A 122,498-nucleotide genomic window follows, 5' to 3' on the forward strand; every position below is an offset into this window, starting at 1 on the left:
TTTTGACTTTTAGGAGGCTGCCTTCCCCTGCCCTCCCCCTCACGCGTCAGCCTTTTGTGCAGGAAGCAGGGGAGAGTCACTTCGTTGCTGTGGTTTGCAAAAGCGCAACCGAGGCAGCAAGAAAATGCACAGATCAGTGTTGCGGGGGTGACATTTCACCCCCACCCCCACAAGATTTAAGAGCAGAAAAAGCAACGTATTTATAGAATTTATGAGATCTCCATCCTGATAAGGGGAGGTGGGGAGTGAAAAGACAGCAGGAATAATAACGGAATGAAAGATTCACTCTTTCCACTGCTGTCAAGTGTTTTGACGTGTAAAAGCGCGATCAAGTCTATATTCTGCTTGAAAGAGAGTCTTTAAAAAAGTCTTTGGCAAACTCCAACCCAGCGTGGTTGTGTGGCACAAGTGAAAGCTGGCAACGGTTTGTACTTTGCTGGTGGCTGGTGGTGGAGGGAAAGCAAATTCTGTACCGAGCAGCAGTTTCTTGATTTGTTACTAAGGACTAGAGACTTAAATTCAGCTGAGGATCTCAAGATGGTACTTGACCTGGGGACGAATTATGGGCAGAAGACTTGAAAGGTGAGGCCCTTAAGGCGGTATACGCTCGCAAAACAGGCACGGAGAACGCAGAAGTAGCCGTAAGAAGCGGAATGTCATGTCGTTCTCCAGGATTGTGGAAAATTAGTGCTACAAACGCTCATTAACAAAACTGCATGTATCTCGCCTGTTAGTAAGACAATTACTCAAGGATCTGCAATCCAGACTTCCAGATCTCATGGCCGATCCCAGATGGGTAACTGAAAAGGTGAGGGAGGATTTAAAAGGGAATTTTTTTTTTTTTGCTCTACTGAGTACATAAATACTGTTTTTGACTATGTGGGCTGCAACACAGCAGGAGCAGCCTTTTAAAAAGAGGGCGTTTTCAACATCACCCCCCCATCTGCTTATCAGAGAATAGGAGGCCCAGGAAGCAATTAAATCTGAAATCATTTGGAGTCCGTTCCTTTCTCCGCTGTCCCGAAAAGGGATCGTCTCTCAGCACAGACCTACTCAAATTTCGGATTAGGTGGGTTTATTAACAAATGCCTGCAGAGCGTAAGAAAATGAGAATTTTTTATTTATTTATTTCCTCCGGCAACGTATATAAACCCTAGGCAGAAAATTAATGCTACACGTCAATCTTCGGTCTCCAAGTCTGCAAGACAACGAAGGGAGAAAGAAAACAAACTTGAGAATTACGGAATATCGGCAGCCGGAAGACGGAGCAGGGAAATGCTTTCAAGCTCATCTCGGAGACAACTTCAGACAAATCCTGGACGTCGCCCCCAATTCTGCCCTCCTTCCCCCCCCCCAATTGCAATATAGGGGAGATCACCCTCCCTGGCAGGGCTGCTGTTTGGGAGGACTGGGGTGCAAAAAACTTGAAACAGAAAAAAAAATATATTGTCAACTTCAGCCGTTGGAGCTGGTCCCAGGTGATCATGAGGACTAGAAACGAAACATCCTAGATGCTCACCAGTTTTGTCGTACTCCACATGCTTGAGGAAGAGTCCGTCCGGGGGTGCTATGGTGTTTGGGGGATAAGCCATCAAGTCCCGGGCTGCTAGGAGTTCTTGGATGTGGTGCGGTTGTAGCCGGGACTGGCCCACGGCTACCAGTGCCCCGACCATCCGCCTCACCTGGAAACGAGAAGGGTTGAAAACGCCAAGAATTCCAGAATCGGCACAACAATTGGGGCAAAATTGGGGATTGGAAACATGGAATTGGGAGGGTCCATCAGAAGCCATTTAGTCTGACCCCCACCCCGAGAAATAGCCATTTGATAGACGGAAAAGCCAACTTGGTTTATCTCAAATCCTCCTTTATCGGGAAACAAATTTTTCCTGAATCTTCACCCCAAGTCTATACTGGATCCCAGTTTATCCCCTCTTCAACGAGACTTCGCTTCTTGGGAGAGTAACACAGGTAGTCCTTGACTTAACAACTGTTCGTTTAGTGATCATTCAAAGTTTCAACTGCACCAAATAAAGTGACTTATGACTGTTTTTCACAGTTAACGACCATTGGGGATTGCGCGTGCATGCATGGAGGGGGGGCGCATTGCTTTCTGGGTGCTGGTGAAAGCACGCGCACAATTTTTGGCACAGGAGCCCAAAAAGGTTAGCCACCACCGTCCTACGCTAAGCAGCCCTAAGACCTTCCTCCCTGTTTGCGGCCCACAGGTCGTCTGCGGCCTGTTTAACAGAGCACAGAAAGCCCTGGTTTGCCTAAGGAGGCTGTGCAGTGTGAAAACACACCCCTCTGGCTCCTTTCCCTTCAGCTTACAAAGCACCACAACACGGCCACAAGCGAAGCGGTGACCCACCCACCCCAGATTCCCCCAAAGCTCCCAAGGCAGCCTTCCCCGCAGGGGCGTTGTGAAGGAAAAAGGTGCGCCAAGCGGCCTTCAACCCAACCCAAGGTCAGCTCAGTCAGTGGTGGGGATTCAAAAACTGGTTTGGTGGCTGTGCTTTGCGCGTGTGCGTACGCTTTGCATGCGCGTGCCAAACGCCCATTTTGCGCAGGCACCAGAGGTATTGCAATTCACCTCCTGCAAGCCTGCACTCTCCCGGTCACTTCAGCTGCTGCGCTTCAAAAGCTGCGCTTTAGCAGAGGCCAAAGGTGAGTATGGGACCCGAGGACAATCGCTTTGATCTCCGCTACTCATCGCCGCTACCTGGCTCAGTAGAACCGGGCCGCACCGTAGAATAGCCACCACTGGGCTCAGGGCTTTGGGGGAAAAAGCAGCTCAGCCAAGGAGGGCGAGGCTGCTACTCACCCGGGTCCCCTGGCGTCATTTCAACCAGCCGCCAAAGCTCAGCTCTTGCAGGTTGCAAACGGCCTCGTTGCCGCCCACTCGCCATTGAGGGAGGCAGTCGAGACCCAGGAGCGTTTTGGCAGCTGGTTGCGGAGCTATTTTCAAGCAAGCAGCAAGACTGTGTGTGTGTGTGTGTGTGGTGGGAATTGAAACTCCTGAAGGCTTTTTTCTTTTGTTTTTACTTTTTAGTTTTGCATGTACCGTCTGAAAACAGGCAGGCACTGCCAGCGGTGAGAGCCGCCGCCTCCTCTCCTTGTGGCTTAACTAAATTGTAGGCGCATGCTTCCATGAGAGCCAGCCTCCACTACCTCCCTCGCCTCTGAATCATCCACAGTGTGATTCATTTATTCTACCTAAGCATGCCTGGGGCGGGGGTCTGTCGAGAGGCACCCATCCGTATTCGCGGTGGGCTGTTTGCCAGATGGCCTCATGTGGGCCCCAAGCAAAACTCAGGGGCAAAATCCTGAGCCTGAAACTTCGTGGCGAAACCCTCATTTTGCGCTTAGGCCGATCCGGGATGTCAGCCTCTTGAAATCAGGTCGAAGGAGAGCCAGGGGGAGCTACTCTGGGGTGGGGTTCCCCCCCCCACATCTCTCCTCCCCAGGGGGGCAGGCTGTTTGCCCCACCCTGAGACGGCTGTGTTCACGCTGGATGAGGGGAGAATTTATGTTCCTGTCCCACCCCAAACATCGGGTGCAAAGGGGCCTCCAGCCGAACCTGTGCCATAGATGGGTGCATATAGAATAGAGTGGAATAGAATAGAATTCTTTATTTGTCGAGTGTGATTGGACACACAAGGAATTTGTCTTGGTGCAAATGCTCTCAGTGCACATAAAAGAAAAGATAACATTTGTCAAGAATCATCAGGTACAACACTTAGTGATAGTCATAGGGTACAATAAGCAATCAAAGTCTACTAGGAAACAGTCGATATGTGTGTTTCTCCTTCACTCTGGTGCTCCTCAGCCGTTCCCAAGGCCCTTTGGCTTCTCCCCTCCTCCTCCTCTCCCTCTTTCCCCCTCTCTGGGGTGGGCAGGTTGATAAACCCCCATAGTTCTAGGTCACCCCACTTAGACTTCTAGACCATCATGAGAAGATCTGCAGGTCCAGCTCTTTGGGGCAGATGGGAAGGTTGGAAACTTGGTTTGGCAGAGTGGGTCTCCCACAGAAGAATGCAGAGGCAGACCAGAGGGTTTGGGGGGAGGGTCCCAACCCCCAAAGGACCCCCCCCTTCCATGTGCTCAAGAAGTAACACCCTAGCCCATTTTAAGAGGGAATACAAGATTTTTCTTCTTGATCCTCCATCCCCATTTGAAACACTTTGGTTTATTTATCGCTTTACTTACTATTAAACTTGTATCCTATCCATCTCCATTTCCATTTCCTGGAGACGATCCATTAATTAGCACTGATGATTAATTAGCACCCAGCTGCCTTTTTGTGCCCCTTCCTCTCTCCGTTGAGGTTGGATTGACACCCCCTGTCTTCCTTCCTTCTCCAGGAGGTGAGAGGGCCGTGCCCCAACGGAGCCACCACCATCGGAAAGGAAACCGCTGCCTCGGGCAGAGTTGCAACGGCTGGCAAGAGGAGAAGAGGACGTGGTGGAAGACTTGGATTTTTCCGATGGAGACTGATGGATGGACAGATTTTTTGGGGGTGTAACTGGACAGCTGTTGCCACTTGTGGAGGGCCGAGGAAGGGGCTGCATTGTTCCAGCTGGCCCTGAAGCCCAGTTGATGCACTGGAGGGAAATGCCAGAAAATTTTATCCTCCAGCAGGGGAGGTTAAAAAGACCACAATGGGTGCAAAAAAAACCCCTGCCTCTTTAGAATAATAATAATGGAGGTTCTTAACACCATTTCAAAACAAAACCTTCTTAAAAAAATAAATAAAAAGCCAGGCCAGCCTTCAATGCTGCCCCTTCCTCTTCTGGAGGCCAATCCCACCCACCCAGCGCTGGAGATGCAGAGATGGAAGACCAACGTGCCACCACATTTTGTGGCTTGGCTCTTGTCCTGCCAAGTGACCTTATTTAAAACTCTTGGGACCAAACAACAGCAGGAAGAGTTGGACTGGCAGCACAATGCATGCTTTGAATCCCCCACTCCCCCCAATTCCCCCATTTCGATTTCTGTACGGGAAGGGATCGTGTGTGTCGGTTCTCGGCTTGTAAAAACAGCCTCTTGTGCATTTCTTTCGGAGGCCTGGATCACTCTGCACCGAAGCCGCAGCGGGCAAAACGGCCAGATCCCGATGGAGAAACGTTCTTCCCTGCGGCTTTTACTGCATTGTGACCCACGCACGCCTTTCTTGGCCCCCCTGGGTGGTGCCCACCAGGAACTGAGACCCCCCAACACACACACACTTGTTGCTTGAGGTCACCAGACAGATCAGGTCTAGAATAAGGAGTTAGTCTTATTGTTGGTCGTGAGTGGATAAGGAGTTAATAAGTCTTATTGTTGGTAGTGAGTAGATCCCCAATGTAGCCAGGATCTCTGTAATTTAAAGGGAGTCTTTTAAGTCGTATGCTTGGCTAAAGAACCATGTTTGGTGGTTTATGGAGATAGGCTTGAGGCCCAAGAGCCCTTAAGTGGTAAATTTAAGTGGTAAGCTTTAAGCTGTGGCTGGTAGGGTCAAGGAATCGTGGCTGTTGTTGTCAGCCTTTGCCTTGGGTAAGGACCACGAGGATTTATCTGGTAGGATTGTGTAGACTGAGTTCAGATGCTAGGACAGAGTTGAGGTGTCAGAAGAACTAAGATCAGCATTTCTCAATCTTAAAGTGAAGGTGTGTGGACTGCAAATCCCCGAATTCTCCAGCCAGTCGGTTTGGGGAATTGTGGGGGTTGATATCCACACATCTTGCTAAGGCCGAGGTCTCCAAACCTAGCAACTTTAAGACTTGTGGATTCCAACTCCCAGATTCTGGGAGTTGAAGTCCACAAATCTTAAAGTTGCCAAGTTTGAGGACCCGTATGCTAAGGGATGGGAAACCTTGATCTAGGAGGGTCATGTATACCACCACCCCCAGCCCCCAAGAAGGTCTGGACTTGAACTCTTGCTTTCAGAAAGCCAATTGGCTTTTGGAAGGCTGGACTTTAACTCCCAGAATTCTGCAGGAGGATTTAAGAATTGTGGGAGCTGTAATCCATCAGTTTGAAGATGCAACTTTCAAAGGGAGGGTTTTCAGCTCCCAGAATCCTTAGCAATGGTGGCCAGAGAAGCTTAAGATGTCCCATTTTCCCCCAAGACACCAGATGGCTGCAATTCAGTTTCCATCTTTCTCCATCCCGTGGATTGGAGAATTTTGGAAACTGAAATTCATCGTTCTTTGGAAGCTCACTTGGTGGAGGCTCCCCAATTCTTCTGAATTCTGTGTTGAGGACAGTTCACCACCCCACAGGGCAGAATCCTATCTCCATAGGATGCCCTATATAGTAGGGTAGTCTTGAAAACACTAGAAATTGAGGTCCTCTCCTGACCCCCAAGCACCAGATTGGCTGCTATTCAATCTCTGGTGTTCTCCAGCACACGGACTGGAGAATTCTGGGAATTGAAGTTCACCAAACTGGGAAGATGGGAGTCCCATGTTCTCAAGGTGGATTTCCCTTAAAAATCCCCAGAGCTCAGCAACAGGGTTGTAGCATTAAGTTAATGCCCCAAAATCCAGATGGAAAGTCAACAGGTGCGCTCCAGACTTCTCCAGCTGATTTTCTATATTCTGGGAACTTAAATACAAGTTTTTTTTGATTGAACTTAAGTCCCCAGAATGCTTAGCAAAGTCACTGGAGAATTGTAGGAAATTGAGTCCATCCATTGGGGGGGGCGGGATGTTGGGTGTTCTGGGGATGTGTCTTTTCTCCCAGAGCTTTCTGTACATTAGGAATTAGGAGGCTGGGGGGGTCCACATAACAGCATAGAATTGAGGCTCCCCAGGATTCAGGGGTCTGAGGCTACAGAATTCTGGGAATTGAGGTTTCTTGACTTAATCTTTCCCCAATGGGTGCGCCTCAAACTCTTGAGGTCTTCCCTTGTTTTAGGGTCTCCGGGGGTTCTCGGCCTTGGCAAACTTAAGGCGGGTGGGCTTCAGCTCCAGTTAGAAGCCTGCATGACTTAAACTTGTCAAAGTTGAAAACTTTTTATGATGCAGGGTCTTAGTTCTGATTCATTGGGTGTCATGCAGGGTCCCTCCCCCCAATCTTCCCAGCACCTAGGCAGGTGAGCCAGAAAACCCAGGTGAGTCAAGTCTGCAGTTCCTCCCCTTGTTCTAAGCAGGTGTGCACAATTTATTCCAAATCTTGGAATTGAATTTCAAATAATATATGTGCATGCCTACTTAGAGCAATGGGTGCACAGAGAACATCTCTGTGCATGGTGGGTCACCCTCAGGAGGGTGGGGGAGAAAGGCCGGGAGCAGCCATGGCATCAGGGGGGCTGGCAGGGAGGCCCTAGGAAGGCCTGGGGCATCCAAGCCCCCCAGGGCAGCCCTGGGCACCCCCAGAGCCTCTCTTGCCAGCTGCTCTTGTGCCACGGTTGAAGCGGAGGGTTGGTGGGGGCTGGGGGAGGCCGAGAGGGGGGGCTGGGGTGCAGGGGGGGCTGGGCAGAGAGCGGCTGCCCCATGTCCTGGGCTCTCAGGGTGGCAGTTTGGCCACTCCAAGCCGAGGGACACTGGGTGACCGTTCTCTGGCCCATCCCACCCACCCCATGTCCCATGGGCCTCCCTCAGCCCCCATCAATGCCTTTGGCTTCAATCCTGGCCCAAAAGGGGCCTGGGGGGGACAAGGGGGGTCCTGGGAGGAGGGGGGAGCACATAGCCCCCCGTCTTTCCAGGACCTCCCTCCCCTGGGCCCCTTTAAGCCAGGACTGACGCCAAAGGCAGGGGGGTGATGGGGGGGGGCAGGGAGGGGATAGGGGAGGGGGTTGGGGTGGGGGGCTCAGGGGAGGGGTGGGTGGGCTGGGGATCAGAGGGGGTGTATTGCTTGTTTTTTTTGAACTTTAATAAAGTTTGTCTCTTCTGCCATCCTGGGTGTTTCATTCCCCACCTACACCCCTCCCCCCTCCCCTTCCCCCCTCCATTTCCCTCCCTCCTCTGGCCCCTCCCATCTGTGGCCCCAAGGGGGAGGACCAGGGAGGGGCAGACCCTGGGTGCCCCCCCAGGTCTACTGGGCTGAGAGGCCCCTCCCCATCTTCCCAGGGCTTTCCTCTTCCCTCCCCTCCTCCCCCAGGAGGGCTGCTGGAGGAGCTGGGCAAGGCAGGCCCTGGAAGGAGGTCAGAGGCCGGCTGGGGAGGGGCTCCTTGCCCCCCTCCTCTCCTCTTCCCAGCCCCCTTGGTGCCATGCTGGCAGAGACTCAGCAGGGAAAGGGAGGCCCAGAGAGGTGGGGGGGGATTGGCAGGCTCTCCCCGGCTTTTCAGGGGAGGCCTTTGCCCCTGGCCTGCCAATCTCCCCACCCTCCAGCCCAGGACCTCCCATTCCCCCATTGCCTGGCACCAGGGGAGCTGGGAAGGGAGAGGAGGGGCCTTGGCAAGGAGCCCCTCCTCCCCAGCCAGCCTCCAACATCCCCCAAGAGCCTTCCTCTCCCCACCTCCACTTAGCCCCCAGCAGCCCTCCTGGGGAAGGGGGGGGGAGGAGGAAGAGGTGACGGCCCTGGGAAGATGGCAGGGGCCACCCCAACCCTGCAGACCTGGAAGGGGGGCACCCAGGGCCTGCCCCTCCCTACCTCGGTCCCCCCCTTGAGGCCAAAGATGGGGGGGGCAAGAGGAGGGAGGGAAATGCAGGCGCTGGGAAGACGGGGGGCTGCAGGCAGGCCGGCTCTTGGGGGGCTCTTGCCAACCCACTCTGGCTAAGGCCTGCCTGCCCCCCCATCTTCCCAGCACCTGTGCCCTCTACTTACCTGTCCTTACCTGTTCTCACCTGTCCTCGTTGTCCTCGTCGCCATCTGGTGGTTCCCACAACTGGTCGCACTTCTATTTCATACTTACCCCTTTGCTCTAAGGTGGCTGATGAGGCCAGGCTGGACTCCCAACTCCCAGAATTCCCCAGCCAGCATGCTATGCTATGCTATTTCTATCCCAACCTTCCAGATGGCCGTGGAGTGGAGACAGCTGGCTACTTAAGCCTCCTTTGGACTTTCCCGGGACTAAGAGGCTGCTCTCTCTCCTGCCTTTGCCACCAGAAGGGGCCTTTGGCACTTCAAATTCATTTTAAAATTTCAAAGTTAAGAGGCTGCCTCTCATATCACAGAAAGGCGACTTCCTCTCGGGACGAGAGGCAAAATGGTGAAAAAGAGCATGTAAACATATAGTGTCTAGTTGGAAAAAAATTATCCCTACCTGTTTGTACAGGAAGGATCGGCTTACAAACTCTAGTTCCCAAAACTTCAGGTTGCTGGGGGTGGAAAAAAAACACAACGGGCACAAAGGCAACATTAAAATCTAGATAGAAAGACGCTGATTTACTATCTATTTGTTAATTTTCTGTGTTGCCCATCCTCTCTACAAGGTGACTCCTTTTCCGTCCTTCCCTGGATCAGTGCAGGTTATCTGCTCAGGAATAGATCCTCTGTGGACAGAAGCAATCTACCTCTCAATGCAAGGAGGAAGAATAATCTGGAATTTAAGCCAAAGCCTCTATAAAATTGGGAAGAGGTGGTTGGATTCAGGAGATGGCAAGTCTGCCTGTCTTTTCACCTGTCAAGGAGTCTGCATTTATCTACAGACTGGGACTTCCTGGTCAAAACCAGGAAATCTTCTCCTTTTCCTTTCCTTTTCCCTCTCCAGACGGGACTAACGGAGAATTGTAGTTCTTGCAACCATGGGTTTCCTTTCTGGAGCAAACTGAAAACTTGCTGGGCTGGGATCCAGTCTCAAACCTGCTTCATAAATGTTTTACTAAGGCAGGGGAGAGATTTCAGGAAATGGCCTCTGAAATAACCTTCAGGTCTAGGAACCTGATTCCTTTTTAAGGCCCCCCTCCGTTTTTCATCATTTCAGCCACAGGCCAAAAGGGGGATTTTTGTTACACAATTCGGAAACGGGTGTGTGAACATGTAAGTTATAATTATGTACCAATGTTGTAATCCGGAATCATGTTGCTCACATGAAGAGATATGTAAAAAAACCAAAAATGAAAAGCTTTTATTAAAAAGAAAAAAGAAACATATGTGTGTGTGCGTGTGTGTGAAATCTTATCTTCTGCCTCAGTTTACCTCCTCGAACTCTTCCCTAACACCATTTTTAAAAATGCTTTTCGGACCGACTCGAACCTCGGCCGGAGCCCCTTCGACTGCAGCAACCACCAGCAAAACATTCCCACCCAAAATTCCCCTTCAAGGTCGTGGTGGGTTAATCCATAAGGGCTAAGAGGACACCCCGTGTAGAGGGGCAGTCTACCTGGGACTGCCCTGCTGCTGCTGATGCTGTTGGTTTGCCTTAACGGCGCGGAGCCGGCATTAGAAGAAACTTCGGTTAGATGATGATTTCATTCCCTGCTGACAATTTCTGAGCAGAGGCCGGGCAAAAATGTCCGTGGGTGGAGATGCCTCACCAGAGATAAACTGCCAACCCCGGAGAGAGCGAGAGAGAGATGGATCCAGGTAGGAAAAACTCCCTCTTGAAAACTCGTGGATCCAACCACGAGGACTTTTTCTTCCCGGATCACGTGGAAATGCCTCCCTCAATCACCAGGTGTCCCTCCTCCCACCACCTGTCAGGCTGAAGCAGCCCTGAAGGGAAGCTATAACCACCATGCAAATTCAAATCCATCCTTCCTCCTCCTCCTCCTCCTCCTGCATTCAGATGGCTTCCAGGTTTTTGGAATCCAGCCCTTAGGGTGGGACAAGCGGGGCCCCACCGGGAAAGAAAGCCCTCTGTTTAAAGTAAGACCTGACTTGGCCTGCTCGCGCAAAGGTGAGTTGCTTCAGGGTTGCAGGAACTGTACCCTCTTCCTGCAGGTAGAAAGCCAGCTCAACTCGCATTCGTCTTCCCAACAATAGCAATACCGATAGCACTTAAGACTTATATACCGCTTCACGGGGCTTTTAACAGCCCTCTCTAAGCAGTTTTACAGAGTCAGCCTCTGGCCCACAACCATCTGGGTCCTCGTTTGACCCACCTCGGAAGGACGGAAGGCTGAGTCATCCTTGAGCCTGGTGGGATTCGAACTGCCAAATTGTAGGCAGCTGGTAGTCAGCAGAAGTGGCCTGCAGTACTGCACTCTCACCACTGCACCACCAAAGCTCCAACAAGCTAGCTTTCTCTGTGCAGAGATGGAATCCTCTTTCATGGCTTTTGTGTGTGTGTGTGTGTGTTTGTGTGTGTGTTTGTATGTGTGTTTGTGTGTGTGTGTGTGTGTGTGTGTGTGTGTCTTGTGGCCCTGCCCACTCCTTACCAAACTCCTCCCACCACAAGCCCAGTCCGAAACAGTCACAAGACACCCGCTTTGGAGAACCACCCCAAGTCTTCGCCTTTCGGAAGCCACTCCGACGGACAAGTTTCTAGTCCTTAGGTTGGCAGCGAAGTTGGCAAACCCTCTTTGGAGTGTGAACTTCCTGACCCTTGAGCTTCAGGAAAATAGAAGAGGGTGTGGCTTTCAGAACCACGGAGAGGTCTTGTACCTTTTCTCATCTCACACTATGGCTAAATCCTTAAAAAAAAAAAACCACAACTCAATTTCTTAGATGCAAATTGCTTAACGCCAAACACTCGAAGGAAGATTTCTTCTCCTTGGGAGACGGGTTCATTTGAGAACTTCCTGGTTTCCTTTTTGGTCCATATTCGTCTTCTCCTCTCGCCTCCCCCTTTCCTGCTCCCGGACACCCCCTTCAAGATTGACGCTTGTCAACCTGGGCATTTCAAAGCCATCTCTTAAAAGAAGCTTTTCGCCACTCACGCAAAACCTGGGTTACAAGCAATTGCTGCGTTCACACAAGAGGGAACACCCGGGCGGAATGCCTGTCAGGGGGAAAAAATGATGGGGAAAAAAGAGAGAAAAGTGCCAAATTGCAACTGCACAGATCCAGGCGGGCCTCACCTGTCCTTGCTGTGCTCGGAAAGGAAGCCCTGGGAAGGCCTCACCTCCACCCAGTTCAGTGTCTTGATGGGGCTTCTGGCTGACATCTCTGAGCTGGCTGAGCAGAAGGTAGAGAAGTCGTGGGTGCCCGCCAGGAAAGTGGCTGCTTCCTGCATGGCGGCCAAGTTCAGGTGGCTAAAACAGAAGGAGGAGGAGGAGGAGGAGGATGAGCCATCAAGCCCTTTCGGACTCCTAGCAACTGTCTGATGGTCCCTATCTTTCATCGGACACCTGTTTCATTGTACACCTGTTGTGCATTGGCGATACATGTTTGGTTTGATTTGATTTGAACTTGTCCTCTTAAGGTTTCAGAGAAGGAAAATGCGCTGCAAACCCCCCCCGCCACTTCAATTGATCTGTTTCAACTCCCGCCCTCAAAACGAGGCTATAGAGCCCTGCACACCAGAACAACTAGACACAAGGGGAGTTTTTTCCGCAAAAGCCATCACTCTGCAAAACAAATATTTCCCTCAACACTGTCCAACCATTTACTACGTCTGCATTACTATAACTATTACCTTCTCATCTCTCCTTATCGCCTCTCCTCTCCCACTTGTGACTGTAGGACTGTAACCTTGTCGCTTGTATCCTTACGATTTATATTGACTGTTTCCTAGTATGGTTGGATTGCTACCCTATGACTATATTCTATTTACTATATTCCCTATGACTATCATCAAGTGTTGTACCTGATGATTCTTGACTCTTGGCAAATGTCTCTTTTCTTTTACGTGCACTGACAGCATTTGCACCGAGACAAATTCCTTGTGTGTCCAATCCCACTTGGCCAATAAAGAATTCTATTCTATTCTATTCTATTCAATGGCAGGCTGTTGGCTCCTTCAGCTGTTGAGACCATCACCTTTTCCCCATCAGCCTGGCCGAGGCTCGGAGAAAACTTGCTGAGCTGTCGAGATCTGACGATCCCCAAGCGAGAGACTCCGTGGCTCTTTCAAGTTACAGAACCAGCCACTCGTGGGAGAGGAAGCAGATTGCAGGCGCGTGTTCACGCACGTCCTGGCACATTCCTGTCACTGCATCATGTATGGGTGACCTGGTTACACTGTAGATGCCAGGGTCGTTTTCTCCAAGCCGGCTCTGAATGACTACTCAACCCAGATTGGTTGAAGATCTTTCAGGCCCAGCTGGGTCTTGTGTCTTCGACATTGTGGGCTCAAAAGTGGGGTGTGTGCAAGCAGGAAGCGGGGAACCCAGTGGCCGGATCCACAAACACAGGGGGGGGGGGGGTTCACCAACTTACCCGCGCCAGTTTGCCCAGCAGAGATCCTGTTCGAAGACTGGCAGGTCGGAATAGGTTGTGCAGCCTGTGGCCACGCGGTAGACGTAGGTCCTGGCCCGGGCCGAGAAGCGGGCGTGGAAGCTGTTGGAAACCCTACAGGCGCTCAGAACGCTTTGGGAAAGGAAAAGGGGAAGAGGAGGCAAATTGTAACAGATAGATAGATAGATCGATCTCCCTTCATTTTATGCACCCACCCACGACCCTCGGTCTCAGAGACAGACAGAGTTATCCAGTGAGTGTCCAGGACTGAGGTGTCAGGGTTCCAGCAATGCCTTGCATGTCGTCTGTAATGAATCCTTTGAAGTTTTTTGAAGTTTGGCTCGAGACTCATGATTTAATTAGGGCGATTGCTGGAATCCTGACAGCAAGCCAACTCTGGCCTAGGTCATTTACAGTCCCCTGTGACTCTGTTTCCCCCCCGCTCCCCCATGTGGTCCGTGGGTTTGCAGTGAATCGGACACGACTTTGCAACTAACAACAACAACAAACCCAATTTAAAGGGGAATTATTAACCAGTGGAAACGGCCTGCCTTCCACCTGCCTTGTGGGCATTCCACCCTGGAGGTTTTTCAGCAAGAGACCGGACATCCACTTGTCTGAAATGGCATAGGGCGTGTCGCTTAAGCAGGGGGTTGGACTAGAAGACCTCCAAGGCCCCTTCCAATTCTGTTATTTTAGGGCACATAATGTAGCCTTGCTTTTCAGGCCAAGGCACGGATCATTAGGCATTGTCAGAGAATCCTTCTGCAGGCTGGGCTTGTGGGGGGGCAGGAAAAGGGGAAGCGGAAAGATCTCAATGGAAAACAAGCTGGGTTGGCCTCCAAGCTGGGCTGGCAAACAAAGCAGAGATTAGGGGACAAAGCAGAGCTGGGGAGGGAAGGACAAGAGTGGGTGAGTGACCCTCAAACCCCTTTCCTCGTCTCTTGGCACAGGCCGGGGCCGAGGGGAAGGAGGGGTTGGTCCCACAAGGAGAGGGCAGCTTTTCAAACAGGCCTTTTGTTTAAAAAACCTCACACCAGAAAGAGGGGAGGGGAGGGGGAGAGAGAGAGAAGAGAAAAAGGCACATTGGCCGCGAGGGTGGAGACACAGATTTGATTCCATGTCGGTTCAGAGTTCAGGACACCAACTTGGAGGCTGAAACCAAGGAGAAGCCAGGAGGCCTGTGGGAAGAGGCGTCTTTTCGGTAGAGTGGGAACCAGTTCTCCCACCATGGCGCAGGCCACGGGGGCGAGAGGATCCACCTTTTCCTCCTCTTCCCCAAGGAGCTGAAGCCCGCCGGGAGGAGGAGGTGCGTGCCCCGAGATGGTGCCATGTTACGTGGGATGTCATAACAAGCGGAGGGAGATCGCCAAGGGAGAACGATCTGGCCGCGGGATCCACTCTGTGGTTTTACTCCCAGGGCCACTGGAAGAACGGCCCCATGGGGACGGATTGACTAAAACAAGCGCTAGAGCCACGGTTTTTAGGAGTCGGCAGGGACCCGGGAGGTCCACTAGTCCCACCCGCTGAGTTAATTCCATTCAGGCCCTACAGGCGAGCAGAGATTGGAAGTTCAGGTCTCTGGGTTTGCTCCCCGGCCACCAAAGAGATGATTAAACCTGTCATGCCCCTGTTCTGAGGGGGAGGTCGAACAGCTGACAGGGAGTGGGAGTGTGGCTCTGGTGGCTATGGAGGAAACTGGGGAAGGGCACAGTCCGGCTGGGCATTCAGAGGAAGACCCAGGCCCAACCTCTCTGCATTCCTAGGGCACACAGGGAGGAACAGAGAAGGGAGCAACGTGGGTTACGGGGGAGGAAAAGGCCCTGATTCCCTTCATTAGCTACAGCTGGGAAAACAGTGTGAATTTCTTTGTTTGTCAAGTCTTATCTGGGTTCTGGCGTCCTCCCAACTGTGTTTGTTTCGTTATCTTTTGACGTCTTCAATCCCACCCTGTCTCATTAGTTGCTGCAGTGTAGTTTGTGTTGGTTTTTGTTTATAATCTATATGTACTTTGGGTCCGGACTGAATTTCTTCCCTTTCAAAACTGTTCTTGGGAGAGTTTTTTTTTCTCCAGCCGATGATAACTGGACATTGGGGGCCAAGTTGGAGGAATGAAAGGGACTTTACCTACTTTTGTGACTTTGTGGCTTTTGTGCCACGCCCCTTGGGGTCATCACCAAACCCACATTTTTTTCTGGCAACGTAAGAAAACTCACCGGATGGGCTCGGAACCGAGATGCTTGTTGAGCACCTGGACAAGAACCTCTTCAGAGAAGTGGGGCTGCCCCTCCTTCCTCTGGAGGTCAAGATGGGCCGTGTTGCAGAGGGCGTGCACCCCAGCATCTGTGCGGCTGGAGACGACAAATTTGACCGGCTCAGTTGCTCTGAGATTTTCTGCAGCCTTCTGAGAAATCGGGGGAAAAAACAGACCCTCAGATTTGGGTATTTTTTAAAAGATATTTACACATTTATAGCTGGAAAAGCTGGAGGAGAAACACACGAATTTTGTTTTATACAGTCTGGTTGTCTGGAAAATGTTTTTTATTTTTATTTTTTAACTTAGGTGACCAAGTGCAAAGAGCCAGTTGCAAATCCTCCCCCTTTTAAGGACGTGGCAAGTTAAGGGGGTCGGAGAAAAATTGGGGAAGCTCTCACAGATGGGGGAGAGAGGGAAAGGAAGGGGAACAGGATCCAGTAGGATCTGGTTGCAGATAATCATTCCCAAGCCCAGCCGATTTATTATTATTTTTTCCCTTCAGCTCTCCTGCATTTCCTTCCCTTTGTTTCTCCAAAGAGCTGAGCCTCTCCTGAGCATCTGTCCTGATGTTTTTTGATTGCCTGAGAAGAAATTCTTGGCCCCGGCACAGACTTTGCGGGGGGGACGCCAGGAAAAAGATGTCTTTAAGCAGAGATCTCTTCTGGATAGCTTTTGTTGCAAAAAAATAAAAATAAAATAAAAATAAAAAAGTGGGGCGGGTGGAAGTGAAAAATCCAAGCCAGGGAGGTAGACACCCCCTTCTCCCATATCCCAGCCAGGCACAGTAAAAAAAAAAAAAAGATGAAAAGCAACATACACAATTCAGCCATGCTGGTTTCTTTTGGGAAAGCTCCAGATTTGGGGAATCGCCCTCGGGGAGAGCCGCCAGCCCAATTTTGCCATTTCCCTCTCCTTTCGTTTGGGTAATAAAACCGCTCCGGCGGCTGTTTCTTTCTCAACGGTGGTTTAGCCCCGGAATGGAGGGGATCTCTTTTGGAGGGGAACCACACCCAGCTACCCAGGTTGATCTCTTAAAAAGATGCCCACAGGGGTGGACCAGGTCCCTAGTTGGGAGCCCAAACCAGCCAGAAGGAGCCCAACAGCGCAGGGGCCAAAGCCAAGCTAAGCTCCAACTCAAGGTAGGTGATGGCTTTGGGCCAGAGGTGATAAATTCAGTTGGTTCTGACCGGTTCTGGAGAACCAGTAGCGGAAATTTTATGTAGTTCAGAGAACCAGCAAATCCCACCTGTCTGGCCCCACCAATCTGCCTCCCATCAAGTCCCAGCTGATCGGCTGGGTCTTCTTTGGTTGCCCCGCACAGGAGAACGGAGCTGGAAAGCAGGTCAGTAGGGGATTTTTGCAGGGTCCTTCCCCTGCCACACCCACCGAACCGTAAGTAAAACAAATTTGAATCCCCCCACGGCTTTGGGCCTTTCTCTTCTAGGCGTGGAAAAGCCGAGCCCCTCTCCTGAAAGCAAATGGGGGGGACACCCCCGCCACACACACCTTCCCACCCCGGATGGTGGATCAATCCTAAGCCAGTTCCTTACCTCGAGGTGATTTTCCACACCAACTGCTGGCATGCTGGGGGGCAGAGCCTTCACACCACTGCAGGGGGAGAGAGAGAAAAAAAAAACGACAACAGTGAAACTCACTTTCTTTCACAGCGGGGTCAACGCAACACCTGCTGGGTTCCAACAGGTGCCTTGAAAAGACGAGAGGGAACCCCAATCTCGGTTTGTTCTTCACCACTTTTTCTTTCTCTCACGGTTTCCCTGCCCAGCAGTCTCAAATGGATTCCCAGCAGAGAAATTCTGTACGTCCTTCCTGGCTATCTAGAATTCCTTTATTTATTTTTCCTCTGAACCTTTTTTTTTTCCTTGGCCTGTTTGCCCCTCGGCCAGTTGTCCTTCAACTACGTGCCCAGGTGTGCTCATCCCTGGCACACCCCAAAGGAACAGAGAGAGAGAGAGACATGGCACAACTAGTAACGGTGGCAATTCTTGAACCCAATACCCACAGCATCGTACTCTTTCCTACTGGTCCCAGCTGAGCAGGCCCATCCCCGCAAAATTAACTTGTTCAGCTGCCTTAGCACCTCTGGATGTTCCTGTTATTCCAACAGCGGCTTCTCTTCCCCACTTTTTAAAGCATAATACAGATAATTACGGTAATAATTACTATTCCCCATTCACTCTCTCCTTTTAGTCTGGAAGTTTAAAGCAAGCAACGGTTCTGAAGGCAAAGAACCAAAATATATCCACTCGGGGTAGGTTAAAAGAAGAATATTTTTTTTTTTTGCTAAGAATGAGTGGCACGGGCTTTTGTGTGAAGTAATTGCCTTTTTAATAATAAAATGCCTAACAAGATTAAAAAGCAAATGAAAATATTAAAGTGGCAGGTGCAGACACAAATCCTTATATGAATAACAGCTGTCACTGACATGCTAAATTCCAATTATTTGAATTCTTCCTGCCATCACTCAACCTGGCAAATTTCTCGCTGTCTAAGAACATCCCCCCCTCACCCACCCCCCATTCTGCTCTGGGAGCCCTGTGGTTTTGTGAAAGACTAAGAGCAAAAATAAATAAATAAATTACTTGAACCCAGCCGTTTTTCAATCCCGAGAGCGATGCCTCTCTATGGGATTCAGAGGAATATTTAAAAAAAAAAAAATCTAACGAGTTCTTTGGCCTAAAAAAGTTGGGAAAAACCTCTTGTCCTGGCTAACAAATTACCTTGACTGTCAAAACTTGGGAGGGGGAAGTGGGGGGGAATGGGATAATCCTCCCTTATTCTCCCAAATGGCTGAGTTTATCTATATTGTACCCCAACAAAGGACTTCTGAAGCAAGAGTCGCATGTCACAAAGGCTCGGCTGGGTTCCAACAATATGGAAATGTGATATATTTCCCCATCTCACTTGCGATGGCTACTTCAAGCCTTGTGGTTCTTGAAAGATGAGCCTCTGGGGACCTGGATGACTTTCCCCACTCCTGTCTTATTAAAAAGTTCAAACTATGTTGTTTCTCTCCTGAGTGGAGCAGAATAACAAGAGTTGGAAGGGACCTTGGAGGTCTTCTAGTCCAACCCCCTGCTTAGGCAGGAAACCCTACATCATTTCAGACAAATGGCCGTCCAATCTCTTAAAAACTTCCATTGTTGGAGTACCCACTTAGTTCTAAGTTGCTTCTCTCCTTGATTAGTTTCCATCCGTCGCTTCTTGTCCTGCCTTCTGGCGCTTTGAAAATAGGCTGACCCCTTCTTCTCTATGGCAGCCCCTGAGCTATTGGAAGACTGCTATCGTGTCACCCGTGGTCCTTCTTTTCATTAGACTAGATATACCCAATTCCTGCAATTGTTCATCATATGTTTGAGCCTCCAGTCCCCTAATCCTCTTTGTTGCTCTTCTCTGCACTTTTTCTAGGGTCTCAACATCTATTTTATATTGTGGCGACCAAACGGGATGCAGTATTCCAAATGTGGCCTTACATGACAACACAGCGACAATAGAATAGAATAGAATAGAATAGAACAGAATAGAATAGAATATAGAAAGAGAATAGAATAGAATAGAATAGAATAGAATAGAATAGAATAGAATAGAATAGAATAGAATAGAATTCTTTATTGGCCAAGTGTGATTGGACACACAAGGAATTTGTCTTGGTGTTAAATACTCTCAGTATACATGAAAGAAAAGATACATTTGTCAGGAGTCCGAGAATCATAAGGTACGACACTTAATAATAATAGGCATAGCGTACAATAATAAGAAATAAGTTTCTTAGCAGGCAAAATGTCCCCTCATGGCAGACGGTGTGATTTTGATGGTGAATTTGTCTTTGTAGTTGAATTTCTAAGCTGAAAAACGGGAGAGTCAAACTCCCCCCGCCCGCCCCGCAAGACTCTTGTAGGAACGTATTCAGCCCTGAAGCAAACCCAAAGGAACGTAAACTTTTGAAAGAAATGTTTACATGGCACACTTGCCACAAACCAAGGCCTCTTTGTTGAAGCAAAGAATGAGAAAAGTGCAGGATTAAAGCCATTTTTTCCACCGATGGCCCTTTAAATCTGACTCTAGCGCAGTGTGCATGCAAATGGAAGGGACAAAGTGATCTAACCCTTCCAATTGGATTTGATTTGCTTCCTTAATAGGTATCACCGCTTCACTCTGTATCTGAGGGGAATGGGCCCTCTTGATCTCCCTTGCACATCATACTAAGGAGCAGTTTGCTGAAACAAATCACAATTTTACTAGAATAAATAACAGAATCTCTGCAAAAACAGAAGCCTTTGTTGAACGCACATTTCAACTATCATTTAAAATGCATGCATGCGTTTGAAATGATTTGCACTGTAATAAACATTTTTGACATCCCAAATAGTTGCTCCCCCTGCTTGTTGGGGCATCCACTAGAAAGGGTGAACTTGTTTCATATTTTCTTTCCAAATTCAAGCACCTTTCAGCCATTTGTCTTCCACAATGGGCTGAATCAAGAATGTCAAATCGACCCAAGGTTGTAACTTTTACTCGGAATGCAAAAGTAGAGGGGGGGGAAATTACATACCATTCCTTCAATTTAAGCAAAAATTCATTTACAACAACAAAAAACAAATAGCAGAATAGAATTGAAGAAGAGAAGCACACTTGGAGAGGAGCCCAGCGTGGGCCTGGTGGTTTCTCTCTGGCTAACACACACCATTAAGGGCACTTAATGCATTTGCAATGAAAAACTTCCATTTCTTGCCTCTGTCCTTCTGGGTCTAATCTCTCTTCAATGACCCAAGGACGTCAAACATGGTTTCCCTCCCTTGTGGGGTTTTCCCCCCTCTTCCCCTGAAGTTTTTTTTTAATTTACCTGCCCCCCTTTTTTTTAAAAGGCTGCAATTTGTATGCACGTTGTTCACCTTACCTATATTTGGCCCCGAAGTATTGGAAGAATATTAAGTAGCGAGTTTTGGCCGAGTTCATTGCAGCTTTGCACTCCCTCAAAAAGTAAAATTGCAATTTCGACTTGATAGTCGCACTTGCAAAAAACTCATGCCCAGGGGTGGCAGAAGTGGCTCTGACCCAAGCAAAAGAAGTCTTGCTTCGCAAATTTAGAGGCTCGCCTCTAAAAATGCTTTTTTTTTGGCTTTAAAAGTGAATTATTAATGAAACCAGGCAAATTCTCCGCTCCCGCCTTTCCTCCTAATAGGACTTTTTTCGACGCTCTAGGCTCCAGGAGATAAAGGCCCCTTGCAGGGAGGTGTCTATCCGATTGCCTGCCAAGCTCGAATACATTATTAGCTCACGGGTCTTCAAACTTGGCAAGTTTAAGACTTGTGGACTTCAACTCCCATAATTCCTGAGCTAACATGGACTGGAGGAGGGATTCTGGGAGTTGGAATTTCCCACAAGCCTTAAAGCTGTCAAGTTGGAAGATCCCTGGGTTAGCTGGATCGTTTTCAAACATGATTATTTCTCTCGCGCGTTGAATTTTCCCCTCCTCCCCGGGTGCGATAATTGGATATTTCCCTGCCCTGACAGGCAGTCAGTCAGACGCCTAAATTCGGTCCTATTGGAAAAGATAGGGCGATTGCAAGGGGGCCTAAAGGGGGGAGACGTCGCGCCTTGATTGCAACCTTCGCCTTCTAAATGGAACTGCGGTCACAGGAGCGGGAGGGAGCCGGAGCTTTGGCCGAAGGGACTCGGGGAAAATTCTCAACCTCGCCGAAAAACGCCCAATTTCTTTTGTGCCAAAGCAAAAAAAAAAACAAACAAAAAAAAAAACAAATCTCACCAAGATCCATGCAAAGTGTGTGTGTGTGTGTCCTAGATTCAAACACCTCTGACCATGTGCAGAATTCTTTCTCTCGCTGGGAAATATTCCAAAGCCCAGAAACAACCTTGTTTTTTTTTTGTGGTTGAATTGAGACAAACGACCCTCATGATTTTACCCCTCTGATGGTTATTCAGATAGATCAGAGGCCTCCAAACTTGGCAAGTTTAAGACTTGTGGGAGGGACTTCATCTCCCAGAATTCCCGTGCTAACATGGCTGGAGGTGGGATTCTGGGAGTTGAAGTCCACCAGTTTTAAAGCTGTCGACTTTGGGGGGACCCCCGTTCTAAGACACCCTTCCTTAGTTCTAGGTTGCTTCTCTTCAGGGCCTTTAGAGAATAATTTGATGCCCCACTTCTTTGGGGCACCCCTTTAGATATAGAACAGAATTTTTATTTAGCTTCCAGACCTCTAATCCTCTTTGTTGCTCTTCTCTGCACTCTTTCTAAGGCAGGGGGCTTCAAACTTGACAGCTTTCAGACTTGTGGGACTTCAACTCCCAGAATTCTTCCTCCAGTCCATGTTAGCTCAGGAATTCTGGGAGTTGAAGTCCCACAAGTCTTAAACTTGCCAAGTTTCAAGACTCTTGAGATAGGCTCTCTTTGGTAATGGAGGTTTCACTAAAGAATTTGGAGGAGTAACTGAATCCCCGACCTTCATAAACCACTCTCAAAGTTGAATCTATAACAAAAATGTGTGTTTTCTCTATTACTTATGAGGGGGGAAAAGGCCCTTTTTGAGTGACGCCAGAGGGAATGTATGTGTGGATAATGACTATATATATATATATAACGTTAACCATGGTTAGTTCAGGGTTTGTTCCGTTCCCCCCCCCCCTTCCAACTCTCCATTCTGTGAACAGGCCAAGAATAAATTCCTACATGGGCCGGCAATTCTTTTTGGCAACTCTGCTCCCAGACAGAAAAATGAAACAGAAACGAAACAAATAAACAGCAAGCCTCAAGGCTTGGCAACTGTCAGGCATGAGTGCTTCTAAAAAGACCACCCAATATGATCCCTACCACAGACGTCTGCCTCTGTGAAAATTTCGAGCTTTGGCTTAAAAAAATAAACAAATTTCCATCCCTTTTGATTGCAAAGATACCTTCTCCTGTGCAAGCAAGGATGCTTTGTTCCATTCTCTGGGCTTGATGCGACTGATTTTGGCTCTTCGAGAGCAAGGGTCTTCAAACTTGGCAAGTTTAAGACTGGAGGACTTCAACTCCCAGAATTCCTGAGCTAACATAACTGGAAGAGGAATTCTGGGAGTTGAAGTCCACAAGTTTTAAAGCTGTCAAGTTTGGAGACCCCTGTTCTAGAGGATCAAGGTGGAGAGTCCAGCTGGCCAACATCTGGAAGAAAAGTCAGAGAAAAGTTCAGCACTTCAATTTAAGGCCCGTAATAGAAGTAGCAAGGAGGTATTGGCGTGATCGGGTCTTTTCCCGTGTAAGATTCTTATCTATATATCTATATCTATATCTATATCTATATCTATATCTATATCTATCTATCTATCTATCTATCTATCTATCTATCTATCTATCTATCTATCTATCTATCTATCTATCCACACACACACATGCACACATACACACATTCATTCTTGGCACATGTAAGCCTGATTTTTATAAAGCCATCAATAATTTATATTTACTACGACTGACCTCCCAAATGCTGGGCTATGGTGACAAAAAGATTACCCCATGTTCACAGGTTTGTATGTCACTCAGGGCTCAGAGAAAAAGGTTCCCAAAGACTAAGGGTGAGGATTAAAAAGCACGCCCCCTGCTGCCTGTAGCTGTTTGAAGCCTCCCCTGTGCTAGAGTTGTCTGATCTGGGCCCAAACGCCCGTTGCAAACACTTGGAATGAAAGATGGTGTGGCCTCAGGGTCTCGTTCTAAATGTACCCCACGCCGCTCCTCACAAATCCGGAGGCCTCCAAGGAGGGAGGGTGTGTGTGAAAGATTTGCTCTTTGTCCAATGGCATGAAAGGCTCATAAAATCACAGTCTGTAAAAAGAGTCCCGACGTAGAAGCTTGGGAAGAAGAAGACCGGTGGGTCATATCCAAGTAAATTTTTGGAAGAATTTACACAAGGCAAATTCCCAGTATGTTTTCCAAACCTCCTTGCAATCACGAGGGCTAGAAACTTGGCTTGTTTATAAATGCCCGAAGGGAGTCCCTTGATTGTTCCGGCATGAGGCACTGTCCTGTTATTCCCCACCCACCCACCCTGGATTGATGAAGGAAAGGACAAATTTTAAGGCTAACAGATTAACAGAGTTGGGAGGGACCTGGTAGGTCATCTAGTCCAACCCCCTGCCCAAGCAGGAGACCCTACACCATTTCTGACAGATAGGAGTCCAATCTCTTCTTGAAGGTCTCAAGTGAAGGTACGTTTCTATTCAACAGCAGATTTCTGAAAATTCAGACGAGACAGACTGCCTAATATTTAAAGGCGGCGTCCATTCTTTATTCTTTATTTTTGGGGGGAGGTTTTTTCGTGAGCAGGTTCCTGCCAAAAAAGCACATAATAAAATCAGCAGCTTGTCCATTCCAAGGCTGTTTTCCAGCTGCAAATTACAAATCGGGAAGACCTTGGAAAGAGCCGCCATCTGTATGGGAAACGCCTTGTGTTTTTTTTTAAAAAAAGAGCGGTCCTCGAACCATTGAAGAGGAATTTGGAGAACAGGCTGGAGTTGGGCTCAATATTCTTGTCCCAGATGCTTTGTCTGGGCTGGATCTGGGGGCCTTTGCTGGGGTTGGGCCAAAATAATCCATGGGAAACTTTCTGAATTTGCAAAGCCCATATAAATGTCAAACGAACAATCCTCCTTTAATGTTCAACTCCTTGGATGAGCTCCGGGGAGGAGAGAGCCAATTAATTTTGGCTTGTTGGGGCCTCTGAAGTCCACTGTCTTTGTGGTGATTTATTTCCGGGATTAATTCGGGGACACCTTCTGAACAGCTGGTCACACAAGGATCCCGAGCGGTAAACTAGCAATTGCTCTGGGGTTCACCTACACAGGTAGTCTTCAAAGTACGACCACAACGGAGCCCAACATTTCCGTTGCTGAGTGAGACTTTCGTTAAGTGAGCTGTCATGCCCTTGTTGGAGTCTGATTCTGAGGGGGAGCAGGAGCAGCTGACGGGGAGTGGGAGTGGGGCTCCGGTGGCTGTGGGAGAAATGGGAGAAGGGCACAGTCCGGCTGGGCATTCAGAAGAAGACCCGGGGCCATCCCTTCTTCATCCTAGGGCAGGCAGGGAAGAACGGAGAAGGGACCAACATGGCTTATGGGAGAGAAGAAGGCCCTGATCCCTTTCATTAGTTGCAGCTGGGAGAACAGGATATAAGTGGGGCGTTTGCACAGAGCTCCTTGCTGGAAGCAAAGCGTGCATTATTTTTGTCGAGTCCCAACCATGGGTGGTGCGTTATCCTGTGGAAGTCTGTAATTTATCATCCTGGCCTGCCGTGTTAAATGCTTCAGTGTGGTTTGTGCTGGTTTTTTAAATTTCTAATTATCTTTACTTTGGGTTCGGACTGCATTTCTTTCCTTCGCAGACTGTTTTTGGAAGAGTTTGATCTCCAGCCGATGATAACAGGACATTGGGGGACAAGTTGGAGGCATTAAAGGGAATTTATTCTACTTTTGTGACTTTGTTATTTTTGTGTTATGCCCCAGGTCATCACACGAGCTTTGCCCCATTTTTACGACCGTTCTTGCCACAGTTGCAGAATGAATCACTGCAGGTTTTGAAGTTAGTAAACACGATTATTAAGCAAATCTGGCTTTTCCGCTGACTGGTCAGAAGGTTGCAAAGGGGGATCACTGCAGCCGTCAGAAATATGAGTCAGTGGCCAAGCATCTGAATTTTGACCAGGGGGATGCTTGCAACGCTTGTAAGTGTGTGAAAAACGGCTGTAAGTCACTTTTTTTTTTTTGTAACTTTGAACGCTAGCAAGTCGAGAACCACCCGGACTCAAACAGGACTCTAAAACCTCACCTAACCATGAATGTTAGCCAGTTTCACCTGTTGTGCTAAGCTGTGGCATGCGTATTTGTGGCCGATTGGAAAGCTGACCTCTAAACCTGCATGTCAGCAAAGATACTAGCTTACCCAGAGTGGCTTATAGGCAAAAGGGGTGCGGGTGGAGGGGCAGAATCCCAGTTTGTTCCCCAATTCAGAATCAGAATAGAGCTGGAAGGGACCTTGGAGGTCTTCTAGTCTAGCCTGTTGCTCGAGCAGGGGAGCCTGTACCATTTCAGACAGGTGACTGTCCAGTCTCTTCTTCAAAACCTCCAGTGATGGAACGTCGTCCATGATTTCTGGTGGCAAGCTGTTCCACTGGTTAATTGTCCTCACCGATAGGAAATATCTCCTTAATTCTAGGTTGCTTCTCTCTTTGGTTAAGTTTCTATGCATTGCTTCTTATCATCTTCTTATCATCACCTCCTCTCTGATGCTTTGGAAAATAAATTGACCCGCTCTTCTCTGTGGCAGCCCCTCAAATACTGGAATACCGAGATCGTGTCCCCCTTCTACCCAAATCCTCCAACCGTTTTCTTCGCCTGCTTTAGCCTCCAAGGCCTTTAATCCTCTTAAAGTTGCTCTTCTCTGCGTTTTCCTTTCCGAAGCTCCTCAACCTCTTTCTTTCTTTTTGGTCCTTTGGACCGATTTTACCCTTCCTCCCCCCCTCCGCCAGCTTGGAAGGCTTAGGGCTGTCCACCTCCTGGCTGCCATCTAGGGGAGGTGGAGATCTTTGCAACCCGGATCGGCGCCAGAGGTTCCCGGGGAAGAAGCGGGGCCGGGGTGGGGTGGGTTGGGGTTGGGGGGCTTGGATAATAAGGCGTCTCCCTCCCCTCCCCAGCCCAGCCCAGCCCTGGCCGCCCTTCGGGGGAGGGAGGGATGGGGGGGGGGAGAGCTGGGCGGCCCCGGGATGATCTGCGCAAAGGCGGAGGAGGAGGAGGGCTGGGCGTCGCTGGTAGCCGGAGTTGGCCGACGCTCCCTGGGGCTGCTGACAGCTCGGCTCCGCGGCTCTTCTCCTCCTGCCCACCTCCACCCTTCCACACACACACACACACACACACACACCCCAAAGCCAACCCTTCCCCGCCTTTCTTCCAGGCGGCCAAGCCGTGCGCCAAGGCGAGAGAGCGTGCGCGTTGCGCAGGGCGTCCCCGGGACCGGCTGGCTTCCTCGCTGGCTTCGCTGCAGCTCGTTGGGCGCGCGCGGTCGGAAGATGCTGCGCCTCCTCCCCGGCTTGTGAGCGGCCTCTCGCCCCGGTCTCTTTTCCCCCCCACCCCTTCCCGCCCCCCACCCCCCTTAACCCTCCCTTCCCCCGTCCCCTCTCGCTCCCTTCACCCCGACGGCCAAGATGACGGTGGAATTCGAGGAGTGCATTAAGGATTCGCCCCGATTCCGGTAAGGCGTCCTTGCAAAGCGGAGGGGGCGCCCGGGCGAGGGAGAGAGAGGCGTTTTGCCTCGCCTGCATCGTTTGGGGTGTTTTTTTTTTTGGGGAGAGAGACACGGAGGGTGGGAAGGGCTGCGGGTTCCACGCGCAACGCAACCCCCCCCCCCGTCCCTCCACGCGCGCCCGCGCTCGCCCCCGCCGCGCGCTCGCCCATTGTTAAGCTCCAGCCTCCTCCGCCGGCTTCGGTCCCGACCTGCCCGCCTCTGCAAGCCGCCGGGTTAAGCAGCCGCGCCAGGAGGAGGCGGAACGGGGCCGGTTCAAGAAGGGACTCTCCCCGTTTTGGCTGCCCCTAAAGGTGGCGGGGAGGAGGGCGAGGGGGGAGGAGAAGGGGTCCTTTAGGGCTGCTTCCCCTTCTCCCCCCATTGCTTCCTCGTGGGGGGTGGGGGAGAGGAAAGGAAGAGAGGCGGGAGGGGAGCCCCCCCCCCCCGTTGTCTTGCAACAGCCGAAGCCTTCTAATAGGTCGGTTTCCATCCATCCATCCATCAGAAGGGCCCTTGGAGGTCTTCTAGTCCAGTCCTGGGGAAGAGTCTTGGAGGCCCCATGAGATCTAGTCACCTGGCTGGCGTCTCTCTCTCTCTCTCTCTTTTTTGCAGAGGGGGGGGGCCCTTGCTGGCTTGATGGAGCTTGGTTACATTGGCTTTGCTGGAGGGGGTGGGGGGAGACAGAGAGAGTAGCATGGCATTGCAGGAGCCCCCAAGCCAGATGGACGGGGTGTGTGGGGGTGTCGTGGTGGAGGACCAGGGACCCTCCGTGTGTCTCTGCAGCTCTCTTGTCTGTCTGGCCGTGTGAGAACAAATAAAAAAGGAGCAGGGAGGGAAGATGGATGGTGCAGAAGCATCCCTCGAAAGCCAAGTTGGACCCTGTCCAGTGTGTGTGTGTGTGTGTGTGTGTGAGAGAGAGAGAGAGAGAATAGGGGGAGCAGCTACACACACCACTAGCTGCAGGTGGGTTTTGACCCTCTGCTCGGAGACCTGTGGTGGTGACTTAGCAGTCGGGAAGGAAAGGAAAGGAAAGGAAGGGAAGGGAAGAGAAGGAAGGAAGAGAAGGAAGGGAAGGGAAGGAGGGAGGGAGGAAGGAAGAAAGGGACTGCTGCAATCTCCCCCTCCCCTCCCTTGGTCACATCAAGGTCGTCCATGGCCACTCGTGCATGTATGTGTGTGTGTGTGCTAGAAGGGTGGAGGCTGGGAGGGCGATACAGAGAAGGGTTGGCTGCCATTTGTGATGCACATGGGCTGCTACACGGACAGGCCGGGATGCCTACGCTGGCTAAAAATACGCTTGAAGGGCAGGCGGGGTGGCGCAGGGAAGGGGAAGCTGGAAGCGGGGCGATGTGTGTCTGTGTGTGTGTGTGAAACGCTTGCTGGCGGACATGGAAGTGTGCTGCTAATGTATGTGTGTGTGTGTGAGGACCCAGTATCTATTATTTATTAGGCATTGATTGAAGCGTGACGTCTGCTCCGCTTTTCAGCCTGAAAAATTCCCAGAAAGGAAGGAAGAGGCCTTGGGATGACTCTGGGGAAAGACACAGCAGCAGCAGCAGCAGAATAGTGAGAGGATGGAAGAAGGGAGAGGGCAGAGGAAGTCCCCAGCCACCCATCTTGAGAAGGGAAGGGAAGGCCACTGGGTCACCTGAGAGCTGTAATTTGCAGTTCCTCCCCCCCCACACACAAACACACCTGTTAGTTTCCTCCAAAAACCAGAAAAGCAGAGAAACAAGTGGTATGTAGCCTCTGAGCATGATGCGCTGAAGGCTACTGGGCTGCCGCTCTCCAGGTGACTAGTTTCCTCTTTTTCTCTTGCTAGCATTTTTTTTGGGGGGGGGCCTCCCTGTTCTGGTGCAAGGTGATAAAAAGAGGTGGGTTTTTGTTTTGTTTTGTTCTGCTTCGGGCCCTGCCATCTGGATCAAATTTTGTTTTCTCTCGGCGGCGGTGGCTTCCCCTGCGATCCTCCGGGATTAAGATTAAATATTAAGCCCTGGAAGCTGACATTTGCTTATTTCAGGGTTTAGGCGCTTCTCTTTAGTACCTTGGAAAGGTACCGGATTAGGTAAGATTTGAACGCTCTTAATTCCTGGAGTCTGTCCATTGCCTCGGTTCCTTCAACAGTTGGGAAACAAGATATTTCTTTTCTCTCTCGTCCGTCCTCTGCTTGCATCATGAGCCCAAACGAGTTTTAGTTTCGTTTACTTTATTGCCATTGCCCCTCGTACAACAAAATCAAGCACCATCTTCAGTGCACATCATGACCATGAAAAGAAACACAAACACACATCCTTCGCACTCCACACATTGAACCGGAAAACCCCGACACCGCACCAACTCTGCACTATACAGCAGAATTCAACAGAGCTCCTGCCCTGGGATAGAAGCTGTTTTTCAGCCTATTTATCCTCGTTTTTATTATTCTGTACCGTCTGCCAGAGGGTAATAGTTCAAACAAAGGGTTCCCAGGATGAGATGGATCTTTAAGGATGTTTTGAACTTTCATAAGGCAGCGGGTGCTATAAAGCTCTTCCAAAGACGGGAGAGGGCAACCCATGGTCCTCTGGGCAATGACGTTAACCCTCTGGAGTGCTTTCCTATCTGCCACTGTGCAATTGGCAAACCATACAGAGGTTCAGTAAGTTAAGATACTCTCTCTGGTGCAGCGGTAGAAGGTCACCAGCAGTTTTTCATTCCGTTGTTGTTTTCTGAGAAGTTTCAAGTAGTATAATCTCTGCTGGGCCCTTTTGACCAGGGCTGCAATGTGGGCACCCCAGGTCGGGTCCTCTTTTGGGGTAACACCCAGAAACTTAAAACTGTCCACTTGCTCCCCTCGGTCTCCCTTGATAAGGAAGGGCTGGAGGTCTGATCTGTTCCTTCATAAGGAACAGTCTACCATAAGCTCCTTGGTCTTATTGGTGTTGAGGACCAAGTTGTTGTCTCCACACCACGAAAGCAACCGGTCCACCTTATCTCGGTAGGCAGACTCCTCTCCCCTGGATGAGAATTTCTAGAACAGGGCTGGGCAGTTATGGCCTCGTTACCACCAGTGGACTTCAACTCCCAGAATCCTGAGCCAGCCATTCCCGATGAGCCACTCAGGAATTCTGGAAGTTGAAGTCCACAAATCACAAAGAGGCCATTGTTGCCCACCGCTGTCCTGGATCATTACTTAAGGACAACTTGTCACTGACTGTCGCTGTCCATGGTACTTGGGGTAATCTCCTTTGGATCCCCAGAATTTGGAGGTGTCCCCCTTCTTTCTCTTCAGGTATGGCCAGCTTTCCCAGCCATATCTTACCAGGTGAGTTCGCAGAGGATGGTTTGAGTCTTGTGGGGGTTTTATTGATGTGTTCCAATCCTGTTTTTTCAATAAGGCCAGGACGAATTGAATTTGCATACTTCCACATATCCTGATCCATCCACGAGCTGGGATGCAGGCACAATTCTTTCCTAGCCTCACCTGGAGGCATATATATATATAGATATAGATATAGATATCCAAACCACTGGAGGCCTATCGCAAAGCGAAATGGTTGAATCTCACATTTGCAGTGTATGACTTGACTTCTTGCGGGTGTGCAAATATGCATTTCCTCCACGAGACAATGGTGGTTCGTCAGCTCTTGGGTGTCTCTGAAACAAGAGGTCTATTTGAGTGGCTTGGAGACTCTGTTTTGCTCTGTTGGTCTGGAACAGCAAGCCAAAAGGATGGGAGGGCTTGCCTAGGAAAAAACCGCGTTATACTTTTTGAGGGATTGGGGAATTTCTGAAAAGGAACCAAGAATTGGACAGAAGGCAACGTACCTGCTAGAAGATTGCACCGAAACTAACTTGACACAACTTGCTGCCGAGTGCAGTGTAGTTTCCCTTTCTGGTCACTTAGACATAGTCGTGCCTTGTCGCTTGTTCTTTTCCCCTTGATTGTTCAGTTCTCTGAATATTGGTTTGGGAAGTGTACTTTTGCAAGCATCCAACAACAACAAACAATACATAGGCCTGGATTGGGAAAACCACATTCCGTCGGGATTACCGAGGCGCTCTGCATGTAAGCGAAGAGACGCTGTTGGCCCTGATGAAATCTGGAGCTTTCGGAGGGGCGGGGGAATCCTCCCTCGGCCAGTCAGAGTGAGCAGGGCTGGGGAGTTGGTTTGCTAAAGCTTTTGGATCTTGCTTTAAGCCCCCACCCCCCACCCCGCCTTCTCTCTCCTTGGGAAAGGAAGTGTTCTGGCTGGGTATTTTTTTTTGTTTTGTTTTTTTGGCAGCTGACCTACTCAGAAACCAGAGATGCTGTTCTTACCTTGACCTTTGCACGTTGCTACCTTGGCTGTGGGGCTTGCCACGAGAGGCGAAGCAAAAAGGCTCTTTGCAAGGGCAAATCGGGGTGTCGTGGGGGGGGATGTAAAATAAGAGGTGTAAAAAAATCAAATAAATAAGAGAGCATTTGGAAAGATATCGTTGCATCGTGTTGCTTTTTGCATGCATTTGAAATTTGGAAGCGAGATTTACACGCGAGGGTGATGTGAAATGGGGGTGGGTGGGATTGGGGCTGAGTTTTGACCTTCCACCCCCCTTCCGACAACCGTTTAACCTGCCAGATCCGGGGTTGTGTTTCAGTTCTGTTACACAGAGGAGGGAGGAGGTGGGTGGACGAGGCTGGCAATGCATCCTTGGCCTTGGGCCAGATCGGTGACCTCACCGATCAGATAGCCTCCCCACACACCCCCTGTGGCCGTGACTCTTTGTGGTGGGACTCGGAGGCGGAGCTTAGGAGGCTTTGGGGCGTGTTTGTTTAACGCATCCGCTTGTGGGGTTGGGGGCGGGGGGCAGCCCTCTTTGTGGGATGTGAAAATCCCAGGCTCCCTGGTGTGTGCGGTGGCAGCTACCTGTAAGTTTGTGCCGAGCTGTCCGCAGTCATCTCTTGAGTTCAAAGGGCACGGCAGGGTTTGGAAGGGTCTGCTTGGAAATTGGGTGGGAGATCAACAGGAAAGCTCGGGGCAGACAGATTGGCCAGGAAGCGGAGAAGACACGCTAGGAAAAGGCAGGCAGGAAATGGCTGGGATGGGCATCCATAAAGCCACCCAAGAATTAAACTTGGCCCAAAGGGGACTTCATATTTATTAATGTTAAGGGTTGCCTGCAGGGTCCCAAGACAAATTCAGAATGGAAATCCGTTGCCTTGGTTCAAGATCTGCGGATCTTTCCACGCTGCATTTCAGGTTTTTGGATCAGATCGGGGCAAAATTGGGTTGTTAAATTATTGTTCCTTAAACTTTTCCAATGATGGAAGACTGAATAGTTGTTTTTTTTCTTCTTAAAAAATGTGGAATGCCTGCGGTTGTTCTTTTTTTAAAAAAAACCTGGGGGAGTAATCGGAATACTGAAAGAAAACATGTTTTAATGATGCTCTGCTTTTTCCTAGCCTTAATGCACCGATGATAAATTTCAATAGAATGAATAAGTGTGTGTGTGTGTGTGTGTGTGTGTGTGTGTGCGCGATGGCCTCATTTCTTCTTGCCGAGCTTGTCAGTTGTCCAAGGGATAGTGGGTTTTTTTTGCAGTTTATGGATCATTTGGCCTGTTGGAAAGTTGATTTAAATGTACTGTGTGTGTGAAAAGCTTTGCAAACTTAGAAATCGGCTGTTTTCCTTATGGAAACATGGCCTGGGAAGGGAGTGTATCCATGTTAGAGTAGAAGTTAATGTAATGTAGCAAGTCCTTGACTTATGACCACAGTTGAGCCGGAAAATACCTGTTGCTTAAGCGAGGGACGCATATAAAGTTAGTTTTGTCCCATTTTACGACCTTCCTTGCCACATTTGTTAAGTGAATCACTGCAGTTTGTAAGTTCTTTAAGTGAATCTGGCTTCCTTGTCAACCTTGTCGGAAGGTCACCAAAGGGGGTGACGTAACCCCGGGGACTCTGCAACTGTCATAAATATGAGTCGGTTGAATTCTGGCCAGGGGACCATGGAGCTGTTGCAACGGACAGAAGTGTGAAAAATGGTCTTCCTTTTTCCAGTGCCGTGGGTAACTGTGAACGGCCACTCAATGAACCGTCGTAACTTCGAGGACTACCTGTAATGATTTGCTTCCTGGATGCCGGGTGTCTGAGAAAAGGTTTTGGAGCCGAGACGCTGTGGAAGCATCCGTGGAGGGTGAAACTGCCAGCAGCTTGTAAAATACCCAGCCTCCTTTTTGAATTTTTTAAAAAAAACAGCCTTTCCAATGTTCCATTCTCTGTTTCTGGTTTCTCTGCAGATCATTTGCACTTCTTTGGGCAGATCTGGTACTTGGGAAAAAGCCCTCCCTGCAATGGTTGGAAATTTATTTGGAAATTTATTTGCAGGGCTTTATGTGTGTGGGCTTTTTTTTTTTTTTTTGGTCCTCCCTAAAATGGGCTGAACCGAAGCCCAAATGAAAATGTTTAGAATGAATAATGTTGTTGCTTTTTAAAAATTGGACAAAAATCAACGTTTGTCTTTAACTGTCCTGGGTGCCTGATTTACCCTTCGCTTCCTAAAGCATAGCTTTGAAGGAAAATGAGCTTTTGGGGGGGCTTTTAATTTAACTCTTTGGTAGAGTCGGAAATGGTTTGGACCCTTTCTTGTTCTCTCATTTGGTTCTGCAGTTTTGGCGGAAAGCTGCCCCTCCTTCACCAGGTTCCTTGCTTGGGAATCTGCCCCTTGTTTCCTCTGATCTTTTCACTGGGTTGGAAATTGATGTGCAGACCTGATGCCAACGGACTGATCTGAGCTCAGAAATCACATGGTTTGCTTTTGGGATGGTTTGCTTGCTGCAGAAAATCATGGGTTTGGAGAGATACCTCCCTTCCTTTCTTCCTCCCTCCCTCTTCCTTCTCTCCATTTTTCCTTCCTTCCTTCCTTCCTTCCTTCCTTCCTTCCTTCCTTCCTTCCTTCCTTCCTTCCTTCCTTCCTCTTCCATGACCTTCCTTATCTCCATTGTCTTTCCTTCCTTCCTTCCTTCCTTCCTTCCTTCCTTCCTTCCTTCCTTCCTTCCTTCCTTCCTTCCTTCCTTCCTTCCTTCCTCCCTTCCTTCCTTCAACACCGGCTGAGATTTGTGAGAGGCCCAGCTCTGTAAAATATCCAGCAGGTGGGTCAATCTGAAAATAAACAAATCAAAGTCCTATTTGCAATTCAGGACTTCTCTGCAGCATCCAGGTCTCCTTTCTCTCTCCTAATCCTCTTTCTTTTGCAAATCGGTTTTCAAAATGTGTATTAAAATGGGAACAACAACGGGGATTTGGTTAGCCGAGGGAAGGAGGCCCAACTCCTATAAGGACTGGGAATACACAAGGCATGGGAAGTAACATTTGTGGGGTTGGTCTGTTAGTAAAGACATGGGTTCCACAGCTACCTTGAGTGTAGATCTTGGCAGCAATAGATAAAAAAGGAAGAAGAGTGAACGAGTACTTAAGGGTGACAGGGATTGTAGTCTAGTCCAGCTGGGAGAACCAGGCTGGGAAAAGCTGGTGTTTTTGGGGAGGCATATAAAAGTGAATTTAATTCCATTTATTTTATTTTTTTTAAGAGAGAGAGAGAAAGAGAAAGAGAGAGAGAGAGAGAGAGAAAAGAATTGGCTTAAATCTGTGTTGATCCTACCCAGGTTCTCTTCCTGGTTGGTGCAACGTGGACCTTGTAGAGGCAAGTCTAATTTCAGGAAAACAAACCTAATTACCTGGAAAGACCTGTTTTGGAGAGCATTTTCCCCGCTTTGGTTCTGCTGGGTGCACTCGCCCAATCGGCACTCCTGGCGCAGGAGTCACGGCCCCTGACGTCAGCTGCCACGGAGCGGAGCGGCTGACTCAGTGTCACCTGTGATTGGGGGATGCCGCTCAGATCCACTTTAGGGAAAAGCAGGAGGAGGCGGATGTGTCCCCATCACACCAAGCCACCGCTCGCTTCGTGGCGGGCCGGTCCTGAAATCCATTCCTTTTTAAAAAGATACCCAGCGTTTTATGAGACTCTGGAAAGAATGCAGAGAAGAGCAGCCAGGATGATGAGGGGACTGGAGACTGAAACATATGACGAACGTATGTTTTTTATCGGTCAAGTGTGATTCGACACCCAAGGAATCTGTATCCTTTGATCAGGGCTTCTCTGTGGATGTTCAGCCTCACAGCTGGGTGTTTGTCAGAAGCATAGTGACAATCCAGCAGTCCTCCTGGACCAATGGCCCTTCCAACTGGGGTAGCCAAAAATGGCTGCCCAGTGAGCGAAATAGGGAGTTAGGGGCTTCTGGTTAGGAGGCTGAAGGTCAGGAGGCTGAAGGTCAGGAGGAAGGGGGACCCAGCTGTGTGGGATTGGCCAGAGTGAATTCTCAGCTGCCAATCCCTGCTTCTTTAGCTGGGCCTCGGAAACTCCTCCGAATTCCTGGCTGGGGGATTCTGGGAGTTGAAGTTTCCGAGTTGCATCGGTTGAGAAACGTCTCAGTGCAGACCCCAGAAAGCTGGACAGAAGTTACCATCTCCCTACAATCAGTTCTTTTGTTCTGGGTCATGAGGACTTGGACTTTCACTTCCATTTTAGAGACGTTTGCAGGGAAAAATGTTTCCGTAGCCTTTGTCCACGTTTTAAGTTTTTTGTTTTTTTTTTCCTGGAATTGAGCCAGGCTCAAAACTTAAGCCCTTTCTGTCAAAACCAATTGGATGGATTTAATTCTTGGGAAAATAAACACAAAAGCTGTCTGTCTGTCTGTGTACATTTGTTCCCTTCCTTTGGATCCCATTTTCAAGCTGTTCTGCTCAAAGAAAAGCAGTCAGTGCAAAAGGAAGGAGGATGAACAGCAAGTGGATTACGGTGGGTTGCCTGAATTCAGAGGTGGCAGCCCCAGGGGGAAACAATTGCTTGGCTGTGAAATAAGCACCCGGTTAGCTTAGCCTAAACAGATTTACGCAGTGTTGGCCTGTGAGATAATGTGCCTTCTTCACAGGTTTTCTGTAAGAAAGGATGCAGGTCTGGTGCTAATGGATAACCAAAAAGGCAAAACTGGGGAACTGTGAAGGAAGAAAAGAGAGAGTTGTTCTCAGTACTTTGTACATTGATTTAATTGTTATAATGCAACCTCAAAAAGAAGAGAAGAGGAGAGAAGGAGAGAAGGAAGGAAGGAAGGAAGGAAGGAAGGAAGGAAGGAAGGAAGGAAGGAAGGAAGGAAGGAAGGAAGGGGCTTGTTTCAGTATTGAACTTTATCAATTTTTCTCTGGGTCAGTGTTGGTATTGTGCAATGACAGCCTAAGGTTCCAGGTATTGTGTGAATCCAGAAAATGGGTTAATTCCTAGAACTAACCTAGAACTACTCGTCTCTGACAGATGGATGCTCCAACCCGACTCTCCAGGACAGTGAAAAGATTTCTAAAATAGTTTTTTTGTTTTTTTTTAAATCAACCCCGGCTGGGCTGATACATTGCTGTGGTTATAAACCACGGTTTGCAGTGAACTGGGTACCTATTTAGTCACGGGGTGTTTGAACCGCGTTCCATCGACTGCCTCGTGCATTCAAAGCTATGGCTTGTTTGTAAACATGGTTTACTTTAGGGGGATAATTTGCAGTCGGATGAATTCAGGGATGACAGGTTCCTAAAAAGGGAGTTTTGTGTTCGCACAGTGGAGGCTGACCAATCAATCACGTCTAGAGGCACTGTGTCGTGTGTGAACTGAACTTGTTTGCTAGTCCCCTGACGCTGTTTTCCTTCACCGGCAGCGGCTCTCTTCGGGCCTACGACAAGAAGCCATTCCCAAGCTCTTAATTTTAATATTCAGAGTCGGAGGAGTCGCCAGAGGATCGCCAGACAGTTTGACTTTGGCGGTGCCGGTTGGGAAGCTCTCGAAAGTCCTGGGGTTGCCGTTTGCTTTGACTCTTGCCTTGGAAAGCTGGAGGTTGTCCACCCAGAGAGCGATTCTAAAAGGCTCTTCCTCAAGTCCACAGTGGGCCCCTGAGGTCTCACCCAGGCCCCTGTGTTTGGGGGGGGGGGGGCTTCCGTGGAAATTTCTAGCCAAAGCAGACACAACACCTGCTTTGTTCTCCCTGGGAATCTCTGGGGCCGGCAGGAAGTGGCGGTGGGGGGGCTCGCTCCTCCACCATGGCCATATCGTAAGGGTGCATGAAATGGCCTTTTGTAAGAGGCTGGCTCTTCCTACAGGGCTGGCTGAATACCACAGCTGCCCCCAGTGGCTGGTGGTTTGTACGGGTGGTCCTCAAATTAGCCCCACGTTTCTTGTTGCCAAGTGAGGCACGCGCCCCGTTTTATGAGCTTCCTCGTTGCCATCGTTGTTAAGCGAATCGCTGCAGTTGGTGAAGTTGGTGAACGCGGCCGTTAGATGAATCTGGCTTCCCTGTGGACTTGTCCGAAGGTCGCAAAAAAGGGGCTCTCGTGCCCTTCCATAAATACGAAACAGTGGTCAGCGTTTGCCACCAATGAGATTGGCTAAAATGTACCCTAACATGAATCCGACATGCTGGATATGCAAACAGAACCAAGGTATCTTCTATCATATGTGGTGGTCATGCCCAGAAGCCCCACAAAAATGCTGGACTAAAATATGGAGTTGGATACAAGAAATGGTGGAAAAATCGAATAGAGTTTAAACTGGAGTTGCTTCTATTGGGAATAATTCAAGGGAAATACAGGGAAAAGATTAAATATATTATATTACATATATTGACAGCAACAAGAATAGTATGCGCACAATGCTGGAAACAAAATAATACGCCCTCAGAGGAATTAGGAATTCAGAAAATTATAGATTGTGCTGAAATGGATAAATTGACGTTAAAATTAAAAGACAAGAGTCGGAGTATTACCAAATTTGGGACAATTGGTATAAATGGTTGAAAATAGAAATAAGGATAACGGAGATAAGAAAATTATAGATAAATGTAGATAAATGTAGATATTTACACGAGATTGGTTTATAATAATGATGGCACAGTACTGTTACTATTCAGGTTAAAAATGTGTAAAAGATGAAAAAGAACAATAAAAAAACATTTCCAAAAACCCGAAAAAGTTGTCAAACCACGGAGGTGCTGCATCAGTTGTGGGGAAAACGATAACGACGCTTTTTTTCACGGCTGTTGTTAACTTTGAACGGTCGCTAAATGAAGTGTTATAAGTGTGTGCATTTTACAGCCCTCTGTCGGCCTTCTAGGGATCCCCAGAAGTAAAAACATCCCTTCGCGATATTCAGTTCTGCTCAGCTCGTGGACGGCGCTGCCATCCCAGAAAGGACCAGCAACAAGTGACAATGCTGGAGTGGGATTCACATTTATCAGAAAGGAGACTGAACCGGGGGGGGGGAAACCAGTGAGGAGAGGGGAGTCTGGGGTTGTGCTTTGTTGTGTTGACCCCCAACCCCCGGTTTTTCTCCACATACCACAACCGTCCTCAAAGGCTCCCCTTGTTTGCAACAGCCCCTCCAAGAAGCCCTGGGGGCTGAGGTGCCTTGGCACAGGCACCTCCATTCACTCCTCTCTTGCCACTCGCACGGCTCAATCGGCGTTTCGAAATTTCTTCACAGTATTTGGCTTTTTTTCCCACTCCGGCCACCGGCCACAAATTCCTTTTTGGGGGGTGGGGGGTGGGGGGAGAGAGCTGCTGATCAGCTCCGGGGATTGGATCATCTGGCCGGGTTGGGTGGGTGGGGAACTTGTGCGGTTGCCGAGTCTCCCGGGATGCCGCGTCTGACGGCCGCGGGAAAAGAGAGCGGCTGCTCCAGATATCTCCCGAAACCCCTCATTTCCACAACCTCTTTTGACAGCCCTCTGGTTCTCATGCGACCGTCCATCCGTCCATAGAACAAGCAATTCTTTCTCTTTCACCTCCCTCCCTCCTTCCCTTCCTTCTCTTTCTGCGTTTATAGTCGTTGTTAGTTGCGAAATTGCGTCTGACCCATCCTGACCCCATGGACAACATTCCTCCGGGCCTTCCTGTCCTCTACCATCCTCTGGAGTCCATTTAAACTCACGACAACCGCTTCAGCCCCCCTCCTTCTCTGCTGTCCCCTTCTTCTCCCCCATCGTTCCCAGCGTTAGGCTCTTCTCCAGCGAGTCCTTCCTTCTCACGAGGTGGCAGATAACAGATAATCTGAGTTGGAAGGGACTTTGTAGGTCATCTGGTCCAACCCCCTGCCCAAGCGGGAGACCCTACACCACTTCTGACAGATGGTAGTCCAATCTCTTCTTGAAAGCCTCCAGCGATGAAGCTCCCACAACTTCTGAGGGCAACTTCTGTTCCATGGGTTGATTGTTCTCCCTGTCAGAAAGTTTCTCCTTTTTTCCAGGTTGAATCTTTCCTTAATCAGTTTCCATCCATTATTCCTTGTCTGGCCTTGAGGTGCCTTAGAAAATAGCTGGACCCCTTCCTCCTCTCTGTGGCAGCCCCTCAAGTATTGGAAGGCTGCTCTCCTGTCTCCCCTGGTCCTTCTCTTCACTGGACTAGCCAGGCCCAGTTCCTGCAACCGTTCATCATATGTTTTAGTCTCCAGTCCCCTCATCATCCTGGTTGCTCTTCTCTGCCCTCTTTCTAGAGTCTCAACATCTTTTTTATAGTGTGGTGACCAAAACTGGATGCAGTACTCTAGGTGTGGCCTTACTAAGGCTTTACAGAGTGGTATTAGTGCCTCCCTTGATCTGGATTGTATCCCTCTGTTAATGCAATTTAGGATTGCATTGGCTTTTTTGGCTGCTGCTGGACATGGATGGCTCCTATTTAGCCGGTTGTCCACTAAGACGCCAAGATCCCTCTCCCAGTTACTGAAGAAAAGAGCTTTGGTCGAGTCCTTCCTATGAACCGAGTTAAAAGCCCAGACACACCATTTTGCTCTTTGCGAGGCGTCGTTGGATTCAGGGGGGGTGAATCTGCTGTTTGGCCTTGACGATTCAGGCCCCAACACCCATTTTTTCCAGCCCTGGCTGAGCTTGGCGTGGCTTAAAAGGTCTGAACCTTCTCAAAGCGGGTTTTGAAATTTTCCACCCTCCTCAAGGCTTTTGTATCTGAAGCCACAGGACGGGCATAATGACAGCTTTGAATGGGAAGGAGAACAGCCAAGGGGGGCGGGTGGAATTTTTTTTCCTTCCGTCCTCCATCCATCCTTTGCTTAGAAGTTTTAAAATAAAAAATATAGGGGTGGGGAGGTATGGCTCCAAAAACGATGCGCGTGGGCAAAGAAAGAGGGATGGTTTTTGCGTCCCATCACCTGTCTTCAGGAGAGAGAGGGAGGGACAGAGAGAGGGAAAGAGAGAGAGAGAGAGGCAGAAAGGGAGGGAGGGAGAAGGAAAGGAAAGGAGGAGAGAGAGAGAGAGAGAGAAAGGGAAGGAGGGAGAGGGAAAGAGAGAGAGAGAGAGAGAGAGAGAGAGAGAGAGAGGCAGAAAGGGAGGAGAGGGAGAAGGAAAGGAAAGGAGGAGAGAGAGAGAGAGAGAGAGAAAGGGAAGGAGGGAGAGGGAGGGACATAGAGAGGAAAGAGAGAGAGAGAGAGGCAGAAAGGGAGGGAGGGAGAAGGAAAGGAAAGGAGGAGAGAGAGAGAGAGAGAGAAAGGGAAGGAGGGAGAGGGAGGGACAGAGAGAGGGAAAGAGAGAGAGAGAGGCAGAAAGGGAGGGAGGGGGGAGAAGGAGAGGAAAGGAGGAGAGAGAGAGAAAGGGAAGGAGGGAGAGGGAGGGAAAGAGAGAGAGAGAGGCAGAAAGGGAGGGAGGGAGAAGGAGAGGAAAGGAGGAGAGAGAGAGAGAGAGAGAAAGGGAAGGAGGGAGAGGGAGGGACAGAGAGAGGGAAAGAGAGAGAGAGGGGCAGAAAGGGAGGGAGGGAGGGAGAAGGAGAGGGAAGGAGAGAGAGAGAGGAGGGACAGAGAGAGAGGAAAGAGAGAGAGAGAGAAAGAGAGGCAGAAAGGGAGGGAGGGAGAAGGAAAGGAAAGGAGGTGAGAGAGAGAGAGAAAGGGAGGGAGAAGGAGAGGAAAGGAGGAAAGAGAGAGAGAGAGAGAGGGGGCAGAAAGGGAGGGAGGAAGGGAGAAGGAGAGGAAAGGAGGAGAGAGAGAGAGAGAGAGGGAAGGAGGGGGAGGGAGGGAGGGAGGGGTGTGGGCTGAGTGGCTTGACCCACATACAGACTGGGCCATCCTCCTGGCCTTTCTTTGCCCTTCTCTTCAACTCGGCGAGGAAATCCCACCCCTTCTCTTCTTTTCAATGACCTGTCCTTGAATTTCCCAGGAATGAAATTTCAGGAGGTGGAAAAGGGGAGGTTGAGGTGGGGAAGGTCTCCCCGCCAATCTGTCGGGAGGAGGAGGGGGAGGGTTGATGGTGGTGGCGGTGGTGGTGGCGGCTGCCCGTCCTCTTGGGAACCAGCCTTGTTTTTCCAAATAGCTCTCGCTCTCTGGGATCCAGTCGTGACAGAACGGCCTTCGGGAAAAGGGGTTGTCCTTTGCGGGAATTCCCACAACAGTTCTGCCCTTTTTAAGGTTTTTAAGCAGGCCCACCGGCCAGCCTGCCCCTTTGCAGAGACCCCGTTCCATGTCTCCCCATGGGGTCTGCACCCACTCCCGCCTTAACGCTTAGCATTTGGGTTGCATTGTTAGGAATGGGAACAAATAATCTAGGTTTTAGATTGCAGAGAGAGAGGGAGAGAGGGAGGGAGGGAGGGAGAAGGAAAGGAGAGGAGGAGACAAAGAGGGAGAGAGAGAGGCAGAAAGGGAGGGAGGGAGAAGAAAAGGAGAGGAGGAGAGAAAGAGGGAGAGAGAGAGAGAGGGAGAAAGGGAGGGAGGGAGAAGGAAAGGAAAGGAGGAGAGAAAGAGGGAGAGGCAGAAAGGGTGGGAGGGAGAAGAAAAGGAGAAGAGAAGGAGGGAGTGAGGGAAAGAGAGAGAGACAGACAGTAAGGGAGGGAGAAGGAAAGGAGAGAAGAAGGAGAGAGAGAGGGAGAAAGGGAAGGAGGGAGAAGGAAAGGAGAGGAGAAGGAGAGAGGGGGGAGAAAAGGAGGGAGGGAGAAGGAAAAGTAAGGAGGAGAGAAAGAGGGAGAGAGAGAGCAGGAAGGGAGGGAGGGAGAAGGAAAGGAGAGGAGAAGGAGGGAAGGAAGGAGGGAGAGAGAAAGAGAGATTCTGGTGCTGCCTGCATCCCGCAGATGGGGCTTCACTTCTTTGCACGGCCCAGTTTCTGGCAGGCCACGGAACGGCTCCGATCCACGGACGGATCCCGGGTTTGGGGAAGGTCCCTGTGGCCTGGCTGCGTGAAACCGAGAGTTGCAAACCTTGGATCGGGTTGCCACAGGCGAGGAAATTTCTGTACAGAAAGGGGAATTGTTGGGAGGACACAGCTGTGAGTGTTAAAAAACACTGACAGTTCAGCTGGGGAGAAAAGAGACAGAAGGTTGTCTGGCAAAAGTTTGGGGGTGAGGGCGGGTGGGGGTGAGGGTGGAAAACCCTCCAGTGTTCCTGAGACAGAAAGCAGTGAGCCACTCGGATCCCGTAAGCTTGGGGGAAGAAAAAAAATTAAGGACGAGAGAGAGAGAGAGAAGGAAGACGAGGATCTGTCCCTTTGCCAAATGCTGCCTCTGCTGAGGACGGATGGTAGAGTGATGTGTAAGTCAATTGTTGCCCGGTTGATGAAGTCCAGCCGGGGGGGAACAATCTCCCGAGTGTGTGTATGTGTGTGTGTGTGTTTCAGAGTGTGTGTGTCTTTTGCCTGCGATTTGTGAGTCCCTGCCCGAAGACCAGAAACACCTGCAAACTCTCCGGCTGGGAACCGCTGGGCTTGGGAAGGGTTAAAAGGCGCTTCCGCCACGGCCTGGCTGGGTTTTTTTTTTGAGCCGATGCCAGCTGCTGGCACGGTTTATGAATGAGGCTGGGCACAAACTTCTGCCAAGGACCGGAGAGAAGGAAGTTGGCGTGGAAGCATCGAAAGGGCAGCTGTCGAAATCAATGGCCGGGGATCCTCTTCTCGGCCCCCCGCTTCCCCCCACACCCCCTGCTAAAATAAAAAGAGGGGTGGGCACCTCAGCCAGAAGGAACTGGCAAGGACTCCCCATCGCTGGAGCAAACGCCAGCTGCAAATAGCCCCACATGAGAAAAAGAAGAAGAAGGGGGAGAAGAAAGAAAGAAAGAATAGAATCGAATTCTTTATTGGCCAAGTGTGGAAGAAAGTTTTTCTCTTTTTTTTTTAGTTTTAGGAAGAATCTCAGCTAAAAAAAAAAAAAATCCCCGTGCCGCCTGGGGAATTCTGGGAGTTGAAGTCCACAAAAGTCTTAAAAAGTTGGCCAAGCGGGACGTCTCTCAGTCCCAACCAACCTTGCCGCTTCTCAATGAAGAGAGCAGCCGAAACTCTTTAATGGACCCTTCGCTCCTCCAAAGTCCCCCCAGTTTCTTTTGGCTTGGAAAAAAGTGCAACCTCTTCCCTCCCGTGTGACATTCCCCTCCGAACATTTTTTGGCAGGCTTCCCCCCCACACGTAGGCCTTGGCATAATTTAACGAAGGGGAAGGGGGGGATTCTGGAAAGGAAAGGAGATTTCCGGAGCGCAGCTGACTTTGTGTAAACAACTACCCTGTTTCAGGAGAAGGGGTGGGTTTTTTTTTTGTGGGATGGGGGTGAATATTTTAAGAATTGCTTCGGTTGTGTTGCTGCTGCACCAGGGTGATTTTAGCAACGGCCTTTTCTGGGCTATGATGGGAATTTAAAGCATTGCTATTTGAAGGGCATCTTGACAAGGCAGTTGGTTTTATTTATTTATTTTTTGAAAAGAGAGAGAGAGTTCTTTCCTCCTGCCCTTTCGATTCCAAACACTCTCCTCCCTGCTCAAGATTTTAGAAACTTAAAAAGCCCCAGTTAAAAAGAAAGCAAGCAAAGGGCAGGCGGGCCTGGAACACACACACACACACACACACACACACAAACACACAAACGCACACAGCATTCCATTTGAGTTTGAGTGGATTGGTAGATCATCAAGTCGAAGAGGAAGTTAGGAAGCATTAATCTTCATTGGCTGGTTTGTGTTTTGGGCTAGGGTGCAAATGGGGCTGGAGCTGCCGATCCAGTTCTGCAAAGGAACGATGGAGTCTGTCACCTGCACCGCTGTGACTGTCTGGTTTGGTTCTGCAACCCAACAGGACAGACACAGACTCCAGAGAGGAATTAGGACTGCGGAAAATAGCAATGGCTACCAACCTGCCTTCCGTGGAGGACTTGTGTCCTGCACAAGTCAAAAAGAGGGCTGTGAAAATATCTACAGACCCCTCACATCCCGGACATAAACTGTTTCAACTCCTTCCCTCAAAACGACGCTCTAGAGCCCTGCACACCAGAACAACTAGACACAAGGACAGTTTTTTCCCCGAACGCCATCCCTCTGCTAAACAAATTAATTCCCTCAACACTGTCCAACTATTTACAAAGTCTGCACTACTATTACTGTTAATCTTCTCATCACTCCTTATCACCTCCCCTCCCACTTGTGACTGCATGACTGTAACTTTGTGGCTTGTATCCTTATGATTTATATGCACAGTTTCCTGGTATGATTTGATTGCCAATTGCACCCTATGACTATCATTAAGTGTTGTACCTTATGACTCTTGATGAATGTATCTTTTCTTTTATGGACACTGAGAGCATTTGCACCAAGACAAATTCCTTGTGTGTCCAATCACACTTGGCCAATAAAGAATTCTCTTCTCTTCTCTTCTCTTCTCTTCTCTTCTCTTCTCTTCTCTTCTCTTCTCTTCTATTCTATTCTATTCTATTCTATTCTATTCTATTCTATCCTATGTACACTGAGAGCATTTGCACCAAGGCAAATTTCTTGTGTGTCCAATCACACTTGGCCAATAAAGAATTCTCTCTTCTTTCTTCTCTTCTCTTCTCTTCTCTTCTCTTCTCTCATTCCTCTCCCTCTTCTCTTCTCTTCTCTCTCCTTCTACCCCAGTCCATTCCACTCCACTCCACTCCACTCCACTCCATTCCACTCCATTTTATTGGTAAATTTGCAGCTCAGTTTGGACCTGCCCAGAAAAACAGGCAAGGCAAGAAAGAATGGATGGAAACTAACCAAGGATAGAAGCACCCTGGAATTAAGGGGAAACTTCCTAACAGGGATGACAATTAACCAGTGGAACTGCTTGCCACCAGAAGTTGTGGGTGCTTCGTCGCTGGAGGTTTTTTTTTTTTTTAAAAAAAAAGACTGGACATCCTGTTGTCTGAAATGGTATAGGATCTCCTGCCTGAGCAGGGGGTTGGACTAGAAGACCTCCAGGGTCCCTTCCAGCTCTTTCCTGAATGATTGATTGATTGATTGATTGAGGTTAATTCAGTCATCGGGTTTCATACAAACGCAGTCAAGGGTTGAAGTTCTCCATTACTTTTGATTGCAAGGTCAGTCAAAGGTTTTTCTAAAGACACTTTCATGAATCCGTGTCCACACACACACACACACACACACACACACACACTTTCTTCTATTGAACAAAGAGATGTCACAGCTACCTCATCCCATCAGTGTTGCAGCTCATTTACAAAGCGGTCTGTCTGCAGGTCCTGTCGTCCACAACTTAACGACCACAATTGAACCCAAAGTTTCTGTCGGCTAAATGAGGTGGTTGTCAAAAGTGAGTTTTGCCCCGTTTTATGTGACCTTCTGGGTCGCGGTTGTTTAGTGAATCGCTATGGTCCTTCAGTTAATAACACGGTCGTTAAGTGAATCTGGCTTCCCCATCGACTTTGGCTTATTGGGAGATCACAAAAGGGGAATCACATGACCCCGGAACCCTGCGACTGTCGTCATAAATACGAGCCAGTGTCCCAATTTTCATGACGTGTCCATATGGGGATGTTCCAACAGCTGCGTGAAAAAATGACCGTTAAGTCACTTTTTTTCAGTGCCGTCGTGACTTTGAATTTGTCACCCAAAGCAAGGTTGTAATTCGAGGACTCCCTTTACTCATAATATTGCAAGCCAATCTTTGTTCTGTCTTTTTTTTTCCTTTTTCTTTTTAATAACAACAGTTGAGATTCTCTGAAAATGAGGGCAATGCTCTGGAAATCTAGTTTAAATATTTGCCTTTCGCTTGGAATGTTTCAATCCCTGGATTTTTTTCTTTCTTTCTTTCTCTTCTTCTTCTTAGGCCAAAAATAACGGGGGGGGGGGGGCACCCTGGGTGGGAAGGATTGAGTTCCCCATTTTTCTCATGCGCCAAATGGGGGTCTGATCTCGGGGAGGTTTTGCTTACACACACGTGGAGGGAGAGAGGGTGATGGATTTGTCTATCTTGGCTGGAGGAAGAGAGCCACAATTAATTCTGGGTTGATCTGTTTTGTCTGCCTCGTCCTGCTGTATGTTCCCACCAGCCCGCAGGAAATGGAGTAATTCTGTTCCACGCTGGGGTGGCTGATGGGAAATAATCCCTGGCTTCATAATAATTAGGGAAGGCGTCATTATCCCATAATTTGGAAACAACTAGCTATTTGGAGATACGGATCTTTGAGCAACAGCTTATTGGAGCTATTGTGCAGTGATTCTTCAACCTTGGCAACTTTAAGATGTGTGAACTTCAATTCCCATAATGGATGGATGGATGGATGGATGGGTGGGTGGATGGAAGGAAGGAAGGAAGGAAGGAAGGAAGGAAGGAAGGAAGGAAGGAAGGATAAATGGAAGGAAGGATAAATGGAGGGTGGGTTTCTCAACTTAGCAACTTTAAGATGTGCGAACTTCAATTCCCATGATGGATGGATGGCAAAAAGGAAGGAAGAATAAATGGAGGGAAGGAAGGAAGTATAAATGGAAGAAAGGATAAATGGAGGAAGGGAGGGAGGGAGGGAGGAAGGAAGGAAGGAAGGAAGGAAGGAAGGAAGGAAGGAAGGAAGGAAGGAAGGAAGGAAGGAAGGAGCGAGCCTCTAGGATGGAGGCGCAAGGGAAGTATTGGGATGTGTGCCAAATTTTGCAGGTTTAGGTAAATTTTTCAAACCTTGCCCTCCTCCTTCTGCACAGTACACTGAAACATATTCCAATTGCACTAAATGAAATTGATTTTTCAATGAATGCTTACTATTACATTGCCTTTTGTGTATTGCCCTTATATAAACACCCCAAAGTTGTTGTTTTTTTAATTTCCAAGTCAGGATAATAGAAGAAGGATGCCTCACAAATGCAAAATTCCGGTTTCAACCGCCAGGGAGAAATCTTCTGGTTAGGTTCTCTCTCTCTCTTTCTCTCTCTCTCTCTCTCTCTCTCTCTCTCTCTCTCTCTCTCACACACACACACACATACACCCCGATGATTTGCAATTTTGACAGCCAGGTTTTTGGTTTTTTTTTACAATATATATATATATCTATCCCTGGCTGCTCCTGGCAGCCTCCGAAATCCCAACGCGGCGAGCTGGGTGCCACATTTGACATGCCACGCAAAATCTCAGAGCCTCTTGAGGGATGTGGGAGCAGATGCCAGCTGCGGTGGCCCGGCCTGGATCCCCTGAGCATGGAGACGGTTGCCATGGTGAAGGGTTGCCATGGTGCTGTTTTCTCACATGGGGAGAGAGAGAGAAGGAGGGAGGGAGGGAAGTGAAAGGATGCTACAAAGGTGGGGAAGAAGTTTTTTGCGAGTGTGGGAGGTGCGTGGAAGAAGAAGCAAGGTTGAATTTGTGTCGGGTTGAATTTGCGTTGGGTTCTTAGGGACTGCAAGAATTCCCCTCGGCGGATTAACCCCAAACTGCCCGGGTTTTCCAAAACATGCTTGAGAAGCACAAATGGGCTAACCTGAGGGTCGATCCATGTTCCTTGTCAGAATTACTTTATAATTTTAACTTCCTCGCTCATGGTGGGCTGTTCCAAGCGATGCGAAGCCAGCATTAAGCTGGAGATCAAAGCGGGAATAAATCCTGGAAAGATGTGCTTTGCTTTGAACCCGAGCAGAAGCGGAGAGTGGAATCTGTTGCATTCGGTGGTTTCCATTTGCTAAGAAATTAGAAATTCTTCAGAGGAGGAATGGAATGATTTTAACCTCACGGGTGGTCCTCGACTTGCAAGGGTTCGTGTAGTGACAGAAGTGACAACAGCCCTTGAAAAAGCAACTGGTGGCCATTTTTCACACTTAACGACCGTCGCAGCATACTCATGTTCACCTCCTCAAAATTCGGACACCTGCCCCATATTTATGACGGTCCCAGTGTTCCGCAGTCGTGCGGTCTCTCCTTTTTTTCACCTCCTGATGAGCAAAGTCGGTGGGGAAGCCAGATTGGCTTAACAACCTAACTTCACAACTGTACCGATTCACTTTTAACAACCATGGCAAGAATTGCCGTAAAAAGCGGCAAAACTCACCCTCATTAGAATAGGGACCAGACACAAAAATTACAGGGAGTCCTCAAGTTACAGCCACAATGGAGCCCAAATTTTCTCCTTATTTCCATAGTTGAATCTCTCCTTGGTCAGTTTCCATCCATTATTCCTTGTCTGGCCTTCAGGTGCTTTGGAGAATAGCTTGACCCCTTCCTCCTCTCTGGGGCAGCCCCTCAAATATTGGAAGGCCGCTGTCCTGTCTCCCCTGGTCCTTCTCTTCCCTAGACTAGCCAGGCCCAGTTCCTGCAACCGTTCTTCGTCTGTTTTAGCCTCCAGTCCCCTCATCATCCTGGTTGCTCTTCTCTGCACTCTTTCTAGAATCTCAACCTCTTTTTTATAGCGTGGTGACCAAAACTGGATGCAGTCCTCTAGGTGTGGCCTTACTAAGGCTTTACAGAGTGATATTAGTACCTCACTTGATCTTGAGTGTACCCCTCTGTTGATGCACTTAAGCATTTAAAAACCTCAATTTTTAAAGCTCTTGAGGTGAGAAAGGGGAAATGGTGTAGCCATTCTTATAGAGAAGAATCAACGCAGGGGGAGAAAAATGGATTCATGTCCACTTTTGGCCCCAAGAAGCAGAAAAAGCTACATTTCTAACGGTGAAGCTTGGTTGCTTGCTTAGCTGTTCCTTTCCTGCGTCTCAACTATTTTATACGCCTGATAACGCTGCAAAGCTTTCACCTCTAAATGGGAAGGTATCGCTTTAGTTCTTGCTTGATTTATGAGGTGCACACTGGTTAAGTTTAGTTTTGTGCCTTATGCTCACTTGTCTTCACTGCTTGGACTCTGCCCGCTTTCAAAGAGGGCATCCTTCCTGCCACTTATGAATTTCAGGCCAAGGCTGGGGGAAAAAAAAATTGTGCCCCTCTAATGAAGGCAGAGACGATGTTTTGCTCCGGTCCTTTGTGAGCTGGTGTGTGTGTGTGTGCGCGCGCGTGCGTTTGAAGTCATAAAGCACCGTGCTTTCATCCTTCGGCACAACGGGGCTGTGAAAAATTCTGCCGTGCTTGCAGAATAAATTATGCAAAAAAAAAGTTGCAAGAAAGACTTGTGCAGTTGGAAAAATGGTAGAGATGACTGGTCGGATTTGGTTTTACGCTGGGCTCGGTAGAGTTACAATCTAATCCTGATTATTTTATAGACCGGGGGGGGGGGGTGTCACTTTTCCATGCTGGCCAGGTGTGGGGGAGGAGGAGAGGAAGCCACAAATACGCCCTGTGATCCAACCAAACTCTCTTGTCGAGAACAATTGTGTTAGATGTGGTTACGACTCATTATTGGTCTGTTGGCCAAATGCCACCATGGCGGAGCTCACAAAGCAATTTAGCCAGTGTTAATGTGCTTGGCGTGTGCCATCCCGTGGGTGGGTGGGTGGGTGGGTAGGAGGGAACCCTTGGCAGGCCAAGAGGAAATTCACAGCCTCGCCCTCCTTCCTTCCCAGCCCTCACAAAACGGTTGGGTCTTGGAAGCGGTGAGGTTTATCTTTGGTTGGGTTTTCCATCGTTTGGCTGTGGTTTGTTGTTGTTCGTGTTTCTGCTCTGCTACCTCACTGAAGCTTTGGGGAGAGAGCTTTGGAACTGGATCCAGCTGACTGAGGTGAAGCCCACGCGGGGAAGAGATTGTGGAGGTGTGGCGGGGAAGGGAAATCCCTTCAAATCCCCAATGAAATGTCTCAAAACAGAGATTTCTCTTGAATGACTTGAAATACGTGAACGTTGGCAGGTAAAATAAGTGCAAGGACATCATGCGATGCCATTGTGCGAATTTCAGCACTGTCCGTCTTGTCGTCCTCTAAAAAGTCCCTTCCTTCCCATCCATCCCTTCCTTCCTTCCTCCCTTCCTTCCTTCCCATCCATCACTTCCTTCCTTCCTTCCTTCCTTCCCATCCATCACTTCCTTCCTTCCTTCCTTCCCATCCCTTCCTTCCTTCCTTCCTTCCTTCCCATCCATCCCTTCCTTCCTTTCTTCCTTCCTTCCTTCCTTCCTTCCCATCCATCACTTCCTTCCTTCCTTCCCATCCATCACATCGTTCCTTCCTTCCCCTCACATTTGCGCCTCTCTCTTCAGCCCGTGCAGCTGAGATAAAACCTTCACGGAAGCATCGCAGCCAAAGCAGACAGGGAAAAGATTTCCATGCGGAGCCCACGTGACTTCCAGGCCAGGAGAATAAAAATAGCGAGAAGGAATCAGCCCAGGAGAAACACGTTCATTATTGTATTTCAGAAAAAGCCAGGCCTTGCCAACAATACAGGCGGGGGGGCGGGGAGGAGGCTAAAAAAAGGAGCAGGCAGAGGCAGAATATATCTCTTTGGAGCCAGATTCAAGAAGGATGGATCGGGTGGGGTCCAGATTATGGCTCTTCACTGCCAGCGGACGGGGGGATAACTCCTCAAATAGGTTTCTGAAGGAAGGAAGGGAGGAAGGAAGGGAAGGAAGGAAGGAAGGAAGGAAGGAAGGAAGGAAGGAAGGAAGGAAGTGATGGATGGAAGGAAGGAAGGAAGGAAGGAAGGAAGGAAGGAAGGAAGGAAGGAAGGAAGGAAGGAAGGAAAGGAAGGAAGGAAGGAAGGAGGAGGAAGGAAGGAAGGAAGGAAGGAAGGAAGGAAGGAAGGAAGGAAGGAGAAAGGAAGGAAAGAAGGAAGGAAAGGAAGGAAGGAAGGAAGGAAGGAAGGAAGGAAGATGAACCAAACTAGAGGCAAATTATTTCAAACACCCACCCACCCCTGCTGCTTTCCAGGTGCTTCACTTCAAATGATCCCAGGTGGGCTCAAAAACTCATGAGAACTAAGTAGTCCTCGCCTTACGACCCCAATTGAGCCCATTGCTTCTGTTGCTAAGCGAGACGTTTCTGTTCAGCGAGTTTTACCCTGTTTTGCCAGTTTGTTATTATTCGTTGTTCGCCGTGGTTAAGTCTGCAAAGCCGTTGTTAAAATGAATCTGGTTTCCTCCCCCCCCCTTCCCCACTTTGCTGGTCACAAGGTTGCATGGCCCCAGCCGTCGTCGTAAATCTGAGTCAGTTTGCCAAGTGTCTGAATTTCGATGACATGACCATGGAGGAGGAACTCTACACCGGTTGTTAAGTGTGAAAAATGGTCGTAAGTCCCTGTTTTCAGTGCTGTTCTAACCCTGGGCAGTCACTAAATGAACTGTTGTAAGCCGAGGACTATATATGACATTCCAAAATCAAAAATGTCCGGCAGATAGAAATCTTCCTTTATCCCCTTGTAAGCTAGCGGGTATTTCTGCCCTGGTTTTGTGGGAAAGGGAGCTCAGGGCCGGCTGTCCTGCCTGGACCTCGTGGCTCCTACTTCTCTTGGGCACCTTCCAGTTCGCTTCCCTTGTTGAATGAAACCAGATCTCTCTCCTGTCTTATGTAATCCAGAATATGGTGATTAACAGCTTGGAAGTGTTTCCTCCTCCTCCTCCATTTCTTTTTCTTTTTCAATAGTTTTGGTGATGGTTTATTTTATTTATTGTTGTCTTGGAAGTTGGGCTTAAAAGTGTCTGGAAGGCAAGTTGTCCGGGTGTGAGGGTCTCTCTCTCTCTCTCTCCCCCTCCCCTTCTCTCTCCTCTCTCTCTCTCTCCCCCTCTCTCTCTTTCCCCCTCTCCCTTGCCCTCCTCTCTCCCCTCCCCTTCTCTCTCCTCTCTCTCCCCCTCTTCTCTCTCTCTTCCCCCTCTCTCTTGCCCTCCTCTCCCCCCTCTCTCTCCCTCTCCCCTCTCTCCCCTCTCTCTCCCCCTCTCCCTCCCTCTCCCCCCTCTCTCTCTTCCCCCTCTCCCTTGCCCTCCTCTCTCCCCCTCTCCCTCTCTCTCCTCTCTCTCCCCTCCCCCATCGCTCCCTCTCCCCCTCTCGCTCCTCTCTCTCCCCCTCTTCTCCCCCTCTTTCTCCCTCTCCCTCTCTCTCTCCCTCGCTCTCTCTCCCTCTCTCTCTCTCCCCTCTCCCCCTCCCCCCTTCTCCCTCTCCTCTCTCCTTGCTCCCTCTCCCTCTCTCCCTCTTTCTCTCCCTCCTCTCTCTCCTCTCTCCCCCCTCTCTCTCCCTCTCCCTCTCTCTCCCTCTCTCCTCTCCCCCCTCCCTCTCTCCTCTCTCTCCCCCTCTCTCTCTCTCTCCCCCCCCCCTCTCTCTCGAATTCTGGCGCCCTGTCGTGACTCCGGGGGCTGCTGCCAACTGGGCCGCAGAAATCAAGTGGCGACGCCTTGTGCCCTGATTCCTTCTCTGACGTTTGGAGGAGGAATTGCGGGCATCCGGCCCAAGCAGGCAGCAGGGTGCCAAAATCGATCTGGGTGTGAAAAAAAAACTCTCGGCTAGGCTGCCTGCTAGGTCTCAGGGAGCCAATCTGGGCCTGCTGCTGTGTTAGAAGACCCAGCCTCCGGGAGCCTAAATGGGTACCGAGCCGCAATGATAGACAGTGATGGGATTCAAATTTTTTTTTACTACCGGTTCTGTGGGCGTGGCTTGCTGGGCGTGGCAGGGGAAGGATACTCCAAAACCCCCATTCCCTCTCCACCCGACTAACCTGCTTTCCAGCTCCGTTCTCCTGTGCGGGACAACCAAAGGAGACTCCGCCGATCTGCTGGGACTCGATGGGAGGCAGAGAAGAGATGGGGTTGGCAGGGCCAGGCGGGGGTGGGATTGGCCGGTTCTCTGAATGACTCAAACTTTCTGCTACCAGTTCTCCACAACCGGTCAGAACCTCTTTTAGTAGATCACTTGGGAAGGGACCAGACGTCTTACCAGAATTCAAGATAAAGATCATTTCTGACTTTATGGTTTGCGGGGGTTCACGTGCAGACAATAAAGCATTTAGAAGCTTCCTTGAGGAGTCAGTGTCCAGGTTTTCTCGGGTGGCGTGGCTGTTTTTGACCTCAGTTGCTACCTCTGAATCTGCTAAGACAACAATTTCTCTCTGTAGTACGTCAGGACAATTGCGATCCCGGGATTCCGGAAAGCTCACGTCATGGACTATTTTTGACCGATAATGCGGCCAGGTCATGTTGTCACCTGGTTTCTTGAAAACGTCTTCCTTCGGGCGCTTGCTGCACCGTCTCTGGTGTTCCAGTCTGCTGTTCTACTTAAACGTAATCGTTCTTGGAAGCCTCCGCCAACTTTAATGAAAGGCATCTTCCCCAGCGTGCCAAAGCTTGCGAGGGGTTGGGGAAGAGGTCACGCAAACTCACGTGTTTCTTATCTCCCTGCGGATGCCGGGATAACGATGGCGGTCTCTGACTCACCTTCACGAGAGCTTCCAGGCGGCGTTCTTCTTGCCCCGGGGCCCCTGTTCATGTCGATGGGAATCGTAGAGTTCCCGGGTGCCAATCCGAACTGGCGTCTTCTCCTGAAGGAGTCCAGGTTCTTTCTTGTCGGCTTCGGCCCATCTCTCCTCGCATGGATCTTCGAGGTGCCGGTGGCTCACTTGGGATAACAAACTAGGATCCAAAGCTGGAGAGGTGGTTAGCTGAATCAGATGGGAAATGCATTCTTCTGCACGAGGTAGAATGAATCTTTGGGGGAATAATTGGGGGTGAGGTGTTTGGGAGGATTTTTTTCTGTTCGTGTGTGTGTGAGAGAGAGAGATGGGGGGGAGGGAGAGAAGGAGGGAGATGAGAAAGAGATATGCGGCTTCTTCCAAACCTGAATTCAGGTGGAGAATGCCAACAGAGATGACAGACATAGAACAGAGAGAGACACATAATGTTCTATGGAACAACTGCCTAATCCAGAGTTAGCTTATGTTCTCTCTCTGCTGGTTCAGAAAACAGATCTGTACCTACACAGTTTCAACTTCCAAGCATGAGAACATCAAACAGCAGAGAGAGAGAGAGAGAGACAGTCCCTGAATCCTAGTTTACTCCTTGCCCAATTGTCTTCTGGGGGATGGATGGAAGTTCTGGATTCTCACCACAAATGGCCCAGGAAGGGGCTCCGGGCGGCCCTTTTGTTGAACTGTGGACTTCAACTCAGGAATGATGTTGGCTCGGGAATTTGGGGAATTGAAGTCCGCAGGTCATCAAGGGCCATAATTGCCGACCCCTGGCCATAGCTCTTCCTACCGTGAGAGGTTTTCGTCTGCTTTGAATGCATCCTGCATTGTTCGGGCCACACAGCCCAAGAGGTTCCTTAGCTCTCCTGGGAAATTGAAATAGAAAGGGGGGAAAACTCTACCTGGGAAAAACGGGCAAATGGTTTGGCCGGCTGTAAAGCAAGGGGGTCTTCAAACTTGGCAAGTTTTTAAGACTTGCGGACTTCAACTCCCAGAATTCCCAAGCTAACATGACTGGAGGAGGAGGAGGAATTCTGGGAGTTGGAGTCCATAAGTCTTCAAGCTGTCAAGTTTGGAAGAGCCCCTGAATGAGAGACCTTCTAAGAAAGCCAACCCTTGGGACTCAAAAGAGACCCATCCGCAGTGATGGCCCATCTACTCAACGGTCCTCCCTGTTCTGCTGCAACAGATAGTATTTCTAGTTAAATTCCTGGTGTGTGTGTGTGTGCGTGTGTGTGAATAAATCCAGAAAAACTGATACAAACTTCTTGACTTGGTTTGGCCGGTTTGAGGGAAGGGAAGGAGCCTGCCCGCTTTTCAGCGGAGGGAATAATGCACTCAGCGAAGCGAGATGGAGTTTGCAGAGGAAGAATGGACGCTGAGAAGAAGAGCAAATAATCACAGGGTGGAAAGAACGGGCGGGCATGACGCCGGGATGCTTGGAAGGGAGCAAGCCAAGACATTTTCGCAGTCTCTCCCCCTCCAGCCCGCTTTTCTCTTCTGCATCACAAACCGCACAGTTAGGAACTGCAAACCCCTGGGATCTGGCCAGGCTGGTAGGTGGGTGGGTGGGTGGGTGGACAAGTTGGCCCCATGGTTTGCTGCACTTCCAGGAAACAGCTTAAAGGAACCATTGTCCTGTCCTGCCACCAGAATGAGCTCCAGAAGAAACATTTATTTTCTGTCTCTCTTCTCCCCCCTCTCCCAATCCCCCCCCCCCTCTCTCTTTTTGGCTCACCCCTACTTCCAGATTGACTACATTGTAAGTTCCGAATCTTGGCTTATTCATATATTTTTTTCCCCCCCTCTTGAGTGCCTGGCTGTATGTGCAGAGTTATGGGGCCGGGGGAGGGCGAGTTAGCCTGCTAACTTATGCTGGAGTTTATTCTGTACCCGTGTTTCTTGAAAAGCGATGTCTTCCAAACAGAGGGAAAACAGACCTTGACGCCATGCTGTCGAACTCTGAAGCCGTGGCTAAAGCTTTACTGTTGAGACAGTGTGAAATTTGTGCAGTGCAATGTGAAATGAACTTCGGATACAAAGTGGGAGGGATCGTGGAAAAGGAACTTCCTTCCTTCCTTCCCTTCTCTCTCCCCATTTTCCCAATCCCTTTCTCCTCCTAGTTGACTCAGTCTTGCATCCTTCCAAGGTTGGTAAAATGAGGGCTCAGATTGTTGGGGGAAAGAGACTGACTCTTGAAACTGCTTAGAGGGGGCTGTAAAGCACCGTGAAGTAGTATATAATTCTTAAGTACTATTCCTTCCTTCCTTCCTTCCTTCCTTCCTTCCTTCCTTCCTTCCTTCCTTCCTTCCTTCCTTCCTTCCTTCCTTCCTGTCTGTTAGAATGCAGGGTTGCAGGCTGACTCTGCCCACTGCCAGCAGTTTGATCCTGACCGACTGACTCCAGGTTGAACCTTCCATCCTTCCGGGGTCGATAAAACGAGGACCCAGATTGTTGGCGGAAAGAGGCTGACTCTGTAAACCGCTTAGAGAGGGGGCTGTAAAAGCACGCTGAAGCGGTATATAAGTCTATTAGATGCATTGAGGTCAGAGGACTGATGGGCAGGGATTGGCCTTTGTGCACCCTGCTTTCTGCACTTGAGGGTAGAGCTAGGTAGATGACCTCTAAAACCTCTCTCTCCCTGGGCCTAACTTACAAAACAAGCCTCCAAATCGACGGAGAAATAGTTCACCGGGATAAAAGCAATGAGATGAAGGTGCTAATTTAACAGTGGTTATCCGGCGACTCTCCGAATGATAATGTCATGTAGACTTCAGGCCAAAGGATGCTCCCATTCCTCTGCTCCCACCCTTTCTTTCTGCTGTTTTAAGTGTCACTTTCTCCTGGCTTAGCAATCGATGCTTCTGTCTGGGATGACAGGCTGGTGTTTTAATCTCCGTTTCCACACACCCTTTTTTTTTATTTATTTTTTTGCAGGGCGACCATAGATGAGGTAGAAACAGATGTTGTGGAGATAGAAGTCAAGCTTGATAAGGTAAGAAGGAAAAAAAGCTCTTCTCAAGAACCCCAAATCAGTTGGTTAATTAATCAGAATAGAGCTTGAAAGGGACCTTGGAGGTCTTCTAGTCGAGCCCCCTGCTCAAGCAGGAGAATCTATCCCATTTCAGTCCGGTCTCTTCTTAAAAACCTCCAGTGATGGAGCCCCCGCGATTTCTGAAGGCAAAACTATTCCAACTGGTTGATTGTCCTTCCTGTTAGGAAGTTTCTCCTAAATTGCAGGTTGCTTCCCTCCTGGATTAGTTTCCATCCATTGTTCCTTGTCCTGCCCTCTGGTGCGTTGGAGCCTCTTCTTTGTAGGAGCCCTTCCAATATTGGAATACTGCTATCATGTCTCCCCTAGCCCTTCTTTTCTCTAGACTGGCAAAAACCAAATCCTGCAGCCCTTCTTCATATGTTTTAGTCTCCAGGCCTTTAATCCTCTTAGTTGCTCTTCCCTGCACTTTTTCCAAAGTCTTTGACGTCTTATCTGTAATGTGGAGACCAAAACTGGATGCAGTATTCCAGGTGGGGTCTTTCTAAGGCTTTATAAATCCTTGCCCGTAAGCCTTGGCCAGCCAGAGGTGGGATCGTCCTAAACGTCGAAGACAGAAGGTTCAGGATGGGCTGCACGCAAATGATGTGCGTGGGCAGTCAGGAAACACTTATGCGCTTAAGTGCAAATTGTGTGCGTGTGTGCGTGTGGTTCTTCCAAATAGCACACCTCTGCCAAGCCTCTGTTTTTGGGTAGTGGGAGATGGAGGTGCCACAATTAGTGTGATGATCTAATTGCATTTCGGGGCTCCCACCTCCCAGCCTCAGAAGAGCTCCTGTTGCAAATAACACACACACGCACGCACGCACACACACAGCTTCGCTTTGCTTTTGGTCAAAACCGAACCGCCTTGCAGAAACTGCCACGTTGCAAGAAGGAACTTGCCTCCTCGCTCTTCCAGAGGCTGACTCCTCGGGAGCCTCCCTACTGCCCATCTGGCTGCCAGATGTGACCGGGAACTGCATCTGTTTGCTTTTGTTCCCTGGAATACGATGCAATAGTGCAGAGAAGGTTGCCAGCAACCTAGCCTTGCTTTGGCAGATGCTGGGAACCGAGCGAGAAGGGGGTCTATGCTCGTGTTTTAGTCCTCGTCTGGCCATCGCAAGTCCTTTTGTCTAAAAATCAAAACTTTCTGGAAGATTCCAAGCGCTGGGGTCTTTTTCCCCCGTAGTGGGATTGCAAATCTGCCTTTACCCCCAAAACACAGGATACAGCCCAATATAATTTCTGGTATATTTTGTCACTTATGCTCCAGGGGCGGTCACTAGAGGTTGAGAATTCAATTTCCTTTAGCAAGGGATTGTGGGAATTGTAGTCCAAACATCTGGAGTGCCGTACACAGGCATTGCCTGGGCAGTAAAGAATTTCAACCCCCATTCAGCTGCAAGCTTATCAAATTTATGTCAGGATTCCGGCATTTAACCCCAATTAAATCATGAGTCTCCAGTCAAATGTCCAAAACCTCAAAAGGATTTATTGGGAGGTAACATATCCGGCACTGCCTGGGTGTAGCCGACTCTGAGGCACATCATTCACGGTCACCCTTGACCCTAGTTTTTCCCTATCCTCTGGGTGTATCATAATTCATATTCTCCAATGCAACACATCCATAGCCAAGAGTCATCAGTCATGCTCTCCAGTTAGAATTTTGTGTGGCAGAAACTTCAGTCACCTAGTTACTATCTTTGAAAACTATTTATGGAATGCACTTTCAATTTCCAAGCTGCCGCACTGCTTCCCCCTCCCTTTCTGTTGGCAACTCTAAAAAGGCCATAGAAATATTTTATCAGTTGACATTCGGCTCCCCTCATTTCTTGAAGGTGACCTGTACAACACAAAAAGAAAACTAATTTATTGCAGGTATAGGACTTAGGGTTGCGAACTCCCCCAGGCTTGTTCAACTGATGTGGGAACCAAAGGCCAATGGGCTGGATGATGTCATCACCAGGTGATTTTCTTTCCTTTCTCAGCTGGTAAAGCTATGTAGCAATATGGTAGATGCCGGGAAAGCGTACATCATCACCAACAAACAGTTTGTCGGCGGCGTCCGAGATCTCTCCCAGCAGTGCAAGAAAGATGAAATGATCTCGGTAAGAAATGAGAACATGGACATTTTTGAGGGTGTACGAAATGCTGACCAAACTCAGCATGACTGAATTCAGACTTGCCTCTGCAGATTTGATGGTAGGTTGTCTTTCTCACGGACCAGGGTGTCGATTATTACTCTATATAAACAACAACGGAGTAAACTGAATGCTGGCTGGGGAATTCTGGGAGTTGAAGTCCAGACAACTCAAAAGTTTGTCAAGTTTGAAAAACGCAGCTCTGCCATTTCTGTCCTCCCAATCTCGCTGGTTTTTCTCTCTCGTTCCGAGGCAACTTTTGAATTTGGCAATACTGTGTTTGGAAGTGACAAAGCATCTCATTTTTAGCACAGAGAGACATTATTACATTGTGGTGTGTGTGTCTGTGTGTGTCTTTTTAAAGAAACTTTGGCCAAAAGTGTTCATGAAAACACATTCTTCTAATGTGAAATCACAGGAGTTAAGAGCCTTGAGATCACTTAAGATTTGCTGATCTTGCAAGATTTGGGATTTGGTTCCATTTTGTCTTTACTGGAGAATACAGGGATAGAAAAAGAGGCACAAGATGACAAATGGAAGATGGATGTTGAGATAGCCATAGAATAAAGATATTTTCCCGCTATTGTTTCGACTGTCTGAAAAAGGATGGAATAATGTTATCTTTTATCCCAGAGCAGGTTGAAATTGCTACCAAAAAAAAAAAGATATTTTGATTAAGTATTTTGAAAAAGGTCCTCAGGTTTCCAGTTCTTTTTAATGGCAGGACAGGTTTCTTAGAAGCAGAGGGAATAGATATATTGCAGGAGGGTTCAATTTTTAAGTTCAACAGTATAGCTGTACCCACTTACTGAATTTACTCATTTCCTGTGTTGGCACAATGCAGAGAAGACAGATGGATATTTTTGAAATGCTAAGCTACTAAAGATTAACTCTGGTTAGTGCAACCAAGGTTAGGGTAGTGGGTGAAAGCACCTGCTGGGTTAAATGTGTCATGTAAAAACAACATATGATTTTATATCTGAGGAACAGATTTGATGTTTGGATCGTATTTGGAATTGTTTGAACACCCCCACTGGCCAAAATGAAAATATTATTCGTGTTATTAGTAAGCCAGCAGTGACTTAATAAGCATATTGGAAGCTTCTGTTTGGGATGAATGTTAAAAATGTTCTAAATAAGGGCACCAAATCAGACCTGAGAATTGTAAGCAAAAAATAACAACGACAACCTCCCCTAAAAAAGGGTGGGGAACAATCCCACATAACCACTTCTAGCTCCATGCATTTTGGGCACAAAGAATAAATAGAAATGCAATGTTTGGCTTTCGTAACTCACAATTAAGCCACACACGCACGCACACGCAAACCCATCCACGGATTCCGCACGTAGCTAAAAATATCCGAGGCCTTGGATGTCTTAAGACATTGTGTTGTTTTCTAAAAAGGCAGAACGCGGAGCTGCTGGCGGCTCTGAACTAGGTCAGCGAGCATCCGTTATTTGGGAGAGGGGAGACGGGCATGGGGAAGAGATGGGCTGGTGGGGAGGTTTAGGACAACGGTTCAGGGGAGGCTGTGGGTTCAGGTGAAATAACACAATCTGTACGGAACAAGAATCTGCAGCAGAATCTGTTCCATCGTTTGATAGAGGGGACCGAGTATGTCAGAGAGGGAATAATGGGAGCTGTGCATCCAACAACCAACCTATGGCCTCTCTCAGCATTGATTTTTTGTGCCTGGACTGGCTGGGGATCAGTTCAGCACTGTCTTCCCCTTATGGCTTGCCAGAGGAGACCTCTTTGGAGAGGTTCAATCATCCAGGTCATGATTGTCCTAAAGGTGTCTTTATTTTTTTTTTTCCAAGAAGCAGCTGGACTTTCCACTTTTTTAGCCAATCTCATCGTACGCTGTTGTACTCTGGCAATAAAGGGAATAATAATAAGTTTTGCTTTGAAGAGGTTTCACTTCTCAGCCAAGCCGCTTCTTCAGCTCTGAAGTCCCAAGAAGCTCCTTGGATGAGAAGCGAAATGTCTTCAGAGAAAAACAAGAAAGACCAGTTGCCCCTGGGGGAAAAAAAAAAAAAAAGCACCTTTAGCACTGCCAGAAGAGACCTAATTTTTTTTTTTTTTCATATACTACAACAACTAGAAACCAAAGAGCCGGCTAGGCAATCTGACCTCGGGTTACAATCCATCAGTTCTACCAGAGATAGATGCAAATAATGGTCCTTTCTCTAGATATTTGATGCGTGGAATTAAACGCCCTTGTATTTCCTCCCCCCCCCCACCTTCTGCAGGAATGCTTGGATAAGTTTGGAGACAGCTTGCAGGAAATGGTCAACTATCACATGGTAAGTGGCATCCTTTCCCAAGTTGCTTTTCTGTGCAGATAAGTTCAATGGAGGTCCTTGAAGTCACAAAAACCACACCTGGATTAGGAGTTTCCAGCACCTTCCTAGCCAACCATGAGATAATTTGGAAGGTGGTGCGTAATAAGAGATTCCCTTTGAATCTCAAACCCTTTGAATACTATTCCATAGCCTTCTCTGATTGAATTGTTATGGGTCATGAAGCCAGGTGAGGACTCTTAATGACCAAATAAATAGGGGTTTTTTTTCCCCCCACCACCCCGGGAGAATCTGGTCCATCCACTCTCTTCCCTTCTCTAGAGATGAGATATTTCTATTTATAAGTTAGCATTTCTGCAATGTCAGGAAGCCGCTCCCTCTTGATGTCATGGGGCATGGTCCCCTTGATCAAAAGATACATCACTTTTTTATGGTCTAGGAAAGGGAGGGAGAGGGGAGGAAATCACATCTAACTTTGGAAAGGAAACCAAAAAACAAAACAACCCCCCCCCCCGCACAAAAGGAGCAAAGTGTGTTGCATCTTGAACCTGAAAAGAATATTTGTGTAACTCACCCATTAGTTCATCAGGGCAGGGCTCGATGGTGGTTCCATAGAAGCTGCTGACTTAGCCTCAGAGCCTGGCCAAAACTTTTGCTCGCGGCCGAACTCCAGACAGAGGGAGTGGATGGAAGGATTACGAGACGATGCTCCTCGCGGGAGGGCGGGGAAGAAGGAGAAGATCTTGCTCCCAGGAGGTTGCTACGTCTGAGCGGGGAGCGTTGTTATTTTTTTCCCCCTTGATGGATTGAAATCAGTCTCCAGAGACAGTCTGGGGGTCGGAGGGCAGGGAAGGGGCAGCCTGACATCCGCCACTGAGAGAAGAAGTGGGATGGCGAGGAAGGGGTTTCCTTCCCTCAAGTGGCTGCCGAGAGGGAAGGGAAATGCAAAGCAACGGGAGGCTTTTGGGAAAATAAAAATAAAAATGTCTGCAGGCCTGTTTCTGTGCTCGCTGTCCGTTTTCCTCTTCCCCCCCCCAGGAGGACTTCTGAGCATCTGTCATGGCAACAGTGGAGAGAAGCAGAATGCGGGGAAGGGAGAGTGGGGTATCGGTAGGCCGCAGGGCGTTATGTGGGGGCATGGGTGAGCGCAAGGGAAGCCAGGATATTTCTCTTGGAACTGGGGGGGTGGGGAAGCTGATGCAGGAGGCCCCTGCCTCCTCCTGCCTCGGGCCAAGGCCAGCCACGCGGAAGAACGAGTTCCGGTTGTCCCCCTTTGGAGATACTGGTCCAACAGCTTTCCTTGCAAGGCCCCTTGTAACAATCCCTGCGGATAGCTTTGCTTGCTTTGCAGCCTTGGGAATTTTAGCAGGGAAAAAAACAAAATCTGGCCACTGCGGTGAAAGGACAGGGCACAATTCTTCACACACACACACGCACCCCTTGTCCCTCGCTCGCTTAATTCCAGGAGGGGCCGAGGTGCTCTTAGAAGAGGTCGTAGGTTGACTTCAGCTTCGAAAACACTTCGTTTGATTAGCTTGGGTGGGGGCTCCTGCTTTTCCGGGGCTTGCCGGGAGGTTCTGCAGCTTGGACGTTCATTTTGCTCCTGGCAGCTCCTGGGATGAGGAAGGGGCTGGAAATGGAGAGAAGAGAAAGAGAGAGAGAGAAAAAAAGAGACCTTAGCAAGTCCGCTCTGATATTGTTGGGCCTAACATTGCCAAGATGGAACCCAAAGATTGATCGGATGGGGAATTCTGGGAATGGAAGCCCACAAATCTTAAGGTTGCCAAGGTTGGACGCCCCTGGTTTAGACAGTAAAGTGGGAACCTAAAAAGAAAGGTAAATGTTCCCCTGGCATATGCGTGCTATTCGTTTCCGGCTCTAGGGGGCGCTGCTCATTTCCGTTGCAAAGCCGAAGAGCCGGCGCTGTCCGAAGATGTCTCCGTGGTCATGTGGCCGGCAGGACTAAACGCCCGAAGGTTACCCTCCCACCAAAATGCTCCCTATTTTTCTACTTGCATTTTTTTTTTTAACATGCTTTCCAACGGCTCGGTTGGCAGAAGCTGGGACAAGTAACGGGAGCTCACTCCGTTACAGGGTGCTAGGGATTCGAACTGCCAGCTGCTGACCCTCCCAATTGACAAGCTCAGTGTCTTAGCCCCTGAGCCCACCGCGTCCCTAAAGTAGGAGTCTATGACCAGATTTTAACTCTGGCTTGAGGAGAAGGATAGCAGAAATATCTCTTTCTGCACTGTTGCTAAGAAAATCTTCCGCTGAGGGAAGATTGGTCATTTCTAGCTTTACGGGCTGTTGCAACCTTGGCAGTGAAGCAATGCTGCGTGAGACATCATCTCGGAAGCAAATTTATGCTTCTTGTTCGTCTTCTAAAGCTGAAATCACTAACGCTGGGGACACGCACTCCCAAAAGAATGTAAGAAACATAGCGGATGAACCATTACTTCTACAAAACAAAGAGGGGGGTTGGTTTTTGGTTTTTGTTTTGTAACAGAACAGCAAGCTTTCTAGTTAATTGGTTCCACTTTCAACACCCCCACCCCCACTAGAAAAAGGATATGTGATGCCACCCTGAAATGTTGGCACCCCCCAAGACTGGTTAGGTTGACTTTATACTTGGGCTGGTCTTGGAACAGAGACTTAATCCGAGAGGAAGATCTCCATCTAAAGTGACCAGTGATTCACATCCTGAAATCTTGGTGATTACTTTGGAGCTGGGTGGGCAGAAAAGAGGCAGACTTTCTGGAAACTTTTATTTTATACAATCAGCTCCAAGCCTATTTGGGAAGCCAAGAAAACGACTTGAGAAATTTAAAATCACGGTTTGTTGGTTGTTGTTTTTTTTTAAGGTGAAGCCAAGTTCTTTTTAAATATAAATATTTCATTCTTTTGCAGGGGGGATGAATTTTGCACCTCTCTGCAAATTGTCTCTAGGTCAGGGTTCTTCAAACTTGACAGCTTCAAGACTTGTGGGACATGCAACTCCCAGAATTCCTACTCCAGTCATGTTAGAACTCAGGAATTCTGGGAGTTGGATGTCCACAAGTCTTAAGCTTGCCAAGTTTGCTCTAGGTGATCTTATCAAAGTTTGGAAGATGATCTTTCAAATAGTTGTTCATGTAACTTTTATCTACACGATGGATGGGAAATAGGATTTTTTTTTTAAATCCCATCATTTTTCACAAACCACTTTTGTGAACTGCCCAAAACCTCCATTGAGCTGTCCCAGAACTGAGTTGAACCAAAGGACATCTTCACCCTACTTGCTAGTTTAAATCCTTCAACCTGGATACCATTCATTCCATTGTGGGATGTAGAGTTCCAACAAGTTGACTAAGAAGTCTAGGTTAACTGTGGTGTTCTGGTATTAAGTAGGAAAATGTCCTCAGTTTTATTTATTTATTTATTCCATGCCTAGTTGAACACTTGTGAACTTTTTCCAAGTCACCGTTTTCTTGAATTGTTGTCAAGTGCCGGGGAAATCAGGAGGTTCAAAGGAGTATAAATATTTATTGCACACTTAAGCTCTCTACAACTACTAACGGTCCAGGGAAATGAGTGGGAATTAAGAATAGAAAGGAATTCAAGGCGGGCTGGACTCAGATCTCTTGTGGGCACGCAGGGACTCATGACTAATGACGCATTTGGACCCTCCCTCCTGCTCAGCATGGTTGTCCACATCTGTCTTTGAATTAATTTAACATGGATCGTGTTCCAAGCTCCACCATTAAAACCCCTCAAAAATTGAGTTATTCTCTTGATTGAGAAGAATCCCAAGATGGACTTTGGTAGAAGGAACCGATTCTGAGTAAGAAGAAAGGACTGGGAATTAGTGTGTGGAAGCAACGGAAATTTTTGCCTGGCGTCAGCCCTCCCGTTTTGCTGCCTGAAGCTGATGGATTTGTTGAAATCAAGACCCGTAAACAACAACTTTCTGCCCTTTCGCAACATCTTCAGTCTGTTGCCAGTCTGTGGTCTTCAGCAGCTAAGATGGGAGCTATAGATGTGGCTGTAGGTGGGTTGGATCCTGGGCCTCGAATCCTCCAGAAATGCAGGCCAGTAGATTCTCAATTTGCTTAATCTCCATCTCAATCTAAGCATGGAGTCTTCTGGAGAGATCTCAGCCAACGTGGCTTGCCGGAAATCTTCATCCCTGGAAGTGAAAATGGACTTTCTCCTTTACGGTTGCTATGAACTACCTTGCAATCGTGTTATGCATCCCTGTGCTGTTGGAATCTTTGGGCACACACTTTGTGTATGGTTTTTCGTCTGCATCACCAGGGCAAAAAATAAATAAAAAATGGCAAAATGGCAAGAGAAGGCAAGCTGGGTGGTCTTTCATTCTTCCCAAATGCTTGCATCTGTTTGCATTTAAAACCCACTCAGGACCATTTTCGAGCTGGTACGTCCCCTTGGCCGAAGGCACCAATGGAGCTAGAAGTCTTCAAGGCTGGGTACCTGTTTGCCAGCAGGATTGACGGGGTGCTTCAGTCCTCGGCTTGCAAAAGGCTGCCTTTTGCAGGATTTTCAAATAATATCGCAGGAAAACCACACTTGGATAAACAAAACATTTATGTTATTTCAAGTGTGGAGGATGTGAATGCCAGGGCTGTGGGGCACGGGAGAGGAAAGTGTATGCGTGCACCCAGGGGATTTTCAGAAGTCAAAGTATTTGTGGGAGGAGAAAGAGGATACTTTCCCTCTTTCTCCGAAAAAAACCCCACAGATACAACTCGGTGTGGTTACTACCTCTGCGGCCAAGTTAGCCTCAAAAAAGTAGGACTAGGTTCAGTTTTTGGATGGAAAGCCAACATGAAGTCCCAAAGCTGCCAAAGAAACAGCTTGGAACAAGGCAACGGGATACCACTTCTATCCTTTTGCCAGACAAATGATGGGAGCCTGATGTGGGGGCTGGTGGGAACTTGAAACTGGAGAATTGCTCCCACCTTCTTATAAGAGTTTTTTTTTTTTAAAAAAAGAAAGTAACATATTAATATAAGAAGCAGAAGACGACGGGATGGGGTAAATAACCTTTGAAATTGCCTAGAATATTAAGATGCTGAGAAAAGGTTTGATGGTCGAGTGGTAAAAAATAATGATAATGAAAAGATATTAATACATTAGTCATCGCAGATTTCAATAAAATAGAAGCAGCTGCTAGACATGAGTTTTCATATTGGTGCCAGCAAAGATATTGGCCTGTTGAGTGAGGGTGCCCTCTATAGGAACAGGTGGGGAATGCAACTGGTTTCTGTTCCCCCACACCCTTTTCAAGTTTCTTGATTTATTTTTGTTTTTAAACTACTTTTTTTTAAAAAAAATTGGTACTTTAATTGGAGCTTTTTGTTTATTAGCTGGTTTGGCTTGTCTTCCAGACAGAACAGCAGCCTATCCTTCTTATAAGTAGACATACAACTCAAATAGTTATCCAATGGATTGGGGGGTATCATATATTTTGGGGTATGATACCTTCTTTTGCATGTTTAATCAACCTATGGCTCTTCTCTTGTAGAAGGCAGAATTGTGATGACTGTTAGGTCTGGAACTTCCAGGCTTAAGAAGTAGTCTATCTTTTCAAGTAATGCTGTGGGAAAATAAACCATGGAGCACTGCTATTAATTGTCCTACTTGTGCACTAGATCCAACAGGACATTTTGGGCGTTTTAGCTAATGGCTTATGTTAAGAATCCTCCATTTAAAACGTCATTGGATTGCTGGAACGATCCAGAATTTTGATGGTCTTATGTGCTTTTTTCCCTTCCCTTCTCTGCTTGCTCCCCCCACCCCCCACCCCGGGTCTTTAGATCCTTTTCGACCAAGCTCAGAGATCTGTCCGGCAACAGTTGAACAACTTTGTGAAAGAGTGAGTATCTGGATTCCTGGCAAATAATTAGAAGACCCTTCCTCCCTTCCACGATTCTATGATTCTGTTCCTCCATCAGTTAGAAACTTCAGTCACTTAGAAACTATCTTTGAAAACATTTATGGAATGCAGGCTGCCCACTGCTCCTCCCCACTGTAAAAAGACCATAGAAATGTTTTATGAGTTAACAGGTTGTTGAGACGTTGCCAAGGGTTGGACACACCCGATGAAGACCAACCTGGCCACTTTTGGGTGTTGAGCGGGCTGCAGAAGTCAACGAAGCTCACGCCTGCCATCTTGATTTGCTTGGCAGGGATGTCCGCAAGTTCAAGGAGACCAAAAAACAGTTTGACAAAGTCCGAGAAGACATGGAGATCGCTTTGGTCAAGAACGCCCAAGCCCCACGGCACAAACCCCACGAAGTAGAAGAGGCCACGGGCACGCTGACCATCACCAGGAAATGTTTCCGGCACTTGGCCCTGGATTACGTCTTGCAGGTAGGTGAGACTTTTTTTTAAAAGGGGGCTTCCTAGAATTAGGTGGAAAAAGCGAAGCCTATCAGATCATCAGAGTTGGAAGGGACCTTGTAGGTCATCTAGTCCAACCCCACGCCCAAGCAGGAGACCCTACACCATTTCTGACAGAGGGCAGTCCAGTCTCTTCTTGAAAGCCTCCAATGATGAAGCTCCCACAACTTCCGAGGGCAACTTCTGTTCCATGGGTTGATTGTTCTCACTGTCAGAAAGTTTCTCCTTATTTCCAGGTTGAATCTCTCCTGGATCAGTTTCCATCCATTGTTCCTTGTCTGGCCTTCAGGTGCTTTAGAAAATAGCTTGACCCCCTTCCTCCTCTCTGGGGCAGCCCCTCAAATATCGGAAGACAGTTATCATGTCTCCCTTGGTCCTTCTCTTCACTAGATTAGCCAGGCCCGGCTCCTGTAACCGTTCTTCCTATGTTTTAGTCTCTTCAAAGATTAGTCTGTTTTGGTTTCTCCTTGAATTTTCATTCTTCAGAGCCACATATGACCTCATTGGGCTTTCGGTTGAAAATGGCTTTTTGGGGGGAGGAAAACCAAAGTGTTGCTTTGAAAAGAGTCCCATCTTTTTCGGGAAGGAAAAGTCCCCAGTTGGAAAATCTCCACTCCAAAGGTTGACTGATCAAGGGAAAGGAAATAGGGCAGTGGGAGGAGCACATTTTGCTTTGAATTGGGCTGAATTGGACTTCCTACGATTTGCTTTACTTTCTCACTGTGTTTCCTCTTACGTGGATGTGTGTATCCTTAGCGTATCTGAAACTGGACTGAGCTTTCTTTTCCTGACTTTCCGCTACTTCAGCCAAACCCACCCCAAATTCCAGGCTAATATTGATCCAAGCTGCTTCAGTGCCCTCTGTTACCCCGCCTCCCCGCTTTGCAAACTGGAGCCATCTGCCAAGACCTTCTGTCTCGTCCTGGGACAGCATATGGAGTCATATCCTTTGGGTTTGTAGGAATGAGCAGAAGAAACTATCTCTTGGGGGAAACCATTGGGAAGCCAAGAAATCGGGAACCTTGAACCGTTCTCTGCATCTGATGACCTGCTGGTGACCAAAAGAGAAACAGCTGTTTTAGCTCCTGGAAGCGTTTCTATTTATTTATTTTTTTTTTAAAAAGTCCAATTTAAGCTTAGGAGTCAGTAGCCTGCTGGAAAGGGTTCCACTACTCCCAACTGCCATCATTCTAGCTATTATTGGCCGTGCGGGCAGTGGCTTAGCGGAGTTGTATTCTAGCTGGGTGGTTCCTTTTCCCGTTTTAAAGGCAGCCAGAGTAGAATCGATTACAATCACGTCCTCCTGCTCTTTCTGTGTAGCACTTGTTACTTAGATGTAACCTGCCTTTTAAACAGGAGGCTGTGCTATTTGTGCTCATATTTAATAGATGTTGATAGATGTGCCCATCTATTATGAATTGCTCACTTCACGGCTCACACACACACACCTTCTTCACAGTTCTGCAAAGCCAGGAGGTCTTACGAACTTGGCCATAAAAATGTTTGTGTAGAATCTGTCACCTTTGCTTCCTCCGGCTCTGTTCATTATAAGCACCCAAGATGGTACAGTGAAAATGCGGAACTAGTTTTTTTTTTATTTTACAGGTGGGGCGTTAACGTTTTTAATTTTATAAGAGCGATCCGTCTCGCTTATTTCAGATTTGTTAGTCGTGAAATTTAGCTCCACCCGTGTTTCTTTCGTTCTAGATCAACGTCCTCCAGGCCAAGAAGAAATTTGAAATTCTGGATGCCGTAAGAATTTTACTTAATTTCTCCATCCTTCTTGCTTCCCCGCCCTGCAACTAAGCTACAGAGGATGATGAAGGGCTGATCAGTGGGGATGCTGTAAACCAGGTTAAATTAATCCCACACATGCAGGAGAGGATGGTTTGGGTTGCCTTCTCGGAGAAGAAGGACATCCTCCGTGTCCTGGAGGGAAATCTTCTTTCAGCCTCACTTTAAGAGACGGGGTCTCCCTTTCCCCCTCAGGCAGAGAAAGGGAAATGTCTCCTTTAATCCCTCTTGGAAGAGGCCTCTTCATTTCTTGCATGTGCAGAGAAGGTCTCGGGGACACAGAAATGCCCCAAAGGGCCCCTAGGGCACGCAGGAGTGGCTCATGAAGGGACTTTCCTGTCTTCTTTCCAGATGCTCTCTTTTATGCACGCCCAGTACACCTTTTTCCAGCAAGGTTACAGCCTCCTGCACGAATTGGATCCGTACATGAAGAAACTAGCCACGGAGGTGAGGAAGCAATTGAGTCTTGTGTGAGTGAGAGAGAGAGAGACAGAGACAGACAAAGAGAGACAGAGACAAAGAGACAGAGACAGACAGACAGAGACAGAAAGAATGTAGAAAACCAAAGCCAGGGAAAGGAGATGGGGAGGAATAAAAGTGGGTCAAAGCTGGGAGAAGGGTGAAGGGAACGAAGACCAAAAGAGAGTTGTAGAAGGAAAGAAGATTATAAAATGTCATTGATTGTTGAGCCGTTAGCTCTAGACTCCTTGAGACGGACTCATGTTCCTCACCTGAGTTCAAGGGAAGACATCAAGAATTCTTGAGTAAGATTGGCCAAGGTCCTTCAGCTGGCAGTTTTTCCCTTGGCAGCCGCCAGATAGGGTTCCTGGATTGCGGTTGTGGTCTTTGGGGGAGGTCACCCAAAGGACAGCTAACCTTGTTGGCATGCACTTACTTGGCTCCTGACGTAGTTTAATTAAATGGAAGCATTTTGCAGTAGACTGGGGGTGGGTGGGAATCCAGTCAGTTAGTTGTTTTTTCTTCAAATCATCTATTTGTTTTGAATTATGAGGACTAGAATCTAAACTGTCTGACTGATGGTTGGTTTGTGATGCAAATATGCCTAAAATAAATTGTGGCACTTGGTCTATTTTCCAGATGTTGGTTTGAGTTTGAGTATTTTCTTTTCTTTTCTTTTCTTTCTCTTTCCTTCCTTCCTTCCTTCCTTCCTTCCTTCCTTCCTTCCTTCCTTCCTTCCTTCCTTCCTTCCCCTCACATTTGTGCCTCACCTTCCTTCCTTCCTTCCTTCTTTCCTTCCTTCCTTCCCCTCCCTACACTCTACTGCATGGGGAGAGTGAGAGAGAGAGAGAGGGTATGCTTTGGGCTAGCTCTACCTATGTGACTTTTAGCCCTGCCCACCCTGTGGTCTCATGTGGCCATTGGGGAAAAGGTAGCTCTCTTTGGCCTCAGAGAGAGAAATTGAAAGCGCAGAAAGCAAGCCTCTGCCTTAAAACGTGTCTTCTCATTCACCCTCGAAGCTGGACCAGTTGGTGATCGACTCGGCTGTGGAGAAGAGGGAAATGGAGCACAAACACGCCCTTATTCAGCAACGGGTGAGTCTGAATCCCGGAGTCACACAAGCGGAGACGAGACACAGCATCCTGCTTTCAAAACTAATCAGCCCGGTGCCTCAAAGAAATGCAGCCAAGCATGACACGAAAACTCTGCGGCTCCTCTCGTCTCAGGCCCAGGCATCTGGTTAGAGAGATTGGATCGTGCTTGGATAGGAAGAGGCGTTTGCTTTCTCTCCTGAACTAGAAGTTCCCTCTGGGTTAGACTCCCCTTTCAAACAAGAGCTGGCTTCGCTGCGCCAGGGAAGAATTATTATTATTTCTTTGTCCTCCCAATATATAACAATGTGTTCTGACCCAAGCCTCATTCAAAGCAAACAAACACCAAACAGAGATAAAAGCAGAACCTTTTTAATGCTTCTCTGCGAATCCCGTTCATTCATGAAAACGCTCTTAAAAACTAATCGTCCCAGATGAGAACAAGCCTTTCCAAAGTTTTTGTTGCCAACAGATTCCCACCAATTACAAAGAAGCAGAAGTTTTCTCTTACCTTGTTCCTTGCATGTTGGCCCCAGCTGGCTTCTTCTCTTCTCCTGGCCTAGCCTGCTTTGTCAGCCAGCAGATAATCCAGACCTGAAGTCTTGTGCTTTTCCCTTCTCTTGGCCCATGGGGGTTGCCATAGGGCCACATCAGATAATGGCATTAAATTCGGTTTCTGGATCTGAGAAGAGAGGAAAAATCAGGCAAACAAATTGGATATATATATATACATATGTTTTTTTTAAAGTTTTCGCGGGTACTTACATGTATGGTATTCAGCTTTGTTCGGGTATTTTCCCACGTCATTATAGTTGTGCTTTTAAAGTTGTAGCAGCCAATCAAGACAAAAAAAAGCCACAAAACAGACAGAAGATATTAGAAGCACCAATCAAGCAGAACACAGCAAACTCCAAGACCAATAAACACAGACCAAGACTCCCAACCAGTCAAGATGAAGAAAAAACCATTCTGGCATAGCAGTAGGCTAGCCCCAAATTTCAAACAGAAACGGCTGTGAAAGTCTGACTCACAGACGAACCCAATACAGAAGCCTGATGATGGCAGATGAGATTCTGCCGAAATGTTGCTACAACTTTAAAAGCACAACTATAATGATGTATACTATATATATATACTATATACTATACTGTACTATGTATACTATATATATATATATATATAAAGAAATGCCCACTGAGTCAGTTTTTTCTGTCCCAAGTATTAATGTGACATCAACAGGGAGGGTGGTGCAGACAGAGGTGAGAAAAAAGGTCGATCATGACCTAATTTGGGGTTGCAGAACCGAAATCCCATCCTGCAAAATGGCACTGGTGAAGAAAGACAGTTAGCCAAACAATGGCTTGTTGTGCGTTTCATATTTATATGGGAGAGAGATGCTGTATTACCGTCAATGGCTTCTTTCTTCCTTTGCGGCCTTGTCATGGCCTAAATCAGGGGTGCCTGACCTCTTTTTATGACTTGTGGACTTCAACTCCCAGAATTCCCATGCTGACTGAGGGGAATTCTGGGAGTTGAAGTCCACAAGTCTTAAAGTTGCCAAGGTTGGGCACCCCATGGCCTAAATATTCACCTTTGCATCCCTGAGGGTTTTCTTTTTATTTTTACAGACAAGCAGATTCCAATAACGCTGTTTCATTTTCTTCTTTTTTTCTTCGCTCCTCTTCAATGTTCCACCCAGACTCTTCTACAGGTGAGTACCAGGTGGAGAGTTCTGTTTCGTTTGGCTTGGGGAACTTATTTCAGATCAATCGAAATGCCTCACATTCTTTGTCCTGTTCTGCCTTCAGTCAGATGCTGGTTTAGTTTATTGTTTCGGGGTTGAACAAGGGTGGCCACCTTAGCGGTGGAAGTTCATTAAATGGCTTGAGACCAATTCAAAGAATTCAGCCTTAAACGGATCATTTAAACAAGATCCAGCAGCACTGGCATCGTGGAGTTACCACAGTAACTGGTGTCGGTTAGCATTGGGTGATCCGTTTGTAGCTTAGTGCATTTTGTGAGCCTGGAAAAAATGGATAAATTTAGGATGTTGAGTGAGCGCAAGCTGAGTCTTTCAGCCTAACCAACCTTATGGGTTTGTGGTGGTAGGGGATACATTGCTAGCTAATCTGCTTCGACCTCTGCGAAAAGGCAGGATGTGATTCAACGAAGGATTATCGAGTTAAAGTGATAACTTCCAGGAATGGTCAAAAAAAAAAAAAAATTAGGAAGAAACATGGGAGCAGGAGAATTGGAAGGATTGGCGATGCCTTAACGTTTGCCTCCCAGGTAAGCGCCCTGTTCTAGACTGCATCTGAGCGCCCAGGCTGTATTTGGCCGTTGCAGCTCATACTACAATTCAGTGCACCCAGCAGAGCTCTTGATATATCCACATAAATATAGAACCATGATCAGCCATTACAAAATCCCAACACTGAGGAGCAGGGGATTCTGCGCCTCCCTTCCTTTCCCAATTCCCAAAATTGCTTAAGGAGAGGTGCACTTTGATGCCAGTAGAATCACACACACACACACACACACACACACACACTAGGGGAGTTGGAGACCTGCCCGGCCTGTGAAAGCATAAGGGGGGGGGAAGAGGGAAAGAGAGAGAGAGAGAAGGAAAGTGAGCATACGAAGACTGGGCCTGTCACATCGATTCAGAAGAGAGAAGGCCTGGGAAAAGGAAATCAATAAAGCCGGCCGGCCATATGGCCCCCGTTGCAGAGCCTCCAACTGGGCAGGAGTAAATTTGGAGGGGGATCTGAGAGAGAAACACCCCCATGCTTGCAGGAGGCATAACCTCAGTAGGAAGTGGGTAGCCTTAGGGGCCCTTCACATCTCTGGCAGGGTCAGAGTTCTTTTTTTGGGGTGGGTGTGTGTGAGAAGGCATGATATATTTATTTATTTTAATGGTGTGTAGGCTCTGCCCTCTCTCTCTCTCTCTCTCTCCTTTCCCCACTTCCATCCAGAGGCGACAGCTATATGGAAATGAGCTCATGCACTAAGCTGATTGATTCTGAAAGGGGAGACGTGGGCCCTGGAGGGGAGGATCGGGGGAGGGGGGGGGAAATGGGGAACAACACGGGCAGGTGGTCCTCAGGCCAGCTCTCCCCTTGGTTTCACTCTCCCAGCATCTCTGGCTCCGACAGGACGCAGTGGGCCAGTCTTTGAGCAAAGGGAGGGGAAATAATGATAATAATAATAATAATAATGATGATAGTGATAAAAGGAATGTAAGGAAGATTTTCCAGCACGCGCAGCGGGTGCGTTGAGGGTGGGCGGACGGACGGAGGAGGCAGGGGAAAACACACCCTCCTCACTTAGTAACGCCGTGTAGAATTACCCGATTGGAGCGGGGCTGCTTGTACACTTGGCAAGAGCTCAGCCACACGGCACCACAGGGGCGTCATGAAGATTTTTGGAAGACTGGAGTATCTTCTGGTAAGGGAAAGGAGGACAGGGGGTGTGTGTGTGTGTGTGTGAGAGAGAGAGAGAATGGCATTTCTTGGGGTTGGGAGGAGGAGGAGGAAGAGGAGGAGGAGGAGGCGGCTAGGAAAGGATTGGCCCCCTCCAGCTGAAGCTACAAAAACAGCAGACCGTGTGACTCGATTTGGGTTTCGGAACGATGGAAGGGGCATTAGTGCAGTTGAGTTGGTTGGGTTTTCCACCCCTTTATGAATGGATGGCATGGCCTGGGGGCTTGGAAAGCACATTTGGGAGCATGTGAGGAACCAGAGATGGGCCCTTCCTGGGGTCCCTTTGGTTCAGGGGCTGCCCATAAAATCCATCTTTGGATTCCCTTTGGCAACCTTGGATGAGGGTAGACTTGGGGCTGAGAACCAGTCCCACCGAGCCAAGGTTTCTCCTTTGCTCATCTGAGGCCCCGGGCTTCCCCAGTTCCTCCCATTTCCCCAGGTTGGATGTCAGCTGGTTTGACTCCGATCGTCCCGGCAGGCAGGGGAAGTCAAGAGGAGAAACAGAAGGGTGGTGTATTATGTCGCTGTGGCGTCCAACAGCGATTGAGGGTGGGGGAGGAAGTGAGGGAGAAGGGGAGCTTTGGCTCAATATTGTCCCAAAGGTGTCCCCCACACCCCCTAAAAAAAAAGGCAACTGGACTTTCTTGGGGGTTTTTTTTCTCTTTGAAAACGTTTCGCTTCTCATTCCAAGAAAACTTCTTCAGTTCTAACTGACTGGAGTGGAATTTTTCAAGGGAAAAACAAAACAAAAAACCAAAAAAAAAAAAACAACCACCAGAAAGTCCAATGGCCTTTTATTTTATTTATTTATTTGATTTGTCAATCGCTTACAAGAGAATAGGCATAAGTATAAACGGGTGAGAATACAGGAAATAGGAACGAATAGATGGGGTCAAAAGGACTGGGATGATGACCTTATGCATGCTCCTTACAGGCCTCTTAAGAAAGGGGTGAGGTCAATAGTGGATAGTTTGAGGTTAAAGGAATGGGGGGGTTAGAGGATGTAACAACAGAGTCAGGCATTGCATTCCAGGCACTTGACCACTCTGTTGCTGAAGTCGTACTTCCTGCAATCGAGTTTGGAGCGGTTTACGTGGAGTTTGTATCTGTTGTGTGCTCTTGTGTTGTTGTGGCTGAAGCTGAAGTGGTCACGGATTGGTAGGATGTTGTAGCAGATAATTTTGTGTGCTGTGCTTAAATCCAACCGTAGGTGGTGTAGTTCAAGGTTGTCCAAGCTCCAAATTTCAAACCTAGTGATATATATAGGGACAATCCTGGCCTGGATGGTTGAGTATCTCCATAGATGTTTGGCTTACGTTTTGATCGCATCGAGGGCGCCAGAGATGATTTAATTGCAAGAATAAAAAGGAAATGCCAATTCCTCGTTTTCCAGGACACGGAAGGTGGGGAAGCAAGCTGGATCCTGTGCGGTCTCCAGATCCCTTCTTTGCAATCCTAACACAGAAAACTAGCCAACCAGGTCCTCTGCAAGGGAGGGTTTTTTTCTCTGACAAGATCTAGGTTTCTAGGTGCGAGGGTCTCCCCCCACCCCCCAATATTGGGGCTGGGTAATATGCCTGGTTACAACTGAAACCTACAGCATCTTTTTTGTCCTTTTTAGAAGACTCCGCAAGGGTAAAAACTTGGCTGTGCAAAAGAGCGCTAAATATAAAGGATATGATATATACAGGGGGGAAAAAAATATGGAGAGGAGAAGGAAGTCCTCAAAAGTCACACGGCTGATTTTTTGACCCCAGGGATGAAAAAGTCATCCAGGACATTGTTTTCTCTCTCTGACAATATTTCTCCGAGGCCGGAAATCTCTGTTTTTTGTTTGGTTTTATTCTCTCCTTCATCATTTTGTGACTGATAACGGATTCCGTACTTGAGGGTGAAATTGGAAGGGAGAGGTGAAACTCTGGCAGAGGGTGATGGGAGGAACCAGAAGGGGAAAAAATGTGTGTGTGTGTGTGTGTGTGTGTGTGTGTGTGTGTGTCATGTGTTTCCCTGCTAGTGCTTGAGGGGAAAACAGTTCCCTGATTTTTCCTCCTGTTCCTCTCTCCTTGAATTTTGCATCATCTCTGTCCTCTGATCGCTCTCTTAGAATTTGCGGTCTCTTTGTGTTGGCATTTGATGTTTCCATAGAAACAATTGTCCAATATGATTTTGGGGGGGCTGGAAACCATCTCTATGCAAGACTGTTATATAAATTCAAATCAAACAGGAAAGGGGAAAGGCACTGGAAAGGGCTTGAGGCTGGGGAATGGGGTACTTAGTGCCTGTGATTTAAGGACGTAGTAGGCAAAAAAGGACTCACAAAAAGAGCTCTTAACACAATTCTTGAGGGTGCTTATTGTGGCCAATGTCCCTGAGCATATCGTGGTTGCATCTGAATTATCTGCAATTTTGGCTTCCTTTCCATTTGACAAATATGTTTTATTTTACACTGAGAGCATTTGCACCGAAGACAAATTCCTTGTGCGTCCAATCACAACTGGCCAATAAAGAATTCCATTTTGCAATGGAGAATCCCTGCCTTCCCGTCAAATCAAGCTTGGTTTGTTCGTTTCTTTTTTTTTTCCAGTTCCCCAAGATAGTTTTACATCTCTTGCTTGTCTGAGTAATAAAACAGTTTGTGGGTGTGCAGAAAAAAACTTAAAAACTTCCAGTGCTGGAGCATTCACAATTTCTGGATGAAACTCATTCCACTGATTAATTCTTCTCCTCCCTGGCAGGAAATTCCTCCTTAGTTCTAAGTTGCTTCTCTCCTTGATTAGTTTCCACCCGTTGCTTCTTGTCTTGTCTTTGGTGCTTTGGAAAATAAATTAAGCTCAAAAGGCTGAGTTTATTCGTATTTTTTTATTTTGCCAAACATCCAAATCCCCAAACGCTAAACTTGGACCAACTGCTGGGTGCGGGGGAATGAAAACTCGGTTTTAAATGTTCCGGGTTTGGTTTGGTTTGGTTTTGTAAACGGCTACAACCAGAACAAAGCAATCATTTTCCCACGATGCGTGGAGAGAAACTGATTCCAGGGAAGTCAGACCTTGGTCAAAATGCCAGGAGGTTCCAAGCATCCCTCGGGAGCATTGGGGACGCCGGTCATATTGCTTTGATTCTCTTTAGTGTGACATGAGCCGGAGTGAGCCAGCTTTATGGGTTGAGTGTGTGTGTGTGAGAGAGAGAGAGAGATACACTCATCCTAAGCAGAGAAGATGGTTTTGTTGCCTAGCAACTGTGCGTGCCGGAGGCCACGCTGCTCCCAATGAGCAAAAAGCTTTCAAGCTAATGGTTCCTTGCCTTGCCTTGCAACTTTCTATCGCTTTGGCCTCCCGTTTTCATTCGTCGAGCCACCAAGACGGTTTTTCGTTGGGAAATGGGCAGTGAATACATTCAATAAACGAACAAATCAAACGCCGGAAAGGAAGAGGAGGAACCCTGCAACGGGAAGGAGAGGCAAGAATGGGTGCAGCCAGGAGGGAAGAAAGTAGTAGAGGTAGTCCTTGACTTGCAACAGTTCGTTTAGTGACCGATCAAAGTTACAACGGCCCTGAAAAAAGTGGCACTTGCAACTGTTGCGGGCTCCAATTTTTCAGCAGCCAAAATTCGGATGCTTGGCAACTGGTACATATTTATGACGGTTGCAGTGTCCCCGGGGTGATGTGATCCCCTTTTTCAACCTTCTGACAAGCGTGCTACTAGCTTAACAACTGGAGTAATTCACTTAACAACCTGTGGCAAGAGGGGTTGTAAAATGGGGACAAAGTCACTTGACAACCTTTCTCGCTTAGCAAGAGAAATTTTGGGCTCAACTGTGGTCGCAAGTCAAGGACTTCCTGTGTATAGGGCTCAGCTTCAGTCTTCTGGGAAGTTTTAATTTGGAGGACTAAGTTTTTGAGATAGAGATTTGCGAGAGGGAGGGAGAGAGACAGAGAGAGACAGACCTGTGTTTTAACAGCATACACTGAGCAGGGTTTCCATATTGCTTTAAGCCATGGTTTCTAGAATAAATCAATTTTGGTTGGGTAACCACACTAGGCAAGATCATACATTGTGGTTTTCAAATGTGTGGTTTTCAAATGTGGGATGGCTGGATTCACTCAACACGTGGACCCTAAACATATACATATACATATATATATATACACACTGTTTTTAAAGTACGACAGACATTTTAGATGTGGAAACAAAAAATAAATCAAACCAAACAAGCCACAATGTGGCTTAAAAAGAACCACGAAGCCCTCTGCTGGCTTTTTGATTTGCACATCTGGATTGCTCGTGGCTTCAGTAGGATTTATTGAAACAAACCCAGCCTTAATTAGATCAACATCTATTTTTTAAGGAATGGGGCATCTGAACCTTTCGTAAAAATGCATTTTGATAGAGAGTCATGGCTGAATGTTTTTTGCAAAATGAATGAGGCTGGGATTTTCCTGTTGTTGTTGTTCTCTTCCACCATTGTTGTTTCCATTGTGTAGACTTATTGTAGGGCTATGGCTACCATTTTTGCATTTCCCTCCCACCCACCCCCCATGCGGCCATTGGTTCTCAGCAATTGTGGTTGGGGGTTCCAATTTCCTCACTAACCCCAAACCAAACAAATCTGATGATGGCTTAGCATAATGGATGAAGGTGGCCAAAGGGTTGCAGCCTGCTTCATTAATGGACTGGCTCAATGTTCATCCAGATTGTGGCTACGATCCCTACTTACTTGCTCAAATCAAGACAGCCTTGTTAGTGTAAAGATGTGGAGGGTTGTCTTGTTGTATCCAAGCAGCCCCCAAATACCCTTTCTTTTTCCCTCCTCCCCGTACTTCAGGATTTCTCTTATGATGAATCCAAAGTGGAATTCAACGTCGACGCTCCCAACGGAGTAGTGATGGAAGGATACCTCTTCAAGAGAGCCAGCAATGCATTCAAGACCTGGAATCGGTGAGCTATTGGGAAGAGGCTCCAAAATGGATGCATCGTGGATGGATGGGGGTGTTTAGAACCAAGGATGGGAAGAATCAAGTCAAATTAAAAAAAAAATCCCTTGTTATGGACTAATCCATTTCATTTCCCTGCCCTGCCCAGATCTATATTGAAGCTGAACCCATTCAAGCCATTCTTTTCCACTCTGGTTCCCCCTCAGATGGTTGCTGGGAGTTCTAGAAATCGCCACCTCATCACTTGTAAAGACCTCATGAGGTTGTCCAGACAGGAAGCAAACAACCCCAGAAGTGCTAGCTCTAACTTTATTATAAAGGGTATATTAAGAGTGTAAGGGTATATCAGGTTCTCCTTCTGATAGCCCAATCTCCCCCATAGCTGCCTGAGTTTCTCTCCACGCACCCCAGATGTTGGGGAGCGATCGGAGAGGCCGGGACCCAGAACCCCAGGAATATTGATTTATTATGAGAGTTGGCTTGCTGTCAGGATTCCAGCAATCGCCCTAATTAAATCATGATTCTCAAGCCAAACTTCAAAAAACTTCAAACGATTCATTAGAGGCAACATACTGCCCTGTATGAAGCCAACTCTGGCATATGTCATTTAAAGTCCCCTGTGACCCTGTTCCCCACCCCCCGGCGGGTGTGTCATAAATCAGATTCTCCAATTGAGCACCTTCACAGACTGGGTGTCATCATTCACGTTTGCCAATTAAATATATTCACGGGCAAAAGCTCTGGTAGTTTAGTTACAATCTTTTAAAGGTAAGAGTTGGAATGTACTTTCGCTCCCCCCCCCCGCCCTTTTTTTATGGCAACTACTAAAACGGACATCGGAATGTTTTATGAGCTGACGCTTTGCAAGTCTGAAAGTATATCTCCTCCCCCACCCCTGCTCCGTCATTGAAGAAACCTACTGAGATTCTTTTCTGCTGGCTCATCTGATTATTGCCCGGTCTGTGGCTCTTCTTTCTGTCCTCCACCCACCATCACGCCAGGTGGTGGAAGGCCATGCTAAATGGATGTGACAACTGTCTGTCGGAGCCAACACTGTACCGTACCGCAGCTGCCTCTAAAAGCTTTCTAGTTGTCATGTTCAGAATCTTTTCCAAGTCTCCCGTTTGTTCTGAAAGGCCAGAGGATGGCTGTCCATCCTCTTTCAAAGCTATTTTTGTTCTCCTTTGTTCATTTCTCCTCTGCCTATTTGTTTCTCTTTGCAGGAGGTGGTTCTCCATACAAAACAGCCAGCTGGTGTACCAGAAGAAGCTCAAGGTTAGTTCCTTATTTTCAATGATTAGGGTTAGCTGAGCCGATTGGTGCAATGATCCACAGGACTTAAGGATTCTGTTGTATGGAAGAGGGCCATGAATCCTGTGTTTTGACTCACTATTCCGAAATATATTTATAATAATAAATGGACACTGTTTCAGTGGACAGTGGACACTGTCTACTGCTGTCTTAATAGCCATAGGAAATCCAGCTGCAGGGAGCCTTAGCCCAGATGTTTTGTCCTTCCAGGATGTCCTCACGGTGGTGGTGGAAGACCTCCGCCTTTGCACAGTCAAGCCTTGTGAGGACATAGAACGGAGGTTTTGTTTCGAAGTGGTCTCTCCCACCAAGTAAGTGGACGGGTTCCTTAGAAGAAGACGGGGCGGGTGGGGAAACCCTTGCGTCATTTGCTCCATCGTGTCAATAGCAGTCTTGAAAAGAGGGAGATGGAGGTGAAACAGGAGAGGTGGGATTCTTGGGACAGCTTTGGTGTTTGATGACAGGTGAAGTAGCCAGAGGGGCCGTGGGAGAGAAGAAGAAGAAGAATTTCTGCTTCTTTGTACATCCATCCATCCTTCTGCTTTTTCGGCTTCACAGCAGTTTCTCCAGCTAAACAAGAAACCATGTCTCTCACTTAAAGAAAGCCCTGATGGTCCTCGACCTATCTTGATCCTGGTTTAGTCCTTACACAAGAACTCATACGACAGGCAATTTGTTAGAAGGATGCCTTTAGAGTCCAGTGACTTCTCCCTTACTCTCTCTGGCTTGGCTTGTTACAACAAATCATGATTTCTTTAACCATGGCTTGTTAACCAAGCTGTAATGGGATACATTCACACAGTGCTCCAAATCCCAGTTTTGGAGGAGCACGGTGTAGGCATTAGCCGTCAAGAGCTGTTGTGTTTAACCAAAGTAACCTAATTTGCCTCCAAATTTTATTTTATTTTTATTTGCTTGTCAAATGTGTGCAAGATAACAAGTTATAAGTATGAACACAAACAAAAACAAGGGAGTAAATACAGATAAATGGGGACAGTGAGACAGGGACGGCAGGCACGCTGGGGCGCTTATGCACGCCTCCTTTAAGAACCCCTTAGGAATGGGGTGAGGTCCATGGTGGACAGTTTGAGGTTGACGCTGTGAGGGGCTGAGGCTGTTACAACGGAGTTAGGTAGAGCATTCCAGGCGTTGACCGCTCTGTTGCTGAAGTCCTATTTTCTGCAATCGAGTTTGGAGCGATTTACGTTGAGTTTGTAATCGGTTGTTTGCCCGTGTGTTATTGTGATTGAGGCTGAAGTTGTTGTTGACAGGCAAGGCGTTGTAGCAGACAATTTTATGTACCAGACTTAGATTGAACCGCAGGCGGCGCTGCTGCGCCAGACGTAATCGATAAATAATAAGCGGAGTGGAAATTAATTAATCTTCTGGTGTCAAAACAGGACAGGAGAACCTCATTGGACCAGACTTTGATTCTCTTTCTCCTGGTAAGCAGCTTCTTCTCCTTTTTCCCGCTGCAGGAGCTGCATGTTACAAGCCGATTCAGAGAAACTGCGCCAAGCATGGATCCAGGCTGTCCAAGCGAGCATCGCCTCCGCTTATCGGGAAAGCCCTGATAGCTGCTACATTGAAGTGAGTGCAGTGGCCAGACAGAAGGCTTGTAGGAGTCATACCCATAAATCTCTCACAGAGATACCGTCAGGGTAATGATTCAAGAGCTTGACCAGCTGTTACGATGATGTCATGCTGGGAATAAGTCAGCAAGGCTTTGGGGCTGGTATCACTTTAAGAGCCTGTAATAATGAGAGGCCCTGATGGGCCATCTCTCTCTCTCTCTCTCTCTGCCCCTGTGTGCTTCTGTGCTGTAATTGCTGATTGATGTTTGTTTGAGGTCTGACTAAAGTACGTGTCTGTATATATTCTTTGTAGATAAAACCACAATTTAAATACAAACCTGTTTACTGTATTTGCTCCTGGGTTGTCTCACATAGTCACTGTCAACTAAAAAGATACTCCTTTGGTCTTTTTAGCTGCCAGCAGAAAGGGAGTTGGGGAAAACAGTGCATTCCTCAAGTGCCTAGATAATCGCCCTGGCAGCCCAAAGTTGTTGGAGCGCAAAAATATTTCTGGGGATCATGATTGATGACTCTTGGCTATGGATGTGTCCCATTGGAGAATATACATCCATGTTTTATGAATTGACATTCGTCTCCTCTTGCTTCTTGAAGGTGACGACACACATGAAAAAACAAATTGATGGGTAATTTTCTTTTCTTTGAGATGTGGCTAGAGACTTATGGTTTGAACAGGGGTGGATTTGTTGGAGTCCTGACAGTCACACTGTGCGCACTCTGACACATACTCATAAAATCTTCCTAGAAATTAGACAACAGATATGGGGCATCCCTTTCCATTTCAGAACAACGGGAGGCATTTGCATCCAATCAGCTTCGAGTTTGAAAATGAAACCAAAATATTTTTTGGGTTGTAATTAAGAGAAATCAAAAAAGCAAAGGAACTCCCCTTGAGAGATGCTTGACAAGCCGTATCTCTGCTTGGTATTTCAATTTTGGCTTTTCTCTTACTCCAGAAATTGGATCGAACAGCTTCCCCTTCGACCAGCAGTATCGATTCCGCCTCCGACTCCCGGGACCGAAGTGGGAAAGGGGAAACAATCCTGCAGAGGGTGCAGAGTATCTCGGGCAATGACCAGTGTTGTGACTGTGGGCAGGCCGATCCCCGGTGGGCGAGCATCAACTTGGGCATCTTACTATGCATTGAATGTTCAGGGATACACAGGTATTTTCCACACTATATAAGAGAATATTTGTAGCTCAGGGTTCAGTTGTGGGGTCCTTGGTGCTCTCTTACAGACGTTTCATTACCCAACTAAGTAACGTCATCAATGCTAGAAAGGAGCGGAGTGTGACAGAGTGGAGGAAGAGGAGGACTGTGGGGTCCTTGGTGCTCTCTGAGTTTGGTGGTTTTCTTGCAGACGTTTCATTACTCAACTAGATAACATCAGCAGGGCTAGAAGGGAGTGGGGTTGGAGGAGTCTTGTTGGTGGTGGTGGTCATGATGATAGTGATGGAGGAGGAAGAGGAGGACAGTGGGGTCCTTGGTGCTGCCTGAACTTAATGGTTTTCTTGCAGACATTTGATTACCCAATTAGGCAATGCCATAACTATGAGGAAGTGTAGGGTTCACACCAGAGGTGGTCTTCAGCCGTTTCTGACTGGTTTTGGAGAACCGGTAGTGGAAATTTTGAGTCGTTCGGAGAACCAGCCAATCCCACCTCTGACTGGCCCTGCCAACCCCATCTATTCTCTGCCTCCCATTGAGTCCCAGCTGATCGGCTGGGTCTTCTTTGGTTGCCCTGCACGGGAGAACAGAGCTGGAAAGCAGGTTAGTGGGGTGGGGAGGGAATGGATTTTGCAGTAACTTCCCCAGCCACGCAAGCCACACTCACAGAACCAGTAGTAAAAAAAAAAAATGAATCCCACCACTGGTTCATACTGATGAGGTTACTTAGTTGGGTAATGAAATGTCCGCAAGAAAATCGCCAAGATCAGAGAGTGTCAGGGACCCCACAGGTACTTTCATGCATGCCTCCTTGAGTGCTAAGAAGATCAAAGTTCCTCCAGCTTCATAGCTGGCCCAGGAGGCTGTTCTCTTGCCACGTGAAAGAGTTATTTCAGAACGAACGTGCCAGTTGAATCGTCAATTAGAATTTGACTTGGCTTAGCAGCAGGGGAAGCTGACCACTTCTCTTCACTTTTGCCCTACAGGAGCTTGGGAGTTCATTGCTCCAAAGTGCGGTCGCTCACGTTGGATTCTTGGGAGCCAGAATTATTGAAGGTAAAGACCAAACCCCCCACTACCTAAAAGGGATGTAGTCAAAAGAGGGAGCGGGCGGGAAAAGAAGGTCCAAGCCACACCTTGAGTAGAACAACAGCGCACAGATGCTCTTGAGGAAGAATAATGCAAAGTTTTCCGACGCTCCATTTTGCATTCACTTCAATAAATAAATAAAAGTAAAACCATCTTGGCACCTTGAAGAAGCTGTAAGAAACCTGGGAGTTTGAAGTCCGCACCTCTTCAAGGTGCCAGGGTTGAAAATCACTGCATTAAGTCTTGCAGCTTCGAGGAGGGGAAAAAAAAGTAGCTTAAGAACTACCATCTATTTAAGTGCATTGGGTTTGAACTGGGCAAAAAAGAACCAGTCCTGAAATCAAAGAAAGGCACCAGAGTGAGCCCTTCTAAGGGGCACCATCCCAGAATGAGGGCATCCCCGACTGAGAAGACCCCATGATATGGTTTGAAACAGGGTGTTGTTGTAATGTCAAAGGTCTTCAAACCTGGCAAGTTTAAGACTTGTGGACTTCAACTCCTGGTATAATAAAGGACAGTTTGAGTAAAAAATAAATCAATCAATATATCATACTCCAAATGCCGAGGGCGGCCAGAATTGTTTTTCATACAACAGTGGAAATAGACCAACACCCCTACAGAAGATATGGTGGTGGAATGTGCAGAGATGGATAAATTAACGATGGAGTTAAAAGACAAGGAAGAAACAGTAATATTGCAAGATTTGGGACATATGGTGTGAGTGGCTAGAGGAGAAAAGTAAAGAATATGTATAAAAAATTACTTAAAAGCTGCAGGAAATGTATATATAAGGAATGATAAAAAGGTAAATATAAATGTAAAAATATTAGAGAAATATACCACGAATTGAGAATAAAAATGAAAGAAGCTGACTCTGAAGCACTGTCAGAAATGGAAATGTGGTGTAAATGTTTGAAAAATGTGTAATAAAGATTATTTTTTTAAAAAAAAAAAGACTTGCGGACTTCAACTCCCAGAATTCCTGAGCTAACATGGACTGGAGGAGGAGGAATTCTGGGAGTTGAAGTTCACAAGTGTTAAAGCTGTCAAGTTTGAAGCCCGCTGCCTTAGAAAGAGTGCAGAGAAGAGCAACAAAGAGGATTAGGGGTCCGGAAGCTAAAATGTACAATGTCCAGTTAAGGGAACTAGGTATGTCTAGCCTTACAAAGAGGAGGACTGGGGGGTGACATGATTTGCAGTCTTATCTATCTAAAGGGGTGCCCCAAAGAAGAGGGGAGGAGGCGTCAAATTATTCTCCAAAGCCCCTGTAGGCAGGACGGGAAGCGAAGGATGAAAACTAACCAAGGAGAGAAGCAACCTAGAACTAAGGAGAAGGGTGTCTTAGAACGGTGGTCCCCACACTTGACAGCTTTAAGACTGATGGACTTCAACTCCCAGAATTCCTCCTCCAGTCACGTGAGCTAAGGAATTCTGGGAGTTGAAGTCCCACGAGTCTTCAAGCTGCCAAGTTTAAAGACCCCTGACTGTATGTAAACGGAGAAGCCGAACGAGCAACTTCGGTTCACGCGCTGTCCTGTTTTTTTTTTTCTTCCCCGACGTCCTGTTCAAAAGCTGATGTGTGAGCTGGGCAACGCTACCATGAACCAGATCTACGAGGCGCAGTGTGAGGAAATGGGGCTGAAAAAGCCGACAGCTGGTAGCTCAAGGTAAAGCTTTTCCTTTTCTCTCTCTGCTACCCATGTTTTTAATTCCGCCACGTGAATTAGCAGGCAAGTCTGCTTCCCAGCTTACAGCCAAACCAGTATTTTAAATAACTCAGTTTGTTGCGGGGGTTAAAGCGAACCAACTTTCCTTTCCTGCATACCCAAGTAACCCTCGGCTTACGACCACAACTGAGCCCCAAATCTCCCTTGCTAAGGGAGAGAGTTGTTAAGCGAGTTTTGCCCCGTTTGACGACCTTTCTTGCCGTGGTTGCTAAGTGAATCACTGCAGTTCAGTTAGTAATGATGGCTAAGTGATTCTGGCTTCCCCCTTGACGTTGCTCATCAATGGGGAACCATGTGACCCTGGAAATCTGCAACTGTCGTAAGTGTCAAGTCATAAAATATTTCTATGGTCTTTTTACAGAAAACAGAAAGGGAGGGGGGAGCAGCGCGGCAGCTTGGAAACCAAAAGTGCATTCCATACATAGTTTTTCAAAGATAGCAACTAGGTGACTGAAGTTTCTGCCATGCGAATATCTAACTGGAGAACATAACTGATGACTCTTAGCTATGGAGGTGTCCCATTGGAGAATATGATTTATGACACAACCAGGGGATAGGGAAAAGGGTGACAATGAATGATGGTGTCTCAGAGTCGGCTGCACCCAGGCAGTGCCGGACATGTTAACTCCCAATAAATCCTTTGGAAGTTTTGGAAGTTTGGCTCGAGACTCGTGATTTAAATGGGGTTAAATGCTGGAATTCTGACAATAAGTACATGCCAGTTGCCAAGCATTTGAATTTAAATCGTGTGATGCAAGGATGTTGCAATGGCCCTGGGAAAAATGGCTATAAGTCACTTTTTTCCAGTGCCATTTGTAACTTTGAACGGTCACTAAATGAACAGCTGTAAGATGATCTGTGCTGTTGCTGTCTTCAGACAACACACGTCATGGATTAAACTGTTTTTCCTGGGGTATATCGAACCGTAAGTCGGCGTGCCCAGTGACCAACAAAGAGATCGAAACCCCTAACCTACGATCCATTGTGCGTGTCGGTGTGCAAACTCAGACTCTGAGCGACATGACAAATGGTTTCCTCACAGGCAGGACAAAGAAGCATGGATCAAAGTCAAATACGTGGAGAAGAAGTTTCTGAAGAAGTTACCTTCTGGAGGGCCCCTGGCCGACAACGAGCAGAAGCCCCGTCGCTGGAGCGTGAAGAAATGCCAGAGGTGCAACAGCACCACCAAAGTGCCCACGACGCGTAGGAAGTATCGGCACGAGGCGGGAAACGCGTCTCCGGCTGCCCACTCCTCAGGTAGGGCAATCCACCTCAGGAGAGACTGATGGATGGTTCCGGCAGTGGGGCTTTCCCCCTGATATCCCTAGAGAGAAGGGTGGGAAAAACAGGATTATAAAATTATAGAGTAGAGTAGAGTAGAGTGGAGTAGAGTAGAGTAGAGTAGAGTAGAGTAGAGTAGAGTAGAGTAGAGTAGAGTAGAGTAAAGGAATAGAATAGAATAGAATAGAATAGAATAGAATAGAATAGAATAGAATAGAATAGAATAGAATGCAGAATATAGAATTGAATTGAATTGAGTAGAGTAGAGTAGAGTAGAGTAGAGTAGAGTAGAGTAGAGTAGAGTAAAGGAATAGAATAGAATAGAATGCAGAATATAGAATAGAATTGAATAGAGTAGAATAGAGTAGAGTAGAGTAGAGTAGAGTAGAGGAATAGAATAGAATAGAATAGAATAGAATAGAATAGAATAGAATAGAATAGAATAGAATAGAATAGAATAGAATAGAATAGTTTATTAGCCAAGTGTGATTGGACACACAAGGAATTTGTCTCGGTGCAAATGCTTTCAGTGTACATAAAAGAAAAGATATATTCATCAAGAGTCAAGGATCATCAGGTGCAACACTTAATAATAGTCATAGGATACAATAAGCAATCGAATCATACTAGGAAACAGTCAATACAAATTGTAAGGATGGCATGTGGGGAAAAACTGCTCTTGTATCTGGTGTGCAGTGCTCTACAGCATCATTTTGAGGGTAGGAGTTGAAACAGTTTATGTCTGGGATGTGTGAGGGGTCTGTAGATATTTTCCCAGCCCTCTTTTTGACTCGTGCAGGATACAGGTCCTCCATGGAAGGCAGGTTGGTAGCAATTGCTATTTTCCGCAGTCCTAATTATCCTCTGGAGTCTGTGTCTGTCCTGTTGGGTTGCAGAACCAAACCAGACAATTATAGAAGTGAAGATGATAGACTCAATCATTCCTCTGTAGAACTGGATCAGCAGCTCCTTGGGCAGTTTGAGCTTTCTGAATTGGCGCAGAAAGAACATTCTTTGTTGTGCTTTTTTGATGACATTTATTATTGATTTCATCCTGAAATATGCGGAGCTGAGAATGCGGATGTGGCCCTCAACATACGACCACGATTTGAGCCTAAAATTTCCATCACTAAGCGAGGCATGAATCTGGCTTCTCTCACTTGACTTTGCTTGTTGGAGGAAAGTTACGGACAGTGTTTGCACTGCAACCGTCACAGATACATGCCAATTGCCAAGGGGCTGACTTTTGATTACATGACTGTGGGGGCATACTGCAATGGTCATAAGTGTGAAAACAGGTCATAAGTCCTTTTTTTTTCAGTGCTGTTGTAACTTTGAACAGTCACTAAAGCTGACAATTATCTGTAATGTGATTTTTTTTTAGCATATTTAAGTTTATAGCACTTCCTGGGATAGATACGACTCCTTTGAAGTCCTGTAACTTGTTCGTCCTGATTTCAGGATTTGCCTTCGGTTCTTTCAAACATATTGACGCTTAGTGAAGATTAGAAATTTGTTCTTACATTGTATTGATCTTTTGACAATGCTGGATGACAACACGAACACAATAACGCAGAGTTGTTGGCAGTGGCATGGAAACAGAAGCAGCTTGCTTTTGTTTTCTTGAAGAACGTTTTTTTTTTCTTTTAAATTTCCAGTCTTGCCTTTGTGATTGCCTAGAGGTCTCTCATCCGAGAACTAACCAGGTTTGGAATTAGCCAAAGTCACTCCATTGCAGATTCCTGAAACGCAAGCTGAAGTGGTCCACATATCATGCTGTGATCTAACGTGGTTTGGATATGGCTTGTCGGGCTCTGTCAGTAACAAGTCATTGTCAGCAAGCTACCCTAGCATTGTGATTTGTCCAATACAACCACAGTTTAAAAAATCCTGGCTTTGCAATTATTTCGTAAATACAGCTATTTGTATGTGTCTCTATGTTAGAAAAAATAGTAATCAGGTTATTTTTCAAATAGCCGCCACTTTGGAAAGGAAGTTCCGGCGAGATTCCCTCTTTTGTCCTGACGAACTGGATTCCCTCTTCTCCTACTTTGACACAGGAGCCGGTCCACGCAGTAAGTGTGGTAGATTGACCTGTGGTCCCTCAATGCTCAGCTACGAGAGGGAGGCAGTAAAGGGAGAAACGTGGATTTTTCTGGGCTTTCTCAAATTCAGTAGCTGGGATTCCCTTCTCTCTTGTTTTGTGCCGGATTTAAGCAGCTGGTTTGCTTTCTTTCTCCCTCTCCCCAAACTCCCTTTTCCTCCCTCTGTGAAGAACAGAATCTGTTTGCTGCATTAAAAAGGAGGGGAATATAAATGGCAATACGGTGAAAATGGGCTCTGGGTGCCCATAGCCATGTTTCTGACTTCCTTCTCCCCAGGTGGGAATCCGGCGTCAGCTCAACAGCCCGCGGGAGCCAGCCCATGGAGCGAGACCAGCAACGGCCCTGGAGGCAGCGGTTCACCCTTTCTCCTGGATGGAGGCAAGTGCTGTCTGGCTTTGTCACCATGGATATCTAATGTCTCAGAGCAAGAGGTTCTGAGGCCACCTTCCCAGAAATACCTGGCTTTGAAACGGCTTTCGGGGGAATCCATCTCTGGTTGAGAGACAACCCTGGTCTTTGAAATGTGCCAAAATGGGCAAGTGCAGCCCAGAGAAATGAGGGGGGATCGGGACAGAAATTTTTGATTAAAGTTAAGTGGAACTGTAGTCACTATAACCAGGTTGAAAATCTGGATGGTTTCTCTCCTAATAACTTCTTAGCCTGCTAATTGGCCTCCTACCCAGACAGCTGAGATTTCCCCGTGGGACAAAACCAGGGGTGGGCTTCAAATTTTTTAGCAAGGGTCTCTCTGCCCTAATGACTAGCTGGGTGGGCATGTGGCTAGGTGGTCATGTGACTGGGTAGGTGTGGCCAACTCGATGTCACTTCTTTGCCCTAATTACCCCCCCCCCAAAAAAGATAATATACCAAAAAGATGTTTTATTATTTTGTGCATTTAATACTTAAATAAAAGACTGGGTGAAACCAGGCTGAATAGCAGTGACTGTGAGAGGGAACTTGGAGTCTTAGTGGAGTTTCTGGCCAGTTATGTGATTCTTATTATTTGGGAATTAGCCCTCGACAAGCACTTTATCTAGCTTGACACTTTTATGAGGTGTGAAGTGCTCTTGGCTAATCGCCCAGAAAGGAAAAATGCCTCGAAAAGGTGCTGGGTTTTTTTTTTAATTATTCTAGTCTTTCTGAGGTTATTGGGGGCACTCTAAGCCCCACAGAGTCTTAGCTAGGGGCTTTCCTGAGCCCCCGCAAGCCCCCAGCAGCCCACCCCTGGACAAAACTTAGTTCCTCTGGCAGATTTCTCTCTTCACTCATTAGTCTTCATCCTGATTATTAAGGAAGTCCCTTGAGGGGAAGGGATAACAGTAGTCCATTGCTCATTTCACTGATTTAAAAGGACAAACCAAGTGATTGAAACTCTTTCCTTTCGGTCAAAAAAGGTGTAGGATCTTCTTGGGCATTGGGGGGTGGAGAGTTGAAGCCCACCCATCTTAAAGTGGCCAAGGTTGGAGATCCCTGGACTAGATGACCTACAAGGTCCCTTCCAACTCTGTTAACCGGGATCTTCCTGGCTTTTCCCCTGTTCCTTCTCTCTGCTAAAGACCGTTGTTTAGGGGTTGTTCACCTGCCTGGATCCTTTTCATGAAGCTCCCGGGTTTTAGCACAATCTACAAATCCTTCCGCAAACAAAATCACACTGGTGGAAAGGGATTTCAAACGAAATGTGTGGGCCTGGGGGAATTTGGAAAAGATTGGTAGGAGAGGGGGGTGGAAGGAAAATGTTTTCAGGAAAGAGGTAGAGGTTCTTTAGGGCAGATATGTGGAGAACTTCTGGGCAACCAGAAGAGTTGACTAACCAAAACAGTGGAAGACTGGTGGTTTTATGGTACCTATATATATATATATTAAAAGTTTTAATTGGTCCCTCCTTTGATTCCCATAGGTCTAAGCAGCGACAGTGGCCTGGGTGGTAGCACTGATGGGAGCACAGACGTCTTGGTGTTTGGCTCGGTGGTTGATAGTGTCACAGAAGAAGGTGAGATCTTCAGTCACAGAGGGAGATGGGACACAGGAACTTCTGCCTTTGCCCAAGGCAGAGTGCAACCATAGCATCTGGTGCCACATCCAACAGTCGTGGCCGCCAACTTGAGATCAGAGAAGAGGGATGATCTGATCAATAGCAATTGGCCGCCGTGGCTAGCTGAATACCTCGCGTAGCAAAGTCGTTTTAATCTTGCTGGGAAGATACAATGCTTCCAGAGGTCTTGGTCACCCGTATCTCATTCTTCTAAATCTGCTTTTTTTTTTTCCCCAAAAGGCAACTGGGCTTGGTTTTTTTCCCTTGAAGACGTTTCGCTTCTCCTCCAAGAAGCTTCTTCAGTTTGGTTCGCTTCTCCTCCAAGAAGCTTCTTCAGAACTGATGAAGCTTCTCAGACACGGGAAGCGAAACCTCTTCAAGGGAAAAAAACAAAACAAAAAGCCCAGTTGCCTTTTGGGGACGGGGGTGGGGGAAGCAGCTTTGGGGAAACCGTGACCTGGATGACTGAGAATCTCCCCAGAGACGGTATCTCACTCCTTCCTCTTCCTCCTTGGCAGAGTGTGAAGTGTCGGAGGAATCCAGCGGAGAAGTCGAAATTGAACAGGAGGCCTCCGATTTGGAAGACTTGAGGGAGCTCCATCCTGGGTTGCTAGTTTACAAGGCTTCCAGGGCCAGGAACCTGCCAGTCATGGCGGAGGCCCTGGCCCACGGCGCCAACATCAACTGGGTGAATGAAGAGGACGAGAGCAAAACCCCGCTGATCCAAGCTGTCATGGGGGTGAGCGATATCCACGCATCGCCGGCCCAGTTTCAAGAGTGTGCCATCAGGGCAAAGCAGGTCTGAGCTGTCTTGGGGGCCATTAAGTGGCCTTCATCAGCTCCAGCTAGATTTCACCGCCTGTCGCTAAGTGTAGGCCAGAAGATCTACTCAGATGAGGAGAATCCCAATCGTATCTCCAAATTTGGAGCAGAAGGGGATGGACTTTCTCCTTAAAACTATGATATATCAATAATCCTCGACTTCCGACCACAGTGGGGCCCAAAATGTCTGTTTCTAAGTCAGAAATTGGTTAAGTGAGTTTGCCCCATTATACGATCGTCCTCGTCACAGTTGTTAAGCAAATCTCTGCAGCTGTTAAGTTAGTCCCAAGGTTGCAAAGTGAATCTGGCTTCCCCGTTGACTTTGCTTTGTCAGAAGGCCTCAAAAGGGGATCACGTGATCCCAGGAGACTGCGACCGTCGTTAATATGAAACAGTTGCCAAGCATCTCAATCTTGATCACATGATCATGGGGAATGCTTCAAAGGTCATAAGTGTGAAAAATGGTCATAAGTCACTCGTTTCAGTGCTGTGTAACTTTGGATGGTCACTAAACGAACTGTGGTTAAGTTGAGGATTGCCTGTGTAATGTAAGAGACGTCCAAGGCTCCAGAACTAACTTTTTCTTTCTCTGCTTCTTTTTCCAGGGCTCACTAATAGCTTGTGAATTTTTGCTCCAAAATGGGGCAGACGTTAACCAAAGAGATATCCGAGGGAGGGCGCCTTTGCATCATGCCACATATTTGGGCCACACTGGGTAAGTCACCTGCTGTGCCTTCAGCTCAAGGAATTATGGGAGTTGAAGTCCACAAGTCTTAAACTGGCCATGTTTGAAGACCCTTGGACTAGGGCCTCCTGCTTGAGCAGGGGTTTGGAATAGATGACCTCCAAGGTCCCTTTCAGCTCTATTCTGATTGATTGATCAATAGAAATGGTCTAGGGCAAGGGTCTTCAAACTTGACAGCTTGAAGACTTGTGGGACTTCAACGCCCAGAATCCCTCCTGCAGTCATGTTTAGCTCAGGAATTCTGGGAGTTAAGTCCCACGAGTCTTAAATTTGCCAAGTTTGAAGACCCCTGCTCTGTGCTCTTGATTCTCTCTGGAAGGTCTGAGGAGCAACAGATGGGATATGCCACTTAGCTGGTTTTCAAGGCACTGGAGCGAGACCCAGGCCCGTGCCAACAATAGGACCTGTGAGTAAATGAGGCGGAGAACACAGCTACTGACCCGGGTTAGTTAGAAGAGCAACTCCTGATGTTATCGGACCCAGGTGGTAGTCCTTTGCAGGTGGGAAGTCTAAAGAGAGGAACCAATCCAGTGTAACAGATAACAGATAAACAGAGCTGGAAGGGACTTTATAGGTCCAACCCTCAGGAGCCCAAGCAGGCGACCCTACACCATTTCTGACAGATGGCAGTCCAATCTCTTCTTGGACGTCTCAAGTGATGAAGCTCCACAACTTCTGAGGGCAACTTCTGTTCGATGGGTTGATTGTTCTCCCTGTCAGAAAGTTTCTCCTTTTTTCCAGGTTGACTCTCATTCAGTTTCCATCCATTTTTCCTTGTCTGGCCTTTGGGTGCTTTGGAAAATAGCTTGACCCCCGCCTTCCACCTCTCTGTGGCAGCCTCTCAAATCTTGGAAGGCTGCTCTCCTGTCTCCCCTGGTCCTGCTCTTCACTAGACTAGCCAGGCCCAGTTCCTGCAACCGTCCATCATGTGTTTTAATCTCCAGTCTCCTCATCATCCTGGTTGCTCTTCTCTGTACTTTTTCGAGAGTCTTAACGTCTTTTTTTTATAGCGTGGTGACCAAAACTGGATGCAGGACTCTAGGTGTGGCCTTACTAAGGCTTTATAGAGGGGTAAAGTAGTTTCTTATGAAAGTCTGGCCTGACACATTCGTGCTTCTTAGCCTCGGTGTCACCAATCCCTTCAATCTCTCCTTCTCCGCCCCAGCGTATTTCTTGGCCTGACCTACGTTTCCTCTCTCTCTGGTTTTTTTTCTTCCTCTTCCCTTTCAACCTTTGGCAGCCAGGTCTGCTTATTCCTAAAGAGAGGAGCCAACCAACACGCAGTGGACGAGGATGGGCAGGACCCCCTCAGTATCGCTGTCCAGGCTGCCAATGCGGACATCGTGACTTTGTAAGTGTGTCCTTCCTCCACCGGAGGTGAAACGCATGTTGGGGGATGGAAGTGGCTGACCTTGGAAACTCCAACAGCCCAGGAATAGATTGGGCCAGTTATGACCAAAAAATGAAAGAGAGAATTGTGGCTTAGCTCTGACAGACCACTGTCTTCATTGAGCTGCGGTGGCGCAGGGGTCAGAGTGCGATACTGCAGGGCTCCTTCTGCTGACTGCTGACTGCCTGCAATTTGGCAGTTTGAATCTCACCAGGCTCAAGGTTGACTCCGCCTTCCATCCTTCCGAGATGGGTCAAATGAGGACCCAGATTGTCCTAAGTGCTAAAGAAGGAAAGGAGAAAGTGGAAGGGGAGGGAGGGAGGGAGGAAGGAAGGAAGGAAGGAAGGAAGGAAGGAAGGAAGGAAGGAAGGAAGGAAAGGAAAGGAAAGGAAAGGAAAGGAAAGGAAAGGAAAGGAAAGGAAAGGAAAGGAAAGGAAGGGCTGGGGTGGCACAGTGGTTAGACTGCAATACTGCAGGATACTTCTGCTGCCTGCCGGCTGCCTGCAATTTGACAGTTCGAATCTCACTGGCTCAAGGTTGACTCAGCCTTCCGTCCTTCCGAGGTGGGTCAAATGAAGACCCAGATTGTTGGGTGTTGACTCTGTAAGCCGCTTAGAGAGGGCTGCAAAGCCCCTTAAAGCGGTATATAAGTCTAGGTGCTATTGCTATTTGCTGTTCAACAACTGTGCTGCTTCCCGAGTGCTGAAGGATTTAACTCCCCGACTGCCTGGACCATCCCTGTTTGAGCCAAGCCCGTTTCCAACCCCCCACCCACCCCACTCCCTTGGCTGACTAACATTCCTCTCTGGTCCTCCTTCTACAGGCTGCGTCTGGCTCGGATGAACGAAGAGATGCGTGAAGCTGAGGGCCCCTATGGGCATCCAGGTCAATATACCAACAATAGCCCTACAGAGCTTCAGTACCGAAAATGTATACAGGAGTTCATCAGCCTTAACATAGATGAGTGTTAGTGAGAACTTCGGCAAACCCCGCTGCCCACCTCCGCATTCGGGTCAAAAATTTTAAGGAAGCTGAACTGAGCCCAAGGAAAAAACAAAAACAAGGAAACTAAACGAACTCTAGACGTGTGTTTTGGGAGAATGGGGCGGGGTGGGGGGGGGATTTGCTGACTGAAGAGCGGATGGATGGGCTGAATGCTGCACAGCGAGAGGAGGAGGAGAAGCGAGAGAGGACCCTTAAAAACCAACTGGGATCAGATTTTATTTTTTATTTTGCATTTGGTTCAGGGGGAGTGGGTGCATCTGAGCTTAAATCTGCCCTTCGGTTTTCCCCCTAAAAAGCAGCACTTGACTGTCTAAATGGTCTCCCCAGGCCTAAAAACAGGAGGTGAAACCTGCTTAGGAGGTGGGAGGAAGGAATCGAAGCTACATTTGGAAAGCGATCCCAAACCGAACCGGATGGAGGCTTATTCTTAACCTCTCTCTCTCTCTCTCTCTCTATCTCCCTGCATCTGTCTCTTTTCTTTGTCTTGGGCGCACTCTCGGCAATGCTGAACCGGCTTGCAGTAGGAATCCCAGATCAGATTGGAGGGGGGAAACGGACGCACGAGACACGCAAGCGCACACGCATAATACACAGTTAACACATGGCCCGGAATGAGATAGGCCCGTTTTGAGCGCGGACCAGGCAGGGGTTAAGTTCAGCTGGGCTGCCAGTTGGGTGTCTTCTCAGCACGTGCTGCAGTTCATGGATCAAGAAGCATTTGGGGAGGTGAGAGGGGCTTCCCTCCCTCCCTCCCTCCCTCCCTCCCAGGTTCCTGCAAGCCAAATGCTTCCTCTGGTGAGGACTGATGGGAATGAGCCAGGAGGTCAGCTTAGCTGGTTCAAGCCATAACTCAGCCGCTTCCAAGATGAGGACGCAATCCTTGCGGGGTGAAGACAGAGGTCAATTCAGGCTATGTCGGGGAGGAGAAAACTTGGCACGTGCGGTCCATGCTTGCCTTTGTCCCCGAGGGGGACAGAACCCTGCATCCTTTGCAGGAAAGGTTGGCCGGTTGGCTGGCACCAGTGAAGCCAGTAGATCAGATGGTCCATCCCAGAGTGTTCCTCCCCCTGGAAAAATACAGAATGGGTGTTTGAGGTGAGATGACATCTGAGATACTTGATTTGGGCCTCTGTGAGATACCCCTTGGTCCGATCCTCAGGAGCAATTCTCATCAATGAAAGACAGAGAGAGGAATAAACCCGTCAGGCAGCTTGAAGGGTAACCTGATTTGGGGCTGTTTTTTGGCATAGAGGCAATCAATTTGTTTCCAATGACTATCTCACCATATATTTAAAAAAAGAAAAATCCCTGCCCATAGAAAATTAGCATGTCTGGGACATCTCTTTCTTCCCCAAATGCTGGTATTCTTCATCCTTGAATTTCCTTTCTGTATTGGAAGGAAAATGCTCCAATGTCATCATCAGTGGATACGGAGGAGGGAATACAGCCCTCTCCCCTTTTGTATACTGTCTTTTGTGCTACACACTCGGAGCGTGGGACGCCAACTCAAGCGCCTCCAGCCAGGGGACAAACATGGCTGCGTATTCTTGAAAGAATACCTCTGTCTTTGTCCTTCCAACTTTTGCGCTTATCTTCACCCTCGACTTCCAAAAGTGGTGAGGCTTGGAAGAACGCACTCGTCGCCGGCGATGGGTTTCCCCGTGCCCCTTTCTTTTTATTTCTTTCTTCCCCCCCACCCTTTTTTTTAACAAAAAACAACACAGCCACAGCCAGGGAGCAGCGTAACATTTCTCTCTTCTCACTTCTTGAAGCAACATTTAGCTAGATAGTTAGATCAAACCTGGGGGTGGGGGGAAAGGGGGGGTTTGATATCCCTAAGTAACTGCATTCCCTTGATCAAATCTCTTGGGAACTGGGAAAATTCAGAAATTGTCCTTTTTTTTTTTTTGTTTTGCATGTGCACTCTTAACAAAGGCTGTGATTCCCCTTCTCACCAATGCATGATTGCAGAGGGCTCACAGAATTCCAGAATTCAGGTTATTGAGGGCGGGCGGGCACTATTTATTTTATTATGGGGTGGGGTGGGGTTTTTTGTTTTTGTTTTTTGCTAGAACAGAAAACAAGTTATTCTCGAAATCCACTCTGGGTTTTTCGATGGTCTTGTTCAGAAGACAAGATTTTGCTTTATAGAGTTAGAAAGTAGGCCGTTTCTCTCCGAGGAGTGGATGTAAACTCCAAGGCAGGCACTGGTTCGGTGATACTTGGGAAGGGAGGAAGCAAGAAGGATGGAAAAAAAGAGGCGGGGATGTCCCAAGGCTTTGGACTCCGCCTCGTTCTGCGGCCTCGAGTCATCGCCTTCTCCTTTTCAATCTTGTGCTAAGCCATAGAGGCAGGTTGCTTTGATTTGTGCAATTTGGGATTCTGCTTTGGGAGCCCTGTGACTTAAGGAGTCTTGCATCAACGGGTGAAGTCAGCTGTGGCTATGAATAAGGGTTAAGTCCAGGTGGGATTCTCGGAATTCTTCCTTCTGATTTCCCGCTGGAATCTGGTGGTGGTGATGGAACCAGGGAGATAGGAAAAAAGCTGGTGCACGAGGTGAACGTGGAATATCCTTTTTTTTTCCCCTGAGGGGCTTTTAGGGCACTGAAGGGGTCTGTACTTGCTCCTTACCCCGAAGGAGGAATAGGGTCTAAAAGAAGAGTAGAACAGGAGCAGTTAGAAAGGCGTATAAAAGTGAGCCCCCTTGTTCCAAAGTTGGCAAATTGGGATATTCCAGAATGTTGAGTCGGTTCAAATGTGAAGCTAAGCTTTGGGGATCAGGTCCCTTGGAGAAACAGAGACTCTCCTGCACACAAGGGTAGATTCTTTTGACTGGAATCCAGCTTTTTCAGTTGGCTTGGCTTCATCTTGCTCGTCAATGCATGCTTGCTCCAAGCTACATTGTTCTGTTTTGCTTCCTTCCATCTGCAGCCACTATCCCTTGGCCAACTCAGGATCACCTGAGCATCCTGTCCCTAAGTTTTCTTGCAACATCCGACTTATCCCATTTGTGTAATGGTCGTGGCCTCCTTCACGCGACTTTTATCTGATCATACTCAACCTGGGTTACGTAAGTCGCCAGCCTAGCGCGCTCTCTCTTCCCTCTCTCTCTCTCTCCACTAGGAGGTAATCTTGTATGCGTCAAAAGAGAGAGAGGCGTTCTTTTAACCATCTGTCCTCTCAACTCCGTTTCGTGCTCGATCTGGGCTTCCGATTCCCATTTGCACCCCTTCTCCAGATAACTCGTGTGAAATGTAGGGTTAGCTGGCATATATTTATAGAATAGCCATACACGCATGGTGTCCAGCCCTTTTTTCCTTCATGTACAACTTACCCTTGATCTATTTTTGTAAAAGCAGGAAGCCAGACGCCATTTGCGTTCCATTTTTGTGCTCAGGGAGTGGTAGGAGGGGGCCTGCATTTTCCTCACCGCCATCCTGCAAAGTCTAGTTAGGCTGAGCTTGTGAAGGTTTGGCCTAGAGCATGCAAGAAGGTTCATCGCTTCTTCATCACTGTGCTTTTTCCAGTGGGTTCTTCTTCTTTTTTTTTTTTTTTGGAGTGGGTTTTTTGGGGGACCATCATCAAAATTTTATCAATCATTTGATAAAATAGAAACATTCTTTACAAGAACAGTTAGTTCAGTCCTCCATCCCAAGTGTCTCTTCATGCTTTCTGTTGAGTTTGATAACACTTTGCTTATGAATTCTTGGTTTCTCCCATCTCTTGCTATTTATTTCCTCTCTCGATTGTTATTATTCCCTGATTCCAAGTCATTTGAGATCTGGTCTATTACAAGGTTAGATTCTGCTCCATTCCAGCCAAATAGGTAGAATCCAGGAGGAAATATTCCAACGCATTCTTTACCTAATCATCCTGCTGTGAAGTAACCCTTAGATATAACTTTTTTTTTAGGGGTTACATTTCTCATCTCCTGGATTAGGCTGTCCCAGTGCTTTGGAGATTTCCCCCCCCCCCGCCCCAAAAAGAGTCTCATGGGGCACTTAGGCCCCCTTTTAGAAACAAAAGCGATGAAATTGGCAACTTGGATTTTTGGGGTGGTGAGGTGCTGTGTGGAACCCGCAGTTCAAGCAAACTGGAAACCCTAACATCTTGAAAATGCTGTAAGCAGGGAAACAGAAATGGACGTTGTTGCAAATTGTGATGGCCAGACCAGCAAGCCAAACTAAATTAATCCAGATGTTGAGAAGATGCCTTCCTTTTCAAGGCAGAAGGGGAATTTTACCATTTCTCAACGACCGTTGTGACCTCCGCTCGGGAAATTTGAAGGGAGATGAGGGATTTTTTTTAACCAGAGGTACCATTCTGGGTGAAAAGCAACAAGCTTCCCCTATGCTTCCAAGCAAATGTAATAAGGCCTCAGGATTAACAGCTATTGCATGGTATTATTAAAGAGAAGGATCACAAATGAGAGATGACCAATGATGACAGATATCCTTGGTATTTTAGGCCAACCAATCAAGAGGGAACTAGTTGCCCACCAGTTACAAGGATGTATATTCCTATTAATGATGCTCTTATTTTTCTCAATCATTTCATTTCCTATCTGTCCAAAACCAATTCTTCCAAATCTTGCGGTGATCCCTGTTTGAAACTTCTACATGACCAGATGTTCCTTCTCACCCAAACTCATCCAATTGCAATTCCCAAGATTCTTGGAGGAGGGCCAGCAACAGTGATTATTTCACTGGGTCCAATTCTGGCCTAACTCCGTTCGCCTGGCAAAAGTCTCTTTAGGAGCGATTGCGCCCACGTACAGGAAATGGTCGAAAGCGGTTTGAGATCCTCCAGAAATGACCTCTCTGGGAAAAATGTCTATGCTGTATGAAACTGTGCTGTGACTGGCCTGGTTGTCTTTCTCTCTGTCTCGCGGTGGAACACCTTTCTTCAGTTTGAGATTGGCAAGAAAAGGCCCTGTGTGTAGAAAGGCGAAGGAGGACAGAAATGGCATGAGCGAAAGGGAGAGAGACCCATCCCAGGGCCTCTCTTCCAGGCTCTCCGTTCTATCCTAAGGCAGGACTTGATCTCTGCTCTTCTGACATGGTGATTTATGTATTTAAGATGTACTTTCTCTAGATGCAATGTATAAAATTGACTTTGTGCACTTTTTCCTATTTAACAGTATTGGGTTCTCCTTTTTTTTTTTAAAAAAAAAAAGATTTTTAATGTTCTTTTTATTATGAGTTATGTGCCGTCTTTTTAAAATGGGTGACACTGTTAAATATTTAATTTATTACTAAAGATGGCTGGGTGGACCATTGCAAGTATTTTTTATTTATTTTCTTCCACCCACCCTACATTCAGTATCCTTTTCGGTGTATTTAATGTCAGGAATTTTTTTCCTTTTCCTTTTGTACAGTTGCTAGGGAGTGTATCTTTTACCAAAAGAAATAATAATCAGCCAATTTGCTTCATTCCTTCTCCCCTCTACATATTTATATTTATATGTAGAGGAGAGAAGGAAATATATGTATCATATACACACACGCACACCCCAAAGCCAAAGAAAGTTTCAAGAAAATTATATATACGTATATATAATTTTCTTGAAACTTTTCTTTGGCTTTGGTATAAAGCCTTGGAGTACCAGGGATGAAACTGCATCATTACAGTTTCCAAAAATTTTCTGGGTTGCCTCTCAATTAACTTAGTTCATCCTTTGAAACTAAGTAGGATTTGGAGCCGTGCCTAAATGTGCGTGCACAGCTCAAGTGGCTAGTGGTTGTGCATTGTCCACTGTGACAGGTGGGTGTGATTTAAGTTGGAGGCAAAATGGCAGCTGGGCAGGGAAAACAATGAGAAAATAACACTTTTAAGATTTGAAAAGTTGTGAAGAATAGGCTGAGTGCTGTTTCCATAGGAATTTGGGGTACCCAGGGATGCTTTCACCCATAAGACTGGATTCTCACATGCCCCAATCCTAGGCCTGCAGGAAGTAGAGGATAGGTGAAACTTATGGCATAGGTTCCGTTATGGAAAGTTGACCCGAGTCAAGATAATTGGACCCGATTCAAAAAAATAGGTTTTCTCTACAGGGAAATGTCGAAATGCCCCAAGCGTTGCAGATCTTCTGTTCAGCTGGGTGAGTGGATGGATTAAATCTCCTAATCGGGTCTCTGAGTTAAAATAAATAAATAAAATAAATAATCCCCCCCCCCCCCAGTCCTCTCTTTAGGACAGCGTTGCCTCCGTGGCTCGATGTCACTTTCCCTGGGCTGCAGTGCAGAACTGTACCACCGGGGGGCAGGAACACGGGAGTGTTTCAAGGAAGAAAATAAAGTGGTTTGGGTTGTTACACCTGGCACCCAACCCCCACAGTGATGCAAGCTGGGAAAAAGTTATTTCCCTCCCTGGGGAAAACCAGGAATCGAGCTGCCCGAGAAATAGGGAAGTGCTGTAATCCACTTTCCCATCCCAGAGCGGAGGAAGAAGTCGGACTGAGTCAGATCCTAGGATCTTTTCACTTTGCGTGTCTTAAGGTTGCAAGCTTAATGCTGAGATCTTTCAGGGGATTTCTCCTTTAGACTCAGATCCTGCCTCTCTTCAAGGAGTCCAAGGCAGCAGGTTCGACATGCCTGATTCATGGTTTTCCCCATAGCGAACCTTATGCGGAGGGGCTGGACCGAGAGAGGGACGGTGGCGGGCCCTAGAGTAACCCATGGTGCTTCCATAGCTGAGGCTGAATGCAAACTGGGGTCTTCCTACCCATTGTCCTGTGCCTTAACCGAGTGTTTCTCGACCTTGGCCACTTTTAAGACAGGTGGACTTGGAAGTCCCAGAATTCTCCCAGCCTACCGTGAGGAATTCTGGGAGTCAGAGTCCACCTGTCTTAAAATGGCTGAAATTGAGAAACGCTGCCTTAACCAGTGCAGTACAGTCAATCCCGTGGGACGGCATCGGGTTTAAAACCTGATCGGAGAGGCACACGGGGTTGTGCTTAAATTCTTTCTTTAGGAACTAAGCTGGAAACTAAACTTAGGAAATGACAGGTGGATGGTTTCTGCAACGCTGGGCATCCTCACCTCAAGGGAAAAACGTATTTATTTTTATACTAGAAAAGGAAGACATTTTTGTATTTATAAAAGTTAGAGCGCCGTATATTGAATTCCGGCCCTTCCCAAGCCAGGAGTCCTACACTTTCCTATTTCAACAGCACTGAATTAAATAAAACGGGAGCGAGACATGTAGTTGAGCTGTAGTTCTTGCTTTTTTCCACCCCTGAGCTAGGAGTTATATGTATTCAGCCAAATCACTTGATGACCTTTGACGTCTTCGATACCAGGGGAGATTGCGGGAATAAACCTCGTAGCTTGGGAGAAAAACGGTAGTTTAGTGGAATAACTCAGTGGAGAGGGATGGAAGGGAATAATTTTGACGTGCAGCTTTCCATCCTTGCACCCCAAAAGTAGCCACCTGTTTCAGTTGGATGCACAGAAACCTCAGAAAGCCACCAAGTGTACTGCTCTCGTTTTCAAGTTCCAGAAATGGTGGGTTGAGAAACTGTAAATAGATTCCCGCATCTTAGTCCCTCCTTCTATCTCTTAGGCTTGCTTTGAGGACAGTCTTTGTAATACTGGTTCCTTTTTAAATTTTATTTTTTATTTTGCTCCTCTTTCTTGGGGAGGAAAAACAAACAAACAAAAAACCCCGACCTCTTATTAACTTCCTATCTTCCTCTCTCTCTCTTTTTTTTTTTTTTGCCCTACCTGGTCTGTCTGCTGAGTGCTGCTTTTGAACTTGAATTCTCTGTACGTTGTTTACCTTTGTATGATTTTTTAACAACAAGGAAAGAAAAGTTTGGCACCTACAGAGAAAAAGCCAGGGATGGGGGCAGCGGGGAGAGAGAGAGAAAAAAAAAATCTGATGCTCTAATGTCTTACTTCCTTCCTCTTCTTCCTTTTATTGTCTCTTGAAACACTGTTAATAAAAATCTAGAGTAAACGCTTTTATCTCCTCTTCTTCTTGCTTCTTGGTGTTTATTTTGTGATCTGTCACTTCTTCTCCCTGCCTTGCACCTGCATATTAACGCTCAAGCTTTGGGACCCCCCCACTCAAAAAAAAAGATTGGCATCAGCCACAATGCAGAGGGTCATTAGTGATGAAGCCGGGAGAGGCTTGGATCTTAATGGAATTGTTAAAGCACCCCTCTAGAATTAACTAAGCTGTCCCTTCTATTGTTTTCTCCAGCAATTATTTGCTTTAATTTGATGAAGAGGTCTACCTAAGTTGCAGCTGGAGACATGCTTAACTGGGAGGGAGCCTTCACTGGGAATCGCGTAGCATCGTTTAAGGCCACCAGAGGTTTCTGGGAAGCAGAGATGTTAAGGGTCCTGCTTTCCAGAGTGACTTCCATAAAGATGAAGGGTTTTGACTCTTCCCATTCTTTTTTTAATATCATCTAAGCAAAAGGTCCAGAGTCCATCTTGGCTGCGCTTCAGGGCTAGAAACCAGTGATGCTTGACTAGGGGGAGGTGTGTGTGGCCTGAGATACAGGCTAAACTGGGCAGTCAAGAAAATCTCCCAGGGACCTCCAATGGCAAAACTAAATTGCACAGAGGTGAAACTCAGGGGTGCCATTCTGGAATTAAATCGTCTGGAATCGGTTACGATTACGTTCCAAAACGTAGGCTGGGATTCAGATGACATTCTTGGGAAGAGTTCTCAAGTTTTTGGGGAACTCTTATCTTCCAAAATCAAGCACGGGCTTGCAGGACTGCTCTGTGACTCACAGCGCATCTCACCTGGCCACAGTTTCGCCACGGGTGTAGTTTACGGCGACATTTTTTTAAAAAAATTAAAAAAAGGACACTAGGTCAAAAGGTTGAGCCATGCCAACTGAGTAGTACATACCGGCTTTATCCTCCCAGGGATCAGCGGTAGACATGACTGGGGGCTACACTTCAAAGGAGTGTGGGAGGAGAAATAGTACCTCACCTCTCCTGCCCTTTCATCCTGCCAGCTTCCTCAGAGATAAGACGTAACAATTCGGGCAAAAACTCCCCGTTGGCAAGCAAGCTGCAGATAGCAGTTGGGAATGAGGCAAAGCCGGCCTTGAATTGAAAGCTCAACGCTGGGATGATTTGCAAAGAGAGCTAGCAGGGACCAGCCATTCAGAAGCTGCTTGTAACAGGGCCAACGGGTAGCCCTCAAGGAAATGTCTTCAAAAGAACAAACAAGATGGGTGGCCTTGATAAAGACCCCACTTTTTTTTTAATGCACGGCCCCTGTGTCTCCTTTTGCTCAACCCTGTCAATGGAATGGAATGGAAATAATTTCAGGGCCTGGTGATAAGGTGGAAAGGAACTTCTGCCTACTTGAAGAGTGGCAAGGACGCTGCACAACCCCTTCCACTTAGGCGTGAACTGAAGCTCCTATGGTTGTTAACCTTAAAATAACAGGAGGAGTTTCTCCTGTGGGGGGGGAGTGTAAAGATATAAGTTGAAAGGATGCTGGCGATTCCTAGAGCCAAGCTTAAGGATGATGATGATGATTTGCAATTAGCCAAAGCTTCCTGCTGGTCACTGGGTGGAGAGCAACGAAGAGAGATAAATTTAGTTTTCTCTGCACCCTGCCTAACATTTAACATAAGGAGCTCTCTCCTCTTAATTATCTCTCTGCCAATTTAATCTTCTTGCTGCATAAACTACCACTGGCGCTATTTCCTTCGTGGTTCCTGGCTGCTCTTAAAAAATACTCTCAAAAGTGCCAGACCATTAGATGCGCTTCTCTTTCGCTCCTGCTCTCTAATGGGTCACAATAGGCCTGCTCAAATCTGTCCATTTCCAACCATGTGTTTCTGCTCCAAACTATAAGCTGAAAACAGGTTGTGATATGTAAATTACTATCTTTTTACAACGTTCATTGACAGTGACGGGGATATAAAGAAAGGTGAAGAATTCACACCTCTTTGGGGGCAGAGTCTAGCTGAGTTCACTCTGCAGCCAGAGATACTGGGGATTGAAATTTTTGAGGCATTCCAGTTTTCCAAAAATTCTTCTGAAATGTGGAAGTTCCATATCATTTGATCTTGTTTCCAGCTGGAGAGTGGTTTCTTAAAACTCCTCCTTGGTTTCCATTTCCAAGTTGTATACAAAATTAGGGCTGTAATCATCTGGACGACTGTAACAAGCTGTTGTGTATGAAACATTCTGCTAATATGTTAAAAGAGTAACTCCAGTAACGGAAAGAACCTGCATGCACACAAAATGTAGCTTTTACTCAAGTTTGTTTTCCCTTTTGCGATGTTTGAACGTTGTGGACATGTGCATCACTGATAAAAATCTGAACTGGGAGATTTCAAAAGGAAAGCAAAAAAACCTGCAACAGAACGCTGCGGGAGATACTTACAACTCTCCGTTTGGGATTTAATGCTTGAAATATCCTTTTGATCAAAATTCAGGAGGAAACAAGAGCCAAGAAGAGATGTTAGGATTTCTGGAGAATTTCCCTGGACAGCTCCTCCAGGAAATGACTCCAGGCTCGTGTGTGTTCGTTTCTACAGTCCACGGTTTTTCAGTCTTGCCTTCAAGATATTTTGCATGCGCACGTTGCTATCAAGTTCAGCTTTCCTGCTGCCCGTCATTTCTGCCTTTTCCACCCAAAGAATGGTTGGGATCTGTGGACACCCTGAAACAGAAACTAGCGTGCTGTGCCAGAGCTTTTGTGTTTTACAACCTGTGTGGTGTGTGTGTGATGGGCCCGTCAAGAAAATTAATACTACTCATTGCATTAGTCTTAGATACCATACTTTCCGCTAGAGAGATTTACAAGCCACGGTTTACCATTTAGTACGTGACACAAACCCAGTCAGTGCAGGGGGGGGGGGGGTTCAATTTTTTTTAACAACCGGTTCTGTGGGCATGGCTAGGGGGCGTGGCTGGGTGGGCATGACCATGTGACTGCGGGCGTGTCTTCTCTTCTCTGATCGTTGGGAGTCGGGAAAAAAGAAATACCTTCAGGAGTGACTGGGCGGGGAAGAATGCAGTCAGGATGGCGCGCATGCGTGGTGAGGACTGACTGGGCGGGGAGGGGAGTGGCGGGAGGAGAGAGGCGGGGCCAGCCAGGGGCATGATTTGCCAGTTCTCCGAACTGCGCAGAATTGTAACAAAACCGGTTCCATTGACCGGTAGAATCCCACCCCTGAGTCAATGTGGTTTTTGTACTAAATCACACAACCTTCACGGGATGTGTGAACATGGCCAGCGTTTTCAGGCATCCTCCCCTCTTCTTCTTCTTCTCCCCAAAAAACTGAGCTTATTCGCCAGGAGGAAAACCAACATGCATGAAATCCCACCTTCTCCTTAAACCTGGTGTGATCAATGCCATTGTTGTGTTCTTTCTCCCACAGGAGATGCCACTTACCTTGACATCTTCCGGGACTTTTCCCACATGGCATCCAACAATCCTGAGAAACTCAACCGGCGTAGCCTTCATTTCCATCCTTCTTATCGATAGTTTTCGCCTCCGGCGTCTACTTCTGATGGTAAACCCAAAGGAGTAACCGAGAGATGAGGGTTTTTGGTTTTTGTTTTCCTGTGTGACCAAAACACAAAAACGAGGAGGGATAACTTGTAAAGAGCTGGGTCTATCTGAGATGCGACGTCTCTACGCATCCTCTAAAACGCACGCCAGTTTCGACACACCTTCCCCAAGGAGGTTTTTCCCTCCATTCCCCAGACTTTCTGAACAATAATGGCACGTCCTTGCAAATACATCTGCCAGAATGATTAGCCACAGAAATGGATCAACACAAACTAGAAGGTTTTTCTATGGTTTTCTTCCTTACTGGTCAGGGAGTTGCCTTCTTCGCTGGCGCTTCGTTTTCTTTCTGGCAGCTGGCTGCCAGTTGCAAACATAAGACAAACAAGGTCATAATAGCTGCCTGACAGGGTCTGATAGGGAAGGATTATTCCCATCTATTACTAGTCTTGGCTCATCAGGGGTTCAATTTAATTGTAGCTCATGAAAGAAAATACAGTTTGACGGGACCCATTCCAAAGGCAGTGCATTATGGTTTAGCCAACCAGCAGGCTGGGGACCACTGGTGGTCCATGAGAAAATTTTGGTAGTCCACAGGGAAATGTCACCCCTAAACAATTAATCCAGGATGCATGGGAATACAAGGCTGTGCCTCCCAAATGGCCCACGGGAACTCGCCCCACGCGCCTGGCCACCGGGCTGCTTCTTTCCGCTTCTTTCTTCTTCTGCTTTTGGCTGCACGCAAGGAAAGCAGCCAAAGTCTTTCTTTCTCTCCCCCAAACTCTGCCAGAAATGAGTCTTTGGGACCCTGCAAGGCATCCTGCTCCAAGAGGCTGCACCAGCGTGACAAGTCTCACAAAGACTCATTTCTGGCGGAGTTTGTGGGACAGAAAGAAAGACTTCTGCTGCTTCTGCTGCTTTCCTTGCATGAAGTCAAAAGTCTCTCTCTCTCTCTCTCTCCCCCTGAGAATGGAGCTGGAGGTGTTATCCTGTGATCCCCCCAAAAGAACGATCGATTGTTAGGAAAACAGGGTGGGGAATTTTCCTGCAGACTATTGGGGGGATTTTCCCAGGGTCTCTTAGTCCGCAGGATTTAAAATTATGAGTTTGGTGGTTGGTGAGGTCCAAAAGGTTGGCGACCCCTGGTTTAGCATGAAGTCCAATTCAGACAATTTGGGATCATTTGCTTCCTTTTCTTTCTGAATGGATGGATGGGGTGAATGGTTGGAAGAAAATATTGGTGGACTAGAACTCAAAGTCTGGCTTCCTGGCTAACTTGTTGGCAGATGAGAACTTAGTCCCAGAGCTATGCCTTCAGATTAAGTCATTGCCAGGTTTCTGTCTTTTTCAAAATTGGAAAGAGAAATGTTAAAGGCAATGTCTTCCAGGAACTAACTCATTGGCAAAATGGAACCTTTCTGGTGAAATCTGAAGTTTGATTAGGGGGATTTGAATTTCAATTATGCACCAGAACACTTGATATAATCTTATTGTGGGGTACTGTGGGAAATTGAGACGGCTGGCCCGGCTCTCTTAGTCATAATTTGGTAAATGTGCCATAGTCACCCTATTGCTTGCTAAAATATTTTGATGTCTTTTCTTCCTTCTCTTTTTTTAAACAACAAAAATGGATGGAAAGTGTTATTTTTATAAAAAAAATACTCACATCGTTTCATGGTTTTTTTTTTTAAAAAAAACAAGGTTATAGGGAAGAGTTTTGTACTGGTACAGACCTCTTCTTGGAAGTGCTTAATTTTTTAGTGTGTATAGAAGTCCTTGTTTAATATGCTAAAAATGTAATATATCTCCAAGCAAAATATAAGTATTTGTAAAATCTTGGTGGGGGGTGGGCAGAAGAGAGAGAGAGTGGATGAGATGGACAGCAATGCCTTATTTACAAGAGTATAAATAAACTTGGGAGAGAGATTTTTCTTCCAAATAAACCAACTATGGTTTCCTTGTAATTTTTTTTCTGGTTTGGACCTCTTTTAAATTGATGAGAAATTATGTCATGCTATATTTTATAGGATAAAATTTATTGGGAACAGTTTTATGGCCTGGAAGACAGGTGGCTTCTTTTTTGGTAAGCTAGAATAAGTACTTTGTGTTCTAAGGTTAAGAAGCCAAAATATTTTCCTTTGAAATGTTTATACTTCTGCTTTCTTAGTAATGCTATTAAATTATATGTTAGGGAGGGATTAATTGCAGACTTCTAAGAGCAAACAGTTCTGATGCTTTATAAAATGCACACTGCAACAGAAGACATACGTAGAGGTAGTTGTCGACTTACGACCACAAATGAAACTGGGATTTCTGTTGTTATGTAAGGTGGCTGTAAAGAAATGTGTGCCCAATTGGGTGACCTTTTTTCGCTGTGACTCTAAAGCAAATTGCTACAGTTGTTAAGTAAATCGTGTTGTTAAGCAAACCCCACTTGCTTTATGGACTTTGCTTGTCGTAAGCCGGCTGGGAAGTTTGCAAGTGGCGATCATCTCTCTCTCTCTCTCTCTCTCTCTCACACACACACACACACACACACACACACACACACACATACACGGATGTTGCAACCATTGTAAATGTTTCCAATGGATGGAAACTCACCAAGGAGACCTGGAATTAAGGAGAAACTTCCTAACAGGGAGGACAATTAGCCGGGGGAACAGCTTGCCACCAGAAGTTGTGGGTGCTTAATCACCTGGAAGTTTTTAAGAAGAGACTGGGCAGGCACCTGTCTGGAATGACAATAGGGTCTCCTGCTTGAGCTGGGGGCTGGACTAGAAGACCTCCAAGGTCCCTTCCAGCTCTATTCTGATTGATTGAAATACATGCCGGTTGCCAAGCACTCAAATGTCGCATCACATGGACTGTGCCAGTTGTAAAGGTGAGGACCGATTGTCAGTCTTTTTTTTTTTCCAGTGCCGTTGTAACTCGGAACGGTCACTAAATGAATAGTTGTAAGTTGAGGACTACTTGTTCAGCCGTTTTTCTTGCACCTTCTCTATCTCTGTCATTTCTCAACCTGCAAATAGGGGAGGTTCTGCCTGTGAGGCTAGAGATGTGATGCTATATGGGTTGCACATTTGTTTATGTGTGTGCAGGTAGTCCTCGACCTACAACAGTTTGTTTAGTGACCGTTCCAAGTTACAAGGGCACTGAAAAAAAGGGACTTGCGACCCATTTTTCACGGTTACGACCTTTGCAGCATCCCCACGGCCACGTCTTGGCAATCGATTCACATTTATGACACCGAAATACAATTTTACCATATTTTATCTATGTCTCAAATTATTGCATTTTATTTCAATTTCATTTTAGACCGTGTTTTATTCCAATTTCATTTTACATTGTATTTTATTCCAATTCCATTTTAAATTGCTTTTATTTTAGTAATCATTTGTTTCTGGAACTTTGCACTTCGATATGGCCCAAGGGCTAATCAATAAAGAAAGATACTAAAGGCTCACGTTTACAACCGTTGCGGTGTCCCGGGGTCACGAGATTCCCTTTTGTGACCTTCTGACAAAGTGAATACAATGAGGAAGCCAGATTCACTTAAGAACAGGGTTACCAATTTAAGAACTTCACTGATTCACTTAAACCACTGCGGCAAGGAAGGTCGTAAAACGGCACTTAACAACTGTCTCATTTAACAACAGAAATGTTGGGCTCGATTGTGGTTGTAAGCTGAGGACTACCTGTATTATTAGATCTTATTTCACACCATGGGGTTTTGGCAGGCCCAATCCTGGACTGTTCAGTTTGCTTTTTCGAATCCTTTTGTCAGGATTCCGGCAGTTACCCGCAATTAAATCATGAGTCTCGAGCCAAACTTCCAAAACCTCAAAAGGATTTATTGGGAGTTAACATGTCCGGCACTGCCTGGGTGTAGCCGACTCTGAGACACATCATTCATTGTCGCCCTTTTCTCTATCCCCTGGTTGTGTCATAAATCATATTCTCCAATGGGACACATCCATAGCCAAGAGTCATCAGTCATGCTCTCCAGTTAGAAGTTTGAGGGGCAGAAACTTCAGTAGCCTAGTTACTATCTTTGAAAACATTTATGGAATACACTTTCGGTTTTGTAAACTGCTGCACTGCTCCCCCCCGCCCCCCTTTCTGTTGGCAACTCGAAAAAGACCATAGAAATATTTTATGAGTTGACATCTTTCCCTTGAATGTGAATGGGAATGCCAGCACACAGTCAGCCTTCGTTTGGCTCCGTTTCATGTTTGCTCAATCCCGTGTCGGCTTCAGTCTGGTGTGTTTTTTTTTAACCAGTGCCAAAGCAACACAATCTGCCCGAAAATGTGTATGTGTCTTTTTTTTTTTTTTAACGCCAGACTCAAACAGATGCATGTTTTCTACCATGGGTTTGATTCAGAGGTGGTATTCAGCAGGTTCTGACAAGTTCTGCAGAACCAGTAGAGGAAATTTTGAATAGTTTGGAGAACCGGCAAATACCAGCTCTGACTGGCCCCACATCCATCTATTCTCCGCCTCCTGAGTCCCAGCTGATTGGCTGGGTCTCCTTTGGTTGCCCTGCACAGGAGAACAGAGCTGGAAAGCAGGTTAGTGGGGTGGGGTAAGAATGGAGATTTTTCAGCATCCTTCCCCTTGCCACACCCACCAAGCCACATCCACAGAACCGGTAGCAAAAAAAATTGAATCTCACCACTGGTGTGATTTTCTACACACACACACACACACACACACACACACCAATGTAGTGCACCAGGTGCCTTTAAGCCAAACTAAATTGCGTGCTGAAGAACAAGAGGGTAGGTTGATGACATGTTTATTTTGCCCTAGGTTAATGCATATATATTTATATATATATGTATCGTATCATTGGCTTTTCTTACTTCTTATAAAGAGAGCTTTGGGTCTCCTTCGTGCGGTTCCGGTTTTGCAGAGAAGCGACTGAGAAAGCAGGCAGAATTTTGACAGGGTGAGCAGTTCCGTCCTCCAGCTGAAGGAAATGAGCTTCAACAGAATGGACGCTGGGCCCTGCAGTTGGCCACTGGAAGGTTTCTGAATTGAGGGTTGTACGTGAAAAGATGTTTCTGGAAGCAACTGGCAGCTTTCTGGTCACACTCACACACCATTTTCTCACAGCGGTCCCTTGATTTGACTGCGGAGAGGGAAGACCATGGCTAAATGCACATATGAGAACACAAACCGAAGGTAGATCAGCCTGATTTGGGCAGATTAGAATACAGTGGCTGGCAGGGTTTACCTCAGGGGTGTCCAACCTTGGCAACTTTAAAGACTTGGGGACTTCAACTCCAAACTGGCTGGCTGGCTGGGAGGAATTCTGGGAGTTGAAATCCAAGAGGGATCTTGGAGTCTTAGTGGACAACCAGCTAAATATGAGCCAGCAGTGTGAGGTGCCAGCCAAAAAAGCCAATGCAATCCTAAACTGAATTAACAGAGGGATACAATCAAGAACAAGGGAGGAACTAATACCACTCTATAAAGCCTTAGTAAGACCAAACCTAGAGTCCTGCATCCAGTTTTGGTCATCACACTATAAAAAAGATGTTGAGACTCAAAGTACAGAGACCAGGATGATTAGGAGACTGGAGACTAAAACATACAGTGAATGGTTGCAGGAACTGGGCCTGGCTAGTCTAGGGAAGAGAAAGACCAGGGGAGACAGGAGAGCAGCCTTCCAATATTTGAGGGGCTGCCACAGAGAGGAGGAAGGGGGTCAAGCTATTCTCCAAGGCACCCGAAGGCCAGACAAGGAATAATGGATAGAAATTGAACAAGGAGAGATTCAACCTGGAAATAAGGAGAAACTTTCTGACGGTGAGAACAATCAACTAATGGAACAGAAGTTGCCCTCGGAAGTTGTGGGAGCTTCATCACTTGAGACTTTCAAGAGGAGATTGGACTCCCATCTGTCAAAAATAGTGTAAGGTCTCCTGCTTGGGCAGGGAGTTGGACTAGATGACTTACAAGGTCCCTTCCAACTCTGATTATCTGTTATCTGTTAAATCCACAAATCTTAAAGTTGCCAAGATTGGACACCCAGGTTTATTTGTTTTTCTTTTTTTACTTTTTTGCCTTAAAAAAGGGGTGTATGAAATTTAGGGTGACATCTTCCCTTGCAGGCCAACGAAGGTCACTTACAAAATCTAAGCCAAGTGAAAAGTGGCTGCAAATAGGCCAGCTTCTGGACTAAATTATGATTTAACAAGCTACCGCAGTCTGGGTCACAGAAGCCCTAGTACTCATGCTAAGCCATAAATTACAGCTTGCAATGGCTGAGTTCCCACGTTGCACAAAGTTTAAATCCAAGTAATCTAGTGGCCTGCTTAGCTGGACTCTCTTCTCAGTTTGATCTTTTTGCAAACCGCTACTTTGATCCAATTCTCCAGTTTAGCGTCTCTTTAACTTACCGCACTTGACTTTATCTCTCTGGGCATAAAACTGGTAGTTGAGGACTTTGGGGTTGCAGCCGTACATCTCCGCCTTGTTGTAACAACAGTCATGGCTGTGGCAACACCTTTCGGTAGAAAAAGAAAACGCACATGTCCAGAGCGATAAATGAACATGGCTCAGTCAGGAGGGCTGTGGCCACCGAACGCCTTTGCGCAGAATTATATAACGTCTCCAGTTTTGATTTCTTAATACGCAGCACTGAGACTCTAGGAGGTCCACAGCCATTTTGGACAAGGACTGAAATGGAATAAGAAAAGAATATAGCTCGCTCACTCACCCTGCACCTTTGGTCACACCTCCTCCTTCTATCACAGGACAAACTTCTCGCGTTGCTCTGCTAAGTCCTGATATAGTTTATGGTAGGAAGTCTCTGGCAACTTTCGGATTCGGGATAATGCCAGTGTTCCAGAAAACCTCCACTCCAACCAAATAACTCTGAGACAGACATCCTCTCAAAAGTTCTGTTTTATTTGGATAATAAACTGGCACATCTGGGAAATCCTGAATCTGAAAGTTCTGGGTTTCCTTGCAATAAGTAAAACCTACAAATCCACCCATCATTGCATCACATGCCCCAATCACCATCCGTCCCAACTTGAGACTTCCCCCTCACCCAGGTGCAGAAATAACATGACCTTGACTTCGAAGAAGAATGCTATTGTGTCTAACCACACATGCTCCAAGAAATTCCCTCCTCCCATTTTCCCTGGCTCAAGAATGTGGCAGTGAGGAAGCATCTGGTCTCAATATGGCTCTCAAAACTGACACTCTGGCAGCTTTAAGACTTGTGGACTTCTTCTGTTGCTTATTTTACTGCAACAGAGAGAGTCGGAAGTCAAATGTTTCTTTTTCTTCTTCCTTATCCTTCCTCACTTCTTTTTCTTATCTTTCTCTCCGCTGCTTTCCTATTTACTTTTCTATTTTGTATCTTATCTTATAACTCAATCAAAATGATAAACTCAAAAACTTGTGGACTTCAACTCCCAGAATTCCTCAGCTACTCATGTTGACTGAGGAATTCTAAAAGTTGAAGTATTAAACTGGCCAAGTTCGGAGACCCTTGGTTTAGGGAAGACGAACTTCTTGTAGGTTAAATAAAATATAAAAATAGCAGTAAAATAAAACATGACGCATCTTTCTCACCTAGCCAGCCAGTATCTTATAGCAGAAAAATTTCCAAGAAATGAGACGAGATTAAAACAGTGGAAGTACCAGCCTACTTGAACTTTAAAATATCTAATGCAATTGAAGGCAATATGGAATGGCATACACCTGAGGGAGCTGGCTGGCAGAGTTCTTCAGTGTTTCGCATTGAAGGGAGACCTCCCTTATCTGCCAGCCATGACTGACTGCTTTTGCAGGGCAAATAATTCACTTTGACAAGGGAGCTACCTGCAAGACCGTGCCTGTTCCACATAGATGCCACAGCAGAAAGGAAATATCTGAAATCTGAAATCAGTAGTTCATTCCTACTTTGGAGCTGGATGTATAATTCAGCCAGAGGCTTCTTTCTTCCTTAGCACTTGCAATTTTTGGTAAGCAAATTAAATATACTAATTTTAATAGATAAAATTCAAAAATACAAGGATGGGGTAGGTGGAAGTAAGCCTTTACTGGCACATGAGTGCTGCCTGGAAAATAAATTGGCAACGCGTGCATGAAACACGAGAAGGGTTTTTGTTTTTTTTTAGTTTTAATCTTGGTAGCTTTCTTTTCTGGCTGGATTTGCATCTTGGGTGAAGATCATCAGTTATTTTGTCAGTTTGTTCTGTCTATGTCGCCGCAATTTTCAGATGCTCAGCAGCCTACATGATATGAACCCAGTAACCCCCCACAAAAATCCATGGTGCATCTAATAAAAACATCATGTATCTAGGTGCTAAAATTCACAAATGAACAAACCACATTAAGAATACCACCCCCCCCCACCCACCCCCCAAAAAAAAGGACAGGCAAAAAAGAATAAAACCAATAACAAATGAACTTGACTGGAAAAACTAAGTTTTTTTAAAAAAACATCCTTCTGAAAGTCATGAGAGAAGGAGCTAATTTGATTGCCCCCGGGAGCCATTCCAAAGCACGGACAATGCTTGGGATGATCTCTCTTCAAACATGGTACAAAGCTAGAAAATGGGCTAATTGACAGCCAAGTTAAATGAATGTGCGAATGCAGTTTCTAAAAACAGTAGCTGGAGTTCAAGAAAAAAGACGGGTGTTACCCCAAAGGGGTCCACTCCAGCTCTGATTACACCCACTGATTTCTCAAATTTCTCCCACTCCAGTGGAATCCTTAGGACATTCCACATGTATTAGGCCACTTTTTGAGCTTCTCTTTTCAGCGTGAAATCCCGATGGCCCCTGGATTGTAGGCAAAGGTCGATACCGTTGGATGAAAAGGGAAGGTAACCCCTCACCTGTCGATGGCATCTACAGGAAGGCCTTGAGTCCCAGGTCCGCAGTGGCACCCATAGTTGGTGAAGTTTGCCAGGCCGTAGGTAACGGTGCTGAGTTGGATCATCTCATTGAACTGAGAAGGTGTGCCGGTCACAAGAGCCAATCCTGAAAAAGAGGAATTGTTCATTTTAGGGAAGCAGAAAGGGGGGAGTCCCAAGGCCATAGAGCAGAGGGTCTTTAAACCTGACAGCTTTCAGACTTGTGGACTTCAACTCCCAGAATTCCTCCTCCAGTCCATGTTCGCTCAGGAATTCTGGGAGTTGGAAGTCCACAAGTCTTAAACACGCCAAGTTTGAAGACCCTTGCCATAGAGTCTGCCTTAGTTAGTCTGCCCGTTTCCCCTTCCCAGCATGCTTCATTCCCTCACTCCAATTTGGCTTAACGACGGAGCCAACTCAGAACGAAAGTCACTGTCTTTGAGAAAAAAAAATCTCTCCACATCTCCCCCGCAAAACCACATTTTTAAAATAAAAGACATGGCAAAGAGCACCTACGATTCCACTCTTGAAAGAAGAGGAACAGCAGAGGAATTGACTTACCACAAGCCAAAACCAGGACGGAGATGACAAGAGGCTTCATCTCTCCCATGGAGCAACAGCCCAAAACGAATCGGGTTCAGCTGCTGGAGGGCTGGTCTTGTGCAATTTTTCTGGAGCCACCTATCGCCCTTTATAGGCACCCAAGCAATCAAATCCTTGGATGAAATTACCTGTCCCTCCAGCCACTGTTCATAATAATTATACCCCAAGAACAAAACAAAACAAAGCTAGGGACCATAATTACCAAGGAGGTCTGAAAACACTCGGATAATTGTGTTGGATGGTACCCAAGGATGAGGGCGGAGTCTTTGTCTAAGCATTATTATTATTATTATTTTTAGGGCCACTGACCACTGCTTTATATTTATTTAAAACCTTGAGGAAAACACCACCTGGAGACAAGAGCCTTAGTGAGAGGCGAAATCAATATATATATATGTTGGCCGATATCATGCTTGTTTAAGCATATGCAGAGGTCCATTTGAGATTAATTGATATTTTTCCTTTTTTCTTAACCTTTGTAAACAATGGGCCTGAAAATGTGTGCGTATGTTCTACTTTTAAGTATTCCCCCGCCACCCCTTCAACATCTCAATTCTAAATCTGTTATTGTTGTGGTTAGCTGGCAGCCGGTGAGGACGATAGGCACATTACTTTTGGTCAAGCACAGTGATGGTTTGGTATAACCAGAAGCCATTTTTCTTAGCTTACACACATCCTCAATTTATACGCCCGTGACCCACATGGAAAACCAATGAGACTCTCTTGGTAGTTGAGATCTGCTTTACTAGGCCTTTACTAGGCCTTTTGTGAATACCACCTGCAATCTTCCACCTAGAAGGGGTGGGAAGAAGACAAGGGCAGAATAAGGTAGAGTGCCCTGGATGACAAAGACCACTGTGAGCCACATCTGGACCCTTTGAATGCAGATTTTATTTTGTGAACACTGAGCTATGATTTGTCTCTGTCTGTTACTAACATTTTCCTTGAGTTCTTGTTTCCCTTTTTAACCAATTTCTGGCCTTTCCGTATTACTGAAAGACCTTCAGTAATGGAAGGAATGACTTCTCACTAGAAGTTGTGGGTGCTTCAACATGGAGGCTTCTAAGAGGAGACTGGACAACAATTTGACTGAAATGGTTTCTTGTTTTGGACAGGGGTTGGACTATAAGACCTCCAAGATGCCTTCCAAGTCTGTTTACTCTACTCTACTCTACTCTACTCTACTCTACTCTACCCTACCCTACCCTACCCTACCCTACCCTACCCTACCCTATCTTGTGGGAAATTATTCCATATTAACTGAAAGAGCTTTTTGTCTGGAATTAGATCGGGGGGCATCCTGTCTAAGATTCATTCATTCATTCATTCATTCTCCCTCCCTCGCTCCCCCCCCCTCTCTCTCTCTCACACACACACACACACACACTTACACACACACACAATATTTCCCATCAACTGTTACATGGCTCTTTTAAGACCTTAAAGACCGAATCTGGTTTCCTCCAGTGAAGGGTTACAAGTTAATTACAGAGTTCCAAAGAACTCTTGTTCCCTTGGCAGAGAGGGAACAAAAATAAAGTACAAAATATTATTATCTAAAATAAATGGATGGTTCTTTCATTTATCTGTCCTTGATGACATGTTCATTACATCGGAAGGAACAGGGAGGGCCATCGTAAACGTTTCTTTGTTTTCTCTTCTTTGTCCGCTGATTGTCCCTGGCTCAAGCGTAAACACTGATGGGGAATGAGGTGATCTTAGGGTAATTTAACCGCTGAGGTCATGGGCCATTTCTCATCTCGAGGGACAGAAAGCCACCCGCAAAGGCGGCAATTTGGCAACCAGAAGGAAGAGTTTAGTCAGAGGGGAGAAACTGGATTACATGATGTGGACAGAGGTGAAACTTAACATTTTGTCAAGCTAGTTAAGGCACAATAACATGAGAAATAGTCAGCTTGCCTTCTGACATGGGCTGATGTCCTGGAGATGAGGAAATAGTTCTCAAAATGTCCTGTTAGATGGTTTGATCAAAAGTGAGGGTTGTACAGTAAGGTGACCTTTTGATTTGTTCATAGGTTTGGGGTTTTATTTTTAGACTTCTGTTTTTTTTTAGACTTCTGCAATCAAAAATCCGTTGGGTTTAATGACATCTTCTATTTGAAAAGGGGAATCTGAAATTATTCATCGTCTCAGACAATTCCAGGTGGCATTTTTAGTAGCTGGGCAAGTAGATCATGATCAAGTCATTCCATTAGAAAAACCAGGAAAGAAAATAAGATAGCTTGAGCCCACGTCAACCGTTCAAGGAGGCTGAGCCTTTCAGAGCAGCCACGTGGAGCGTTATCGCCCCATTTTTCTTTCGCAAATGGAAAATTAAGAAGGGGAAAAAGAAGTATATATGAAAATGCACACCCAGATTTTTCAATGGAGATGACCCTTCCCTTGCATGCAAGTTCATGATTTGTTTCAGAAGAAACCACAACGCCCTTTGGAATAAGATGTGCTGGATCAGGAATGCAAGATGTGGGACCAGTCACACAGTATCTTTGCTCCAGCTAGGACTTTCAGCCAGTGACTTTCTCTGGTGCACAACGTTCCCACTGGTCTTCGTGTTCCTTTTTTTGCTTTGCTTTTCTTAGAGGGCATCTATTCTCTTTTTCCTTTCATCCTTTGGCCTGCTTTCCAAGGCAGATGTTATGGGATCGGGTGGGATTCCAGGGTCAGGATGGTTATCGATGGCTCTCAAAAGAAGATGTCAACTCGTAAAGCATTTCTGTGCCTGCTTTAGAGTTGCCATAAACAAGTGGGGGGGGGGAGGAGCAGGGTGGCAGTTTAAAACCAGAAGTACATTCCTACCATTATCTTAAAAAGATTGTAATCCAAGCTGCCGGATCTTCTGGCCAGCGAAATCCCTTAATTGGAGAAAGTGATTGATGACACTTAGCCCATGAACGTGCTTCATTGGAGCGTCTGATTTATGATACACCCAGGGAGGAGAGGGGAAACAGGGTCACATGTGACTGTAAATTACGTATGCCGGAGTTGGCGTCATACAGGCTAATGCTGGTCATGTTGTTCCTAATAAATCTTCTGGATTCTTTTGAAGCTTGGCTCGAGGCTCATGATTTAATTAGGGCAACTGACGGAATCCTAACAGAAGGAGGATTTCAATTACTGCTTCTGAAGTGACAACCACCCCTGGAAGTTCAACTGCAGTAAGAGGGAATAGGTTAAGTAGCAGGTGAAGCCAAGGGGCATTTGAGCAAAACAGCGGATATGTAACTTTAAACATGTCTCATTGCTTCACTTTTTCCTTGTCTTGGCCAACTCGTCGTTTTACCCATGTCCCGTGTTCCTTTTCAACCCCGTTGACCTGAAACTCCCCTCACAAATCCAGTTTCGGTTCTGTAACCCCATCCCAAATGCAGCCAACCCTACCCCATGCCTGCCCTTCTGCTGAAACCCAGAAGTTCTGTAACATTGGAAGCTTTTGTATCGCTTTGAGTTTGATTGACACTGACATGTATCTCTGGCCGGTTTTAGTTCTGGAACAGGGAGCAGTAAATTACAGCCTTGGGTAATAGATGGCTATGTACGACTTTCATAAGCATGCACAGACCAAAACAAAAGAAAAGTATATATTATGTATAACAAAAAAAATAGATTAAGACCTCACCGAAGATGCTTGCAAAGACAAATCTCTCCATTGTTGCATGTGAGGGACCTTCAAATTATTCTTCCAGAGCATAGTGATATACTCTTGGTTTGCCTCCAGATAAAGCTGGCTGGATTTTGATACTGCTGGAATCAATAAAATAAATTGGTCACAGAGAGTTTAATTGAATTAAGTGCAACTTGAGTTTACTGGGGATCTAACTTAATGGATGGTGTCCCACATGCACACTACTCTAAATCCATATTCTTGTGACGCTCAAAAATTATGGGTTATTGTCATGGCTTATACAATGGCTGAGCTTCCACAATGCATCGGATTGAAACTACCCCACCCAAACATGTTCGGAAAATGCAACCTCTATGTTTCTAGCAAACACATGGTGGTTGTAAGGGGACGAGCTGAGGATATCTTGTTTCAATCATGGAGTTTTTCTTACGGAGGAAATGCTATCCCATGCTGTCTTCAGCTTCTTAAAGAGATCGAGAACATAAATTAAAAACAGTGGCCATCCAGATAATTTTCTGGCAAGAAACAAAGACAATGCATTCCCCTTAAGTGTTTTTTGGTTCTAACTTTTTGATATCATTAGTCAATGATATGTGAACCTCTCCATGAATTTCATAGGGTTTAGGGCTCAACAAGAACTTAATGTAGCTGTTTTAATTTTTATTCGTTTCTAAAATTATATATATGTCACCTGATTCCCAGTGACTCTGGGCTTGTGAAGTTCAAAGAATGATTTCATTTTGCCTGGGCAAGCCCGATCAGAGATTTTTAAAAATGGCACACACCTATACACCTTTCTAAGATGTTTGCGACTTCCAGAGAGACCCAGCCCTCATTTGGAAGACCCGTGGGTTATGGTATTACAGAGGGATCATACCTCATTTAGTTGGGATGCGCCAAAGCTCAGCATGAAGTCAGCATTTGACTCAGGGGCTCATGGTAAGGAGGCGGGGGGCGTTGAGGTGTGTGGAGGGTGTGAGTCAGAATTTCCCTGCGGAGTTTAGAGGCCTGTCTTTGAGTCCAAAGAGAAAAACGGGATAATCTCAGGCCACAAGTTTAGATCTTCTGTTTATTCGTTCATTCTTGATGTTTTCATGCTGGGGAACCATTTGCCTACATCCTTTCTATTAAATCTGTTCTGTGTGTGGGGTCCCTTGATGCTCTCAGAGCTTGGCTGTTTTCTTGCAGACATTTCATTGCCCAACTAGGTAACATCGTCAGTTGAGTAAGGAAACTTTCCTCCACTGACGCATAGGACGCGGGTAAAATGTTGACCCTATCGTGAACTGGGAGTTTCATCAAATACAACAACTTTCTTTTTCCTTTTCTATTCTTCTAGTAAGGGACTTCAACCGAAGAAGGAAGAATTTCAACACACCACGACAGCCCTTACATCTACTCTGCAAAGCAAGCCCATAATCAGATTGGGAAGAAAGATAAGTTACTTTGTACGTAGATTTTGCAGGGACTTTTTATGGTTGTGCTAAAGTAGCCAACGCTTAAGGGCGTGGGTGTGGATTTTATGGTTTTGTTGAGGAATATTACGAATTTTGTCACCTGAGCCTGACATTTCAGTCTGAATCCCCATACCACGATGGTCACTCATGGCCTTTTCCATTACAAGAGACCACTTCTTGCATTCAGTCCACCTATTTCTCATTGTCTTGTCAGACACTGTGGCTTTTATTGGCTTCTCAAATAATTTTATAAATGGGTTTCATTTCGTAGAAATTTGCTCCCGTGGGCAGAGCTATAGAATTCCGTCCCTTCTCTGCAGAGATTGAAACTGGCAGCTTATGGTAGTCAAGCCAGAAAGGACAGAGAGCATCAACTGGCACAAACCAAAACGATCTTGACTGTTTCCGGGGTGAGGGCTGCAACTGGGTTTGCACTGGTGTGGAGGGGGGAAGTCAAGAATCATACGGTAGAACACTTAATAATCGTCCTAGGGTACAATAAGCAATCAAACCATACTAGGAAACAGTCCGTATATATCGTTAGGATACTAGAGACAAACTTACAGTCATACAGTCAGTCACAAGTTGGAGGGGATGGACAACTTTCCTTCTGGTTTCTAGCCTCTTTTTGGATTGTATACTGTTTGTGTCCTTTTTATGTAGTTTTCCCCTTCGGTTTTTTTAAAAAAATGTGACTTCCCTTTAGATGTGCTTTCTTTAAATGTGATTTAATCCTAATATTTGAATCCTCACCGGCTCAAGGTTGACTCAGCCTTCCTTTCTTCTGAGGTGGGTAAAATGAGGAGCCAGATTGTTGAGGGCAAGAGGCTGACTCTGTAAACTGCTTAGAGGGGGATGTAAAAGCCCTGTGAAGCGGGTATATAAGTCTAGGGGCCATTGCTAATAGCTTTTTTTTAAAAAAAAATGAAGGTCTTGCATATCTGCCTGGTTCCGTATTCTCAACCATGGGCTTGTTTGTCCAAATTTTCCTTGCTAAGAAGGGCAATGAATGCCATTTTATTTTAATACTGTGCTGCCATATAATCCAATTTAGGTGTATTGGGCCGCTTGGAGGCCCAAGAAATCTATCTTGGGTTTCTTTTACTTCCTTGGGGGTGAATCATCACTGCGATGTTATTTCTCCCTCTGCCAAGCATCTCCATTCACGGATTGGTTCATGACATGACCCGGGGA

The 122,498-nt window shown here is 47.0% G+C and overlaps 3 protein-coding genes across 4 annotated transcripts; 1 reads left to right on the forward strand and 2 right to left on the reverse strand.

Moving 5' to 3' along the window:
* Nucleotides 1-844: 844 nt before the first annotated feature.
* Nucleotides 845-61,592, reverse strand: PUSL1 (pseudouridine synthase like 1). 2 transcript variants are annotated; one of them, XM_087914903.1, is made up of 9 exons: nucleotides 61,369-61,592; nucleotides 22,391-22,637; nucleotides 17,011-17,068; nucleotides 15,420-15,607; nucleotides 13,186-13,335; nucleotides 11,886-12,059; nucleotides 9,188-9,242; nucleotides 1,520-1,682; nucleotides 1,052-1,198 (listed from the first exon to the last, which is right to left on the reverse strand). In XM_087914903.1, exons 3-9 carry the CDS (start codon nucleotides 17,041-17,043, stop codon nucleotides 1,179-1,181), a joined length of 783 nt encoding a protein of 260 aa, XP_087771029.1. In that variant the 5' UTR covers nucleotides 17,044-17,068; nucleotides 22,391-22,637; nucleotides 61,369-61,592; the 3' UTR covers nucleotides 1,052-1,178. The 2 variants fall into 2 exon arrangements, with proteins under 2 accessions (XP_026571506.2, XP_087771029.1); XM_026715721.2 differs by lacking the exons at nucleotides 22,391-22,637; nucleotides 61,369-61,592 and adding an exon at nucleotides 20,376-20,689 and having other exon boundaries at nucleotides 845-1,198.
* ACAP3 (ArfGAP with coiled-coil, ankyrin repeat and PH domains 3) lies at nucleotides 26,508-108,402 on the forward strand. The gene is made up of 26 exons (XM_026715700.2): nucleotides 26,508-26,708; nucleotides 56,253-56,310; nucleotides 58,338-58,457; nucleotides 60,744-60,797; nucleotides 66,611-66,669; nucleotides 66,983-67,166; nucleotides 68,904-68,948; nucleotides 69,342-69,437; nucleotides 70,469-70,543; nucleotides 72,240-72,251; nucleotides 78,845-78,957; nucleotides 80,177-80,228; nucleotides 80,475-80,575; nucleotides 81,743-81,854; nucleotides 82,813-83,021; nucleotides 84,011-84,080; nucleotides 85,686-85,780; nucleotides 86,883-87,097; nucleotides 89,098-89,196; nucleotides 89,503-89,604; nucleotides 91,124-91,216; nucleotides 91,777-91,997; nucleotides 92,686-92,795; nucleotides 94,066-94,176; nucleotides 95,039-95,100; nucleotides 106,586-108,402. Exons 1-26 carry the CDS (start codon nucleotides 26,662-26,664, stop codon nucleotides 106,690-106,692), a joined length of 2,622 nt encoding a protein of 873 aa, XP_026571485.1. The 5' UTR covers nucleotides 26,508-26,661; the 3' UTR covers nucleotides 106,693-108,402.
* Nucleotides 108,403-111,501: 3,099 nt separating this feature from the next.
* On the reverse strand, nucleotides 111,502-116,315 carry LOC113446192 (phospholipase A2 homolog otoconin-22-like). Its single transcript, XM_026715730.2, has 4 exons — nucleotides 116,163-116,315; nucleotides 115,584-115,728; nucleotides 113,127-113,233; nucleotides 111,502-111,853 (listed from the first exon to the last, which is right to left on the reverse strand). The coding sequence occupies exons 1-4, from the start codon at nucleotides 116,209-116,211 to the stop codon at nucleotides 111,708-111,710; spliced, it is 447 nt and encodes a 148-aa protein (XP_026571515.2). The 5' UTR covers nucleotides 116,212-116,315; the 3' UTR covers nucleotides 111,502-111,707.
* Nucleotides 116,316-122,498: the final 6,183 nt, after the last annotated feature.

This window comes from Pseudonaja textilis, chromosome 18, assembly GCF_049901715.1.
Source record: "Pseudonaja textilis isolate UNSWEBS1 chromosome 18, rPseTex1.2, whole genome shotgun sequence".
NCBI classification, from domain to species: Eukaryota; Metazoa; Chordata; class Lepidosauria; order Squamata; family Elapidae; genus Pseudonaja; species Pseudonaja textilis.

Bases quoted from the DNA above. Each gene is read 5' to 3' on its own strand.
- PUSL1 (XM_026715721.2), bottom strand. From the start codon at position 20,434: ATGAACTCGGCCAAAACTCGCTACTTAATATTCTTCCAATACTTCGGG. The intron at 1,683-9,187 runs GTAGGGATAATT...TCTCGTTTCCAG, and splicing joins GATCCTTCCTGTACAAACAG to GTGAGGCGGATGGTCGGGGC. The intron at 1,199-1,519 runs GTGAGCATCTAG...GTTGTCTTGCAG, and splicing joins TGTGGAGTACGACAAAACTG to ACTTGGAGACCGAAGATTGA.
- ACAP3 (XM_026715700.2), top strand. From the start codon at position 26,662: ATGACGGTGGAATTCGAGGAGTGCATTAAGGATTCGCCCCGATTCCG. The intron at 89,197-89,502 runs GTAAGTGTGGTA...CCTTCTCCCCAG, and splicing joins CACAGGAGCCGGTCCACGCA to GTGGGAATCCGGCGTCAGCT. The intron at 89,605-91,123 runs GCAAGTGCTGTC...TGATTCCCATAG, and splicing joins ACCCTTTCTCCTGGATGGAG to GTCTAAGCAGCGACAGTGGC.
- LOC113446192 (XM_026715730.2), bottom strand. From the start codon at position 116,211: ATGGGAGAGATGAAGCCTCTTGTCATCTCCGTCCTGGTTTTGGCTTGT. The intron at 115,729-116,162 runs GTAAGTCAATTC...CCTCTTTTTCAG, and splicing joins CGTCCTGGTTTTGGCTTGTG to GATTGGCTCTTGTGACCGGC. The intron at 111,854-113,126 runs GTAAGTTAAAGA...CCCTCTCCGCAG, and splicing joins GAGAGATAAAGTCAAGTGCG to TCAAATCAAGGGACCGCTGT.